Source organism: Vulpes vulpes, chromosome 12 (assembly GCF_048418805.1).
Source record: "Vulpes vulpes isolate BD-2025 chromosome 12, VulVul3, whole genome shotgun sequence".
NCBI lineage: Eukaryota > Metazoa > Chordata > Mammalia > Carnivora > Canidae > Vulpes > Vulpes vulpes.
In genome coordinates this window covers 157,510,810-157,618,251 of record NC_132791.1, presented here as the reverse complement: position 1 = coordinate 157,618,251, position 107,442 = coordinate 157,510,810, and the positions used below count along the sequence as shown (strand labels likewise).

Here is a 107,442-nt window from a genome sequence, read left to right as displayed (position 1 = left end):
TCAAAGAACAGAAAAGGGCCACCTGGGTGGTTCAGCGGTTGAGCGTCTGCCTTCGGCCCAGGGTGTGATCCTGGGGACCTGGGATTGAGTCCCATGTCGGGCTCTCTGCATGGAGCCTGCTTCTCCTTCTGTCTGTGTCTCTGCCTCTCTCTCTCTCTCTGTTTCTCATGAGTAAATAAATAAAATCTTTTAAAAAAGATTTCTGTTTATCAAAAGGCACTGTGAACAGAGTGACAAGACAAAACTGAGGGAGAAGATATTGATAACACAGAGTCAGCCCACAGTTTATGTCCAGATGCTCAAGCCCTACAGATCAATAAGGAAAAGGCACATAAAATGGCAGAAGCATCAAGACATACCTTCACAGAAAAAGACATGTGAATTAACACTGCCATGTGGCTTGCATGGAGCCTCTAGAGTGCCAAGGTGACTAAGACAGTCAGTGCGGACGTGCAGCACACAGACTGCCCGAGTGTGTCCTGAGGTCGGAGCAAGTGCACAGCCATTCAGGAAAACTGCTGGGGAGTGTCGTCTGAGGTTGAACACGCACACCCTCTGCCCCAGCCCTCTGACCTCTCCAAAACCACGCACAGGTTTTCCAAAAGAAATGTTCTGGATTGTCTGTAGCATCATTATTTTTAATAGCTGCAAAGTGGAAACAACCCAAATTTCTATCCATGGAGACATGATGCAGAGACGTGTACATTCACACGTGCTCCACTCTTGGGGGAGAAGCTGACAGCACAACTCCTGACATGCCTCACTCCAAAGCATGGTGAGGCTCAGAGGAGGCCAACTATGAGATCATAGAAAATATACATATTGGTTTCTGCTCTCCATTCCCGGTACAGAGCTATTGAAACCTTATAAATTTGTAAGTGACAAGAGTACCGGGACCATCATTGGTTCTAATGAGGCAATTCCAGGTGGGCTCTCGGATAGGAATGATCATCATAAAGACCAGCCCCCCATCTTCCAGAGAGGGGAGAGGGGCTGGAAATGGAGTTAATGAGCCATCATGCCTATGTGAAGAAGCCTCCAGGGACACCTGGGTGGCTCAAGGGTTGAGCTCCTGCCTTCGGCCCATGGCATGATCCTGGAGTTCTGGGATCGAATCCCACATCGGGCTCCCTGTAGGGAGCCTGCTTCTCCTTCTGCCTATGTCTCTGCCTCTCTCTCTCTGTGTCTCTCATGAATAAATAAATAAAATCTTAAAAAAAAAGGAGCCTCCATAAAATCCCAACAGTATGGGGTTCGGAGAGCTTCCAGGTTGGTGAACATGTGGAGAGCAGCCCCCTGGACAGGGGATGGAAGCTCCATGCCCTTCCCACATACCTCACCCTATCCATCTCTTCTATCTGGCTGTTCACCTCTACCCTTTATCGTATCCTCATACAATAAACTGATAAACCTAAGTCAATGTTTCCCTGACTTCTGAGAGCTGCTCAAGTGAATTAATCGAATCCAAGGGAGAGGGCTCATGGGGAACTCTGGTTAGTAGCCAAGTTGTTCAGAAGTTGTGGATGACCTAAGGACCTGCTGCTTGTCACTGGCATCTGAAGGAGGGGTGGGGTCTGTCTCCAGGTAGAGGGGGTCAGAACCACGTTCAACTGTAGGACACCAGGTTGGTATCAGAGAGACAGAAGGGAAGAGTTTGTGTGGGTAGTGCTGGAGACTCGGAGGAGAACAATATAAGAAGGAAACTGGGTTTTCTTTTTCCACAGACACAGAACAGTTCTTAGGGTACAATTCCACTTGTATAAAGTTCATTACAGGCCAGGCTAGCCAGAGGTGCAGGGTGGCCAGGGGGCAGATACCAACAGGTGGTGCCCCTCCTGGGTGGATATGGCAGCAGCTACCCCTGCGCTCATCATTTGCACCCTTCCTGCACGTGGGATATGCCACCTAGTTTCCTGGAATCAAAGCACTCCAGCCTCTCTCATCCTGTGTGTGAAGTTGATCCCTCCATCATCACCCTCGCAGCCTTGGCCCTTGCCGTCTCCCACCCAGTGAAGCTTGTCCCTCTGGCCCTTGAAAGCCGTCTCTGCAGAGAAGTCTCCAGCCCCTCCAGGGCAACTATTCTCTCCTCAGGGCTTCCTTCTTACATTATGTTGCTGTCAGAAATGGTCTCATTTACCTATTTGTTTAGATGTCTCCTAGCCTGGAATCCACAGGGACCTGCGTGGGGATAGCCAACATCAGCCCCAAGATCAGGATGGCTTAGAGAATGGCTGAGAGTAGGGGCTTTGCAACCCAGCTCTGCCATGTCCCAGCTGTGTGGTCGTGTGCCAAGTCTCTCGCCCTCTGTGTGCCCCCACCAAGCTCCACCAACTGTGAAAAAAGAGTCCTTCTTGTGACCCCTCTCAGGATAGACAAGTTTTAGGAAAAGTGCTCATAAGGGCCTGGAAGAGGAGGTAATATTCCAGAGGCCCATCTCTGAGTCCCTGACACACTTGGTGGCTCTATTCTTAGTGGCTGGTTCACCCTGGGCGCGGGGGGTAGGTGGGGGCAGAGTGGAGTATAGGAGGGGTTGGGAGAGTGGCGCAACATCAGACTCCCTTTCTTGGAGGATTAGACTCTGTTCTGCTACCTCCTTCTTGGGCCCATTTATAGGAGCCTAAGTCAGGAGAGAAGCTGGTGGGGAATAACCCCACTTTCCACCCCTGAATCCTCCTAACCCTCTCTAGAGGCCCAAGGCCCATACTCCTTGGGCTTTCTGCAACCAAGAGCCCTCAATGATCCCACTGATCCCTTGAGCCTCACTGGCAGTTTCAGTGATGCTGCTGGAGGAGGGGCCAAGGAGCCTCTTGAGGCCAGAGGCCAGAGGTGCAAGCCTTGCTCCACCCCTAGTCAGCAACACCTTTAGGAATGTTCTGGAATGGTGATTTTCCACTTATCACTCTGCAATCCTCACAGGTAACAGGGAAAAGCCCTAAGACCCAGAAGGGCCTGGGTTGGTGGAGAGAGAGAAGATGGAGCTGCTGGCAGAGGGCCTGAGGTTTCATAGCAGGTGGGCCTACTTTAAGAGGAAAGTTCAGCCTGGGCCAAGAGATGAAATGCAGAGTGGCCTTCAGCTTGGAAACGGGAGGCCCGTGCAGGACTGGTTGCAGGTCAGCATTCTCTGGCCGGTATCTGACCTGACTAGGAAGGCGTCCCTCACAGAGCTGGAAGCGCCTCAAATGCCATCTATTTGTGGCCTGGACCCTGACGGCTGGCAGGAGACATGTGACCTCAGGGATGGAGTATTTTTGGTCGTGGGGGTGGGGCCTGCGTGGTGAGCCCAGCACCATGCTGCTCTGGGACAGGCAGCTCAGACGCCCAGCTCCACTGCCCTGGCTGGCCACAGGGGCCCAGGTATGACATCGTTGGTTTCTCATCCCCCCGCCCCAGAAGTCCTAAAGTCAGACAGCCCCAGAGGGGCTTCCCCAAGGGCCGGCAAGGAGGGCAAATTTCAGAGGTCAGGAAGCCACAGTGCTCTGGTCTCAAGGCATCTTCACCTCAACACTGGCCTGGCCAGAGGGACCTCCCACCTCCCTGGGTGTGGTGGTAACTGACCAAAGGCCAAAGAGCACTTCCTGTAGGAGGCTGAGACATTAGGGGCTCTCCAGAAGTTAGGGTCACCTTTGTTCCCTGAGCTGAGGCAGAAGGAGGGAGCTCTGCCAACTGGGCAGGTCTAGGTCAGGGGCACAGGCTTTGAGGATGGCCCTAGTGGTCCACTGGGATTTAGGAGGCTCGTTTCTGTTCTGAGACCTCTTGGCTAGGCAGGGGGCAGAATCGGGTGCTCCCTGATGACCCTGGGTGGGCTCTGGCCAGCACTAGTGTGACCTTGATGATCTCAGTGGATGCCCAGAAGCCTGTCCCAGCCAAGGCTGGTGGAAGGTCATCACCAGAGACTGGTCACCTGATGGACACTGTGGCCCCTCCTCCATGGCCAGCTGCCACCTGAGGCATCCTGGGACAGACCAGGGCTGACCATCATTCAGGTGAGTGACCAGTGCTGAGACTCCCAGTGAGTGACCCTTGAAGTGGGCTTTGCTGTGTGAAGTTTACTTTGGTCCCTGCAACTCCCGAGGAAGTTTGAAGAAGCGGAGCTGACCCAGTGGGATAGAAAATGCTCAAAGACCACTTCTGCAGACAAAAATTCACCCACAAGGAATCCTATGTTCTTAGTTCACTAATCTAAGCCCTCTGTGATTCTGGAATGTAATGATACATCGTCACAAGGTTATCCCGGGGGGTGAGTATGGACCGTGGGAGCTGCAGGTTTCTAGTCTGGAGGAGGCTCAGCTTGGGAGCAGCTCAGCTTCCCTCAGGATTCCCTGTTTTGCTTTCCTTCAGAACGCAGATGGAGTGCTGGGCCCTAAGCCAAGGAGGTGGGGGCCCCCCACGAGTGTATGCTGGTTGGTGCCTGGGACCTGCATCCACGAAGACCCTGCCTGGCCTGGTGCTCTGCTGATCTGAGATGGAAAACTTCCAGTACAGCATTCAGCTGAGTGACCAGGATTGGGCTGAGTTTTCAGCCACAGCTGAGGAGTGTGGCCTCCTCCAGGCCAGCTTGGCATCTGGGGATGAACTCTTGTCCAGTGACATTGACCAAGGGGACAGGAGTGGCAGCAGTCCCCTTGGGCCTCCACCCCTTCTCGAAGGACAGCCGGGCTCTCAGGGGAGGGGCTGGCCCAGCTTCAAGAAGGAGGACAAGGCAGCCACCCGGCCACTGGTCAGCAGGTCTTGGCATGAACCTGGCTTGGCCCTGGGGGCCGATCAGCAGATGCCCAGCACGTCCACACTGTCAGAAGCTTTGCTGTCCCTCGGATCTGACGCCGCCCCTCCAGGCCAGAGCTCGTCCCTTCTAGGGCCAGTGTCTTCCAGAGACAAGATGCAGAAGCTTCTGCAGGGGCCAGCCTCCCAGGGCCCTGCCCCTAGTCCCTCTGGCGAGCCTCCTCAGAGCTCTGAGTCTCCCGGCTGCAGCACTGCTCCCCAGAAGCCCCCTGGTAGCCCAGGAGCCCTACCATGCAGCCCGAGCCGAAAGAAGAGGCGCTCCGCTGGAGCCAAGGGAGGCAGGTGCTTGAGCACCCCAGACTCTGCTCGCACCCAGCTGGGTTCCCTGCTGCTTGCTGATGTCAAGCCCAAGGAGGATCTTGGCCTGGCTGGGTCCAGGGGGAAGGGTCTCTCCGCTGAGACAGCAGAGCAGACAGCAGGAACCGGGCAGGATGAACTGGGTCCAGACTCTGCAGGAGCCCCTGCACAGGTGACCAGGCAAGGAACAGATCTGGATCTGTCTACACCTGTCCCTACGACCGAACAAGGTACAGACCTACTCAGAATGACCCCTACAGCTAAGCTACATACCATGTCCACACCTCCCCAGGAGACTCATGCAGATATCTCAATGGCTAAGTCAGATGTAGCTCTGTCTACACATGCCTCCAAGCTTCAACCTGACACACCTCTGTCTACACCTACCTCCAAATCTAGACTGGACATGGATCTGCCTATGCTAGGCCCAGTGGTTAAGCTGGAGGTGGATTCATCTACACTTGCTTCGCCTCACTTTGTTTCCAAGGCCCAACCTGATGTAGGTGTGTCTACACCCCCTCCCATTCCCCAGGCTGGGCCAGACGAGGTGAAGGTGGAGGTTGCCCCAGTGGCCAAGTTGTGTTTGAGCCCTGTTGTGTCTCCAGGAGGACCCCAAGAGAAGCCCAGAGAGGAAGAAGCTTCAGCAGGTACCCCTGGACATCACTCAGGGGAGCCCCCACTAGGCCCTGTCCAAGCACCCAAGAAGAAGAAAGTGCGATTTTCCATGGCTGTGCCCAGTCCTGAGGAGCCAGGTTCAGGGGACACCTCACCACCTTCACCAGCCACAGCCCAGCCCTCATCCCCCAGGACCACAGTGGGGGCCCGAGGGGGGCCTGGAGCCTGGGATGCCATGGCTGTGGGGCCCCGGTCTCCGCAACCTCGGATCCTCAAACACCTGCCTCCCCCTTCGCCCTCTGCTTCAGTGGGGCCCAGGCCCAGGAGCAGCTTTGCAGTGACCCTCCCAGAAGCCTATGAGTTCTTGTTCTGTGACACTATTGAGGAGGAGGATGAACAGGCTGAGGAGGAGGCAGAAGCTGGCCAGGCCTTGGCTGAAGTACAGTGGCCAGACACGTGTGAGTTCTTCTTCCAGGACTGTCGAGCCCAGAGGTCCGGGCCCCGGGGGAGCCACTCTGTGGCCCAGCCCCCACCAGCGGAGCCTGTGCCTGCCCCTCCCCCTGGAGACCCTGTGCCCATCTCCATCCCCGAAGCCTATGAACACTTCCTTGGAGAGGACTCTTCAGGGGGCCTGCTGGAGCTGGCTGCCTTTCTCCAGCGGCCGGCCACTGAGCACGCCAGCTTGGTCCCCTGGGGAGTGGGGCCTGGCACCCTACCAGAGCCCAGCCCAGCCACAGCAGAGCAGCTCAGTCTGGCAGTCAAGCAAGCAGGTGCGTGTCGCGTGGGCCCCATGGGCTGTCCAGGGCCTGGGAACATACTGTCCAGGGAGTTCAGCCAGGAGGGCCGTTGGGGAGAGGCAGGCTAGGACCCCAAGTCATGAGCCGGGGGAGGGGGCTTGGGGATGATCTGGGAAGGATGGACTAGCCTACGTCGGGCAGACTAGGCCAGACACTGCAGCCACTCAGGGATTTGTGCCCACATGGACCATCATTCTGTGTTCAGGCCCAGATGAAAGCAGAGCCCTGGTCTCTAGCCTCTAGCGTGGTAGACACAGGGACAGCTTCCCTCAGGCCTTGCTGCTGGCCAGGTCAGACACAGTCCCCCTGGAAGATATTTTACAAACCAGGAAAAGGTACCTCAGAGGCAACTCGCTCAAGTCAGCTTGACCCAACCCTGCCACACGCTATTCTGTGTCTTGGGGCGGAGGTGTCCTAGGGAAGATGTGACTTAGACAGCATGTCTAGGATACAGGGGTCTGAGTGGAGCGGCCAGAGCACAGAGCATGCTTTTCTCTCCTAGGGGAACCCCGAGATCTTCTCACCTCATTCACCTTCAGCCAGAATGACATGTGCTTGGTGTTTGTAGCCTTTGCTACCTGGGCTGTGAGAACATCAGATCTCCACACCCCAGATGCCTGGAAAACAGGTTTGGGGGCCCTGAGGGAGGAGCGGGCTGGTGCCCAGGGGTACCAGTGGTTCCAGCCTCACCTGCTGGGCCAGCAGGGATGAGGGGTGCATGAAGAGGCAGATCTCCCTCTGACCCTGCTCCTCTCATTGCTGACCCACTCTTCACCTGGCTGGCCTGCTCTCACCCTTTGAGGGCCAGGCCATATGCAGGTGCAGGGTGGTGACCAGGCCAGAATGGAGCTGGCACTTACAAGGCTTTGTTTCTCTTGCAGTCTTGTTGGCCAACATCGGTACCATCTCTGCTATCCACTACTTCCGCCGGCAGGTGGGGCAGGTTCGCCGCAGCCGCAGCCACAGCCGCAGCCGCAGCCGCAGCCCCAGCCCCAGCTCTTAGAACATAGTAGGCTCCGTCCAGGAAAACACAGGACAAAGAAATGGCCACAGGTGCTGAGGATGAGATGCTGCCCTCAGGTCTTGCCCTTTGACCCCTGTGTTCTATGGCATCTAGGAAGGAGCCAGTGTCCTTGGTCCTGCTCCCTTGGATTCCACCCAAAGTTCTAGCCAGAGGCTAAGGTGAAGGCTATGCTCCACACGTGGAAGGAAGGAGATTCCCAAAGGCTGGGTGGGTAGGTGCTAAGCAAGGAGCTGGTCAGTAAAGTGTCCAGATTAGCTAATAAAAACATAGGGTGCCAATGAAACTAGAATTTCAAACATGCAGTATTTGAGATGTATTTGTACTAAATTATGTGTGGTTTATCTGAAATCAAACTTAACTGGGTGCCCTAAATTTTATTGGGTCATTTAGTTAGGGGGCAGAGGCAGGATAGGGCGTTGGAACTAGAAGGTATCAGAGAAGCAGCAAGGCCAGCTGGAAATCTGGGCAGGGGACAAGAGTGAGGAGACTGAATGGCTTTCGGGCTTGGAGGGGGTGTCCCAGAGACTCTCTGCCCTGTTGACAAGTGGGCTGGGGTAGTGAAAGCCTCTAAGGCCTCCTTGGCTCCTGCCTAAGACAGTGAACAGGTAGGGTGGCTCCAGTGGCCCCTGCAGGGTGGGGGTCTCTAGGGCAGAAGCTGGAGCCCCTCCTCTGGGGAACCCCAGATGAGGTGCAGAGACAGAAATATGGTGGTATCAGATAAAGGGATTGGACATTTGGGATTGTCCCAGGGCTTTGAGGAGATGGGGCAAGAAGGTGGGTGGGAGGATGGTGGTAGCAGAGCAGTGGAGGCCACCAGGCTGGGTGCCGGGTGAGCATGTGTATAGGGCCCCCAGGATGGGGGACGCCTGACTGCTGAGAGGAAAATGCATGGACACACAGCACAAATAAAATCTCTTTCTTTCTTGTTCGGTCTCTTGTCAGTTTCTCCAACCAGACTCAGCCCACCGACATTCACCCTGAATACCCTTCTGTCTCGGTCATGTCTCAGGCTTTGCTGACCACCTGCCCTTATGCTCTCTGACCCTCACTAACCTGACTGTTCAGCCCTCTGACCTTCACACCTGCACCGTTCTCCCCCGCCAGGTAAAGCCAGCATCTAGTGGCCTCCTTCAGTCCTTCCCTGGAGGAAAGGTGGAAGTCTGGTCTGATGTGGGTACAGCCCTGTCGCCAGGCCATCTTCAGTATGAGGCTGTCCTCCTGGCCTCTCCAGAGCCCAGGGAAACTCATAGTTCTGGAGACCCCTTCACCCTGCTGGGATCAGACACTGACTCAGCATTGAATGGCAGTCAGGTATTGGATGCTGGCCAGCCTGTGGCCTACAAAGAAAGAGCCAGGCTCTGTGCTCTGCTGTAGACCCCCACTCCAGGATCCATGCTGGCAGGTGGTTCTGAGAACCAGCTGCCCAGAGGCCATCAGATCCACTGGATGAGCCCCCCTCCAGCCTCAGGTTCTCCTCGGGGCCACCGCTGGTGGGAGAGAGATGAAGCTTTGTCCAAGATGTTGTCATAGCTTGTGGGGGGATGGCCACCTGGTAGGGAGGACAGAGATGCATGTGTCTTCAAGGAAGCAGCACCCAGAGCTCCCCTCAGAAAGAGGCAAGGGCCCTCACTCACCTGAGGGAGGCAGCGGGGGGTCGGGTGAGACGTCCCTCTGAGGGGAGACCTGAGAACCCCAACCACGAGTCTGAGAGCTGAGCCCTGGAGGGGGAGACTTGAAGACCAGCCCATGAATCTGGCAGATCCCAGCCCTACATTTTCCTCCTGGTTGTACATTGTCCATTCCTGCCTCCATCCCCACCCCTGCACTGCCTCCTGTCCTTGGTCTTGGCTGGCCCTGTCTTCCTGTTTGCATCTCTCCTGCTCCCCCAGGGTCACTGAGGCCCAACATTATTTCCACCCCCACCCACCCACCCACAGAACCTCTTGCCCGGCAGGGGCGGAGGCGGCTACTCACATGCTGAGGGGAGCCCAGGTGTGGTGGCCTCCGGCCCTTGACGGAGCCTCGGTGCCTCTGGGAGGCTCTAGGCTGTGGGGCTCCCTTCTTGGAGAGCAAGTGGGGACCGGAGGGTCTGGAGCTGGAGTCGGAGACGGGCACGGACACAGAGATGGAGGGGAATGGGCTCGAGGACTCAGGTCCTAGTGAGCTCTGCACTGCGCTGAGGAACTGCCAGGAAATGGGTGCTGACCTGAGGTCCTGAACCGGAACCTCCATGGAGCTGAAGGACCCTTGCCCCCAGAATCCTGACCTGAGCAGACTTCAGGCTGTGGACACATCCAGCCCTTTCTGTCACCCACAGGGAACTGACCTCATCCAGGCCCTGGACGTCTGTGATCTTGTGCTGGGAGTTAGCAGGTGGTGTGTAGGGATCAGCATAGAGTGGGGAGTGTGGAGTCCTCATAGGGTCATCTGGGGCCTCAGGGTGGTCCTCTAGGCTCTGCTTGCTCAGCTGCAGGCAAGAGACACAAGAGACAAGTTTCCTGGAGCTGGAGGTGGCCTGAGTCCTCCCTTCTCTATGCAAGAAGGCCTCTAGGTGGCTCCAGGACCACCTGGGTCTGAGAGATGGAGGCCCGGGTGGGGGCTGGAGGGAGAACTGGGTCAGTGTGCTGGGCCCACCTTGGTCAGGTCCAAGTACAATGAAGTGGCCAGGCTGCGTCCCTCACCCTGGGCCTTGCTCCTGGGTGACCGGCTGCTGCTGCTCCGTCTCAGCTCTGCCCTCTGCCTGCTGATGCCGGTGCAGCCAGGGTTGGCCTGGTCCTGTGGGTACCAAAGACCTTCCTTCTAGAAGCTTCCCTAGGGCCCTGGCCCACTCAATGCTCTGAGGCTGCACAAAGTTCCCTCCAGGTTCTGCTTGCGATACAGTACCATGGGACCCAGTTTCCCTAACACAAACTGTCCTCATGACCCCCTACCCTTTCCTTCTGCTGATTCCTCCCCACCCCCAGGTACTCACAGGTATAAGCTGGGCAGGGCAGCCTGCTGTGGATGTCACTGAGGACTCAGGGAGAGAGTGGCTGGTGTGGGTGGAGGGGGGTGCTGGGCACCCCGAGTCCCAGCTGGTTCGTCCATCTGAGGAGAGTGAGCCCCGGCCGCCACCCATGGCCTGGACAGCAGGGGGCAGGGAGCAGGGAGGTGAGACATCAGAGAGCAGGGCCTACCCTTCTGCCCAGGATGTGAGATATGGGGGCAGCCTCTCCCTCTGTTGATGCCTCACCTGTGTAGACACCCGCAGCCCCGGGAAGCGCTCAGGGCCCAGCAGTAGGGGGACTCCATCCCTGTGGGAGACAGTCTGCAGGCAGAGCAGCCAGTGGCTGTAGTCCTCGTAGCTGGCGCACACCACTCGGATAGTGTTGATGAAGCGGCCTGGGACACAGACGCTGTGAGGGGCCTGGCAAGCAGAAAGCTCCCTGCACGGCCTCACTGAAGAGCTGGTTCATGCCCTCCCTCCCAGGCTGGGCCTCTGCCCACCTTCAATCAGGAAAGAGCGGATCTGCTTCTCCTTCTCTTCCAGGTTGATGTGGATGGCGCTGAGTGGGAGTTCCCCCTGTGCCAGGCAGTGATGAAAGATGGAGCCTTAGCCTGGGCCCATACTTCTGTCTCACCCTCCAGAGCTGGGCTGGGCCCTCGGATGGCAGGCAGAGGGCAAGGCAGGGCTAAGGCTGAAATCCCCGAGGGAGGCCAGGGCTCCCTGTCTGTCCTGAGGGATCCCTTTACCCCTGGACTCTGGGTGGGGCCTTCATCAGCCAATGGCAGGCACAAGTGGAGGCTTCATTCCAGCCCCAGAGGACTCTCGAACATATACATGCACACACACACACACACACACACACACACGCCCGTGCATGCACACACCCCTCAGGCACCAGGAAAATGTCCACTCAAAAGTATAGGCCCCTCTCAGGGATACTGGGGCCCAGCACAAGAGTACCTCCCAGGAGTGGTTCTGCCCCCATGCCACCTCCCCACATGATAGTCCTGCTGGTGGTGGTGGACCCTTTAGGATGATAATGGGTGCTAAAGCACAGACCCCTCCTTGGCCACATCACAGCTGAGACAAGACTGACCAGGACAGCAGGCTGGGGGGTGGGGGGGTGGGGCCAGCAAACTCTGTCCCAACAGGCCCCGAAATACAGGTTCCTCCTGAGCCGCTGCCCTCTCCCACCTCCACACACAGGGCGTCTCCCTGGGGTGGGTCCACAGTGGGGAGGGACCCACCTTAAAGCAAAGGCCATCTGCTTCTTCGGAAAAGATAGCCAGAGATGTTGGGTACAGGACCAAGAGCCGGTCCCATTGCTCCTGTGAAGGGGTCAAAGGGCAGAATGGGGCCTCAACCAGTGTGTGTGAGGGCCTGACCCCACTTGCCTCCGAAACTCCCCATTTTCTGTGCCCTCCCCCATGTCTTCCCACCTACCCTGTGCCCCCATCTCCTCCCACCCCTGGGTACTGCCCCACTCCCACCTGGCCACGCACCTGTGAGGGCAGATGCTGCAGCTTGACCCTCGAAGCACAGATGGCACTGCCCACCATTTGATGCCCTGATTCCATCCGCAGTTGGGTCAGACTGTGCTGCAGAGTCCAAGGCAGCTCATCCTCAGGGGCACCCTGGGGAAGGGGGATCAGGGGCAGGCAGAGGATGTTGGCACAGGGGAGATAGGAAAAGGGCATGGGGGTTCCCAGCACTGACCTGAGGGGGTGCCAGGTGGCAGCGCTGCAACCCTCCCACGAGGGCTATCTGCTTTTCCAGGTGGAACAGCCAGTGGCCTAGCTCAGTCTGGCTGGGGCAGAGCACATGAAGGGGAGCAGGCAGCGGGCCTGGGGGTAGAGGGGTGGAGTGGGCTGGGGCCAGCAGCCCACAGGAAAGGCCCCACCCAAGGGCTCTGTGCGCACCCCAGGGCCAGGACCAACAGCCACTAACAGGGCCATATTCACAGCTCTGGAGGTCTCCTGCCCGCTGCCCTGCACCCCACCCAGCTTGGTAAATGCTCATGCACCCACTGGAGGAAAAGCCTGGATCCCTCAGTGCATGCAGGGTCCCTCCAGTGTTCCGAAGCCCAGCCAGAGTCCAAGGTCACTGAGCAGCCCTCACGCCCCCCACACACCTGTGATCTGGAAGGCATGCTCTCTGGACCCCTCAAGCGGGCAGACACTCAGCTCCATCAGTGGTAACAGCCCCTGCCAGAGCACATGCGGGGAGGGGAGGGCTGGGGGACCCCTAGTGGGACTTGGATACCCACCTCCCAGGAGGCTGCTCTCTCCCTCTACCCCTAGCCTCCTCCTTTTGCCTATTTCCCCTCACCTGGAAGGTGAGTCCTTTGGAACCATGGGCCTGGAAGTAGAGGTAGGAAGGGAACAACTCCAGGTAGCAGTCGCTGACGTCCTGGGGGAGAGTAGGGCTGCCGGTCTGAGGAACTGGGGGGCAGGGGGCAGGCCCCAGGCTGGTACCCGAGCACCCCCCACTTGGCCCAGCCTGGCCCCACCTGGCTATGTTGGAATCGTAGCTGGACCTTGGCATAGTGTATAACCTTGCCCAGATTCCTCACAGGTACCCTCCGCCGCCCCTTCTTGAACACACTCAGGAATGGCTGTTCCAGGTTTTCTCGCTGGCTCTCCAGGCCCCGGATGTCCTGTGGGGAGCAGAGCTCAGGGGAGGGGGCCTGAGCTGGGCCGGCTGCCCCACCCATACATATAGCCACAGTTCTATGACCCAAAGGTTAGGAACATACACACAGCATCATTCGTAGCTACGGCACCCTCATACACACTCCCAGCCTCTAATGTGGAGATAGTGGCAGCCTATACGCGTGAGCTCACTGTCTGTTAGTCATAAAACTGCACAGTCTAGAGCAGAGATGGTGAAGCCTGAACTCAACGGACATTCAACTCTTATTTTTGATATTTCCTAACTTGTAATACCTTCTTTTTGATTACTCAGCCTCCGAAGACTTGTGGGTCAGAGGATGTCTGAGGGGTGTCTGAGGGGTGTCTGAGGGAGACAATGCTCCAAACTCTCCCATGCCTCTCAGGTTGGCTATAAGTGTTTAACACCTGGGTCTCTGGGGGTAGGGGGCAATTTCCATGCAAACACTCCCACCAGGACCCATTTAAAGCTACCAGGACATCAGCTCTTGAGCACCCGTGCTGACTGCATCAGCACACGGCAGCAGGCCCCTCATCTCACCCACGGAGAAGGCCAAAGTCCTGGCAATGGCCCAAGGGGTCCTCTCGGATCTGCCCCTTCCCTACTCATTTCTCATATCAGCCATAGGTGCCTTGGGACCTTTGTACTGGCTATTCCCTCTGACCAGACCACTCAGCCTAACTCTCTTCTCACCCATCAGGACACTGCTCACAACCCACCTTCTCCATGAGGACCTGTCTGAGTAACCTAACATTCCAGCCTTCCTGACCCCTCTGCATACCTTTCCTCCTTTATCTTTCTCAAGACTCGCCACATCTGGCTTCTCATATCTTTTACTTATCACCTGGTTCTGTCATGGAGATGGGAACACCAAGAGAACAGGGCCTTTGTCTATCTTGCCCACTGGCGTACCCCCAGAGGTAGGCTGGGTCTGGGATGCACTGGGGGTTCGATGCTTGCCTGCTGAGGGGAGGGACTATTGGTGCCTACAAACATGTAGCCAATCCTGGCACTCAAAAGATCCTCTCTAATCAGGGACTCGATCATCAGACGGGAAGTCAGATGGGGATGGCTGATGACCTGACACCCTAGCTGGAAGAGCTGAGGTCTAGGGCCTCAGGGGTGAGTTGAGGAGGGGCCGTGCTCCATTTGGGTGCTGGCAGGGGCTGCTTTGAGGGCTGTTGAGCCCTGGCCAAGCTAAGCTGCCCCTTGGGCAAGCCCAGGAATGTGAGACCTTCCTGTCTCTGGGTGGGGCCTCCTGTACCCACACCCAGTGTGGCAAACAAGTCAGGGATGAGACCCACGAAAAATAGGCCATGGAGCAGGAAGGGCCATGAGGCTGTCCCTGTGGCCCAGGCTCAGCCTTAGGGCCCAGGGAGGAGGCACCTAGGAGCCTTGGAAATGCTAGTTCATTTGTATACGCAGAACCCACCACAGGGCAGGGCCTAAGAAGTGGCTTCTCCCCCAGCCCCACCTCCCAGCTTCCAACGTGCCTGGTCTCCTCTTCTGCTACTATGTTTGTGCCAGAGAGGACCACCAGGGCCACAACATCTCATGTGATTCCACCCGGTTTACACGATGTGTCCTGGGCTTGGACAGAGAGAATTGGGGTCTGAGATGCAGTCACATGGAGGGATCCCACTGCAGCCCAGCCAGACCCTGGACAGAAGTGCCCTGTCTACTTCTCTGAGGCAGCATACTTCCTCAAGCCAGCGCTTGCCTGCAGGGAGCCCTGGGACCTCAGCGGGCAGGAAAGGAGTCAAGCCTGGGCTTCCCAGCCTGATGGAAACAAGTTGGAAAGGTGGGCTCTGCAGGCTGCTTGGCTTCAAAGAAACAGTGTGAAGATGAGAGTGCAGGGTGGGAGCCCTGGCCCAGAGTGACAAATGTTCCTCCTTCTCTGGCTTGGGGTTAGATATTGGTATATCATTTCCCTTACATTCTAGGGCTTCTGCACATAGCAGAACCTCACCCCAACCCAATGCTCTCTAGGTTAGGGAAAAGGGATGGGAGTCCCTCCCCTCTTAGCTGACCCTCAGCCTCTCAGGAGCTGGGCAGTGTGAGAGGAAGCAGCATTCAGCTCAGAGGTGGCCTAGCATGTGGGAGCTATGTCCTTGCTGTGTGGCTTTAGTAGGGGGCGGGGGGAGGAGGAGACAGTGGGCTCCTATGGAATGAGGCAGTGGTGGAGGCCCAGACACCCCGGGGGGACAAACCAAGGCCTGGAGTGAGTGAGAGTCTGGCTCACTGTTCACCTGAAGCCCCTTACTGAGTGATGGCAGCAGGTAGAGGTTCACAGCCACACTATCAACACAACAGCCATGCCCACACAGCAACACGGATATAAGTGCTTGGTCCATCTCGAATGTGCCTGAACATGCAGGCAGACACCCGGGTATGGCTATGAGTGGAAAGCCTGGCCATGGTGCCCCCTCCAGCGTAGCACAGGCCTCCTGCAGGCCCCGCCTGTGGCCCGCCCCTGCTAGGTGCTCCTCACCCCACTGACTCAGTGTGTCTCAGTTTCGCTCTCTGCTCAGACTTTCGGCCAGATGAGCTCCCCAGGGCGGGGCAGTGTCTACTTCCTCACTTCATTCTGGATCGGATTCCCCCCAGCCAGGCTGGGTGAAGATAGGACAGGTACACACAATCACACAGAGACCACCGCCACCGCACCCCTGTGAGCTGGGACACGCCCACCCGCCTGCTCACCGTCCCAGGGATGTAGTAGAAGATCTTGTCAGCAGTGGCGTCCTGGTCAGGACCGGCCTCGATGCCAAACAGGCCAGCCAGCTTCCTTGCGCCATCCTCTCTGGGGACAAGGGAAGGGGGGGCTCACAGCCTGGCCCCCAAGGCAGACTGAAGGACGTCCCGTGACCTAGTGACGGAGGCTGTGCCCCGCCCTCCCCTCACCTATTTCCCTTCAGCGAGGGCTTTCTGGAGAAGGAGGCCCGGAGCCTCCTAGGGGCCTGAGGGACGCAGTGGCTGTTTCCCATGGGTGGCGGTGGCAGCGGGCCCAAGTGGAGCAGGACGACGGGTCTGGGTCCCTCTGTACTGAGCCTCCGGTCCTGCCTCCCAGGCGGAGCTCTAGAAGTCCTGCCCTTTCCTTAAGGGCTGGACGGGGGTGGAGCCTTCCTGGGAGGGACCTGGCCCTTACCTGGGCCCAAGCCTTTCAGTTCAGACCTGGGTCCTGCACACATGCAGGCCAGGCTGGAGTCAGGGTGCAGCGTTAGGGGGAAATCTCCCCTGGTCCAGCCAAGAGCACCCATCTCAGTCTCCAATCTGTGTGGGAGGAGCCTCAAAGTCCAGGTTTGGAAGTAGTTGGCCTGCCTGTACTCAGGCTGGAGTTGCCTGGGGCTGGAGCTCCATGAGCCCAGGGATCCCTCCCCCTAATACCACCCCTCCCCACAGAGAATACACATCCTGTTTCCACCTAAATGCCACAGTCTGAGTCACCACTGACTGTAAGGAGGTGTGTGCTTGCTCTCAGCTGCTGAAATAGAAGTTTGCAACTTTGGGGAAGGGGAAGCCAGGACCCTCCCCCAACCTCTCCAGCTTCAGCCCAAACCTCACCCCAGGCCAAAGTCCAAGGAGACCACAAATGTCCCGGGTGTACTCAGAACCATCATGGTGAAGCAGGGATAGTCCTGTGCACATACCCTGCTCTCCAGAGCCCGGAATGAGATGGGACCACGAGGGCCTCTCAGGACCAGGGTAACGGCAAATCACATTCCTGGCTGGGTGCTCGTCCACAACATCACAGCCCTGACCCACCCGGACATGATGATGCTGCCTCAAAGCCCCCAGATGCCAAAGCAGAGCCTCAACCCAGCTGCACACTTGTCTCCAGGCCCTCCTGGTCACCGCAGACAAGACCCCAAAGGGTGGAGATGTACACTCAGCCTCAAGCCCACAGAGCCCAAGAAACATGTTTATTGTTCAAGTTGGCTCATATTGCTGTGTGGGATCTGTGGCACGCTTGTGCTCAGCTCAGTGCAGGATCCAGAAGAGACACCATGCCCACAAGAAGGAAGCTTGCTTCATGCCCTTCTTGGGAGCGTGCCTGGCTGGGCAAGGTAGGGGTGCTATGCTAAGCCCAGGCTAGAAGGGTCTGCACCTGCTCAGAAAACCCCCACCCCACTAACCCTGGCCTGCTGCTCTGCACCTGTCCCCTCAGTCCCTCCAGGTCTACAGAGTTGGAGTTCACCCCTGACCCATGCGAGATTCAAGTGTCCACACCCATTGCTTCTTGATGCCCCCAGGGGGACAGGAGGACACCTGGAAAGGCAGCTTGGTCCCAGAGACACAGGACACTTCAAGGGGAAACATGTAAACTAGTAGGTGCTGCACTGCTCATCGACCAATAAATAATAAATAAATAAACAAACCAGTAAGTAAATAAATGGCACACACGTAAACAAACACTGAGAAACGAACACAGACATGGACAGCCTCGACGCAGAGAGACAAGGACAGACAGGGCAAGACTTTCCTGGTGGGGGGGCCGAGCATCCTGCCCCCGACACACAAGGCGCTGGGGCCCGCCCTGTGGGGCTTAAGGCATGTGGGAGGCCGGGGGCCGGGCCTCAGTGCAGTCCGCGCCGCGGGTCAGAGGCTGGTGGACGACACGGACAGCGTGGGCGAGGAGGGCGGTGGGAAGTTGAGCAGCTCGAGCACGGCCACGCCCACGCTGCTGCGCCGCGTGAACATGCAGGACGCGGCCACCCACTTGTTGGTCCTTGGGTTGTACTTCTCGATGGAGTTGAGGCTAGAGCTGCCGTCGTTGCCTCCCACGGCATACAGCCAGCCGTCCATGGCCACCAAGTCGTGTGTACTCCTGGGGGTGGAGGAGGTGAGCCGTGGGGGCAGGGCCGCGGGAGGAGCCTCCTGGGGCAGGAGGCGGGAGTGAGCCATATGGGTGGTGCTGTGGGAGGAGCCTCCTGGGGGCGAGGCGGGGTGAGCGGTGGGGGCGGGACTCTAAGAAGAGCCTCCGGGGTGGGGGCGAGCCATGGGGGCCTTGGGCGGAGCCTCCTGGGGAGGGCGGGGCGGGGGAGTGAGCTCTGGGGGCGGAGACTACAAGAAGAGCTTCAGGGGCCGGGTGGAGACCTGCAGCGGGCGGTGCGGATGCGAAGCAAGGGCATACCACGACGCAAGGGCATACCACGAAGCAAGGGCATACCATGCAAGCCAGGCCTGAGGCCTTAGGACCTCTATTTCAGTCCCTGGTGGGTGGTAGTGACAGGGGCGCACCTTCGGATGTTCATGGGTGCCACGCTCTCCCAGGCACCGGCCTTAGGGCTGTATCTTTCCACAGAATTGAGACAGCTGGTGCCATCATTGCCGCCGGCCACGTAGAGGGCCCCTTCCAGCACCGCCACCCCTGCTGAGCTTCGTCGGCTCAACATGGAGGCCACGGGGGTCCATGCGTTTACCTGCAGTGAAGGGGACCAGCTGGGGGCAGACCCATCAGCAGCCTCCCTCCTCCTCCACGGGGGAGATCCCTACTCCAGAATAGGCTATCTGTGGGACAGAGGTGGGACGTACAGGGCTGATCTTCTGGGTAGTGTGGGTGACTAGGGTGATGACCTCAAGCAGCTCTTAGGAAGGGAAATTCACGTGATTAGGGTGTTTCATACCTGGGGCTCATACTTCTCCACAGTTGCCAGGTGTGATGAGCTATCATAACCACCCACAGCATATAGGTTCCCATCTGTGGAGAGTCAACATGCCCGTGGTATGCCTGCTACATGCAGGGTCCCCCAGGGTGGGGGCAGGTGGGAGTAGGGTAGACATTACACAAAGCAGGCCTGTCACCTACCAAGCATGGCTACACGTACATATCGCCTCCGGGTGCTCATGGCAGCGATGGATGTCCATGTTCCCGTCAGAGGGTCATAGCGCTCAGCACTGTGGATACCAGGCCTGTTGCTGACCTTGAGCAGTGGCAGAAAGGCTGCCCTGGTCCCAGGACCTGCCCTCCCCCATGGAATGATTAAAATCCCGAGCTGGGCAGTCACAGAGACTGACCCCAGAATCCCACTGGAGCAAGAAGTAGACCCTCTGGGTGGAGACACAGGCCACTAGCTGGCTGCCTGCATGATCCTGGGCAAGTGTCCACATGGTCCCCAGCCCCTGGGCTGGTGGAAAGACCTTGAGAGGAAAAGAAGGGGCAGCTGGGCTGGTGCACATGAAGAAGCCCAGGGCGCCCTGGTGACTTGAGTCAGGTGGGATCCCTCTTCACTCCCCTCAGGCATGATCTCTGCAGTCCTGATGCAGCCACACCTGCAGCCGAACCAACCCCAAGAGGCCACCCGGCCCTGACCCCGGCCACTACCTGTTGAGGCAGGAGGCCCCATCGTAGCCACCAGCTGCATACAGGAGCCCGTGCAGGGCAGCCACACCCAGGCAGCTGCGCCTCGTGCCCATGGACACCTCGGGCTGCCAGGTGTTGGTCACAGGGTCGTACGACTCTACGGTGGCCAGGTCTGAAGTCCCATCGTAACTAGGGGAGGGGTCCGCTGCCGGTCAGGACTGGTCCAGTGGGCATATGCTAAGCCCCTGACCCAAAACCAGCCTCCACACTTACCCACCCACAGCATATAGCCGGTTCCCAACTGCTGCCACACCCACTCGGGCCCGGCGCGTGGACATGGAGGCCACCACGTGCCAGCGGTCAGTGCGTGTGTCGTAGGCTTCACAGTCCCCATGGATGGCGAATAGGCTCCCACCACCTAGGAACAGGGAGGTGACGGGGCAGGACAAAGGACCCAGGGAGGCAATGGCTGTGGGTCTCTAGCACAGCTTAAGGTCAAGAGTGATTATGGGCTCCAAGGGTGGGCAGAAATGGGGACTGGTTAGTGGGTCACACCACACGGGGTCCTCCATGGGCCAACAGAGGAACAGGTGTGGAGTGGGTACAGAGTATGACCAGCAAAGTGTGATGTAGCCTCAGGTGGGGCTCAGGCCAGGGATGGGAGGGGAGAGGGAGGCCATGTTGGGGGGCCCAGACATGAGACAACATAACAGGTGAACATACCCACAGCAAAGAGCACCGGGCCAGCTCCCTCACAGCGCCGGGGCCGTGTACGGCTGGTGCCCAGAACGCCCCTCTGCTCTGGTAGCAGGTGGAACTTGAGGGCCTCAATAAGCAGGTCCTTGCAGTCAGGATGGTGCCTCACCAGGCTCTCTGCATCCACGTGGCCCAGCAGGAAGTCCCGGCTCAGCAGGGGCAGGCGCACACACTTCATCAGCTGGGGTGCAGGGGTGCCATGGTCAGGCGGCAGGCTCCAGTGAGGAGATCCCCCTCAGACACCCTGGACCCTTCTTGAAACATGTGTCTGCATCACTCCTGTGAGGGGGTCTCTGGACTGAGCCCAGGTGCACCCAGGCCCTCAGCTACTGTGTATCCCCTCCTAAGCACAGCAGGCCTCCCTAGGTACTAGCCTCACCCTCGGGACATGCTGCCTCCGAGCATCCACGTCATGTTTGACCCAGCTCAGGACGGCACGGTAGACATCTTCCTCTGAAGGCACGTTCAGGCTGTCGCTAGAGACCAGTTCCAGCACCTGGGGGTGGGGACCCTCAGATCTGAGATCTGGGGAGGCTCTTGGGGGCCCATGGAGCCCTGAAGGTGCCCAGGAGGGAGAGTCCAATGGGGAGCCCAGTGTTCCTATGAGAAGGGGCCAAGTGGGGTCAGGAGCTACAGATTCGGTTCTTGGGGATATAGAACCAGGGACTGGAGATTGTAGGCAGGGATGTGGTCAGGATAGGATCAAAGTCAAAAGCTGAAGGCTTAGGTAAGTCAGGAAAAGGGGATGAGGCAGGGGTATGGGGGTTGGGGAGGGCAGGGGATGTGTAATGAGGCTGGAAATAAGGGTTGGGGGGCAAATGGCCAGGTCTTTAGAGTTAAAATGAAAGGAGTTCAAGGGCTGGGTCTGGGGTCCAGGGTCAAGGCCATGCCCCAGCTGGCATGTTACCTGCTTTAGTGGCAACAGCATGAACTCCTCAGTCTTGGCCACATCCACGAAGTGCTGCAGCACATACCTGTGTGCTGCCTTGAGCAGGTCGCTGCATGAGTGCGTGTCAGCAAAGCCCCGGATGCCCAGACAGTTGGAGGGGTCGAGCTGACTCAGCAGGAACTTGCAGCAGGCGTCACGGACGCCATTCAGCTGCAGGAGACTGGCTGCTGGGAGCAGAGTCTGTGGGGTGAGAGGAGAGAGAGCGCCACAGGAGCAGGGACAGGGAAACGGGACGTGAAGAATCGAGGGGACACTGGGAGCTGAGGTGCTGGGCTGGGCAAAGGTGTGCGATTGTGCAATGAGGCAGCCTCACCTGCACGTTTCCTTCGCCCACCACAATCTCAGCAGTGTACGCAAACTGCACCAGCTGGTCCAAGGCCTGAGGGTCGATGTCATGCAGAGTCACATGCGTCTGGCGGCTTTCACTCATCTCATCTGTGGGGACAGCAGGTCAGGCCGGTCCCTGCCCTAGGAGATCGGCGGAGCCCCCCGTGTGCCCAGACTGGATGTGGCGGTACTTGCTTGTGAACATGGCGTGGAAGTAGGGGCTGCAAGAAGCCAGCACCACCTTGTGTGCTCGGATCTCCTTGGCTGCCACGTGCAGGACGATGTCACACAGGAGGCCACGCTGCCGCATGCGGCTCATGGCCACGAAGGCATCATGGTAGTGCCGTTTGGAATTGTGGGACACAGTGTGGCCCTCACGGCTCAGCAGCTGCATTGCACCCTCCATTGGGGCTGTGGGCCGGGCCTGCCGAGGACGTGCACGCTCTGCCTCCGGGCTGCGGACGGGCAGTGCCAGGTCAGGGTGTGCTCTGCAGGGAGCTGCTCGCCCAACCCCTAACACCTAAGGCAGGGCTGGAGCACCTTAGAAGGCCACCCCTCTCTCTGGCAGCCCATACCTGGGTTCCATCAAGGACCAACCGCCACCCCCTCCCCCTAACTCTTGTCCCTCATACAAGGGAGCCTTCCTTGGAGTCCAGCAAAACCTCTCCACCCCTGCTCCTTGCATGGGGTCCAGTCACACACCTGATGCCAAGGCTGAACATATCCAGCTTCCTCTGCCAGGACCTCTCCTGGCACCACACACCCCTCTGCCCAGGTGCCCCCATAAGAACGGGACTTCTGTGCCTGTGACTCTTCTCCATCTGTCACTGGCCACCCTTCCCGTTACCCAACAGTCAGTGTCCTCAGGACCGGCTGGGCGCGAAGGACGCGTGCCAGGTGTAGGACAGCTCTGAGACCCCTGTGCCCCCCAGCAGGCCTGACCTCACTTGACCCTCTGGAGCGGCTTGCCCCCATCCTGCAGGCGAGCTGCCTAAGTATAAGCGGCGCGGCCGGAATTCAAGGGCGGCGGGAGAGGACAGAGGCTCCGGGAAGCGGCCACCTCTGGACGCCCTGTCCCACGCCACCGTGCGCGCGATACACAGGGGTAGTCGTACCCTCCGCGGGGCGGCCGAGGCTGCCTCCTCCGGGCAGCCAGCCAGGCTCGGTGCACCCCCTCCCGGTGTCCTTCCCGGACCCACTCGGCTCCTGCTCTGGCTTCCGGGCCCCCAGCCCCTCGGCCCACTCACGCTGGCGGCTGCGGCGGCGGCGGTGGCGGCGGCGCCTCCGGCCCGGGCCCCGGGCTGCCGTGTTCCGGGCTTTGCGTCCTGCCCGCCGGGCGCTCGCTGCGCGGCTGCATGGGCTCGGCTGCCGGACCCGCCGCGACCCGCGGAGAACGCACTGGCGAACGGACGCACGGACTGCTGGAGGGCTGCTAGGCGGTGGCGGCCCGCTCGGCGTCCCTCGCTCCCGCCGCCTGCCCGCAGCCGCTGTTTCTCGGCGCCGCCCGCCCCGCCGCCCGCGCTCCGCGAGTCCTCGAGGACTGAACCTCCCCCAGTCAATAATGACCGGGCACCCCGGCCATCTCCTCCAGGAAGACCCCGGGACCGTCCATCCCCGCCAATTCATTTAAGAAGAAGCCCTGCCCTCGTAAGCACCCTGGGCCCGCAGCTTGGAAGGCCCTGCTGCCCCGGGGACCCGAGGCAGCCCTGGCCCACATCCTGCTTGCCTTTTGTGACCCCAGGTGGACCACTCGGCCCATCTGGCCTTTACTGGTTCACTCCACGAATCCCTGCAAGTACCAGGCCTTGAACTGGACACTGTCTGCGGGGGACAGAGTGGCGTGGGTGGAGGTAGCCTGGGGGACCTGCCAGGAGCTGCGCCTGCTCCCAGGACGGCTGTGGGGTCAGGGGGTCCAGACACACCAACCCTTGCCCTTAGGTGGTGGGGGCAGGGAAGGAGTGCATCAGCTGGCTTTCCTGCCTCCTTTCTCCTAGCAGCACAACCTTCCAGCCTCTGGGCCTTGGAACCCGCCCTTCCCACAGACTGGGCAAAGGAAAAGTAGCTGTTCCTGCCCAGCCCCACGCTGTGGGCTTAGGCAAATTGCCAGCAGAGGACTCCATGGACTCAAGTATCAGGAGCAGTACTTTCGGGAAGGTTTGGCCAAACGGGCTTCAATAACAGCTCTGGGGACAGCCCGGATGGCCCAGGGCCTGATTCTGGAGACCCGGGATCCAGTCCCACGTCGGGCTTCCTGCATGGAGCCTGCTTCTCCCTCTGCCTGCGTCTCTGCTTCTCCCTCACTGTGTCTCTCATGAATAAACAAATAAAATCTTAAAAAATAAATAAATAAATAAATAACAGCTCTGTGATCTGTTCACTGCCCCCCCACCCCCACCCCTTGGTGTGGACTGTCCAGTGAAGTAGAAATGACTCTCCTCATTCCATTCACATGAGACCGGCCTGGCCATCAGAGTCTCTCTCTCTCTCTCTCTTTTTTGGCACACTGCCCACCTATAGCATTGCCTATTCTACTAGACTGCTTTTCCTGCTGGGTTGTTGGCTCTTTCTTTCTTTCTTTTAAAATTTTATTTATTTATTCATGACAGACACACACACACACAGAGGCAGAGACACAGACAGAGGGAGAAGCAGGCTCCATGCAGGGAGCCAGACATGGGAACGGATCCCCGGTCTCCAGGATCACACCCCCCGCCGAAGGCGGTGCTAAACCGCTGGACCACGGGGGCTCCCCTTATTGGCTCTTTCTTGTTGATTTGTAAGAGCTCTTTGCATAGAAGTCCTGTCAAACGTTTTCACCTGGATGCACCTTGTCGGTTGTCAATGCACTGACCCCCTCACAGGCACGTGCTTTGGAGCTCTGGGGAGGCTGTGGGCAAGGAGAGGGTGCCCAGGTCCTGGGCCTCATCTTCCCGCCTCTTACCGGGAAGGACACAGATTTGTGAGCAGCAGGTCAGGATTCCATCCTATGCAGTCCTGCCCGATATTCGAGATCTACAGCTCGGCACTCAGCGATGTGTGCGGGAGCCGTGACTGCACTAGGCCTGCGCAGTTAGCCCGCATCCGGCCTGCCATTCTGGGAGCCCGGGGCACGGGGCTGTGAATGCGCCCTCCCGCCTGGATGCCGCCCGAGCCACGATTGGAGAAACTTAGAGCCACCAGTGGGGCGCGGTGGGGCGGGGCCGGGGGCGGGGCCGGCCCGGAGGAAGTGCGGCTAACGCACAGCATTCTGGGGCCGGAAGTGGGGCTCACGCTGCGGGCTGGCAGTAATGGCGGCGGCGCGGGGTAGAAAGCGGTAAGCTGGGGGTCTGAGGACCAATTCGGCCTTCCGGTGGGTGCTTATATCCAAAGAGGCTCTGATTGAGCGTCTCCGTGTTCCTGGGGCAGCAAGGCTGGGGCAAACCGGGATGGCGGGGAGTCCTGACACTGGTATTGTAACCTGCAGGCGCCTGGCAGAGCTGACGGTGGACGAGTTCTTGGCTTCGGGCTTTGATTCTGAGTCTGAGTCTGAGCCCGAAGGAGCCCCAGAAGTAGAGACGCGGGCCGCGTGTGGAGCCGACCGGAGCCTGGATGGGCTGGGCGGGAGCCCCTGGTCCAGGTGAGAGGAGCGGCTCCCGTGGCACGTCTGTAAAGCAAGCCCTTCTCCTGGCCCACCCTATCGCATGAATGTTGACCTCCGACCCCCTCCCCCAGACCCTTGGCTTATTCATTCCCTTTTCTAGCGTTTGCTGAGGTCTTGTTCGCGGACGAGCGTTTTTTGTTACTTTTTTAAAAAACAGAGAGCGCGTGTGCGGGAGCGGAGGGGGGGGGCGGCGCGGAGGGAGAGGAAGAGAGACTCTCAGGCCGACTCCCCGTTTGAGAGCGCCGAGCCCTCTATCTACCCCGAGAGCACCACCTGAGTCGAAGGCAAGAGTCGGAGACTTAACTGAGCCTCCCCGGGCGCCCGACAGACCTTATTTTAGGTGGTGGGCATGTGTTAGTGAATAGCAATGTTTGGAAGAGCTCAGGCAGTCTGGGTGAATCATAGGTATCGTAGGTTAGAAGAGATAAATGTGGCAAACAGCGAAGAATAACACGAGGGGTTCGGTGAGTAGGGAGCACGTTGGGGGCGCCTGTTGTGTTTGGTGGAGGCGGCCCTTGGAGGAGATGCTCACTGAACAGAAGCCTGAGGGGTTTGGAAGCCACACAGACAGGGGAAGAATGCTTTGGTGTTTCACGGAACGGCCAAGCTGCTTTTGCCTCGTTGCATCCGAAAGAGCAAGATGGGTCACCAGCAGCTCTTCTGGAGCCACCCGAAGAAGTTTGGCCAGGGCTCTCGTTCTTGCCGCGTCTGTTCAGACCGGCACGGTCTGATCCGGAAATACAGCCTCAACATGTGCCGCCAGTGTTTCAATCAGTACGCCAAGGATATAGGCTTCATTAAGTTGGATTAAGTGAACTTCCTTGAATGGGTCATCCAAGATACCTACCTTAACTGCAGATGTCCGAGATACCTACTTTGATGCCGACTCATTGTACATAAGATAAAAATACTCCAATTATGCAAAAAAAAAAAAAAAAAAGGAATGGCCAAGCTCCTGAGGTGGGGGCAGGTCTGCACAGAAGTGGGTGTCTGAGAAGTGGGAGAAAGAGTAGTAGAAGAGGAACCTGGAGAGATGGTGATGGAGTCAGATCTCGCAGGTCATCTGTAAGACGTGCAGGTAAAATGGGAAGTTATCTCAGGGTTTAGACCTGTGAAGTGATGTCACATGACACAACACAAAGGGGTGTTTTGAGAATAGGTTGGAGATGGTCAGTACCGAGATAGGGAGACAGAAACTATTGTAATTGGGACACTTGAGAGATGGTGCTGGTTTAAGAGGAAACATGAGGGGATTTGAAGGATTTTTTTTTTTTTTTTTTGCTGATGAGATCTCGTGGCACTTTGCATGCTGGGTATGAAAGATAGAGCTTGTCTTCCCTTGAGTCCTTGGAAAGGCAAGATTACCAGCTCCTGAGATGGAGCATGGTGCTGGCAGAGCAAGTTTGGGAGAACCACAAGTTTGGTGTTGGATGTGATGGGTTTGAAACACAGGTGTTGGGATCCCTGGGTGGTGCAGCGGTTTAGCGCCTGCCTTTGGCCCAGGGCGCGATCCTTGGAGACCCAGGATCGAATCCCACGTCGGGCTCCCGGTGCATGGAGCCTGCTTCTCCCTCTGCCTATGTCTCTGCCTCTCTCTCTCTCTCTATCATAAATACATAAATACATAAGTAAACAGATAGATAAACAGATAAATAGATAAATAGGTAGATAAAATAAAATAACAGGTGTTGAAATGTATATAGAGAGACTGTTGAGTATATAAGTCTGGAGTTTAGGGGAGTGGGGGATCTGCTGAAATCTTATCCCTGGAAATCCCCCTGCCTTGGTTGTTGATAGTTGTTGTGGAGCAAGCAGATCAAGCCCCGTAGCTTCTCTGTGGAGCCTGGCAGGCTTAAGAGGACAGGAAGCCTCACCCCACTTCCCCCATCCCTGTGAGCTATGCCTGTCTGTTGTACTTGACGACACTCACTTTCTCAGCCGGCGGAAAGGTCGAGCATCTGAGCATAAGGACCAGCTCTCGCGGCTGAAGGACAAAGACCCTGAGTTCTACAAGTTCCTGCAGGAGAACGACCAGAGCCTGCTGAACTTTAGTGATTCAGACACCACTGAGGATGAAGAAGAACAGCTCCACTCTCTGCCAGACACGCTGGAAGTGAGGGCCTAGGCAGAGTTGGGTGGGGGCAAGGGCACACTTAGGGTTTTTCCATCCTTCTCCAGCCCAGCCCTCTGTATCTGGTGCAGGAAGCAAGTGTGGAGGAGGAAGATGCAGATGAGGATGGAGTCCCTGGAGGGCTGAAGGGGAAGAAAAGGGATTCTATTCCTGTGACCCTCGCAATGGTTGAGAGGTGGAAGCAGGCAGCAAAGGTGAGAAGTGGCATGAGGTGGGCAGCTGGACCTCCCCCCCCCCCCCCCCCCCCACTTTAGGAATCTGCCCTGGGCTCATTTCAGACGCTTGGATCTGTGCAGTTGTGAGGAGGTAGGTGGGAGGAGCCCGTCTCTGAGCACGGGTGCTGGACTCCTATTGAGCACCAGGAAATCTCACAGTTCTTTCTTTATGCTGAGAGGCTCCAGGATTACATGCTCTCCTTTGTTTAGAGATCCTAGGGGCTCTTCTTGCTCTCTCTCTCTCTCTCTCTCTCGGTTTCTCTCTCAGGCTCCCTGTTACCTGAGTGCCATCGTGGGCAGAACATAGTCTCTGTGTCTTAGTCAGTGGAGCCAGAGCCCTTCTTTGAAGGGTTCTGCATTCGTTTTGCAGGAAAAGGAAAGGACAGAAGGGAGAATCCTAGGTACTACTTGTCACAGGCCACCATGAAGATCTGGAACCCTTAGCCTTTCCCCTGTGGCCCTGAGCCAGGCTCTCTGCCCTTCCAAGAAGATTTTGGACTCCTTTTTCTCTTCCTTGCTTGTGGCTTCATAATACTGCCTCCACATCTGCTCCACGTCTCAGAATGTGGGCAAGGGATGCTTTTCTCTCATAGAGCAGGTTTCTGGAACTCTGGTTGCCTCTCGCTCTGTCTGACATAGCTGGTTGCTCCCCCAACATTCTGGGTCCTCTTAACCCCTTTAGCAGCACCTCACTCCAAAGCTGTTCCACGAAGTTGTGCAGGCATTCCGAGCTGCTGTAGTCACCACCCAAGGAGACCAGGAAGGTGCTGAAGCCAGCAGATTCCAGGTCACGGACAGTGCTGGTGAGTTGGGGCAAGGAGACGTGGGATAGTGGCTTTCTGTTCTACCTTTTGTCCTGTGAATGGCATCTGTAGTTTCCTTGTTGCAGTGTTCAACGCCCTGGTCACCTTCTGCATCAGAGATCTCTTTGGCTATCTCCAGAAGTTGCTGTTTGGAAAAGCCACCAAGGACAGTAGTAGGTGAGAGGGAAGAGGGGAGGTAGAGGGGCATGGTCAGGCCCCCCACATTAGGAAAGGCAGAGGCTTTGTGATATAGTGGCCCTCTCTAGACCCAGCCAGGACGGAAGGATGTTGAAGATGGAGCCAGGCCCTTTGCAGAGTTCCTGGGAGAGGGTGGGCACTCATGGCCAATTGGGTGGTTTTGTCTTTTTTTTTCCTTTTCTTTGTGAGAAGGTAGATTCCTTACCCATAATTCTTCTGGGGCCCAGAGTGTGTGCTTGACTTTGCACCACTACTTTTTTAGATCAGGATGCTGTTTTCTTTGCTATTTTTCTCTTTAAATGAATGTTTTGTTCACTTCTGTTTGCTCTGGGGATTGTGTGTGCTTGTAAGTAGGTGAATTTGAGAAGAAGAGGCTATGGAAAGTCTTCAGAGGGGAGAGAAGAGCAGCAGATGGGTAAAATGGGAGGGATATTTGCCTGGGAGGGTCATAGAGCCACATGACGAGGAGGTCGTAAGGGCACAGAAGGTCAGACTGCGCTAGACACCAGGGAAGGGTCCTGCTGTTACCACCTGTAAGGGAGGCAGGGGGCAGTGGCACAACTGGGGACACGAGGATCTGTGTCTGGTGGAAGCTGCCAGGGTTGGACTAGTGATCAGGAGGGTATGGCTTGGTGGAGGTAGCCCTGTTTGAAAGGGGCAGGGAAGCTGACAGACCTTGGGAAGGTGGTACTGGCATTGGCCAGGCATGGGCTTTTGTGTGAAGGGGACTGCTGCACTGGGAGAACAGGGTTCACTCAGATGGGGTGGGTTTGGTCTCTCTGCAGGGTGCTGCAGCCATCCAGCAGCCTACTGTGGGGGAAGCTCCGGCTGGACATCAGGGTTTACCTGAGCTCAGTTATACAGGTGCAGTTACAGTGGGGAGAGGGCCTGCTGGGTCCCACAAGGCCTGGCCACATCTGGTGGTCCGGTCCTTCCTTGTTGCCCAGATGTGACTGGGTGTTGGGCCTCATAGACCCCTTCTGCTTCCCCAGCTGGTGGCCTGCGTAACGGAGGCGACGGTAGCGGCAGCTGTGCTCCAGCACATCAGCAGCTCCGTGCTGTACTACTTGACCTTCCCGAAGCAGTGCCGCATGCTGCTCAAGGTGCAGTTCCCTTCCCATGTTGGTGTTAGGGTGCAGGTGGCATCGGCACCCATCCCCACCTTGCCCCTTGCTTGGCCTCTGCCTCTATCAGCTCTCTATTCTTGGGGTTGCAAGACCAGTCATGTAAAGTGGCAGCTTTCTGATGTTTCTGATGAGAACTGCAGTGAGGCATGCTCTTCTTTATAACGTATGTTCCTGGATCTGTGTGTAACATGTTTTTGTGGTACTGCCGTGGGGAAAGAGTGTGCTCTGTTCTTCGTTTTTGTTACTCCCTATTTGAGCTCTGACTGGTTCTCTGCTGAGGTGCTTTGGGAAGGGCTGTCTCCTAGCCTTGACCACCGGGGCCTCTGAGCCTTGGGGAGGCTGGGGCAGGCAGTGATGTCACACCTTTTGCAGAGGATGGTGGTCCTGTGGAGTACAGGTGAAGAGACATTGCGTGTACTGGCCTTCCTGGTCCTCGTCAGGGTCTGCCGGCACAAGAAGGAAGTCTTCCTGAGTCCCATCCTCAAGGTAACGCAGGCCCGAGGCTCTTGCCTCCAGTGCCTCCGAGTCTGTGTCCATCAGGGTCTGGTGGAAAGTCTTGGCCTGAGGGCTGTGGAGCTGCCTTTGTGGTCAGCGCCCGTTGTTGGCACCACGGCCCTGGGATGACCCACACCATCATCATAGTTTCCTCCCTGAGAAGTTGGGAACAGTGACAGGGATGGGAACTCTTGGCCCCCAGGGGCTGCACATGGACTGTTCTGCGCAGCTCTCTCCTCAGTGGCTGAGGACATCAGGTGTGTAGAGGGATGGGGACCCTGCTGCCTGCCTGCAAGCCTGGGGTGGCCTGTCCCACATGGAGTCTCTCTAGAAATTCCCAGATAGGCCTGGCACATAGCTAGAGCTTTTTTACCACCCTCATCCCTAGTCCCTCTGTGGTGTCCTGGCCTTTTCCTGCAGTTATTCATGCTGCAGCTTCCTTGACACTCCACCTTCCCTATAGGACCTTTCCTCTTTGTACTGCAGACTTAGTACATGAGATTGGTGAGTGGACACCTGTGGAGGCTGAGTAGCAGCAGCAGGGGGCCCTAGGAACAGGTGCTATAGGAGGAGGGGGTCTCAGCAGACATGGCCATGGCCAGACTGTGGTTCCTGCAGTAGCTCTGAGGGAAAGGCCCAAGTATCTGGTGGTGGGTTTGAGCTGAGTGGTGGGTACATATGGCCCTGGGAGCTCTGGTGGCTCTGACTGCAACCTTTCTGGCAGCAAATGTACATCACATACGTGAGGAACTGCAAATTCACCTCCCCCAGCACGCTGCCCTTCATCAACTTCATGCAGCGGACCCTGATCGAGCTGCTTGCCCTGGACACTGGCATTGCCTATCAGCACGCCTTCCTCTATATCCGCCAGCTTGCCATCCATCTGCGTAATGCCATGACCACACGCAAGAAGGTGTGTGGTTGGGCTTGTGGGGGGAGGAAGCCTCCCATCTCTTAGGAGAGACAACCCAGCACCCTGGTGGGGTCAGGGCCCTTGCTGGTGGAGGCTTTGGCAACAGGTGGAAGGTGGGGATGTCTCTGAGGGTGGGGGGGGGGGGGAGTTTGGGTAGGTGGGCACAGTGTTGCTGCTACCTGGGACCCTGTGTACAGGGTGGGTGAGGAAGGGCTGGGCCTCTCCAGGACCCCTGAGCTGATTTGGAGATGGACTTCCCTCTGTGCCCAGGAGACCTACCAGTCCGTGTACAACTGGCAGTTCGTGCACTGCCTCTACCTCTGGTGCCGCGCTCTCAGCACTGTCTGCCCCAGTGAAGCTCTCCAGCCCTTGATCTATCCCCTCTCCCAAGTGGTAATTGGCTGCATCAAGTGAGTCGGGTGGGCAGGGCTGCACTGAGGGCCAGAGGAGGCCAGGGCCAGGGCTACACGGGCAGTTGTGGGGGTCAGAGTCAGGGCTATGCAGGGAGGCATTCTGGAGGGCCAGGCAGAGCTAAGTCCCCAGGAGTGTCTGGCCAATCCCTGGGCCCTGGGGTCTGTTATTTGACAGTACCTGAGGAAGGACAGGGGGTGGTGGTGTCTGTGGCCCAGTGCCCTGCATGGGAGAATGCCCCAAACTCATGCATTCTGGGTGATGCTGGGTAGGAAAGACTGTGCAATTTGAAAGGAACTTGGGTTTATTACCATGGGGTTCTTGGACAGAGCAGATCTGGTATGATGTGCCACATTTCAGTTGTGACTACTAAGCTGTGGTCAGTGGGGACAGAGATTGGAGGAGCTGCCTGTGGTTGGGTTGCTGCCTTTGTTGGCTGGGAGGGGTCGCCCCTGAGCTCCTGAAGGGGGGACTTTGAAAGTAGGGGCAGGGAAGAAAGCAAGCCTTGAATGAATGAACCATCTCCCTTTGCCACCCTCCTATATTAAAATGAGGTGAAAAGTCATTTGGGGTGTTTCCTCATCCCGGTGAAATAGTGAGGAGGCAGGGCCTTAAGACTAGAATTTCAGTCAGGGCCTTTTGTTCTGCTTTGTTGTGTCTAGAGGAATCAGAAAGGGCAGGTGTCTCTCTGACTCTGAGAGAAATTGACAAGAGGGCCCCTTCCTAAGATTAGAACCCCAAGGGTTGGAATGAGTCATGGGCAGCCAGGTCAGGAGGGTGAGGCTGATTTGTGGGGTCTCTGAGGCCCAGGCCTCTGCTCACCTCTGCTTTCCCACGTGCCCCCAGGCTGGTCCCCACTGCCCGCTTCTATCCCCTGCGCATGCACTGTGTACGTGCTCTGACGTTGCTCTCGGAGAGCACTGGCACCTTCATCCCAGTGCTGCCCTTCATACTGGAGGTGAGAGGGTGCCTGTCACCTGGGGTGGGGTGGGGTGGTACAATGCCTCTGTGCTGTCCTTGGAGGCACTTCTTGCTGTATGGAGACCATCTGTTCTGAGATGCATGTAACCTTCCAGAGTGCTGCCTTTTGCATTTGTAGAGCAGGTTTTGTCAGGACATTGTTGAGTGCAGTGCCTTGCTACCTGCCCAAGCTGGTGCTATGTGTTGGTAGGCCAGAGTGGCAGGGAGAACAGGCTGCTCTGCAGGGCTGGCCTGAGGGTGCTGGTTTTAACATGCTTGGGTCTTTCTGGTCTGTAACAGTGAGCAGGAGAGCTCGGCCAGAAGCCTAGAAATGATTCCAAAGCTGTATTTCTTTTCCTGCACACTCCTGTGTGCATCTGTGTGTATGCATTGATCTGCGTGTACACACATGTGAGTGTGTCCTTGTATGCCCACACGTGCATATAGCTCAGGTAGGGAAAGGTTGTGGACTAAAGCCCAGAAATCCACTAGGGGTTAGGCCCTAGCCCACTCTAGACCTAGAGAGATGTTAGTGTCCCTGTTCACCACATGGGCTGGATAGGGGTGGGCTCAGTGTAGCCAGGGCTGTTCTTTGTGTCTCTTTACCAGGTAGGGGAGAGAAAGCAGTCTCCAGAGGGTTCCTATTCTGATTTCTTCTTTTAATTTTACTCGGCTTCTGTACTGATCCCGGCCTTTGTGTGCCTCAGCCCTACCTGGCATGTCCTTTTGACCCCCAGGCATGTAGGCCTCTCCTTCCAGAGAAAACAAGTCACAGAGGCTGAAGCAAAGCTCTCTGCCTCCAGGGAATTTCTGCCTTTCCCTTCCTGGGTGGGTGGAAAGGGGGTTGAGAGCAGTCAGGCTAGAGAAATAGAGAAAGGGCAGTGCCCCCCCTAGGAAAACACTTTGTTGTTACCACAGTTACAGTGCTTTCTGTTCGGGGTTGTGCTGAGCCCAGCTGGGAAACCTCATCCCGGCTCTGGTATCTTCAGCATCAGCTACCTGTTCCCCTCAGAACAACCTGGATCACCCCTGTGAGAGGGTGGTGAGGAGGAGCCATGTATGGCTCCCACTCTGCTGCCACAGGGCAGCCTTCAGGCTTTGGACCTGGGCTCCTCCAAGGGCGGAGGTCGATGAATGCAGCTTGTGGTCTCTTGAGGGTGAGGGAGTGGAAGCTCTTTAGGGCTTCATCGGAGACCCCCTGTCCATTGGTGTGTTACTCCCAGGGATGCAGCCCTGGGGTTGGCGCCAGACCTCAAGGGATGCAGTCATGGATGAGGATGTTGTAGTGACAGTTGCTGTGTGTACAGGAGTGATCTCCTGACACTGATGCTTAAAGTTTCTTGGCTTAGTTTTAGGAGAGAGTCAGCGTGTGTGTGCTCCTGTTCCTGCCCCCATCGGTCCCACTTCATCCCAGAGAACTCCACTGTGGAATGAAGTGATTCCCTTGGAGGCCAGAGCTCTGGAAGGCAGGGAGTCTGTGGGGCCACAGGACTGGCGCTGCATATGGCTGCTTGTCCCTGGACCTGTGTATGGGTGGAGTGTGCGGTATAGTGGGGCATGAGCTACAGCAGGCCAAGCTGATGTGGCCTTGGGACAGGTTTTCCAGCAGGTCGACTTCAACAGGAGGCCGGGGCGCATGAGCTCCAAGCCCATCAACTTCATGGTGATCCTGAAGCTGTCCAAAGTCAATCTGCAGGAGAAGGCATACCGGGTGAGGCCGGCCTCCAGGCCTTCTGTGGAGGGGCTTGGAGAAATGCCTTGGGTAGAGGTCACAGGTAGATGTCATAGGGCATTAGGGTCAGTGTATGGGGTGACAGCAGTTAGAGGTGTGTGGACATGAGGGAGCTCACTGCCCTCCAGAATTTGTGTGGATCTTCATGGGTGTCTTGGGATGGAGAAAGCAGTGTTCCCTGGCCTCAGCCACACTCAGTGTGAGTGTGGCTTGTGGGGAGGCCGTGGAGTCACATCCTCTGATTTCCACCCTGGAGAGTGAGCTGACATACTGGCCTGCTTTGGAAGGTTACTGAGCTTCTGTCTCCCCTGACATTCCCCTTTCTTCCCTGCTGTCTCAGGATGGCCTGGTGGAGCAGCTGTATGACCTCATCCTGGAGTACCTGCACAGCCAGGCCCACAGCATTGCATTCCCTGAACTAGCACTGCCTGCCGTGCTGCAGGTGTGTACCACTGTCTGGTTCCCCCTTCCCTGCCCAGATCACTAGATGGCCTGCTTTGTTAGCAGACTAGGCTGTCTTAGTGGGCTCGGCTCCCCATTTACGTAAGGGGCCAGAAGCAGAGTCTAACCTGAGGCCTCCATGTTGGCACTGCCTCAACATGGGAAGTACGAACATAGGAGTATGGATCTTTAGGGGTGGGGCTGGCCCAGGTAAGTCAGCAGGGGCCCTAGGACTTGCCAGCCCCACCCCAGGTCTGCCATAGTCCAGGGACCAGACTGGCTAAGAGGTCTACCCGAGGGGTAGTTGGGCTGGAGTGGGCCGAGTCAGACTGGTTTCCTGACTGTAGGCTTTCCCAGGTGGCCCTGGGTGGAAGCCCCAGTCAGCCCCATCACAGACCCTGTCTCAACTTTCCTTCAGGTGATACAAGAGTGGAGTAGGAGTCCCTTCTCTCAGAAGTCCCTTCTGGGCCTCTCTGGGAGAGTCCATTTGCTTTTAGACCAGATGTTTCCCATCTTAAAGGGGCAGGTGCCTGTCATAGGACGGGTCAGGTGGCACAGCCTGTCCCTGTCTGACCCTGGTGGGCAGAACCAGCCCCCACAATTGTAGGTCTGCTTAGTGAGTAGGGGTGGGGCTGCTCACCTGGCTCAGAGCCCCATCCAGACATGGGTGTGGCTGAGTGCAGGGCTTTATTTCTGGACTCTAGGTCCAGGGATCATAGTCTGGAACAAGGCTCAGCAAACTGTTTTGGTAAAGTCAAATGATAAGTATGCAAGACTTTACAGTCACTTGATTTCTCGTAACTGCTCAGGTCTCCCTGTTGATATACAAAACCCCCACAGAAACACGTAAGTAAATGAGTATGGACATGTACAAATACAACTTTATTTACAGAGATAGGCCAAGGGTGGGATTTGACCTGGAGAGTAGACCATGCTGCCCCACTGCTGCCACCCATGCCTCTGCATGGCCTGTGGGATGGGCCATCACTCTCCAGCTCTCACAGGCCCAGGCAACAGAGGTCATGTGGCCCCTGCCTCTCACATTCTGGTGTGTGCACTAGGGCCGTGAGACACACGAACCCATGTTTCCTGCTTCTCCATTATCTCCTTGGGGTCCTGCGTGACCCTGGCAGATGGTGTGGTGCAGAGCATCCCTGCATCTGGATCTTGACTGAGCCCTCCCTCCCTTCTGCAGCTGAAATCCTTCCTCCGGGAGTGCAAGGTGGCCAACTACTGCCGGCAGCTGCGCCAGCTGCTGGAGAAGGTGCAGGAAAATGCGGAGTACATCTGCAGCCGCCGCCAGGGGGCCTCCTTCAGTGTGGCTGACCTGCACGCAGTGGTGAGTTGGGAGCTGGGGAAGGCGGCATTGCCTGAGGGCACTAGTCAGCACAGAGCTGGGCTTTGGAGGTTTGTGCAGGATGGGACATGATCCTGATCATCTCCCCACAGGATACCTGGGAGAAGCAGACCCGAGAGGAAGGGACCCCTCTCACCAAATACTACAGCCAGTGGCGGAAGCTGAGGGAGCGAGAGATCCAGCTGGAGATCAGTGGCAAAGAGCGGGTATCTCTGCAGGGAATGTTTGCTGGGGGGTGGGCATCACCACCGGTTTGTTTGAAGATAAAGATCTAGCTCCCTGGCTGTATCTTTAAGACCAGACTGGGGAAGGAGGCTTTTGGGAGGGGACAGTCCCAGGGATGAGGTCAGCTGATGGTTGGGGCCTGTTCCCAGCTGCAGCCTGTCCTGTGGCTGCTCTGAAGGGACAGATGTTGTGCCGAGCAGAGTAATCAGGGGGCTTCTCTTAGGACCTTCAGCAGGAGGTCACTGGAGGCTGGACTGGCTGGGGACTTGGGGGTGTGAGTGGCTGGACTGACCCTGTTACCCAGGCCAGCCCGTGGACAACAGGAGGGTGGGCAAGGAGGCGTAGGAGGGGCTATGCCTCTAAGTCTGGGCCTGGCCTGTGAGTGTGGGACAGTGTGACTTGAGGGGACAGCTTCATGCTGAGTAGCATGTCTGTGACTGTGTCCTTGTGCTGATGTCTGCTATTTCTGGGAGCCAGAAAAGGGAGGGATTGCAGCTGGTCTCCAGCCAGTGTGTGGCTGTGGCCTCCTCACCTGCCTAGCAGGACAGCTGTCCAGGAGTCCTACCTGGTGATGCCGACCAAGAGTTGGCTATAAAAAGTGGAGGACTGGTTGGGAGGCAAGGCTTAAAGGAAATGAGGGAATGGGACAGTGGGTTTGGATAGAGCTGGTCTTTGGGAATGTGAGGGAGAGGAAGACCGTAGCTGTGGTCAGGGTTCTTGCTGTACAACACATGATATGGCCTAGCTGTGTCTGTGGGCTAAGCCTTGAGATGGAGGTCAGGCCTAGGGCTAAGACAGGGCAAGTTGGGGACTGGGCTAGCGTAGGCTCTCAGAGCCACCTTGACCACCCTCGTCTCCTGCTCTGGTTCTGGGTCCTTCCAGCTGGAAGATTTGAACTTGCCAGTGATAAAGCGGCGGAAGGTGGGAGACCATAAGAATGAAGACAGAATGGAATTTAAAGACCTCTTTGATCTGCACAGTGATGAGGAAGATAGTACTGTGGACTTCTCAGAGAGAGGTAGGGTCCTGAGCTCTTTCTGGGTAAGGGGAAGGTGGACTTAGAAGGCTTCCTTGCACACCTCCTGGAACCAGGAGAGAGGGCGCCGGCTCCCACCTCACTGCTCACTTTTGCTCTGCCCCTCCTCCCACCAATTCTGCTTGTCTTGGGGTGAGGGCCTCCTGGAATTAGGACATGTGTCCCCAGACCTTGTTTCCTTGCTCCCACTCCTTGCTGGGAACTTGTGAATCCTCTCCACCTGCCCAAAGGTGGCCTGAGAAAATGGGTGGGTGTGGGGTTGTGAGCTTGCCTCACCCTCCCACATTAGCTGCACCCAGTATGCATTAGTTGGTGGGCCTACTCCCATGGGCTCTTTTTCCTTGGTCCCCAGGGAAGCCTGGGTCCCCAGGAGCTTGGCAGAGGGTAAAGGAGGAGGAGGAAGAGGAAGAAGATGAGGAAGATGAAGATGAAGAAGATGGCAGCTGTAGCAGCCAAGAAGTCAGCAATTCAAAAGGTAAGTGTTTCCTGGAGGTGAGGAGTGGTGCTGTGGCCCTTTGAATCTTTCCAGGAGCTTAGGTGAGCGGATAGGCAGGGCCATTGGGTGGGAGTATGGCTCTAAGCTGGGCCCACACCCCTCCTTGGGGATGCCAGGCCAGCTGCTCTGTTCCCACTGACTCTGGCAGCCAGTAACAGCAGCACCAATAAATTAATTAGGGCTGTGATTAATTAGCAATGAGTAATCTCCAAGGCTGGCTTCTTCCCGATAAAGCAGAATTTATGTAGCCTCGGTTTTTTCCTGCAGATGGAAGCCCAGACACAGAGGTGGGCCTGGACGACCAGGAGCTGTGGCGGCTGGCCCAGGGACCAGAGGATGAGTTGCAGGATCTCCAGCTGTCTGAGGAGGACTGAGGGGTGCCAGCCTGGGGACCTGTGGGAACTGCTGTGCAGTATTCCTACCTTATCAGGCAGTCGGGGGGGAATGTGGCTTCTTGGCTGGCCCAGAGGTCAGGCAGGACGCATGCCATGGGGTAAGGGCAGTAGATGGTGGATGGGGCTCTATTTTTACAACATGAAAGACCAGAAAGTACTGAACCCTGTGCAGATCTCTGGAGGGGTGGCTATGGGGATAGAAACCAGCACTGTAGAATCTGTCTACCACTGCACCCCACAGTTGAGAGAAGCTAGAGTGGGACCCTGCCCTAACCTCTCACCCAATGGCAGGCTGCTGAAACCCTGGAGAAGAGCAGTCCCAGTCCCAGACAGAGCTAATAGGCAAGGCCAAGGCCAGGGTGGCCTGACATGCCTCCTCTGCTTCCTTTGTCATTCTTTGGTTTTTGTCTGCAGGTACCCAGGATGCAGAGTCCCCGGGCTCTCTGTACCTGGCTCTACTGCCACCCCCAGAAAGTTCTAGAAATTTTTCCTCTTAAGTCACATTTTCCGTTTAAAAACTTGTTTTTGCATCCAAAGCCAAAACAAAATTATGCAGTAGGGTGGGTGTTTTGCATCAGAGCTGCTGGCACTGAAGGGCTTCAGGATCAAGGTGGCTCACCCACCAGTTCAGCACAGAGGCTGGGGAGGGTCTGCAGGCCCTGGGAGCAGAGCCACAGTTCCATTCTCTTGCTTAGGTGAGGCTCGGCCAGCAGGGGGGTGGCCACCTGCATAGGGGGAGGGGGCCATTGTTGGGGACAGGGGCTGCTCCCCAGAGGTGAGCTCCCGCTCTGGGGCCCGCAGTGTTGGTGGCTGCAGCGGCAAAGCCACAGGGAAGCTGGCCATGTAGAAGACTCGGCCTAGGCGCTTGGCCACCTGTGGAGAGATGGGCCTGGGTTGGGGCCTGTTGGCTTGCAGCCATAAAGAGCCTCTCTGCTGACCCACCATTGTCTGGAGACAACTGGTCCCAGATGACACTCACCTGGGCCCGGATCTTGAGAGCAGGCCCTAGCTTCAGCCCCATGGTGGTCAGGAGGTGCTCCTCTGTCAGCAGGGGCAAGGTCTCCCCATCAATCCCTTGTTCTCTGAAGACCTGAGGGACGGTGGGGGGAGAATATCAGGGCCTGAATGCTGGGACCAGTGCCTGCCCACCCTGCTGGGTCCCTCCAGCCCACCAAGGGCTAAATGCCTGGGGTTGGCCCAAGGTTTTCCAGAGAGAACAGGGCCAAGAGAAGCTAGTTTGCTAGAAAAACTTGTAAATGAAAGGAAGACCTTTGTCTTGGGCACATACCATTGTTGGAGGCAGAAGCATTGACATGGTGGAGTGCAGGGAGAACATGCAAAGCATCCTTCTCCCTCCCTACACACTGCTTTTGAGGAAGGGAGATTTTGGGTGGGAAGAGGCATTGGGGTATGGAGAACTCAGAGCCATCTCAAGAAAGGTGTTTCCACTCCTGCTCCCTCACCGGTGCATATTCTCCGCAGCCAGACAGGCCCCCCACAAAGCTGCAGACATCGTCCACTGTCCACTTGCTGAGGTCTTCAGGGGCTGTGGCCTCCTCCCCATCCATGAAGAGTCCCCCCATGGTGCCTGGTTTGGGGGGTTGGTATTACTAGGACTATGGCCAGCTCTTTCCTACGCACCCACCCCTGTTGGTTGGCCTTTTGCCCAAATTGTTCAGAGATGGACTGATAAAAGGGTGTTTTTTTTTCTCCCCATGGACACCCTCCCTAAGACCCCAGGCGGTGGTGGGACTGGGTTTCCTTCCACCCCATGGAGGGATCTAAAGCATGGAGGGGGGTATGCCCACCTGTGTGGAAGTAGGGGCTGACGGCGTAGGGTAAGCCCAGGGGCAGTGGAGGGGGCAGCATGGACCCTGAGAGAAGCCCCTTCCCTTCAGGGCTGGCCCTTCCAGTTGGGGCTTGGCCCAGGTTGGGGCCCTGGTCCCCAGCAGCCACCATCTCAGAGTCCTCTCCTTCTGAATCCTTGGGGGGCTCATCCTCAGAGCCATCTTGTGCCCAGAGCCCAGCCCCCGTGGTCTCCTTGGACTCACTGGAGTGGGCTGAGGCAGGGCTGGGGCCCCCCTTCCGAGGGGCTCGGCGGACAGGCTCCCGGGGAGGGGTCGGGGGGCCGGGGCCTGGGGGTCCCTGGGGGGGCAGGGCCAGCAGCGGCGCAGAGCTGTGTCTCAGCACCAGCATGGCCCCGCGCCGCTGCAACTCCTCGGCGCCATCGGACGGGCGCAGGGTGGCTTCGGGCGCCAGCAGCTGCGGGCGGTGCGCGCTCTCCAGCTCCTTCTGACGCAGCAGCTCTGCCGACATCTCCAGCCTGAACCAGGAAAAGCAGACAGTAGCGTGGGTCAGGTAGTTGGGCCTTGACGCCGCGGCCGCACCTCCCCCTCTCCCCCTTCTTCCACCCCCTACCTCGCCGCCACGCGCTTAGGCGCTTACCGGGCCAGGTTCTGCTTCCGCAGGAGCTCCTGCTGCCGGGCAAGCATCTCCGCCTGGGCAGGGGGCAGGAACCCGTAACCTGGTGGGAAGGGGACAGACCACGAGGCCAGGTGGCCGAGTGATCTAGGGCCACCCATGCCCACCTGGTCTGTCCTTGGCTTCAACGGGGAGCGGCGGGGTGCTCCGAACGCGGCCGGGCACCAGCAAACCCGGATGCACCCGCACGGACAGCCTCGTGGCGTGCCCACTCACCAGCTCCTTCAGACACCCAGAGCTCGCACACCCGCCCACTCCTCACCTGGGGTCTGGCACAGGGCCGAGGGCACCCCCAAAAAGGGAGGCCTGAGGTGGGGGCCCAGGGCGATGTGGGGGGCATTCTGGGGCGACAGCAAGGGAGGCGGCTGCGACAGCTCCCTGTGGACGACAGGGCGGTAAACGGGGCGAGCCGCAGGCCCCCGCCCCGCGCGCCCCCTCCATTCCTGTAACTGCCTCGCGCCGCCCGCCCCTCCGGCCGCCGCCTCTACTAATTGCCGGCCCCGCGGGCGGTCGATGCGCTGCTCGTTATGGCTCCGGGTCGCGCGCCGCCCCCGCCCCCGCCCCCGCCTGGCGGCGCCAATTAATCTCGGCGGCGGCGCGGAGGCGCTGACCCGGCGGGCGGCGGCGACTGCAGCGGTAATTACCGCGCGGGGAGCGCCGGCCCCCCCCCCCCCCGCCAGCAGTGGACCCTGTGCGGCTGGGCGGGTGGGGGGCGCAATTAGCTGCAATCCAGGAGGTGGGGGAGGCAGCTGCAAATAGCGCTCGCGGTAGGAGGGCGGGGGCGCGGCGTTGTTGGGGGGCGTACCCTGGCGCCCGGCGGGAGACCGCGGAGAGCCGCCCAGCACCTTAACGCCCCCTAGCTCGCTCACCCCTTGGCCTCTGCAGGTGGACCAGCCGGGCGCGCGGAGGTGGGGGTGCCCCCCGCTCCAGCTCTCCGACCTCAAGGCCTCCAGACTTCGCGCTGCTCCCCCCCCCTCCGCCCCCTTCTGCCCTCTGCCCTCCCTCCACACCCCTCTCTCCACGGACTTCCCCAGTCTGCCTCCAGCCCTTCACCTACCTGTTGGGGGGACAAAGCCCTCAGCTGTCTCTGGGGCACCTGGATTCAGCAAGTCCCAACAGTTGCTCAACAGAAACGGCAGTCACCCTTAACACCCTGCCCAGAGGGGTGGTCACCCCCACGCATTCTACTCCAGAGTGTTCTGGGTCTCTGACCAGCTCAGCGGGTGTCAGGACCCTTCTGCAGACCATGAACCTAGGGCCAGCACAATGCCTGGCACACTCCGTCCCAACACAGCCTCGTGTGGCTGTGATGGGGGAGGTACTCGATTGAAGGCAGGTGACAAGGTAAGGAGATGCAGGCTGTGGACGTGACCTGCAGAAACCAGGTACTAGGTTTCTGATAGGCCCACCTCAGCTTCGTATCCAAGAAATAAGCCAAGAGAAAATGGGGACCTCTCCTGTGTGAGCACCCCAGTACCTCTCTGAGAAGGATGGGGTGCCAGCTGGCACGGTGCCCTCTCGGTGCTGAGCCAGGCCCTGCTTTCGACGTTGACCTGTGGTGGATGAGGGCAGGTGGACTTCCAGGGCACTGGGACTCCTCACAGCTGCTGCTGCCACCTCCTGCCGGACCCTTAGGAGATCTGGGAGTGGGGAAAGTGGTCAGTGGTGACCTAGAGGCCAGGCTCTGCCCGGGACTCTCGCTACCTCAACCCTGGCGGTGAACGACACCAAGGAGATCAAAAGCTGGTAAGAGTACATCCTTAAAATAACCTTGCTGGTTGGTCACAGAGAAAGACAAACAGAAGGCCACAGGACAGGGGAGACCCAAATCATTGCAGTGCAACTAGCTTCATGGTGCCAGGAATGGGGGTTGGGAGGCACCCACTTGTATTGGGAGGGGAGCTGGTAAGCATTTGAAATGGATATGGGAAGGTCAGTAACCAAAATGCAGTGGGAGGGAGGGAAAGAGCCGGCAGATGGGATTCTGTAGTGCGGGCATGCTGATATTGACAGGAGTTCAGAGGTTCTGGAGATGGGTTGTGCAAAGACCCAAAAGTGAGGGCGCAGGCCTGTTCCTGGAAGATGGGAATGGGCTTCCAACCCCAGACTAACGCTGCCCAGGTGCCCCCTTCTAGATAACAATGCAGCGCACCCCCAGGGCGCCTAGCACTCTACTCCCCATCCAGGTCCCTCCATCCTGCTCAGGGCCGGGCCTCTGAGTCCCCCCCCCCCACCCGGCAACCCCCCATGTGTGCAGGCTCCGCCGACATCGCCGCCGCCGCCTGTTTATAAATTAATTACCCGAAAAGCGGAGGTGGGTCCTGCCCGGGCCGGGTGCCAGCCCGCAGAGCCCAGCCGGCGCGGCCGCCTGCATCGATCCCAGCGGGGCCCCTCGCCCCCGCGCCCGCCCGGCGGCCTCGGTTATTTACAGTCGGCTCCGCGGCGGGGGCGGCGGCGCAGGGCCATGATTGACAGCCCGACTCCCAGCGCTGCTCCCCGGTGGCCGGCGCCCCCTCCCCCGCGCAGGCCAGCGGAGCGGGCCCCAGGCAGGGCAGGGAAAGCAATTAAAAAGGAAGATTTTTAAATTATTAACATTTGGTGAATTATTCAGGCTCTCGGTGCCTGACTGCCCTGGGGGACAGTGCCTTGTGTAAGGAGAAGAAATCCTGCCCTCTTCCCAGCACCCCTCACCCACCTCCAGCCAGAGAAGCCAAGCTAGGGGCAGCGCCCTTGAGCTGGGGTCTGCTGGGCTACGGTGCAGCTGGTCAGGGTGCCAGATGGTGGGTGAGTGAGGGGTGTCCATAAGAGGCAGGAAGGACAGATGGACGAGCACAGGGTGGGGAGCCTGGTGGGGCAGGGACTGTGCTGCTGAGCGCTTCTCCTGAGCACCAGGGAAGTAGGACCTGGTGGCCATATCCTAACTGCCACCCGATCTGCCTTCTGGATGTCCTAACCTGACTGCTCCCCTCCTCCCAGTCCCTTCCATGTAGAGACCCAGGCTGACCCCAGGCAAGGTGTTCAGCACAATCTCCCACACTGCCCTGATGGCGCTATAATAAGGACTGCAGCATACAGATCAGGCAACGATAAGGTGTGTGTACTACTTACTGGAGAGGGACAGGTTCTGTCCCTGGTTCTGTCCCCACCTCCCACTCTCACTGCGGCTCATCCCAGACTCAGTTTCCTCATCTGTGAATGACAGTGCTTGCATGCCACAGGTAAGGGGTGGCCCTGCTGGAAAGTCCATGGGAGATGATGGTAGGGGTGGACTGTAGGGATATGCAGGTGGGGGATCTCCCAGAACTACCCAAACAAGTGGCTGCCTGGGCAGAGGGAGGAGAGTCACTGCAATGCCCACCTAAAAGGGGGCTGAGGGGCCTACAGATCTGCATCCAAACCCAGCCTTGGTGTCAGCAGCCAAAGATCCCAGGGCTTCTTTCCAGGGTAAGCAGAGGCCTGCAGGGACAACGGAAACCCAGCACACACAGGTAGACACTTGGTGAGGGATGGTGTCATGGGATGGGAGCACATACCGTGGCTGGGGAGGCCCAGGTGGTACAGGCGCTGGGGGTCCTCAAAGGTGCTGGCCTCACTCAGGGCAGACACAAGCCGACGGTAGTGATCCTCAGGGGCCATGTTGGGCCCAAATTCTGGCAGCAACAGAGTCTCTGTTGAGGGGAGCAAAGGTGAGGGTATCTTCCTTCAGATACTGCCCCAGGAGAAGGGCAGGACCTCCCCCTCTTAGAACCGGCTGCTGGGCTAATTCTGCCCTGTGCAGGATCAAAGTCCCCCCCCCCCCCCCCTTGTGACCTGTCCCTCCACCTCCTAGTTGAGCTCCCACCTTGGGGCGACTTGCTTCGTGCCTTCTTCTCCAATGGGCAGTCACTGCTGATGTGGGGGGAGCGGCCTAGCCTCTTGCCCAACAGGTCACCTAGGGGAGGGCAGAGTGAGCCCCATCATGTGTCTCTGGGCTTGGAGGGGACAGAGTCTGGGAGGGCCAGGGTAGGGAGGGATCCAGCCCAGGCCTCGGCCCCTACCAGCTCCAGCTCAGCCCAGAACCAAATCCAACACTGCTCAGGTGCCTTTGGGTCCTGGCCACATCAAAGACTTTTCCAGTCCAAGGTCCCAGGCCTTCAGCCAGAGGACATCTTGTCAAGGTCTGGGCAGGTCAAGGGACAGTTCTGATCCTGGATTTTAGGGTATATGTGTATGTGATGGGAAATTGGTGGTAGCAGACTCAGGTGGCAGCTCAGGACTGCACAGGTGCCCTGCTGCCGCTACCCAGCCAGACTAGTCTCCCGTGTAAATTAACGGTCCCTCCGGGTCATTCTGCTGAAGAACTGAAGGCTTTGGTTTAGATTGGAAGCCATCTCCCCTCGGTTGAGGAGTCTAGCCTATATGGCTCAGGGAAGTCACTAGGCAGCAGGCCCCAAAGGTCAGGCACACCTGCCACATCCACTCTGGGCACCTCCACCGAGGCCACACCCTTTGCTGCCCTCAGAAGGCCTGAGCCAGCACCCTAGCCTTGCCTGTCACACACGCTCACCTGCCCAGCTGGGCTCTGAGCTCTTGAGGGCACCCCTGAACAGTCACACCTGCTGTACATAGTCTGGCCATAGTTGCAGGGGGACCCAGCCCCACCCATCTCCCAAAGCCCTCTCAGGTCCTACATCCAAACCATACTCCTCTATCTTCCCAAGTTCGTCCCTCTCCATCCCAGCCCCTGGTCCTTCCTTCCTGGGCTCAGGGCCTGGGATAGCGTCTTTGATGAATGGCTAGGCAGGTGCTGGCCTGTGGGCCAGGGCCCTTGCTCTTGCCCCCTCTCCAACCTGACAAGGCTGCCTGGGTGGGTGGGGTGAGGGCTATCTGCTCTGTGAACCAGACTTGCCGTGACACCTCAGCAAGGCAGGCTTCCCAGAGCCTAATTCCCAGAGCCTAATTCCTTTCTCTTATTCCCTTAATCTGTCATTTTTATCAGGCCGGGGAAGTGCGGCAGCAGTGAGAGGCCGATCAATCTCCACTTTACAGCTGACAGAATGGTGCTAATAACTTATTGATCTCAGCCACCTCACTGCCACCGGTCTGGGCTCAGCAGCCCAACCCCAGGCCCTACCCAGAGAGGAACGAGGTCCTTCACCACTTGACTGAAGGGTCCCTACCTCAGGGATCTGTCAGGACAGGTAGGAGCACAACCAGCCTGAGGGCACCTTGAGGAGGCCAAAGCTGGCCCCCAACAGCCTTGGGGCATCAGGGCCCAGCTGGCAGGAGGGCCATAATATCCAGCTGTGCCAGGCCTGGAGGCAGGCCTGGGCTTGATCCACACCTGCTGCTCAGGCCCCATCCTACACATATACCTTTTCCTCTTGGGTTTACTGAATAACCCAGCCTTCTCACTTCCCTGAGTTCTTCTCCCATTTCCCACAGTGGAAACTTCCCCCTCCCCTTCCTGTTGGGGGAGTGGGCTCTTCTCTATCTGGGGGAGGAGCTGCTGAAGGTAGAAGAAGGACCCATGGGGAGACCCAGGCCCATGGCTGCAGTAAGGTTCTGCCATGGAGATCTGAGGGCTCATGAGGGCAACAGTCGTAAGATGGCAGCATGGACCCCGGCTGAGCCCCTCACCCATGACCCTTCCTATCCAGGGTCCAGGGAGGGACCAGGGTCGGGGCTGTGGGAATAGAGCTGACATGTGCTCCTGGGGAAGTAAGAGGCAAGGACAGGCAAATGTCCCCACCCAAGGGCCAACAGGAACAAGTGGAAGCCAATAGGAGACTAGAGCCCCAAGAAGAGGGCAAATTCTCACAAGACCTGGACACAGCACAGATGTGACACTTTACGCAGAGCACCTGAGCCCTGGAGTGCTTGCCTGCCCGCCCTGCACCTCAGCATAAAGTGAGAGCGAGGACACAAGTGTGTGGCATGGTGATACCCACACACAGACCGTGAGCTGGGGTGTCTGGGCCACACCAGGGCCCCAAGCACACAGCCCTATCAGAGAGCAGTCCACACATGCACATCGGTGCCCGTGGACTGTGAGGTCTCCGTGTGTGCAGGCAGCCGGGGGAGGGCCTGCCGGTTCAGAATATCTCAATCACCGGGGGCTCCCATGGCTCTGCCGATCGATGGGGCAATTAGATTTTATCAGCTGCCTGCTCAGCCACCTCCAACAAGGCTGCAGAAGCGGCCCCCTCACACCCACCCCGCGAAGGCCTTCCCAGGCACAGGCATGCCTGGGAGCACGAGGGGGATGACTACCTCCTACCCAGCCATTCTCAGAGCTGTTAACCACTGCTGGAAACTTCCCTGCCCAGGGCCCAGAGGGCAGCAAGGGCCCCCTGCCAGCAACTTTGACCTCCCCTCTTTCAGTGAAAGCTCAGCCACCACCCATTCTCTGCAGCAGAGCCTCATGGCCAAGTCCCCTCTGGCCTGTTCCTCTGAGGAGGGCCTAGGTCCCCCAACTGCCCCCTCCTCCTGAGCTCCTGCTGCCTCCAGGAGCTGTCCCTCTGAGATGACTTCAGGAGCTCTTGGGCCAGCACTCTCCCATCCCACCCCTGCAGAGGTTCAGGCTCCAGCCCCCCATCTCTTAGGCAATGAACCTCTTTCCTCTAGGAGCCTTTGCCCATGGGGTTGGTGGGCACTCTCATGCATGCAGAGCATGTCCCTGCCCTCAAAGGAGGCATTCAGGATGTGCATTTCTGGGCCTCTGTGAGGCCTGCACATCCCTGACTGTCCTCCCTGCTTCTGCCCTTATGAGAAGGGGGTGGCAATGGCCTTGACCACTCAGAGCCCACCCCAGGAGCAGCCATGGTGGAGCCACAGCCCCTGCCTCCTGTCTGCCCGGCTGGCCGAGATTAACACAATTACCATCACACGGAGCCCCAGGGGACAGCCAGCCTTGCCACCTCCCGCCTCCACTGGCCTCCCTGGCTGCCAGCCAAGGCTGCTAGGGGTGGCGGCATCCAGAGCCGCTAAGCAGAGACACTGGAAGGGTGGCAGGGCAGACTGTCCTCAGGCTGAGCTGCAATGGCCCTAGCAGCCCTGTTCTCTCCCCCCAGCTCCTCACCTGCAGCTCCCAGGCCTATCTCCACGCCACCTCTCTGGAATTCACAGCGGCTCTGATGCTCGGGCATAACGAGGTGGCGGCTGCGGTGGACACTGGATATAAGGGTGGGCAAGTCGCTGTCCTGGCTGCAGCGAAGCAATACAACGAAGGTGAGATCCCAAAAGGCCGTGCACCCAGCCCTGGGCACAGCAAGTACCTGATGAAGCTCGAGTGTGGGCATGCATAGTGCCAGAGGACAGTCTGTAAATGTGCAATGCCTCCTGCATACCTCTGTGTGAGTCTGTGACAGCACATATGTGGGCATCCCCAGAGCAGGTCCCAAGGGAAACCTCTGGTGGGTGTGACCTACCCAGGTCTCACCCAGGCCCACTAGGACCTACCAGGCGTCTGCCAGGCCTCTGTCAGGCCTGGGGCCCTTACACTCTGGCCCCACCACAGCTCCCAGGGAGGTGTATGCAGAGCACAGGAGCCCAGCTCAGTCTTGCCATGCTCTCCCCATAGTGACCAGAGCAAACACCAGGCAAGGGGGTGTCTGCTCATGAGGAACAGTGACCAGAGAGGACACGCACTGTCACACATGCACCTACTCCTGTGCCAGCTGCTTCATTAAGAAAGTTGCATTTACCCTTCCAACTAAAACCTGCAACTACCCCCAGACCCTCAATTTCTTCAAATAAGGAAAGGCAACTGAAGTTCAGACCAAAGTCCTGTAGGCAATGAGATGTGTGCACAATAGGGACGTACACACGGGCACGTGCAGGCTCATGCAAGGGCAAGAGCATGCACCTACATTTGCACATACACACAACCCTCCGCCCCCCCCCATGTGCCCATGACACTATTCTCCCCAAGGCCCTCTGCTAAGAATCTCAGCCACCAGGAATAAACAAGTATTTAACTCTTCTGTTCCCTTTATTCCCTCATTTCTCTTTTTGGTAAATCAACTCAATCCTACAGCACAGGGTCCCAGAGGAAACGTTAGTGTGATTGTGTGTGAACAACCCCCAACCCCATTGTTCCTTGTGTTCTTAGCATAGAGAAGGGTCACCTGCCACCTTTCAGATGCAGCCTGGAGCAACAGGAGGTCAAGACAGTACAGAAGAGGAGCAGCGAGGGCCTGGGCACCCCACCCTCCCCAATACCCTTGCTCCCTGGCCCACCTGTAATAGAGCAGCCTCCCAGCTGGGCCGCTGCAAGGAGGCCTCCACGGAATGACCTGGGAACCGACCCTAAACCTCATTAAATAGCCCCCAGCCCCCCTGGCCTGGGTGGCTGGAGCAGGCTAATCCAGGCTGGCCCCTAAGCAGATCAGTTTCAGCCCCAAAGACTCCAGGGCTGGGCTCTAGAGCCTTCTGGGAGACCCAGATGCCAGATCTCTCCCCACCCCCACCCCCCCTCCCAGGAGGAGAGAAGGCACCTCCCCCCCCCAAACACACACAAAGAGGAGGGCAGGTGGGACTAAGTACTTTATGAGATTAATTGGCAGCAACTCTCATCCCTCTATCATCCTCATCAATGCGAGGGTGTTGAGGACAGAAGTGCTGTCCTCAGCATGAAGGAGGGGATGGGGGGTGGCTAGAGTCCTCCAGGGAGTTCTCCCCTGTGGGGATCCAATGCTGCTGTCCCCAGGACCCCTACAGGAAGTAGATCAACTCCCCAGAGACTGAGTCGGCAAGGAAAAGCCGCCTTAATTTGTTCCCCATGAAGCCATGGTCCCGTGCCCACACTGGGACCTGGGGACCATACCCCTTACCTCACCACTACCACTGTGGCCATCAGCCCTTTCACTCTTGGGTCATTCAGGCACTTGGGTGGTGTTGTGGCACCATGGAGGTAAGGCCCAGGGGGGCATCTGGACACCACTGCCCACTACACCCCTGCTCTCTGCCTTGGGGGTTCACTCCACAGGCAGCCTGGCCTGATTCTGGAAAACCTGTTTTTGTCACTCACTGAACAAATTATGGAAGCTTTTGTATAAAGAACTACAAAGAAACACCAGGCTGAAAGCATATAAACTCTGCATTTGGCACCCCAAGTATGAGGTCCCCGCAGCCATGAAAACACTCTCTGCATCCTGCTGTGCATAAGGGGCTTGGGGGGCTCTCTGTTCCACTGTGGGGGTGTGACTGTGTATCAGGAGGTGAGGGCGAGAACTTGAGTGGCAGAAGGAGCTACATGGAGGAGGGCGTATGCTGGGAGGTTGAGGGAGAAGGATCTGGCCCCTTGCACCCCAACTCTGCCTGAGGGGCTCCTTGGGCTTCTCCAGGCTCCCGCAGCCAACTGTCATACTGGCAGTGTTTGCCCATCTCCTGGCGAGCTCAGGGGCCTCCAGAGGGCAGGGACCAAATCTCCTGCCAGCAGCGTGGGGTGCCATGGGTGCTGAAGCAGGAGCTCCAAGCAGGCAGGTGGGCCAGTAGATGGAACTCATGGGCAGATGGATGGATGGATGGACAGATGGATGAAGACCAATGGATAGAGGGAGAGGGATGAATGGACGGTGAGAGACGATGACAGGTGAACAGATAGGCATTACTGAATGGATGGATGCAGACAGAGACAGAAAGGATGGGAATGGCAGAAAGATAAACACACAGAGCCTAAAGAACGACAGGACATTACAGATGAAAGACAGATGGACAGGGCCAAAAGGACCCAGGAAGAGACAAGATAGACATGGGGTGGGGGGCAGCATGAGGCAGCCCTCCTGGGCCAGATGCTGAGGTGCCACATCAGCAGGTGGGGGGCAGATAGGCTGTAAGTCCTCTTGGCCATGCTACACCCCTGCCCCACAGCCCACTGCAGTCTCCCCTCTGGTAAAATTCCAGAAAATCATCCCAGCCACCCCTAGTGTCTGTGCAGGACCGAAGGAGCCCACATGCACATGGATTTGGCCCCATACCAGGGGCACCCTCCATCTGGACACCTGGGATCTTCTCTCACTGTATAAGGCGAGGAGTAGGTGAGGAGGGGATGCCACAGGAGGCAGGAGGAGTCGTTCTAGGAATGGAGGAGCCTCCCTTGGGTTCGCTATAAGCTTTTCTGACAAATTCAGCCTGTAGCTTCCCAAGTAAAAGGCTCATAAAATGTCATCAGTGTTCATAACGGTTCATAAAAATGATCAGTTGAGTGGGCAACTTCAAAATGAGGTGGAAATAAGTTTAAAGATGTTTTCATTGTAATTTGGCTCTAGGATCCAGGTATTTTCAGAAGCATAAATAATAATATACACAGCACAGAGCCAGGCTGGAAGTGGGGAGGACAAGCTCCCACCCTCCAGGGCTGCCATCTCAGGTTTGACAGAAGCAGCCGGGCCTGTGCTCGGTGCCCACTGCCTCCTGGGCTGGGCCCTTCCTGTTCCTTCCCTTGAAACCACAGCCTGGGCTCCAGCCACAGACTGACCATCCTCTGCTCCCCTGGAATCCAGAACCTGGGTCTTTCCAGTGTGCCACCTACCCCCTCATCAGGTCCCCCCTGCCCTCCATTATGCTCCTGCAGCTAAACCACCATAGACTGAGTAAACCTCAAACCTCCTGGGCAGGGCCTCCAGAAAGACCCCACTGAAACACACTCTGTCACCCCTCTGCTCAGGAATTTTTGGTGGCTCCTCACTGCCTGGAGGACCCTGCCCTACAGGCTCAGCACCCAAAGTCCTTTAGCATTCGATGAGGCCAGATCTGCTGGCCCTCCCCCATCCCTCCCCCAACCGACATCCCCTTCCCTTGTTCTTCCACATCTTTGCAGACCTCCTCTGTCCCTATGAGACCATTTTTACCTCCTTGTAGGTAGATGGGTGGATGGGTGAGTGGGTGGGAGGGAGAAGTCATGGCTCATCTTTGGGCAGTTTGACTCAAATGGCTAGTCCCATGTGGGAGGCAGAGTGCACTCTGGCTCTAGGGTTGGGCTGCTCAGAACCCACACCCATGCTGCTGTGAAGGCCTAAGCACAAACTGAAAGACTACAGAATAGGGCGGGGAGGAAGGGAGGGAGGCTGGGGAGACTGAGAAGCAGAGGGCAACAAGGCTCCAGCCTGCCCATGCACAGCGTGCAGAGATAAGCCCAGCCCAGGCCCAGACCCTACCTGCAGGACGTCTCTCGGAAGGAGATGTTCACATCCCAGTGGGTGTGGACTCTGCAGGGAGAGAAGCAGAGGGTCAAAGTGGCCTCCAGGACCTAGTACCCAAACAGCGGGGTGGGTGTATGGCATAGCCCTCATCTGCCCTGGAATGCTGGCCCCAAGGGAGCAGGGCTGGCTCACATTTGTCTCCAGTGCCATCTGGTACCAGCTCAACCAGCCAGTGGCTGCCACCAGGATAGAACCATGGGGCAGGAGTCAGCTCCTGGTCTCACCAAAGGACTTGAGATAGACAGAATCAGGCTGCCATAACCCTCCTTCCAGTTGCAAGAAACCCAAAAGAGCTGCCCCATTGTGCTAAGGGTGGGAGCTGCAGCCTCTTCTGCCCATCAGCCAAGCGACTGAACCAAACCCCTTGGTGTTAAAGCCGCTCCGGCCAGGCTGGAACCAGGTCAGGGAGCAAGCACCACGGCTGCTGCTGACACCAATGGTCCAGTGTCCACCCAGGCATGTGGAGCTCTCTAGGCCCAAGCTGATAGCAGTCTGCCTCCTGAAAATGACCACCACACGCTGTAGGTAGGAGGGATGCCAGAACGAGAGGCTCTGCGCTATATCTGTCCCCTCACCCAGAAAGACCCTCAGGCTGACGGCCGGCCAGTGGAAGCCTGTGGTGTGTCATCTCAGCAAGTGTGGGTATGAGGGCTAGGAAGTGGGGATGTTGGGGGTTTGGGAAGGTTATTTTAGCGTAGGAGAAACTGGAACATGTTGAAAAACTAGGTGAGAAGAGAAAAAGGCCTAGAAACTCGGGGTGGGGGGCGGTAAGTAACATATGCTAGATGGACAGACGGATGAAGGGATGAAGAGGAGAGTGGACAGAGGAAGGTGTCTCTGCCAGAAGAAGAGATGGAGGGAAGACAGAAAAAGCGGGCCCCAAGCCTGGGAGGGACAGTGGGGAGTCAGGACTGCTGCTGCATGCCAAGGAGAATGAGCACGAGTGTTTTAAGGGCTGCTCCGGGGGGTCTGCTCAGCTCCTGTCTCTCTTCTTGGCTGTGGTGGTGCCAGGCCCTCTCCTCCTGGGTCTCCCTGACTGCCCTCCTCCCAGAGCCCCTGGCCCAACATCCCTCCTTCACAACATGGAACCATGTCAGCCCCTTCCCTCTGAGTGGGGGCAGGGCAGGTTCTCACTACAGTCTTGTGGCATGGAGGGGTTCAGACACGACAAGCTAAACTTGGGCCTGTCTCCAGGACAGAGGGCCCTCACCCTGGCCTGGCCTGGCCTTCAGCTGCCTGGAGACACCAGCCTTGAGGTGCCGGCCGGAGCCTGTGTGCCCTCCCCATCCAGGTCCCCAGTAAAAGTACCTTCTCTTCATGATACGGACATGTGGGGTGTCCTCCTGTTTCAAGCCTGGGCGCCGCCCACAGGCTGGACCACTCCCATCGCTGTCACCATCACTGGCTGAGAAGCTGGGGGTCAGCTCCTTCTTTAGGACCCTCGCAGTGGGGAGGGCAACTGTCCTCTTGTCTGCCAGTCGCCCCCGGTTCTGGGCAGGGAGGGAAGAGAGGAAGGTTAGGCTGAGCCAGGACCCTCAGGCTCGGGCCCAGGTGAGAGAAACCCTCAGAGCAGCCTCTATGATCAAACGGGCACCATCACTGGCCCTGCTAAGGGGCTTCCAGGCCCAAGGCCCAAGGCTTACATAAGTTCCAATGGCTGGAAGTGAAGACGAGCAGAGACATGAGGCCTGGGACTGCCACCCTGGAGGGTGGTGGAGTGGAGTGAAGGGCTGTAGACCTTGTCCAGACTGCACACTCCAGCCCAGCTCCCACCCCACGCTGTCAGCAGACCCCAGCTTTCCCAGCTCCAGGGAGCCCCACGGGGCCACGTGTGCCCCCACAACACAGCACATCTGCTCCCAGCCCCTGATCCAACATGCAGTTACGGCTGTGTATATGTGTCTGCTGGACAACCCCACACAGCTCCTGGGCCAAGTCCTTTTTCTATTCTGCTAGTGCCATCCAAAGGCCAGTTCAGGGGGGTCTGAAGCCTGACCCTGGGGCCTGGTCCTGCTGATCCCGTGGCAAACTGCAGGTCTGGGGTTCCCACGTCAACGGGTGGGGAGCCCTTACCAGCCTAGACCCTTTGTCCTATGGGCCCCGAGTGAGCCCACCCTCTAGAGCAGAAACAGAGATTCAGTTTCTTCCACAATAGCTACTTCTCCCGTCCCTGCACCCATGTTGTGTGCTGTGTGCTGGAAGAGCAGAGCAGGAAGGTATGTCCTGTGCACAGACATGGAAGGCACTCCACACTGAGCTTGTCCATGTTCAGTACAGGAACACACCAGACGGTACACGCCCCTCACTCGAGTGACAGACAAGCTCACTCTACACCATGGCTCCCTCCAGTGTCCTTAGGTCCTGCTGCCCCAGTGGAAGAAGAAAAGGTGTTTAAGTATTTTCAGGTGGGCAGGACTCTTTTTCTAATTTAATAAGGGGGTGCTGTTTCAGGAAGGTGGCCAGGGACTTTTACATTATCTAATTCTCTCTTGTCTTTTCAGTCACCAGGGGCCCCTTGGACACCCTCTTTCCTCTTTCTAGGACCATGCCACCTGTGAACTTGAGAAAGAAACTGTGAAGGAGGGTCTCACCTCACCCTGGACCAGTGTAAGGACAGCTATGCAGCCACCACAGTCCTGACCTCCAGAGTAAGGGTCCTTCTCTGAGCCCACTGCAGCTCTGGATTTGGGCAGTGACCACAACAGGGCCAGGGAGCCTTAGTCTTCTCCCCTTGTTGGGTCTGGGGACCACAATTACCCCTGTCCCCAGATCCCCACAGATGCTAGGAGCCACAGTCTCCTCCATACTTGCCCTTATGAATCCATTTGGAACACCCTCCATGAGATACACTGGACAGCACTAGGACCGGGTGGGGTAGGAATCTGGGGGCAATGGAATCTGAGGGCAGGCCTGAAGGGCCTGCTCTGTTGCCCCTTCTAAGACCATGGCCTTGGCCCTGTGGTCTAAAAGCAGTATCAGAGAGTGGGTGAGGCTGCAGGTATGACAGTCCCTCTGGTCCCTATGCCAGCCAGTGGGCTCCAGGGGGAGTGTCTTCAACAATCTCTGGCCTGTCTGACATGTGCCCTGCTGGGAAACCCCACTCAGTTCTGCCCTTCTCTAGCCTGTGGCCCAAGCACCAGGGCCTCTTCTCCTGTTAAACCATTATCTTAAGAAGGAAAGGAAATGCATTTCCCTCTGCTTTTCATCTGTAGGACCAGAAGGAGGAGAGGAAAATGAAAGCAGTAAGACTGCCACTTGGGATGAGGCCAGAGCAGCTATGCTGGCCTGGGGTGGCTCCTGGAGGTGCTCCTGTGGGAGGGGAGCTGAGGAAGATGGACCAGGATGGGCAGCCCTGATCCTGACCAAGGACAGGGAGCATACTTTCCTCCTATGCACACTCAAGACCTCAACCACTCACCCTTCTCAGCAGCGCACACAGATGTGAAAGCTGGGTGCCAAGCTCCTGCCCTTCATCAAGCCCTGGCTCCTCAGAGTGCAAGGCTGGGCACATGAAAGCCAGCTTGCATGGCTGCATGATCCCTGCACCCTATGCACATCCACACTGTGCCCTGGGTTATCTGACTGTGAAGTGTGTACATACTTTTGGGCTTGGCTATGGGGGATGGAGGAAGACAATCTCTGTATGGCAAAAGTGAGGGCTAGAAAGACAAGGGGGTCTGTGGAGCTTATTCCTAAGGGAGTGTACAGGGATAGGCCTAGGAGGGACCAGGTTCAGGAGAGGCAGGCCCAAGTCTGAGGCATCCCTCATGCAGACAGGAAGGCAGTCCTAGACTGTGGCCTCATCCCTGTCTGACCTCCACCCTCCCCAATCCAAGCCATGTCCTTGGAAAATTGATACTGGGCTCAGGTCATCTGTCATCTGTAACCCACACTCCTGTGAGAGACCTCTAAAAGGTTGGGTTGAAATAGGCTGGGCCCCTCTGACCCAAACAGAAGCCCAGACTAGCCTTGAGGATGCCCAGAAGACTCTTCTCCAGTACTAGCTGCTTGAAAAGGTGGGTAAGTGGAGAAGGAACTCATCTTCTTGCCCCAGGCAGGTACCATGGGAGTGGGCGGGAGGTGGGCTGCCTGTGCACACATACTCCAGTGAGGAGCCCATGGCAGACAGGTGGGTGGAGTAGGTACACAGGTGAGGCATGGCTGCATCCCCCCTCCCCTGTCCAACTTGTGTGTCTGACCTAGTGTCTGTCTTCATAGATGTGGCTCTGGCTTCCCAGCCTGCCCAGGTTACCCGCCTCCAGGGTCCACGAGAAAATCAAAAGATCCCTTCCTACTTCCTCCTTCCAGTCCAAAGTAAAGAAGCTGAAGGTGGGTGTCTTGGGTCCTGTCTCACCCCTTCCTGTGAGAGGGTGCTGCTGGTGGTGCCAGGAATAGCATCACAATCCCAACCAACACCAGGAGCCAGGGCCCTAATTGGCTTTCTCCTAGCAGCTCAAAATTGGTTCCTCTCAAGATGCAATTTCCTCTTCAGATCAATCCTCCAACTATTACTGCCTGGAGGACATATGATGTGGAAGACAGTGCTTCAGGGGCAGGCATGGCACCCCAATCTCTGCTGCTTCCCTAGGCCAATGAGGAGGTCAACATACGTCTATACCGGGTCGGGGGCCCCACATCAGTCTTCATCTCCAGTTCTTGACACCAAAGGCCCATACTGCTCAGATTCTGGGCCTGACTGGATTGTATCCTCAAGACTCTCCTGGACTCCAGGGCCTTGCCCAGCAGCGGTCTAATTCTTGGCATCCCAGAGACACATGTTACACACATCCAAGCTGTGACCACCCCAGAATGCACATCCAGGCCATCCAGTAGTGTCACATCCCAGAACAAGTCTTACCCTAGGACCAGCCCCTCTTCCAAGCTGAGCCGGCTGACACAAACGGCCCCTCCCCCCCAGACTTGTGACAGGGCAAGGTCCCCAGGCCATGGTTGGATGACACTGTCCAGGGAGGAGACCTTCACAGCCTAGACTGTCCCCAGGACTTCAGGTGATGCAGTCCTAAGACTCCCAGATAGGTAATAATCAGGCCCTGCATCCAAAGAGGAGAGGGCTCCCCAGGATTCCCACCCAGAGCAAAGTCTCCCCTATTTGCCCTTGGGGAACTCACTCCTGCTTACTGGCAGTGTTGAGATTAGGACTCTGGACCCTAGAAAACAGGCACAAGCTCCACAGGAGAGAAGGAAAACCCCCCAAACCCCAACTTTTCTCCCACATCTCACCACCGGGGAGGATATTCGACAGCCTGGACAGTCGCAGATCGGAGGGTGCACCTGCAGAATCCCCTTGGACATAAGCGTCTTCAGACTTTTTCCTGTGAGGAGAACCGAGGCAGGACCGGTGAGAGGGCAGGGCTGGGGCACAGATGGAGCCGGCGCAGGCAGGCACGCTTTCGGGGCTCAGTAAGCTGCAAGGCCGGTTCCCCCTCCTGGCACGTGCACGAACATCCACCTCCTTTCAACTTCGGAACCCGCTACCTGGCCCTGCCGGCCACCCCACCCTGGAGGACGCCTCGGGGATCTGTAGAGCTCCGAAACTCACGATGGGGGCAAGCGCCCTCCCCTGACGAGGGGCAGCCTCCTCCCCGCCCCTTGCGTCCTTCCTCCCGCGCTCTACCCTCTCCAAGCGGGTCCCGGGGAACCGGGAACAAGGCCCAGGACGGTCCAGCCTGCGTGCAGGTGAGCGGCGCTGCCGGGACCCGGGACTGTGCCTGAGCCCGCAGCGGGAAGAAGGAGGCCACCGCAGAGCAGCGAATCCCAAAGCGCAGCGCGACTGGGTCCCTAACTTTCTGGCGACCCCCCCACCACGCCCCCGGCGCCCACTGCGCTTCCCCCGCTTGCCTGCTCCAGCGCCCGCACTTCACGCCCTCGGAGCGGACTCCTGAATGCTCCAAGCAGGCGGCTCCCGGCCCCGCCGCAGCTCCAGCCGCGCGCGCCCCCGCCCCCACGCGCGCCCCCGCGGCCCCCACCTGCCTGCGACACCCCTTGCACCTTTCCCTTCCCTCCACCAACTCGCACCCGCACCCTGGCCGCTCCTGTGCCGCTCTGTCCCGCTAGCACCCGGTGTTCCCCCGCCCAGGAGGGAAGTGTGTCCTGCCCAGCTGGCCTCCCGCAGGCTCCCGAGTTCCCGTAAACTTCCCCTGAGCCACAAAGCCCAGGAATCCCGCAAAGACCTTCCGAGTGGGAGGAGGGGCCGGCTCGTGCGCAGCCGGGAGCCCAGAGCACGCGGCTCGAGCGGGGGTGACGGTGGAGGCCGAGGGCGCTCTGCGGGGTCCACCAGGGCGACGGTGCTGGGGGCGGGGGGGGATGGGGGGTGTCCCTGCGGCAGCCCAGAGTCGCAGCGCCCTCTCTAGGCGGAGATGGAGTCTCCCAGGAGGCAGACCGAGGGGGTCCGGACCCAGGGGTCCTCGGGGAGCCGAGGGGAGGGACGGTAGCGGCCGGCGCCCCCACCGCGGCCGCACCTTTGTGGCGGATGCTTCGCTTCCAGTCCTTGGCCGTCTCTCGGCCGCTGACGAACTGGAACTCGTTGGGTGTGAGCCACTCCCCGCGGTGGCGGATGGACGGACCCTTGCTGCCTTGGCAGAGTTTGCGCACGTAGAGCAGCGCGCGGTTGGCGCCGCACTCCACCTCGATGCACGGCTCGCCGTTGTCCAGCAGCGGCTGGAAATCCGGTGCCGCGGCCGCGGTCGCCGAGAAGCGCTCGAGGGCCAGAGGGTCCCGGGGCAGGTGGAGGTGCGGGGCAGCCTCGTGCAGGCTCAGGTAGGCGCGCGGGGAGCGGAGTGGTGGAGCCAGCAGCGCCTCGTAGCCGGCGGTCGCGGCGGGTAGCGAGGCGGCCGGGGGCAGGGCGGCCGCAGCTGGCAGCGGTGTCAGGTAGCCTGGGAGCGGCGGCAGTGGTAGTGCGGCCAGGGCCGGGTGGAAGGTGGCCAGAGCCAGGGCCAGGTCCTCGCGGCCCGGGAGCTCCTTCTTGACCGCCGGCATGGCGGGCCAGTGGCCCTGTAGCCCGGCTCTCCGCCGCCGGTGCAACTTGTTCGGGCCTGGGCTGGAGTTGGGTCTCGAGGGTTGGGGGCCCAGGAGTCACCTGGCCGCGCGCCCGCCCTACCCGCTACTGCGCCCCGGCACCTGCTGCCGCGCCGCCCGCCGGGCCACCTCCGACCGCTCCCCGGCCGGCTGGCGGGGCCTCGGCTGCCCGAGACATGGTGCTGCGGGAGCTGCTATCGATCCCCTATCGACCTGCCGAGCGCCGCAGCTCCGGGGCCCCAGGGCTCCGCTGGGCGCCGGGCCACCTGCGCCCGCGCCCCCTGGGGCGGCCCCGCGCCCCGCTCGCTGGTCCGCCGGCCAGGCCCAGCCGGGCAGTGGAGTCGAGAAGTCTCCGGCCCTGCGCCGCGCCCCGCCCCGCCCGGGGGTCCCAGGCCCCCGCCCCGCCTCGCCGCCCCGCCGCCCCGGCCGCGCACCCGCGTACACTGGCGCGCGCCCGCCCGGCAGGGACTTGGGAGACTCCCGCCGCCGCCGCCTCCGCCGCCGCCGCCGCCACAACTTGGCCCATTTAAACGGCCCCGGCGCGGCGGGCGGGCGGGCGCGGGCTCCGGCAGGGGGTGCGTGACGGCCGACTGGGCTCACACGGCTGGCGGCGGGGGCGGCGGGACAGGGCTGCACCGCTACCCTACCCCGGGGTGGGCGAGGGTAGGAGAAAGGGAGACCCGGGCGTCGGGAGGGGCGTGCTAGCGACAAGCGGCGCACGCGGACGCACCATTGTTGAGCGGGACACGTGGGGAGGGGCGGGCCGGGCCGGGCCGGGCAGGGGGCTCCCTGCGGAGGAGAGGTCGGTGATTAGGGGCGGCCCTTGCCGGGCGGCTGGGCTCGGGTGGGAGCGCTTTCACAGCGGCGGCGTGCGGTGGGCTCAGCGGCGGGCGTGGGTGGTCTCCTCTGCATCTGCAGGGTGTGAGGTTGTGGGTTTGTGGTGTGTGGCCTTGGCAAATGTGTTGGGGAGGTTTCATGTTCTGTGAATAACAACAACAATTCTGTCAGTTATTGCCGCCCTACTCTGCCCTGTACCTGCTTTAGTTCACTTGATCATCTCAATATGAGTTTTCCTTATTCTCATTTTATAGATGAGGAAGGTGAGACACAGAGAGGTCAAGTAACTTCCCTGATGTCATACAGCTATTTGAAATCCTGGGCCCTCTGGCCCCGGGACAAACAATACCTGAGCCGTGCTGTGGGGCAGGAAGGTGGGCTAGACCCAATCTGAGTAAGGAATGGAGGATGTGGGGAGGAAAAGGGGCCAATGAATGTGAGATTGCACACTTCCGTTCCTTACTATGAGCCAGTCTGGGGAGGAGGAACCCTCTGAGTCCATGTCAACTTTGGTGCCCTGAGGAAACAGGTCAGCCTTGGCCCAGGCCTGGAACGAGGGTGGCTTGTTCCTTGGTGATCAACCAACCCCCATCTCCCTGCAGGCCAGCATGTCAGCCTTGCTGTAGGAGCATTAGGAAGAGAAACACAAACCTACTAATAGCTGATGAGACAGGTGTGTCTTTCTCTGATGTGTTATTCTCCACAAGTTAAAAAGTAGCCTCAGATCCCATCTCAGCACCTAAACCCCTACCCCTGCCCCTCTGAGATGCACTTGGCATTCGTGTGGGCATCTCTCTGACAGGCTCTGGGGGGCATGCTTGCATGCCCGCAAGAGAGGGACTGGCACTGAGGGAACACAGCATCATTATCCACCTCCTACCAGACACCAGCACCAGCTGGGCATGAGGCTGACCATTGGCTGCTGCTCTGCTTTCCCTTGCTGATGCACGTTGCCAAAATCATCCATAGCTGAGGAGCCAGCCAGCCCCAAAACTGACTTGGGGGAGCAAGGCCTAGGCTCAGATCAGGAACGTGTCTGGGAACCTGTGCACCCAAACCTCTGCATCCCTCTTCTGCTCTACTCCTTGTACATCTGCCTGTTGGGATTTAAAGGGCCAGGTATGAATGTGGGTGTGAATGTGAATGATCCTATTTAGTTTGCCACCCTCAGCCTGATTGCCCGAGGTGCAGCCTGGATGCTTGCACATGCCTGACCCTGGGTACACACTCACGTTTTGTGGCCCATGTCTTGCTCTCAGGTGTGATGCCTTTATGTCTAATGGATGCAGGAGGCTGTTCCTGCCCAAGAGCCAAGGCCCACAGAGGAGCCATCATACTAATAATCTGTGGTTGTGGCACAGTGTGGAGAGGTATTGGTTGGGCTCAGCTGGAGGCCAACTGTCTGGCTACAGCTCTGACACTGCTTTCAAAAGATGGTCACCACCATTCAGTTCTTCTCATACTTGCCTGCACCTGTTCACAGACCCTTACGCCTCCTAACCCCTGACCTTTAAAGGAGGTTTGGGGAGGGAAGTTTCTCTTTAGATCTGAGAAGGTACCATGTAGCCTGGGGGAGGGGGCCTCCCTTCCCTTCTGCAGGAACACCTCTCACTCACCCCTGACCTCTTTCATCCTGCACAGGTCCACAGTGGTGAAGGATGGGCATAGAAGGCCCCAGCATGGGCTTTTGGAAGTGGGATCCAGCTGGCAAGGTATGGAGGCTAAACTAAGCCAGCCTAACCTCCATGCTACTCTCAATGGCTCCTCTCTCTGCAGGACCAAGGTGCCTTCCTGAAAAGACCATGCTTGGGTTCAGAGTTCCCTGCAGGATCCCCTTCTCCTACAAGGGCCACTCCTTGACTCTCAGGCCCCCTTCCAGTGACTTTCCAGGGCTTTGGCTGATTTGTTCACCCCTACCTGATTTCCCCTCTTCATGGGGAACAGACCTCTCTGCCCACGGGATCAGAGCCACTTTCCCGCAGGGATTAGGCATCCTTACTCCTGGACATTATAGCCTTCCACAGGCATCTGCTCACTTCCTCCCTCCTGTCCACTTGTGTCCCGGTTTGGCATCTGGGGGCCCCTGCGCTCCTCTGCATTTCTGACTGAAGCGGGAGGTCAGAGGGACAGAATTTTGGCTCTAGAGTCACCCCAGGCCTGGCATTCTGGTCTGGTGGCACCCTGGGGAACACAGGCGGGATCCGCGGCAAAGCCCCTCCTCCGGCCCTCAGAGGCCCCGCCCCTGCCCTCCCTCGAGGCCCCGGCGGCGCCGTCGCTGCTCGCGGTCCCCCCGCTGGGGGCCCTCCGCCGCTGGGCCGAGGCCGGAGCCGCCGCAGCCGCCGCCGCCGCCGCCAGGGAGGGGGAGGGGGTCATAAATAACCCGCGGGGCGGCGGGCCCGGGCGGTGCAGACGCTGACCCGAGACGTCCCCGGGGAGCGCGGGGGCGGCCCGCAGACCCTGCTGCCCCCAACCCAGGCTCGGCCAGCCTTGACCGCCTCCTCTGGAGCTATCCGACCCCATCCACAGCTGGCGCTCCTGCCAGAAGCCTCCCTCCCATTCTGGAGTGCCTGCCTGCCCCCGTCTCCAGACTGTGCCCCTTAGAGCCCCTTTTCATCCATTCCTTCACCAATCAATCATTTATTGAGCACCAGATGTAGAACCCCAGGAAGAGAGATCCAGAGGTGAGATTGGAAGGACAGAAATGGAGAGGAGAGCAGAGCAGTCTGTCTCTGAGATCACAGGTGCATAGTTGGGGCTGCTCTCTCAGCCTTGGTCTTCCTGAACTCATCCAGGGTGACTCTCAGGGTGGGGGAGCAGGCCCAGACATGCCAGACCCAGATCACACAGGTGTGGGCACAGCTGACACAGCTGTGAGGAAGCACACCCATGTGTACATATCCATGTGTTCAAACAAGCACCCAAAGCCACTAACAGAGGCGTACATTCTCTAAAGCACACACTGTCCATACACTTCCGTACACACACACAGCGGCTCCTCAAGCTGCACACACAGGACAGGGGCATGCACAGATGCTGACATCTGGACCACAAACATGCACAGACCGTATTTGTATTGACTTACATCATAGCCAAGATTAAAGACACCACCAAGACCTGTGGGAAAACATCCAGAGACATGCAGGCCTGCAGAATGAGCCCTGGATGGGTAGAGCTGTCATAGCTAAGAAAGCATGGCTGGGCAAGGGTCTGGCTTAGGAAGGGTTAACTTGGGAGGTCAGAGGTGAGCAATGGATCAGCTGGGCCTCCCTCAGACCCTACTAGAGTGGCCAGAGCTTCCAGGAATGTGTGTCTGTTCTCGGCTGCAGGTCAGACACAGAGGGGCTGCCCTGCTAGGACATGTTTTACCTTTGGCTCGCCATGAGCTGGCTGCAGGCCATGCCATCTCTGTCTCAGGAGTAGAGATGCTTCTGGGCCAGTGTGTTCACTGACTGTAATTTTTGCTATTTAAAGGAGCAAAGAGATAGGACCTATGGTCAATGGATGTGCAGACTTGGGGCACCCACAGGGCACACACTGTCAGAGCATTGGCAACACCTGGTGTGTGACACATAAGCTGGCACACACACACCTTCTCACACACACAATGACCTCAGGCAAAAGCACAGTGACACAAGTGAACTCAACACACCACGGGGTGCACTGGGTACACTCTGATGCCGTCCAGAGGAAGTTGTTGGTCTGGCAACATGGATGGGAGTCTGGCCACCACTGGCTCTGCATGCCTGACCCCTCTGGAGAAGGAATGAACACACCCACTTGCTGGCATCAATGGGGAGAGACAGCAGCACTTGCTTCAGGGCAGCCCTGCTGGGTGCTGTGGACCCTCCTGGGCCTGGGTTATGCTGTGCTAGGCTGACACAGGTGGTAAGCAGGGCAGACTCTGCCGTAGCCGGGGATTTGGGTCCTCCTGGCCAACCACTGGATGACCCAGTCTTCTTTGCCCTTCTTCAGACCTTAGTTTCTCCATCTGAAAATGAGATCAGGGCTCAAAATCTGTGGGTTCCCTTTTGCCCAGGGGTGAGCAGTCAGGGTGAGATGTGGCTACAGGTGCCCTGGTTGGCACAGTGAGGCAGGCCTGGCATGCTCTAGGTGCTTTCTCCATAAGTGGAACCAGGATGCAGGAGCTAGGGGGTTCACCCCAAGGTAGGGCCAAGCAAAGGGCAGGAATAGAGTCTTCCAGGGCCCCCAGGGACAAGAAAATCTTCCCAGTGAATAGGCATGAGGACGGGTTTCACCCCTTTCTCTCCCTGCGGACATTGTTGGCCTGCTGCCTGGACATGGCTTGGGGTGGAAATGGGGTTGGGAGGACCCCTGAATGCAGCTGTTGCCCTGCTGGGAGGATGTGGGTGCCAAAGCCCCATGTGGTCCTCATCCCTCTTGGCACAAGCCTCTGCAGCACCAGTCACCCTCTCTTTCAGATATCAGGTCAGGGAGATGACCAGAGTGGAGTAGCAGAGCTAAGGTGCAGCATGCAGACTCAGCTCCAGTCCCCTTACATCCCTATGTCCCAGGAATGTGCCAACAAGGACTGAGTGTGAGGGATGAAGAGATCCTTACCTGAGATTGTAGGGGTACCTATGTGCTCATGTGTGTCCATGCTGTATGCTTAATTGTGCAGTGACCACAGTCCTGCTGTGCATGTCAGCTCACACTGAGCATAGACCCCACATAAAAGCCTCAGGGACCCATGTTCCTCATTGTAGGGGTGTAGGCCCTGGAGGGTCAATCCCAACTGGACTGGTCACATGTCTTGGCCCGGGAAGACCTGTGAGTGTTTAGAGCCTGTCATAGTCCTGATAGTGTTATCTCAGACTCATAGGCAGCAAACTCCCTGGGGGAGTGGGTGCTGGGGGAGGAATGGGCTTGGATATGGGAGGGGCCTTGAAGTTGAGCATGATGAGCATGACTGGAAGGAGTGGGCTCAGTGGGCTCTATGCCAGGACTGCTAGGTGGAAGTTGAAGGAGAAGAGGAGACATTCGGGTGGGGGCATCAGCACAGCAAGCCTAGAGGCAGAGGAAAGCTGGAGATGAGGGGTCAGTTGGTGGAAGGCTAGGAGGGCGGCTGGCTACAAGCTGCTCTCCCCAGGCCCAGCTCTGAGAGACTCCCAGGCTGCACAGGGACTCTAGACTGGCCCTGGAAGTGACAATTTATATGTTGGACTTCCCGCCAAATGTGAGCTCCCTTTGAGCTGCAGGACTGTTTTTGAGCATGTCAGCATTTGAGGGCTGCTTATAGGGATCCATCCTGGTGTGGCCCACTCAGCCCAGCTTGTTCTCCTTGGCCTGCTCACCTCTTCTCCCAGCACCTGCCCACTGGGCTTCTGCCTAGGCAGGACTCTGAATACCCTCCTACCCCCACAAGCCTCCTAAGACTCTGGACTCCATCTCATGACCCTGAGATCATGACCTGAACCGAAACCAAGAGTCAGACTGAGCCCCCACCCAGGCAATGTGAGGGTTCCTTTATTACTGAGGGTTCCTTTATTACTGCAGCCAACTGAGTCCTCCATGGGGTCGTCTCATCTGCACTGGTGTCTGTGGTCTCACTTGCACATTGTGCCATGAGAGCAGGAACTCTGTGATGTCCAACCTGTTGAAGTTATGCACAGTGCCCCAGGTGCAGTGTCGGAAGTGGGAAGGTGGAAGAGCACAGCTTGGTATGGGCTGAGACCCCGAACAGAGCCATCTGCAGAGGCCAGACCTGCGCCTACCTCAGGCGGGGGAAGGGCAACAACCTGGCAGTTTCCAGGGCTCTGTCCAAGGGCACAACCTGGCACTTTCTCTAGGACATTTAACCAAGTCCCAGGTTGGCCCTTTGGGGCTTCCTACCTGCAGACTGGCCAGGCTGTGTGGAGGCCCACAGGAAGTGGAGCAGAAGAGGCAGCTGGCAAGGCTGGGGCTGGTCTGAGGGGGTTTTACCTTTGCATGGAGCACTGTGGCCATTTCCAAATGTGGAGTCCTCATGCCCTGCTCAGGACAAAGGAGCCTGAATGTTCTGTGCACATGTAGATGTTAACAGATGTTGGCATGCTATAGACCCGTTCCACAAGAACATACGACCATTCTTCTAGACTGGGTCGCCTTGCCAAAATCTGAGTCTGCCACATGCTGGCAGTGGAGTAACTGTGTATCTGAGGTCCAGCAGGTGTGCGTGAGCTCCTGAGCTCCTGGGACCTCAGACACATGGCAGGATGATTCATGACTGAGGAGGGACAGAGCCAGGACTCGGGCTGGGTCATTCCATCTTCCAGCCAGGAACATGGCCCTCAGCAAACTTGTCAGCTTTTGCTTGATACCTTGTTTTGGCCTCAACGTATTGGAGGCCACCCCTCATACATAGGCGGAGTTGAAGGGTAGATGGATGGGGGAAGGATTGATGGGTGAATGAGTGGATGAAGGGTGAATGGGTAAGTGGGTGGGTTCTACATTATGCATTCTTCTCTTTCATAAGTACTTCTGTGGTTTCTGTTACAGACTATGACCCTGCATCTCCAGCTTCAATCCAGACACTCAAGAGTCTGTAGCCTGGTGCATCCACCCCACAGCCCCCTGAGCCCCTTTCCCACCACCATGCTGACATCCCCATCTCGCTCAGTCACTCAGAGCAGGCATTATACTCCTTCCCGTTGGCCAAGCAGCAAACGCCATCTGTGCTCCCTTCCGGATCCCTTTCCTCCAAACACCTAATTTAGCCCCTCTCACCTTGGAAATTTTTGTGATACTCCCAGACTCTGTCCCCATTCACCTAGGGCCTGATGGGCACATCTGGCCAACTGGTTCCCCAGGGTCTTCTTTGGGAACAGTCCAGAACCCTTGGCCTGCAGGCCTCACCTCTGCCCCAGGGTTCAGCGTCCTATTTCCCTGTGTTTCTTCAGTGTTTGAGCACCACTGAGCTGTCACCTCTGCTCAGGAGCACCACTCCTCATATCACAATTCCGTGGTCCCATTAACAGTTGTGTAGCAACTGTTGCATTTGGGAGTCCTTTCCTCCATTAAAAAAAATTTTTTTTAAAGATTTTATTTATTTATTCATGAGAGACACACATACACACAGAGAGGCAGAGACATAGACATAAGGAGAAGCAAGCTCCTCGTAGGGAGCCCAGTATGAGACTTGATCCCCCGCAGATGCTCAACCACTGAGCCACCCAGGCATCCCATGAAAATTTTTAAATTATATTTTATAACTCTATTGATAAAAAGACAAATATATTCCATGATAGATTCATTATTCAATATTCATTATTATTTTTTCCCTTCTGGTTTTAAGGGAAATTAAAAGTAAAATGTTTTTGTGGTCTCTAAATGTACTAGGGTCCAGGTTCTATGCTCCCTGCGCATGGTGGTCATGTTGGCCCTGGTACCACCTACTTATCTTCAAGACTCACAGCAGCACCCCCTCCTCCAAGAAGCCTCCCTGGATTATCTTCCTTTCCTGTCAGGGTCCTCTGTACCCCCAGAACACCAGCACATATCTTAGACCCATAGATTTCCTACTGTGGTGCTGAGGCCCTGGGCAGACAAGGGTGCCCAAAGGTGTCAGGCGGAGCCTGGGAATGCTGATTTGGGTGATTTCACTGAGAAGTGATGCTGGCAGGCTGGTACAGAAGCTGGAACTGTCAGGGGCAGAGGGAGGTGGTGTTGACTGAGATTCTGAAGAAGACCTGACCCCTAGGGAGGGGCAGGTGAGGCCAGCAGACATCACTCCCAATTCTGAGTGAGTGGTAAGAGCCTAGGCCCAGAGCGGCCCACAGCTGCCAAGACCTCCCCATGTCTGCCTGTGGGGACCCTGGATGGGTTGTGTTTGTACCTCAAGTAGAGCTGGACCAGGCCACCACATCTCTGGAGCTGGAGACTTGACTTCCCTCTTCTGGGTCCCCACTTCCAGCCATTTGGCCCCCAGGGTTCCAGGCAGATCCAGGTGCCCGTGATCCCTGAACCCTACTCTGTCTCTGGCCAGGCTCTCAAAGGTCCACCAGGGAGACACACACATGCCTAGGTGCCCATTGAGCCTCACAGACATACACATGCCTAGGTGCCCATTGAGCCTCTGTCGTGACCCTCGAGTGTCTAGCCTGAGGACTGAGGAGTGGGCCCTCGGTCTGGTGCTGGGGGGATGGGGGTCTAGGGCATTTACAGCCCAGGTCCAGGGGATGCCTAGGTTCCTGGTGCCTGCCCGTGATGACAGGAAGCAGTTGGATCCCTGGGCACCATCAGGCTGCTCTGAACAGCACAGGAGGATTCCAGAGCAGAGGACTCACCCCTCCTCCCCCCAATCTCAGTGCCTGCAGCATCGAGGCCAAGACTAATAAAACACCCACCTCACAGGAGACAGCTTTATCTTGTTGATCGGAAGTCTGCCAGCCCAATTTATGATGGAACATAAGCTCTCCAAATCTGAATTTATGCGCTGTAGTATAACGAGAGGTCAATGGGATTAAAAGTGGGCTTGTGAGAGGACCACAGGCGGCTCAGTCCTCAGCGCTGCCACAAGAACCTCGTGGCCCGAGTCCCTGTACCCAAGGGAAGACAGCCCAGCCCAGGAGCAGGACAGGAAAAGGGAGGGCAGGGGAGAGATCAGCCTGAGAAGAGGAAAGGGGGTGGGAGGCAGGCAGGAGAAGCAGACAGAGAGGGCCACGGGCTGGGGCTGCTGCTGGCTTGGCCCTTCAGTGTGATGGGGCAGGCACTGGGGGAGAAGGATGAAGAAAGGGAGGGAGCAGAGGTTTTCCTGCAGGGACCAGGGAGCTTTCTCTCTCCATCAAGCCCTGGGCTAGCCCCTGGCCCTGAAAACAGGTAGGAGATGGCCCTGAGGCAGATTGAAGGACAGAGTTCTGACCCTGGCCCAGGGGCCCATTGCCTAATGAGGTTGAAGTGTGCACACATGAACTCCTCCAGTTCGGGCCTACCTCCCTGTCCCCCTCCTCGACACCCTCTGTCTTCAGCACCCCTTGAAGCCCTGGATGAGGGTGAGGGAGGGGTGTGCTCGGTCCAGGTGGGGGCCTGAGCACCCGTCTAGTGTGAGACTGGCTTTCTAGGCTCAGGCTAGACCCTGACTTCAGAATTTATACAAATAAACGAAATGAAAAGTGCTGGCAGCCCTGATCTGATTACAGAGTCATTCATTCTTTGGTCGTTAATAATTTGTGCAATAAAGGATTGCGGCCGCTCAGTGTGAGGAGGAGGCTGTGGCCCAGCCTTCCCTTGGCGCCGGGGCCTCGGGAGCTGGAAACATAAATTATTAGTTTCTTATCGCTCAGCCTGCCATCGCTCATGCTGCCAGGGGCCTGGCAGGAGCCAGCGGCAGTCCCACCGCCTGCCTTGGCCTGATTCTCAGCTGCTGTTTGTTGTGGAGACTCTGGGTGAGGACCCTCATTGTCATCCCCTCCGCCGCCCCCAGAATCTCACTGGCGGGACGTGGATCCTCAGTGTAAGCTTATGGGCTGCAGCTAGCACTGAGGCCAGTTCTGGAGTGAGGGGGAGCTTGGGGGGGTTTTGCTCTTGTGCTGCTCATAGCCTCAGATCCTCCCTTTGTGTAAGTGAAGCCAAACCACTGGAGGTTGGTAAAGCTACCGCACACTCTTGGCCCATGGCACTTGCGCAGAAAGGGCAGTGGTCATTATGAGCAATACAACAGAGGCCCACAAACTGCCCCCCTCCCTGACCTAGTCCATCCCCAGTCAGGAGAAAGGAGAGGTCTGTGTCTGGGTTTGTGTCAACTCCTCGGAGTGAGTCTGTGCCTTCTTGGGTGGGATTCAGAACAAGCACCAGGACCTGAGTGTGCACACCTGCAGGCATGGCATTCACTTCCTGGCTCATTTTGTTTTCCTGTGTCCAGCACTGGGCTCTTGGTCTGGTGTGCAGGCATAGGGCAAACAGTCTAGACAAGGGTGCTGTTGGAGGCAGGTGGTGCCCAAGCTGCAGCAGGGAAGGGCTTGCTGGGGTGGCTGGGAGAGCATGCTGTGCCCCTGGGCTGTGCATCTGTACCCCCAGGTGGACCTGCTGAGGTGTGCAGAGGTGGGGGTTGAATGCAAAGGCTGCAGAAGAGTGTTCCAGCCCAAGTGGTGATTAAGGCAATTATGGTAATTACGGAAATGAACACCCTCAGGCAGGGTTCCCAGCCTGTCCACTGTGGTTCCCTGTCTCCACCCACAAACTGGGGAGGCCAAGGCAAGGTTGGGAAATTGGGGTGGTGGGCTCCAGACTCCAGATAGCCTCGATGGAGGATGTGGAAGGAGTCAGGGTTTGGGCACTGACATCTGCCTCCTGGCAGCTAGTGGGATTGGACCTGAACCCTCCTGTCTTGGGTTACTTCCTAGGGGACTGGGGTTATACCCTAAGCCTACCTCAAACTCATCAGATTGGTGCAGATCTGGTGTTTGGTGGTGTGCTGCCCAGAGTGTCTGAGGCTACATGCCCAGTTCTTGGCTGCCAAGACCTTTAACCTCTCTGAGTCTCAATTTGTATAATGGGAATGAGAATTAAACAAGACAATTAATATGTATCGAGCACCTGCTGTTTGTCAGGCATCCCAAGCCTGCATAAGGTGGGATAGAAATGGCTCATCCCAGCAGCTGTGCATGCTGGGAAACCGCCTGCAGGTCTGGGTCCAAGCCCAAGTCCCCCTGGCAGAGATCCTACTCTCCGCATCTACACAGTCTGCCTCCTTCCCAGAACTGACCTCATCTTAGCAGCCCCAGAAGGTCCCCACTTAACTTGTTCAGCCTGTCCTCTGGCTTCTTGAGCACCCAAAGACAGTTGTAGTGGGCCCTTTCGTGCCCTGTGCTCTTCCCTTGCCATCCCCATAATTTCTGGGTCAGCATCAAGTGACTGGTTTTCCTTCTCATGGGTCACCTTTTCCTGTTTCCTTGCATGCCTGGTGATTTTAAATTGGATGACTAGGATTGTGTATTTTGATGGGTGCTGAATATTTTCAAAAATATTCTTATACTTTACTCTGGACATCAGGAAGTCATTTGGACAAAGTTTGGTCCCCTCAGGTCTTGCTTTTAAGCTTTGCTGGGAGGACCAGAGCAGTGTTTGGCCTCGGGCTAATTTTGTCCATTTTATAGTAGCAAGACCTAAATGTACTCCACCTGGACCAGGGGGTCCATCTCTTAGCTGGGAGGGCTTCATCACCAGTGCCCTAGGATGTTGCCACTGGGGGAGGAAATTCAATCTTGAAAATTCCCTGGGAGTGGAAAGAAGCTTTAGAGATGCTAGGTTTGTTTTATTACCTGGAAGTGTATTCTGTAGACAGAAGGAACAGCAGCTTTGATAATAAACACACACATGTGCCACACAAGGGCATGCATTTGCTAATATGTGTACACACAAGACGCAGGCAGGAGTAGACATTGTCTGAAACAGAGGTGTGTTCAGATCTTGGCCTGTCATTGCCTAGGGACTCCAAGGACAGGGTGTTTCTGACACGGGGAGCTTGGAGGGTAGGACTCTTAAGGGCTTGGCCCTCTGGCCAAAGAAGCAGCCTTGGGATATGGTACCTGGAGGAGGTGGATATCTGACCTGCAGGCAAACCAGGATCTTGGCTCCTAGCACTGTGGATAGATGGGCAAACAGTACCAGGAATGGCATATTCCAGAGCAGGGTGGAGGGACAGAATGAAAGGGAGTGAGGGCACCATCCACCGGAGTCTTGCTCTTAAACTGGGCTCTATTTCTTCTATCTGGGGGACAGGTTGGACCCAAAGGCTCCAATGAGCCAGACATTCTTTAAGTGGCAGGTAAACCTCTTTCTCAGAGAGAGAACCTGGTTTCAGTTCAAAATGTCCCCCTTCAGCATAGCCAGCATCAAGTGAGTTCAAAATGTCCCCCTTCAGCATAGCCAGCATCAAGTGAGAACATCTGGGAATCCCACGTCAGAGGCTTACATGGCGGGAGGATGCTGTCCCCAGCTACCCCAGGGGAGCTTAGAGGTCCGTGTCACTCTTGGGAGGTGACCTCTGTGCCCATGAGGTACTATTTTCAAAGGTAGTGACTGTGATTTTCAAAGCTCAGTGCCCAAATAGCACGGACACCACAGGCCCTCTGCCCTAGCATTCTCCTCTCAAGCCCTGAGCTGATGAGCCCCCCTTCTTATCCCACACTTGCTCCCCTTTAGCATCTTAGGCCTTCCCTGAGCCGAGTCTGTCCCTGTGGGCAGACCTCCTAGGGTCCCACTCTTTCCCCACTGGCCTCTCTCATACTGTCCCGAATGTTCGACCTGTCATTTTTCGACTCATTAACTCCATGGCTCCATTGCCTGCAAGGTGAACACACATTTATTATTTCTCCCTGATTTGTTCAGTCAGCACTAAGCCTGCCTCTGTGTCAGGCACAGCGTCATGCCCACTATGGACAAAAGTGACTGGTTCACATGGCCCTCTCTTCTAGGCGTGGGGATCAGAAAAGGAAGCTCTTAACCCTCCACCTGAAACAGGCTGGACCACCTGCATTCCAGAACAGCACTTTGGCACCAGTCCCCTCTGTCCAATTTTACTCATCCTTCCATGCCAATTTCACATGCTGCTTCCCCTTTGAAGCTTCCTGGATCTCTCTGGTCCTAATGAGTCCATTGTCCCTTGAACTTTTGAGCATACTTCCCTGCTTTTCCAGAACTCTGACTCTGGCTCTGGCTTGCACAGGAATCTGATATTTCTGCTTGATCTGTGAGCCTAAAGAGGGGTCTCTTCTCTACTCTGGGGGGGGCCAGCCAGCTCTCTGAAGACCTTGGAAATAAGTGTCGCAATGACTCAGCATTTCACAAGCATAATCTCAAGTGCCCTTAGAGCAACCTGTGTGGTAGGTGCTCTTTCCACTTCCTTTTACCCATGACAGCTGGCAGGTGGCGGAGTAACTTTGAGGTCTGGTCCTCTGGATTTCTGTACTCTAGCAAAGGAGCCCACAGCTGCTCTGGGCCAAGGACTGCCCTCGAGCTCATCATTTTGATTATTAATTAACCCTTTAGTTATCAGCTAAGGAGTTCTCATGGATTCCAAGGCTGCAAGCAAAAGAAAGCAAGGGATCCAGAAAATCCAGAGGAGTCATTGGATATCATTCTGCTACCTGGTGGAAGGGACTGGAGGGATCAGAAAACTGCGGTGAGGGGCAGCCCCGGTGGCTCAGCGGTTTAGCGCTGCCTTTAGCCTGGGGCGTGATCCTGGAGACCCTGCATGGAGCCTGCTTCTCCCTCTGCCTGTGTCTCCGCCTCTCTCTCTCTCTCTGTGTCTCTCATGAATAAATAGAATTAAATCTTTTTTTTTTTTTTAAGATTTTATTATTTATTTATTTATTCATGAGAGACAGACAGAGAGAGAGAGAGGCAGAGACACAGGCAGAGGGAGAAGCAGGCCCCATGCAGGGAGCCTGACGTGGGACTCGATCCTCGGTCTCCAGGATCAGGCCCTGGGCTGAAAGCGGTGCTAAACCGCTGGGCCACCCGGGCTGCCCTAGAATTAAATCTTAAAAATAATAATAATAATAATAAAGTCTGTTTAAAAAAAAAAAGAAAACTGTGGTGAGCCATGAAATGTGCTCGGGGCAGATGAGGAGGAGGGGAAGAGGGCTGGTGCTGAGAGCCTGACCTCTAGATACCTTAGTGTCCAGAGGCTCCAGTTAATATGGGCAAGGGCTCATCTGACTTCTGAAGCTGCTAGAAGCTGCTTTGTCATGGTTACCTGCAGCTGCATGGTCACTGGCCATCCTGGCCGTATGCTCACGATCGGCCTGCTTCCTTCTTTCAGTACCACACAAAGCTCATAGACACCCAGCCCCTCCTCCTTTCTGCCCCAGCACCCCATTCTGTGCTCCACAGTTTTCTGATTTCTCCAGCCCCTTCCTCTGGGGGATAGAGCCTCTCCTCTCTGTGACCTTGCCTGGACTCTGAATCCCCGCTGCTTCAAGGCTCAGCCCCCAGCCTCTACCCCGATTATTGTCACTCTGCAAGGCCAACAGGCTGGCTCAGCATGCCCAAACACAGAAGCACACACACAGATCTTTTTACCAAGAGTACACATTAGGACACACAGACCTACTAACTTGGCCCTCACCAGTCTGTGTGCTAACACAGAGACAATTCATCAGGGTTTCCCTCACCCAGGCCCAGAAACCCTGAATGAAGCACCCCCACCCCGCTCTGTGTGGTCGCCTCTAGACCAATTTCATTTATCACTGGCTGAGGATGAGTAATTTTATCGTGAAACACAGTTCAGGGTGATAGATGAGGGAGTGGGACAGGTGATCGCCTCACTGCCTCCCTCCCCTTGGAGAGGGAGGCTGGAAGGAGATTCTTGCCCTTTTATAAAGGGAGAACAGCCTTGGAGGGGGATGAAGATGGAGGAGCCTCTGAGATAGGGTGGCTGGCAGCGCTGGGGTGGGAGGGTTGTTGAGGAGGCAGAGGACCAAGGCCCAGGCCCTGCCATGAAGGAGAGGAGCCAGGGCCCAAGTAAGGAAGTGGACAGGTCTTCCCCCCAAATCTTGCTCAGGGCTGAGGCCCACAGGGTCCTACTCGGGGGGAGGGTAGGTATGTGGCTCCAGTGTCCAGACAGAGAAAGTAGAGAAAACTTTTCTCTGAAAACCTCCATAATCGTTTCCTCTTCTTACTCTGAACCTTGTCTTCTAGTTGCAGTGAGATTCTCTGAATTGATGCCCTCCTCACCAGTGTCCATCTCAGCAGCTGAGCACACCTACACTCTTCAAAATAACAACCAAGACTATCAACACTTGTCATATGCATTTAGAGCGTATAGATTTGGATTTTCTGGAGCTTCTTCTGGCTCCAATTCGGATTCTAGTTTGAATGGCTGCCAGTGGTGGTCGGCTGAGGAGTGCTGAGCTGCCCAACCACCACCAAGGTTTCCGGCCATAGTGGGTGGCTGAGGGCTCCACAGGAGGGTGCTGGCAGGCTCAGATTTGTACGGTATGAGAAGTTCCTGGGGTCTGGGAGGGGGAATGAGAGCATCCAGATCCAGCTTTTTCCTAGGTGTGAACAGCCAGAGGATCAGCTCTTACCCCCAGCTTCATGGGACCTGGCCGATTGCCCGTGGCCAGGCATGGGGACAGACAGACTCAGCCCCGCAGGAGCCCGCGGGAGGGGCAGGAACGTGGGCTGGCCGGTGGGAGCCCTTCCTGGGGCACGCCTCGGAGGGCGCTGACAACCTCGCTGTCACCGCGGCTGACGAGCACCGAGAGAGACAGTCCCCGCCCCCCCCCCGCCCCCCGGGCGGGAGACTTGGCGGAGGGTGGGGGCTGGCGCAGGAGCAGAGCTGTCCCCAGGCAGCCGGGCAGCGCGTCCCCGGAGGCCGCCGGCGGCGCAGCGGAGGCGCCAGGCGCGTCCGGGAAGTCTGGGCGGCCGCCCGCCCGCAGCTGCCCCCGGGTCCTGCGGCCGAGCCAATCGCGGCGGCTCGCCGGCGGCGGCAGCTCCCCCTTCCCACCCGCAGCCGGCGCGCCGAGAGCTTAACCCTTCCCTTCCCGTCCCCCTCCGGGTCGGGCTGCGGGCCGGGCGCTGCCCGCCGGAACCCCGGGTGATGCAGCCTGGGCGCTGGCGCGGAGCCCCGGGCTGGGGGTGGGAGCCTGGAGCCTGGGTGGCCCCGGGGCCTGGGCGCACTGCGCAGAGATCCTGGTGGGCGCCTCGCACGCGGCAGGTACAGAGGCGCCCAGCGGCGTCGGGGCGGTCGCCACCTCCCGTTCTTCGGTCCCATACTCCGCCCTGCCCCCATCCCCCCAGTTCTCCGCAGCCCCATCTGCTCTTCTGTCTTTCCGCCCCACCTCACAGGGATAGCAGGAACGACATACCAATACGGACGACTATTCTTACTAGGATTTCTAGCGGGGTAGGCCCTGTGCTGTTCATTCAAACCAGAAAGCCGAGGATCGCTGTGTGGCCCAGGCGGCGGATGAGGCAACGGAGGTCCAGAGAGGCTAAGGCCGGCGGCCAAAGTCACCGTGGAGGAAACTGGACAGGGTCCTGTCTCCTGCTTCGGGACTAGTGTCCCCTCTATCCCTCCTCCTGCACCTTCCATCCTATTGCTGTTGCGTGGATCTACCACAATTTGTTCATGTATTCATCAGTTGATGGATATTTGGGTTGTTTCCACTTTTTGGCCATTACAGATAGCGAACATACGTGTATATGTATTTGAATACTAGTTTTCGATTCTTTGGGAGTATAGGCCTAAGAGTGAATTGCTGGATCATACGGCAATTCTGTGTTTTACTTTTTGAGGAACCACCAAATTGTTTTCCTCAATGGCTGCGTCATTTTACACTCTCACCAGGACTCTTTTTTTTTTTTTTTAATTTTATCTATTCCTGTGGATGTAGAGTGGTGCCTTGTTTATTTATGTGTTTGTTTTCTCAGCCGAATGGCAGTTTCAGGTGGCAGCGATTTACCAGTAGAGTGGGAGAGAGGGTCAGGCTGCCTGGTGATGGGGTGAGAACTGTACACATTGCCTCTGATGGTTCTAACAACCCTTCTGGGAGGCACTGTTATCTCTGTGACAAAATTGCCTCACAGAGACTGGGTCCTCTGCTCAGGGACATTCAGCTTATGGGAAGATTCTTGCTGAATTCCAAAGTCCGGTTCTCCTCTATTCCCTGCTGTCCTTGTAAGTGTTAGGTATTAGGCTGATCTCCAGGTGAGCCCAAATGGCCAAGTCTGCAAGCTCTGGCAACAAAATCCCACATGTGTTTACCCAGAAGTGGGGGATATGGTTAGATGTCAGAACCAAATTTCTATCGCAGATACTTTCTGGAATGTGAGCCCCTTTTTGTCAATTTCCGGTCCAGAATAAGACTAGAATTTTGGGAACCTGGCCATTGCTATGATGCACCCCCACCCCCACCCCCAGCTTCCTTTTTGCTCACCTTCATTTCTAAATGTTTATTTGGAACTCTTCAGCAGGGTGCAGGATGTTCAGAGAAGGTTGGAGAGGCATTTCAAGGAGGAGCAGCGCCCTCTCGTGGCCGTGCTGTGTTCCTTCGCGGAGGACCCACAGCAGTTCCACCCTGGGAAATCAAGACCACGGATGGAGAGACCCCGTGCCCTCTCAGGGACAGCAGGCAAGCGCCCATGGTGTCTAGGGACAGGACACGGGTGCGAGGAGGGTGGGAGTGGGTAATCTCTCAGTCATCCAGCTACTGGAGGAGGAAAGGCAGGCGTGAGCAGGCACATGGGCCCCGCACCCCCAAGCCCCAGGGATCCTGGTTTCTTGGGTGATGGGAAGCCGTATCAGGTGGCCCTGGAGCCTCACCAAACTCCTAGGAGCAGGGGCCTCTTTTGGACCTCACAGGTCTGAGTGTGGAGGGACCTCCACACTCATATGTTCAAGGCTCTGGCTCTGGAGAAGTAGTGACCTAGTGTCGGCCCTACACCCTTTTGCTGGTACTTCATCAGGGCTGCCAAGAAGAGCCTGCTGACACAGAAAGTGAAGCTCTGAGGGTTAGAAGGCCTTGCTTCAAATCACAAAACTGTTAGACCAGCATCTGGGGACACAGGGACTTGCACCATCCTGTGTGGCTGGCACAGTGCTCGTGCATGAGCCCTGGTGGCTTTGCATAGTCGTTATTCTCACTGCTTGGGAGAACATTGCAGTGACAGAGGGAACTCTGGCTGCAGTGGTTTAGTCCAGAGCCACCTCTGTCTTGCTGAGAGACCCCTCATTTGGGCTAAATTCCTGGCCCCTTTGCTCAGATCCAAGTTCTTTCTTGGGCCTGGTCACTGGTCATGCTATATGTGGCTTGCTGGTGTCAGTTCTTTCCTCATCAGCAGAGGAAAGGGCTTGCGATATCCTTCTCCTTCGATCTCTCTGGCCTGGACTCTCTCCCATGTCCCCCTGCACAAGCCTTGTATTCAACCTTGTTTTTGGCATTTTAGAAATGTTTTTCTAGCTAAAGTTCCCACCTTTATAAGTTATCCTCCACAATAGTGTCTTTTTACATAAATTAACATAAAATCCTGTAGGGCCTAGAGAGGAGGCTGAGCTCAGCCTGTGGACTCCTCTTTCTCTCTCTCTCTCTCTCTCTTTAAAAAGATTTTACTTATGACAAAGACAGAGAGAGAGGCAGAGACACAGGCAGAGGGGAGAAGCAGGCTCCATGCAGGGAGCCTGTTGCAGGACTACATCCCGGGACTCCAGGATCATGCCCTGGGCCAAAGGCAGGCGCCCAACCGCTGAGCCACCCAGGTGTCTCTGGACTCCTTTCCAATGACAGGCCCTGGGGTCTCTGATGAGGGTCTTGAATATGAATTGATGAGCTGTATGTGGGAGTGGGAGTGGGAGGAACAGTCTAGAGGGGGGAGATGAACATATGTTGGCAGAAGTGCATAGATGTGGGATGTTCATTTATTCTCAGCTCCTAAGTGCCCAGTGTGTATAGGAGGTGGGGCTTAGAGGCAAGACAGAGTAGAGCTTGAAGGAAGATGAGAGCCCCTGAAAGCCTCTAAACTGCCTCCAGTGATCCCCTCATGTTGCCCGTGATCTGTGTAACGGCAGGAAGTGATGGAGCATCACTTCTGAGCTTCTGAGATTAAGTTATGAAAATATCATGGCAAGCAGAAAAGAGGACACAGTGAGAACCTCAAAAAAAAAAAAAAAGAGAAACTATCAAATAGAAGTCATGGAAGTGAAGAATATAATAACTGAAAAATACACTAGAGAGGTACAATGGCAGACTAGATGAAGCACAAAAAAGGATCAGTGACACCTTTTAAAGACAGGGCACCTGGGGTACCTGGGTGGCTCAGTTGGTTAAGCTTCTGACATTTAATTTTGGCTCAGGTCATGATTTCAGGGCTGTGAGATCAAGCCCTACATCGGGCTTCATACTGGACATGGAGTCAATGGATAGATCATTCAGGAGAAAATCAATAAGGAAAAATGGTCTTAACATATAAGACCAGACAGAATTAATAGATATATAGTTGATCCTTGAACAACACAGGTTTGACATTCAGGGGTCCACTTTTATGTAGATTTTCTTAATAAATACAATACAGGACTAGAAATGTATTTCCCTTCCTTATGATTTTTATGATAATATTTTCTTTACTCTGGTTCACTTTATTGTAAGAATAAAGTATATAATATAAATAACACAAAAATACATGTTAATCAACTGTGTCAGTAAGTTTCTGGTCAACAGTAGGCTATTAGTAGTTAAATTCTGGGGGACTCAAAAGCTATACATGGATTTTTGACTTGTGGTAGGTTAGCACTCCTAATCCCTGCACTGTTCAAGGGTCAACTGTATACAAAACATTCAATTCCAAAATAACATTTTTCTCAAGTGCACATGAAACATTCTCCAGGATGAAATATAAGGCTCAAAACAAGTCTTAATAGATGTAATAAGCTTTTTGGAACACAATGGTGCAAAACTAGAAATCGATTATTCATATATGTGAAGATTACAAAACATGCTACTGAACAACCAATGGATCAAAGAAAAATATCCAAAAATACCTTGAGACAAATGAAAATGGAAACATAACATACCAAAACATATGGGATGCAGCAAAAGCAGTTCTAAGACCATAGCACTACATGAAGGTCAATGCCTACATAAATAAACAAGAAAAATCTAAAACTAAATTTACACTTCAAGGAACTAGAAAAAGAACAAACAAAGCCCAAGGTTAGAAGGAAGGAGATAAACATCAGAGTGGAACTAAATGAAACAGAGACTAAGAAGACAACAGAAAAGATCAATTAACAAAGAGCTTGTTCTTTGAAAAGATAGACAAAATTAACAAATCCTTAGTTAGACTCACCAAGAAAAAAAAGAGAGAAGGCTCAAATAAATAAAATCAGAAATGAAAGAGGAGATGTATCATGAGAGACTGCTGTGAACAATTATAAACTGACAAATTTGACAACCTAGAAAAATGGATAAATTCCTAGAAACATACAACCTACAAAGACTGAATCATGAAGAAATAGAAAATCTGAACAGACCAATTACTAGTAAGGAGATTTAATCAGTAATATAAAACCTCCCAACAAACAAAAATCCAGGACCAGATGGCTTCACTGGTGAATTCTTACAAACATTCAAAGGAGAATTAATACCAATCCTTCTCAAACTTTTCCAAAAAAATAGAAGAGGAGGGAACATTTCCAAACTCATTTTACAAGGCCAGCATTACCCTGATACTACAAGTAGACAAATATGCCACATGAAAAAGGAAATTACAGGCTAATATGTTGATGAAAATACATGCAAAAATCCCAGACAAAATATTAGCAGACTGAATTCAATAATACATTAAAAGGATCATACAACATGATCAAGCGGGATTTATCCCAGGAATGCAAAGATGGTTCAATATCCACAAATCAATCAATCTGATATACCATATTAACAAAATGAAGGATAAAAATTATATGATCATCTCAATAGATGCAGAGAAAGAATCTAACAAATTCTAACATGTATTTAAGATAAAAAAACTCTCAACAAAGTAGGTATAGAGGGAATGTACCTCATCATAATAAAGGCCATACATACACAATAAGCCCACAGCTAACATCATACTCAACAATGAAAAGCTGAAAGCTTTTCCTCTAAGATCATGAACAAGACAAGATGCCCACTCTCACCTTTATTCAACACAGTATTGGAAGTCCTTTCCAGAACAATTAGGCAATAAAAAGAAGTAAAAGGCATCTAGATTGGAAAGGAAGAAGTAAAACTGTCACTATTTTCAGATGACATATTATATACAGAAAACCCACTAAAGAACTGTTATAACTAATAATGAATTCAGTTAAGTTGAAGTATACAAAATCAATACAAAAAATCTGTTGCAGTTCTGTACACTAATAATGAAGTATCAGAAAGAGAAACTAAGAAAACAATCCTATTTATAATTGTATCAAAAAGAATAAAATACCTAGGAATAAATTTAACCAAGGAGGTGAAAGATATGTACTGTGAAAACTATAAAAACACTGATGAAAGATATTGAGGATGCCACAAAAAAATGGAAAGATATTTCATGCTCATGGAACCTGTTTTGGATTTGAAGGTGAAAACTAAGACAGTAATGAAAGAAATTGAAGAAGATGCAAATAAATGGAAAGATATTTTGTGCTCATAAACTGAAAGAATTAATATATGTTTTAAAAGATTTTATTTATTTATTTGAGAGAGAGAGAGAGAAAGAAAGAATGAGTGAGGGGGGAGGGACAGAGGGAGAGAGAGAAGCAGACTCCTCACTGAGCAGGGACTCCAACATGGGGCTCACTCCCAGGACCCTGAGATCATGACCCAAGCCAAAGGCAGACACTTAACTGACTGAACCACCCAGGTGCCCCAAGAATTAATATTGTTAAAATATCTGTATTACCCAAAGCAACCTACAGATTCATACAATTCCTATCAAAATTACAGTGATAGGGCAGCCCCGGTGGCCGAATGGTTTAGTGCCGCCTTCAGCCTGGGGTGTGATCCTGCAGACCTGGGATCGAGTCCCACGTCGGGTTCCCTGCATGGGGCCTGCTTCTCTCTCTGCCTGTATCTTTGCCTCTCTCCCTCCCTCTCTCTCTGTGTCTGTCATGAATAAATAAATAAACTCTTTTTAAAAATTAGTGATATTTTCCCATAGATATAGAGCAAACACACACACACACACACACACACACACACACAAAAGAAATAGAGCAAACAATCCTAAAGTTTGTATGGAACCACCAAAGACCCTAGATAGCTAAAGCAATCTTGAGATAGAACAAAGCTGGAGGCATTATAGTCCCTAATCTCAAACTATATTGCAAAACTATAGAAACCAAAACAGTATGATATTGGAATGAAAATAGACTAATAGATCACTGGACAAGAATAGAGAGCCCAAAAGTTAATCCATGCATATATGTTAAATCAATTTACTACAATGGAGGTAAGAATATACAATGGGGAAAGGACAGTCTCTGCAATAAATGGTGTTGGGAAAACTGGACAGCTACGTGCAAAGAATGAAACTGGACCACTTTCTTACACCATATACAAAAATTAACTAAATATGGATTAAAGACTTGAGTATAACACCCAATACCCTTAAAGAAAGAAGAAAATATAGACAGAAAGCTCCTTCACATTGGTTCTTGGTGATGATTTTTAAATTTGACAACAAAAGCAAAGGGATCAAAATAAGGTGGACAACATCAAGCTAAAGAGCTTCTGCACAGCAAAAGAGACCATCAGGCAAATGAAAAGGTAACCTATGGAATGAGAGATATATTTACAAATCACATATCAGATAAGGGGTAATAACCAAAATATATGAAGAACTCTTACAAATTAATAGCAAACACGGACAATTCAATGAAAAAATAGGCAAGGGATCTGAATGAATTTTTCCAAAGAAGACATCCAGATGGCCAACAGACACATGAAAAGGTGCTCAACATCACTCATTATCAGGGAAATACAAATTAAAGACTAAATTAAATATGATCTCACACCTGAGAAGTGTTGGTTAGAATGTAGACAAAGGGGAACCTTTGGCCACTGTTGTGACAATGTCAAATGATGCATCTACTGTGGAAAACAGTATGGAGCTTCCTCAAAAAATTAAAAATAGAAATACCAGTATGGAGCTTCCTCAAAAAATTAAAAATAGGTATCCCTGGGTGGCGCAGCGGTTTGGCGCCTGCCTTTGGCCCAGGGCGCGATCCTGGGGACCCGGGATCGAATCCCATGTCGGGCTCCCGGTTCATGGAGCCTGCTTCTCCCTCTGCCTATGTCTCTGCCTCTCTCTCTCACTGTGTGCCTATCATAAATAAAAATTTAAAAAATTAAAAATAGATATACCAAACGATCCAGCAATTAATTCTACTTTTGGGTGTTCATCCAAAGAAAACAAAAACAGTAACTTGAAAATATATATGTACCCCCATGTTCATTGCAACATTATTTACAATAGCCAAGACATGAAAACAGCCTCAGACAGAAAAATGGATAAAGAGGATGTGGAAGATTACACACACACACACACACACAATGGGATATTACTCAGCCATATAAAGGGATATGCAACAACATGGATGGACTTTGAGGGAGTTATGCTAAGTGAAATAAGTCAGAGAAAGACAAATATTGTATGATCTCACATATTTGGAATCTAAAAACAAAAAGAAAATAAGACAGGAAACCCCTGAGCTCATAGATACAGAGAACAAATTGGTGGTTGCCAGAGTTAGAGGGTGAGGGAGGTGAAATGAATGAAGCATGTTAAAAGGTACAAATTTGGGCAGCCCCAGTGGCCCAGCAGTTTAGCGCTGCCTTCAGCCTGGGGTGTGATCCTGGAGACCCAGGATCAAGTCCCACGTCAGGCTCCCTGCATGGGGCCTGCTTCTCCCTCTGCCTGTGTCTCTGCCTCTCTCTCTCTCTCTGTGTCTCTCATGAATAAATAAATAAAATCTTAAAAGAAGGTACAAATTTCCAGTTATAAAATAAGCAAATCATGGGGATGTAATGTACAGCATGACCAGAGTTAATACAGTATTGCATATTTGAGAGAGTAGATTTAAGAGAGTAGATTTTAGAAGTTCTCAGCACAAGAAAAAAATTATAACTATGATGTGTTAATTAGACTTGTTGTGGTGATAATTTCACAACACATACAAATATCAAATCATTACACTGTATGCCTGAAATTAATATTGTATTTTATGTCAATTATACCTCAATTAAAAAAAAAAAAAAAGACTATGGTTTCCATCTTCGTCCTATGCTCACTCTGAGCAAGCTCTTTACCATGTTGTGAGGTAAGCCCATGAAGAATCCCATGTGACAAGGGACCAGGCCTGACCACAACCACATGACTGAGCTTGGAAGAAAAGTTCTTCAAGTCAGGCTTCCAGAATGAGACCATAATCCTGGCCAATAACTTGAGGGAAAGAGGGCCTGGGAGGTAGGGTGATTTAGGTTGTAAGGTCAGTAAAGACTTTGTGAGGAATTGACGTTCGAGCTAAGCTTAGATGGCAAAGAGTCAGCCATTGGAAAGTGGAAGGGGTTTGATGGAAGAGACCCTGAATCAAACCAAGCTTGATATTTTTCAAGGACAGAGAAGGTGACAGGAGTGTAGAGTAAAAGGGAGAGAGATGGCACAGAGAGAACTTCACTGGACCAGTTGAGAGAGGAAGGCTCTGAGCAGGGAAGGTGCAATATGAAGAGTCTGGCACCAAGAACACCCCAAGGTTCAACGATTTGCTGGAAGCACTCAGGTTGAGAGACGCTGCTACGCTCATGGTTACAGTTTATTATGGGGAGAAGATGTGCACTAAAAGCTATTCTGTTTCTCGGTGGGACATCCAAGTAGAGGTGTTGAGTGGGCAGTTTGAATATGTATGTCTGGAGTCTGAACAGGAGTCTGCTATGTAGATGCATTTTGGGGGACAAGTATCAGCAAATTGAAGCCACAAGTGTTTGAAACCATGGGAGCATTCTCCAGTGGTGTGTATGTGTGTGTGTGTGTGTGTACACAAAGCTCTGAAGGTAGCCAGGGAATTTTTGCCTGTGGGGACAGTGGGCCCTGGGCAGAGCAGGAAAACTAGAGGGACATTTGGAAGAGTATCCCACAAGGATTGTGTGGTTAGTAAAGGTCAGGACCCTTGCCCAGAAGTCAGGGAGGAGGAGGCTGACGATTGTCCTGAATTAACTATATGGAGGCTGCTAATCACCATACCAGATCCTGACTGCAATGTTGAGAGATGGGAGAGGTGAGGGAATGGAAGCCACTCTTCCAGAATAGGGATGCATGAAGCAGGCTGTGGAAAGGCACTGGACTCTCTCAATCCTGGACACAGTAGCCACCGGAAGTCTCCTATATTGAAATGCTTGAAGGTAGAGATCAAACAGACTGGCTTTGTGGAGGAGAGTTAGCTGGCAGGGAGTCTTCACCAGCTGAGTCCCACCCATTACAAGTCCTCAGGTGTACCTGGAGGTTCCCTTGGGGCTCCTCTCCAATTTACATTCCCATCAGTATCTTGACAGTGTGACAAGGCAAAGACACCACTGCTGATGGCTGCCTTGGCTCTTCTGATCAAGGTCAGAGTCATGAGGCACTTACATTCCCTAGAACTGATGCATCCTGCTTGTGCCCAGAAGCTCTCAAAACTTCTGCGAAGCCACTTTCTCTGTTTCTTACCCTCCAAAAGTGTCACATGCTGTGTAGATGCCAAGGGTATTCTTCCATTGTTTCCATGCCCATGTCCCCTCTTTGCTCTCCCCAGACTCCCCTGCTGCCAAACTAACCTTTCCTCCTTTGGAAAAAAAGTACATTCCCTTCCTTATATAGGTGAATTGTCTCATCTTCAATCCTGCCCCCAAAGTCACTGTGGTACCCAGTCTACAGGACCATGCTCATGGCTGAGTCTTCAGCTCCTGCACAGCACTGTGGAGTCAGGAAAGCCTGAAGGTAGCCATGTCCCCAGAATACCAGCAGGACAGTCCCTTTTAGGCCTGGCTGCCCTTGGGAGGTGTCTGCAGTGTACCTGCCCCAGGTGTCCCAGCCTAAGCATCCCTCACCCCCATGGTACCCTTCTCACCTGGGCTTTTCCCTACTTGCTACTTGTTATCAGTGTGTCCTTCCAGCTCCCTGAGCTGTGCAGGTATTTGCTTGTGTCTGAGCAGTTAGCACCCTGCTGTCCTCTTGCCCAAAGCGTAGCCTGGGGGGTGGGGTTTACACTCTCCTTCCATTTTCAAGCCCTCCTCCCTTCCCCTTCTCTCAATGACTCACCTCAGGGAGGGCTGTTGGGAAGAGAATGAAAGGGGGCCTAGGAGCTCCGACCCAGGGGGTACTGGGGGCTCGGAACTCAGGGACTTTAGAAGGGGGTGGGCTCCAGCCTGGCTTCTGTTGAAAACAGATGAGGTATCCTTGCTCGTCTGCTGGGGCTGGCAGGACATCAGTCTGCTTTTCCAGAGATTGGAAGCTACAGCCTCACAAAATCATGGCCATTCTTCTCCTGGGGTTAGCGGCAGTGGCCAGAGGGTCCACACCTGTCATGGGTCTTGTCCCTTGCTCCCTTCTTTCCTCCCAAGTTATAGCTCCTTGCTTTTGAACAAGTGTCTAGCGTGCCGATAGCTAAGACGTTCTGGCAAACACTGGGCAGACACCAAGATCTGACATGCACAGGTGGACCTGTCGGCAAGTGCAGCAGGACTTCTGTGGGACAAGCTCATGGAGGGATGCTCCTCAGGACACTGTGCTGCACAGCCCACACATGGCCTCACACTGATCCCTCCCCCACTGACCTTCCCGAGGCTGCATCTCCAGCCCCACATCTGAAGGCTGGAGACACCCAGGCTTGGCCTGTCCCAAATGAAGCTGCCCCCAAACTGTGTTCAAATAGCCTCTCTTGCAGGGGTCACTTCTCTCCCCACCTCTTCTTCCCTACAGACAGGACTGCCTTCTAGACACCATCCTTGCTGGATCCTTTTTTTTTTTTTTAAGATTATTTATTTTAGTCATGAGACACACACACACACACACACACACACACACACACACACACAGAGAGAGAGAGACAGAGGGAGAAGCAGGCTCCTCGTAAGGAGCCTGATGAGGGACTCAATCCTTGGACCAGGATCAAGCCCTGAGGGCAGCCTGGGTGGCTCAGTGGTTTAGCGCCACCTTCAGCCCAGGGTGTGATCCTGGAGACCCGGGATTGAGTCCGGAGTCGGGCTCCCTGCATGGAGCCTGCTTCTCTCTCTGCCTGTGTCTCTGCCTCTCTCTCTCTCTCTTTGTGTCTCTCAAGAATAAATAAATAAAGTCTTAAAAAAAAAAAAAAAAGGATCATGCCCTGAGCCTAAGGCAGATGCTCAACCATGGAGCCACCCAGGTGTTCCTGAATCCTTCTTGAAAGGGTGGCTTGGGGTCTCACAGCAGGGATGGAGAGTCTCCAATGCTCTGAGGCCCATAGGTTAAATGTGACTTTCTTGATTTTCCCATGTTCACTGTCTTAGTGGCTTGGGCTGCCATAACAAAACACCATAGACTGGGTGATTTGAATAATAGAAATGGACTCTTAGCCTTTAGAACTGTAAGAAAATAAATTTTTGTTTTTGAAGCCACATAATCTATGATATTTGTGATGGCAGCCTGGCAAATGAATACAGTAAACACTCAGCAGCCCATATACACCTGGAGTCCACCACATGCAGCACCATTTCCTGCAAACCAGCTTTGCCTTTCAAAGGGTGAACCTGACTGACTTTCCATACTCAGGTGAGAAGGGGTTGCTGCTTTTTTTTTTCCCCAAATCTCTAACTTTTTTATTGCATTGATGAGAAAATTCCAAACTTTATAGAATAATATAAATCTTAGTCATCATCTTTGTTTTATTGATATTTCCTCATGTATAGAGAATACCTCAAATGTTTCACTTTCAAGCGGCTAAAAACTTGATTAACGTGATTTTGTTTCAAGTACATTGAGCTGTTTTTATCAGTGTACCTACATTATTTTCATCGTAAGAATCTGTCAAATAGGGGCACCTGGGTGGCTTAGTCAGTTACGGGTCTGCTTTTGGCTCAGGTCATGATCTCGGGGTCCTGGGGTCAAGCCCTTGCATCGGGGTCCCTTCTCAGTGAGGAGCCTACTTCTCCCATTGCCTCTGACCCTCCCCCTGCTTGTGCTCCCTCTCAAATAAATAAAATCTTCAATAAAAGAATCTGTCAAATATTCCTATTCTTTTGTCACTTCCTTCATATTGATCTTCTTTGTAAGATCTATGCCCAATGTGGGGCTGGAACTCACAACCCCAAGATCAAGAGTCACATGCTCCACCACTGAGCCAGCCAGACACCCGAGAAGGGGTTGTTGGCTCCCACTAACTCACTCCTCCCTCCGCTGGGAGGCCCACTCTCCTCTCCTTACGGGGAGTGCAGAGGAGCATGGTTCCCAGTGCAGTGCAGCTTGAGGAGCAGGATGAAACCCTGAAGGTGAGCAGAAGACCAGTCTGCAGGAGCCCTTTATGCTTTGCCCAGTTATAGCTTAGGACCCCAGGCCAGGAGAGCTCCATAGTGTTCCTCCCATCTGCTCCCCATGGTACCCCAGATACTAAGTCACTTTCTTGGGGCTTCTGTTAACTTGGTACCACCCCAAGACTCCTCCTTTCTTATGGAAAAGTGCAGACTGCTTCCTAACCATCACACATGGGCAGTCCCTCAACTCAGGGTAGCATGTAAAGACTCTTCCCCCAGCCACACGAGGACACCTCCACACTGCCATTTCTTAGTAAATAAAATTACCTGCATAGCCTACTGCCCTGCCCAGTGTCAGTCACGCTGACCTTGCACACACAAATACATTCTTATACATGGCTGTGTGTACATGGCATCCCTTCACACACATAGACATTCTTGCCCCACCACACTCAGTCCACATAGACCCTGCCCCACCCAGAGGTTATGCACACAGTCTATACAGCTCCCCCCCAACATGCCCATGCTCCCATCACCTCACCCTACCCATCCTGGGTTGCCTGTGAAGATTCCCCTTTCACATAGACTCTTCCTTGTCCCACACATTTAGAGGGAAGGGACAGGTTTTCCAAGGGCAGCTCTTCCCTGGGACCCTTTCCAGAGAGTCCAGGTCTGGGAGGGTGGACAGAGTGCTCTTTGTAGGCCTGGAAATGGTTGGTTGTGGTGGTCTGGGGGCATTTCTTTCATAGAAAAATGGTATTAGCCCCTTCCTGCTGTGCCTAGGAGACTTGGGGACCTTGTTTGCCCTGTGTGCCACACAGGCATTGACTTAATTAGGCAGGCAGCTCAGGAACCTGAGGCCAGGAATTGCCCCCATCCTCCTTACTAACTTCCAGATGTGACCTCTGAGGCCTCAGTCACAGAGGCTCACCTGATGTCATTTGAAAAGGCATTTGACACAGAAGAGAGGGCAGTTGAGGTCAGGCCATGGAGACTACAAATCTGGGCTGCAGGTGCATTTGGAGGAGTCGAGGCAGCAGGAACTTTTAGCCCTTCACTACCCAGCAATCCTAGTCAACAATTCTTGACATTCAAATTTCAATGTTTAAATTGCTAGTGTGATTTTAATGAGAGCAGCTATTGAAAGAATAAAGAATGAGCCCCCTCTCGTCAGGCTGTCCATCCCAATCACCCAGAGCTGTTACTGTAAGGTCATTACTGACCTCACATTGGTAAATGCAACATGCCATAGAGTTGATGCCTTCTTCAGTCGCCGGTTTACACTGTGTTTCCAGGATGCCACAGGCTTTGGGTTTTTCTATTTCCCTGGTTGTGGCTCCTCAGTATCTTTTCCCGATTCTTCTTTCTCCTCTGGATCTCTGCTCTGTTCACACTGACAGTGATGATCTTATCTGGTTATACATGTACTGGTGGCTCCACGCACACCTCTCCCACCCTCCTTCTCACAGGGACTTGTACCTGTGTGCCCAGCTCTCTGCTCATATTTCCACATGGATGTGGGAGCAGATGCTGTCAAAGCCCACCCACTTCTCCACACTCACCTACGGCTTTTTATTGCAAACTCCTGCACTCTACTCAGGGGTTACTCTGGTCACAGGAATATGCGTGTCCAAAGTGCCAGAGAATTCATGCCCTGGAAACAGCCTCCCAACAGAGATGGATGGGGGTCAGTGAACAAGCTCCTAGCCCTCCATGCTAGTGTGCAAATCTGAGGCGTGATCTACAGTCTCCCTGAGGTCCCGGAAAGGACTGAGTCCAGAGGCCCACCCCCTTCCTAGGATCCTCCGCCCACATGCACTGCTTGCAGGCAAGTACGGCCTAAAATCCATTCTCAATCCCAGGTTTCTACACATGATCTGTTTTACATCTTCATGTCCTGAAACTGAGTATTGCGCAGGGCAAACTTTTGGCCTACGGCTAACTCCTCTGTCTCACACCCTCACCGCTCTACGCGAGTCTGACCCCCTCCGCGTCTCCGCCCTCCCCGCGCCCGCGCCCGCGCCGCTTTGGCCGGATCCGCAGTCTGTCCTGGACTCGGTGGGACCACAGGCCAGCTCGGGGCGCCCTCTACTACTCTCTCCCCTCAGCCCCGCCCCCGCCCCCGCCGTCAGGTGCCTCACCTCTGCCCTCGGGGCGTCCTCGCGGGGCCACCCACCCCGAAGGACCGCCCTCTGCCCGCCTTCCTTTCTCTTTCGCGTTTGTCCCTCTGCCTCGGTGCAGCGCGAGCTTCGGAAGGGCAGGGCTGGCTGTCCTCTGTTCTTTATGACCGACCACGCCAGGAACGCCGTATTTATTGAACGCTTCACCCGCCACCTGCGGCCCCTCCACCATCCCGGTGACCGGCTCTGAGACCCTCTGCAAGCTGAGGGGACGCCCGAGGAGGACAATCCCGCTTCCTTTGTTCCAGGAGTCGCTCACACCCGCAGGTTCCCCGGACTACAAATCCCAGAATACGTCATGCCTCACGCGTCGTTCGTGTCCTTGCTGAGGTGGCGCTGAGCATTTTGGGAGGTGTAGTCCATGACGCTCAGTATTTTGTTTTGTTTTGTTTTTTTACGGAGCCTTGGGGAACCAAGGCTTTTTGGCTTTTGCCAACGATGTACCCACTCGCGAAAGAGACTTCTGCCTACTTCGCCTAGTTGGGGGGAAAGTGTTTGGACCCACTGTCTCCCAGAGTAGGACAGACGCCCTTCTTAGGTCTGTGCATCTGCAAGTGAGGGAGCATTTACTGTGCCTCTCACCTAAATTAGGGGCTGGCGTGTCACCCGCCTCTACGTGGACACCACCCCACGGAGGGCCTGCGTGCACCATTTCACTCATGGTTCAACGGCGTTTGCTCACCAGCTGCCTACTAGGCTGCATAGACAGCCCAGGAGTCAAATAACAAACACTTTAACTGGATATGTCCCAAATGCGATATAGTTTTAACTGGAAGACTCTGGCTGTTGTATTTAAAATGGCCTATGTGGGGAAGGGCTGAAGAGGAGAACCCATTAAGAAACTGTTAAAAAGAAAACCACAGGCCCCAAATGGTGTCACTTAGACCAAACTGGGGCTGGATATCTAATATAATTGCAGTTTCAACCTCCCCCAGAAATGTCGTTTTAACCTGTCAGGGATTTTTTCATCTGGTATGGGGGGGGGGGGGGTGGTACCTGGGCCCTCTCCATTCTCCTAAGAAAGATGAGGTAATCTGCGCAATCCATTTGCTTTCCCCCTCAGGGAAAGGAGCCTTGAACAATCTATTTTTTTTGCTGCTAAATATCTTGGGCCGCCTTCCTTCTATAAAAACCTTCCATTGTATACCCCTTTTATTTGCTAAATGGGATGAAACCCCATTCATGAATCATTTAATAAAGCCAATTAGATCTTTAAAATCTACTGTGTTGAATTTTTGTTGACAAGACTTCTCTTTGTGTGACCTTGGGTAAGTCAGTTAACACCTCTATGACTCAGTCTCCCCATCTAAAACTGAGTATAGTGATAGTATCCATCCAGGCCCCAAGTCAGTAAACCGAGGCTTAATACCTAACCATACTGCAGTTTCAAGTCCCCAGGAATGTCACCTTTAACCAGTTCAACATGGTTGATCAGAATTAGGAAATTGTCTGATAGATGCCGTCTGTTCCCTTTAGGAGTGTGACTTGCCTAAAATAAAAGATTCTTTGCTAATAATTTCCTTGTTCCTTCTCCCTCTATGCCTTTAAAAACCTTTCCTATATTTAACTCAGGGGAACTCTCCTCTACTTGCTAGATGGGAAGTTGCCTGATTCACAAATCATTTAGTAAAGCCAATTAGGTGTTCAAATTTTCTCAGCTGAATTTTATTTTTTACAGAGTTAATGAAGGGGAATTTTTTAAAAAGATTATTTATTTATTTATTCATGAGAGACACAGAGAGAGAAAGAGAGAGAGGCAGAAACACAGGCAGAGGTTAGAAGCAGGCTCCCTGTAGGGAGCCCAATGTGGGACTTGATCCCAGGACCCCAGGATCATGACTTGAGCCAAAGGGAGACGCTCAACCACTGAGCCACCCAGGGGCCCAGTGAGGGGGAATTATTAAGAACAGTGCCCAGTACACTGAGGGGGGCACTTGGCGGGATGAGCACTGGGTGTTATGCTATATGTTGGCAAATTGAACTCCAATTAAAACAAACAAACAAAAAAACAGTGCCCAGTAGAGAGAAAGATCCATGCGTAATTTAATAATTCTCATTATTAAAATCAATGCCACCAGCCAGGTGAGGGGTAAAAGTGGTTTCAGCCAGGTGGTAGTGATAGAGTAGGCAGTTGTTAGACACAAGCTGGAGGCAAAAGTGGCGAGAAGTAGGTAACACCTTAGAAGGTTGAGGGTACAACATCCTGACTTCGTGGCTTCCAACACCCAGGGGGCTGACAGACCAAGAGCCTGGGGTGCAGAGCATGCACTCTCCTCTTCCACCTCTGCCCCAGGGTAACCTATAGCTTCATTATAATATATTTACATTGTGGTTTCAGCCTCCATGGGGGGGATGATGGTCCTGACAGACCAGAAAGAACCTTGCAGGGCCAAAACTCCTCCTCCCAATTGGTAGGAGTCCCTTAGATGATTGTAAACAACCTCAGTCAGAGACTGCCCTGGCTATATAACCACTGCAAACATAAAAAGAAAAGACACCCCTAACCTGGGTGCAGTTGCCACTTCTGTGCCTCTCTATCCCCCTTTCTTGAGCATGTACCTTCCTTAATAAACTGCTTTGTGCTTGCTGGGGAGATCCAAGAACCGAAACCTCCATTCACACAACCCAGACTCTCCCACTGGTAACAGTAGCAATGGGGCTCATGAAAATTAGTCACATGCTGGAGCCAGTTTTCAGATGGAGCCCACAGACTGTGCTGAGGAGTTGGATGAAAGAGTTTGGCCTGAACAACCAGGAAGACGACAGAGTCATTTCCTGAGTGCAGGAAGCCTGGGAAAGGTTGGCTGTTGGGAGACATCAGGAATGAGTTTTGGATATGTGAAGTTCAGGAAGCCTAGTGGACACTCAATACAAATATTGAGTAGTTATTTGGATATGAGACTGGAATTTAGGGAAGTCCAGGCTGTGGGGACAAACCTGGGAGTCATTGGGATATAAATAGCCTTTGAAGCTACTAGGCTGAATGAGGTCACTGGAGGAGTGAGTGAGATGGAGAAGCAGCCTGAGACTGAGCCTAAGGGTGAGTCAGCAAGTAGAAGGCTCTGGCTAGGAAAGCATCAAGGACGGAAGCCCCACCTAGGTAAGAGTCCAACTCTGCCATGTGGAGCTCTGAGGCTTTGGGCAAGTCAGCTAAGCTCTTTGAGCCTCAACTTGTTCACCTGGGGAGGAAATAGGAATGGCCATATTTAGTTTGCAGGAGTGTGTGACAATTAAGATAAGTAATGCAGCTACAGGACCCTGTACAAGGCCTGACTGCAGTAAGTGCTTGGAGCAACTGTGAACCTGGAGTGACAGGTGCCTCACCCCTATCTTACCCTTTCCCCATGGATTTCTACTCAGGGGCAGACACACAAGAACTCAAGACATTCAGAGGGAGCAACCTGCAAATGCCAGGCCCCAAACGTTCCTCCTATGGTCAGCTCACTGCCCACGTCTTAGGCTGGAGCTCAGAGCTGGCTTCCTGGTTTCACTGCCTCTGGTCAACAGCAGATGGGCCTTGGAGCAAACTGCAAGTCTACAGGGATGGCTTAGAGCCAATATGCAAGCAGGGAAGAAAGAGGCACATTCGCATATTTAATTATACAATTTTTGTCAATCATAACTCAATGAAGCTAAAAATAGATGTAAAAAAATATAATAGAACTCAGAAAAAGAAAGAAAAAAAGGAGTCATATTCTATGGCTCTCCTCCTCTTTTAGTCTGTCCTGGTTGCTCTAACAAAGTACCAGAAACTGTCAGCTTATGAACAACAGAAATTTAGTGCGCATGTTTCTGGAGGCTGAAAGTCTGAGATCAGGGTGCTGGCCTAGTTGGATGAGGGCCCTCTTTCTGGTTCACAGCCTGTGCCTTCTCACTGTTGTCCTCACGTGGTAAAAGGGTGAGAAGCCCGTGGGTGTCTTTCCTAAGAGCACTACTCCCATTCATGAGGGAGGGGATCTACCCTCATGACCTAGTCACCTCCAACATCTTCTACATTATCACATTGGGCATTAGGATTCCAACATGTAAATTTGGGGGGGACACAAGCATTTTGACCATGGCACCCCCTGACGCATAAAACAGGACCAAAGTGTTTTGTGGTGAGAACCACATTCGATGTTCTACTCTGTGAGTGACCCCTGAGGGCCAAGCTTTTCCATAAGAGGTGACCCCGGGCTGTGCATTGTCCAGGACATGCTGACAGGTGACAGGCATCAACTCTTTGCTCTGACTTTTCTCTTAGATAAAACTGTTGTTGATTTTGCCCTTTTGTTTACATATTGTTTTCCCAGGAAGACAGATTTCTATAGCTTTGATTCAATTGTTGTTTTTTTTTTTTAAATAGGCTTTGCTTTGTCATGAGTGTATTTCTGACCATCTGGATTTGATATTTTGTACCTAGCCTCTCATTTAGATTTGAGAGGCACTATAGTTTTTGTTTGTTTGTTTGCTTGTTTGTTTATTAATTAAATTAGCTAGCCACTTCAGATTTCTTGGTAAAGACGCAGGGAATGCTGTAGTCTATAACTCATTCAGACCTCTCAGGATGGGTTATTGTACGAAGGCTGCACTTGGCAGTGTTGAGTCTTGTGCTCATGAGAGGATCTCTCATAATTATATATGGCTGTCATCAGGAAAAGGTTAAATTATGTCTGCTATTTTTCTTTTCTGAAGTGGAGAAGTCTTATGTCAATGAGCCTTATTTCTGGGTGGTCAGAATAAGGGAGACCCAAGCAGAGATAGGGAACAGAAAGAAAGCCAAGATGATTTTAGGGTTCACTATTTTATTCTCTTCTCTCAGGGATTCCTAGCCTGCCTTGCCTCCAAGCAGTTGTTCCTATTTTGTCCAATATTGTCATTGTTTATATGGTTCAAAGAAAAGATGAATTCATCGGTGGCTTGCTTCCACCCATGTCCCCACACTATTCCAACCCTTCCACACACAGTGCAGTTATTTGGCTCCTTACTTTGGAAACAAACATCTGCTTGTACATTCTAATTCACCCCCCTGTTCTCACAGAAGGTAGCATGCTATGTGGACTGCTTTGTGCTTTGCTTGTACCTCGGGGATCCCTTCACCTTTCCACATAGGGACATGCCTCTTTTTGCTTTGGTGCATAGTACTGTAGTGTGTGGATGTAAGAGACTTCATTCATCCAGTTCCCTATTGATAGGCATTTGGGTTGTTGTTAACATTTTGCCTTTACAAATAAATATTGCTTCAAGTGAAAAGCTCGTACATGTGTTATTTTTACTTAGGGAGGCAGATCTTCAGGGTAGAGTCTTAGAAGTGGGATTGTCAAAGGGCAGATGTATCTGTGACTTTGTTAGATGAGGTAACCTTCTCTTTGGTAACCTACTATCTTGCACTGTCAACATACACGGAGTGCCTGTTCTTCCACAGCATCACTCATGGAGCATTTTGCCAACATTTTGCATTTTTGTCAGTTTGGTAAGTGAGACATAAGTCGTGAGAAGTCAGTGTGATACAATTTGCATTTATCTTTTTGAGAGAGAAATTGAGCATCTCATTATATGTTCAAGGGTTATTTGCACTGTCTTTTCTATGAACAGTCTATTCATGTCTTTTGTTTCTTTTTATGTTTTTTAAAGCATTTTTCTCTTTGATTTTTAAAAAAGATTTATTTATTTGAGAGAGACAGTGTGGGTATGCATTCATTGGGGAGGAGCAGAAGGAGACGGAGAGAGAGAAACCTAAGCAGACTCTGTTTTGAGTGCGGAGCCCTGATGTGGGGATTGATCCACAACCCCAAGATCATAAATCCAGTCAAAACCAAGAGTTGAATGCTCAACCAACTGTGCTACCCAGGTACCCCTTCTTGGTTTTAAAAAGTTCTTTATATATTGGAAAGATCAGCCTTTTATTTTTGATATAGGTTTTATGTTTTTTCTACCAGCTGCTTGGATTTTGGCTTTGATCGTGAGACTGCCAGCTCTTTCTGAAACATCTTCTGCCCTTAGCTTTCATTTTGCTCACTGGCTACTGCTCCTCCGAGGCCCATCTCTCTCTGCCTGACAGTGAGTGTTTGTATCCTGCACTAGGTGGCCTTCTGTCTTCTTGCACCCCCTCTCTGGGTGGCCTTGGTCATAACTGAGGCCTCAGTGGGCATCTCTGTGTTACCCTGTGCACCTCCAGCTGGGGCTGTCCTTGGAGATCCTGGCCACCTGCCCCATCATTAGTAGATCCTGCCTTCGGGTATCATCTCAGGCTGTGTGGGTCCCAGACTGGACTCAGAAACACACTTTCTCTTGTGACCTCTCTCCTGGCAGTGGCAGAAATCTCTCTCAATCCCATCTCTGAGCTTCCCTACCTTAAACCTAATGGTTGCTTCTCAGGTTGTCAGTGGGAAGATGGCTCCTTTTTGTACAAAATGACTGATGTGCTGAGAAGTTCATGATGTCCTGGTCTAGGAAGATCTTGCATGGAGGGTTGAGGGCTCCACTGAGCAGCACTACCCTTCACTGTCGGCTCCTTTGACTTGCTTGGGGTCCACATCCCTTGTCTAAATAGTATCCCCTTCTGCACTGAAAAGAGCCATGTTGGTTCACACAGTCACAGCATCCTCCTGTGGCATCTGTCCTCCTTATGCCACTTGTCATTGCACACTTCAGGCCCCCAGATGTGCTGCAGCAAGCAAAGGCCCCTTTGACACTTGGAAGGTTGTGATGTCCCCCAGGAGGTTCCATTCCTAGAAATGCAGGACAATATGGGCCACTTGGGGGATGGTTTTTCCACATAAGTATGGATGTGTTGAGGCTTGGCTTAAGCGGTCAGTGACTGTATCAGAGCTCAGTGGGGTTTGAAAGTCCCAAACAGTTCTCACCACAGAAAGTTAAATACTTCTCTTGGCTTCAGAAAAAACAAAACCCAAACAAACAAACAAACAAACAAACAAACAAAAAACACTCTCCAAAAGGCTCTTTCTACAACAGAATTCTCAGTGCTGTGAGAGTCCTTAATGGGCATCTAAAACTTACCATGTCCAAGATGATATTCAGGGTCTTCACCCTGGGCGATACTGTGTCAGTATGCCCCTGCCAGCAGGATCAGTACTTTCTAAGCGATGAAGAGTGATATGCAGATATTATTCCCCACTTTCCCCTTACCTCACTCTCCATACTTGTGTCATCTGTGAACCACTCTATAGTGGTTTTAGATGTATTGCCAAGGATGGTCCAGCTCCTACCTGGTCTTGCCCCATAACCAGTGACTAGCAGGTACTCCTCTGCAGCCAGAATACACCTGTTGATCCTACCACCTGACCACATTGTTTTGTCCTTGGCATCAAAATTCATGTCCTCAGATGGGAGCTACACTCGTGGCGAGCAAGGTATAACATATAGAGTTGTCAATTCTCTACATGGTGTATCTGAAACCAGGGTGACATTGTGTGTCACGCATGTTTCCGTAGAACAAATAAACAACATAAACAACACCCCCACCCCCGGCTGCAAACTCATATCCTTAAGCAGCAGCAACCTCAGGCAGAGCCAGACTCGTGGTGTGGAATGAATGAGGCTGCAGGTGGCACAGCTAGACTGAAGAGCAGATGTGACCTCATGGAGCTGTGTGTGGATTGTATGGATTGCTGCAAAGCCCCCAGACCCATTGTTGTTGGCTCTTCTGATTCTTTCAAGAGATGCTTGAACTGTGGATATAAAAACTGTAAAATCTCTTCCCCTTTCTTTCACAATTCTTTGAACAGGCCATCCTCCTGCCTGGTTTTCCTTTTATTTTCCCCTCCATTTCCTACCCTTTCTAATGTCTCCCCAAGCTTCTTGGACACCTGAACTATTGTGTTGGGTCTGTCTTTGGTTATGCATGTACCCTTGTATGTCATGCGGTGAGGTTTGTGTATATGTGCATTTCATTTATGTACATATCATCGGGCCACAGATCTGGTGCTTGCACCCCTTGCTCAGGACTGTTTTAGTATTGATCCCTATTCATTATATCATCACCCCCATCATGGGCCAGAAGGTGCTTCTAACTCCCACACACAAAGCTGCAATGAGCTCCCTCCAAGCTGTCCTCCTATAGCCCCCAAACTGACCTGGGGTGGGAGTGCCATGCCATGGGACAAGCGTGCTTAATCACAGCAAGGGCTGACAGATTGCAGTCATTGGTCTCCACACCCCAGCAATGCCTTCCACCTGGCCGTACCCATACTAACCCTTGTGTATGCACAAAGGGTACAGTGATATGTGATTTCTGTTTTAATGACTTTTTTTAATCATGTAGTTTTAACAGTATTCGAAATAGCCTTATAAAAAAGGCCTTTCATGAGAAAAATGTTGCACAAGGGAAAATTTTTTTTAAAGATTTTATTTATTTATGCATGAGCAACATAGAGAGAGAGGCAGAGACACAGGCAGAAGGAGAAACAGGCTCCATGCAGGGAGCCCGATGTGGTACTCGATGCCGGGTCTCCAGGATCCCCCCCTGGGCTGAAGGTGGCGCTAAACCACTGAGCCACCAGGGCTGCCTGGAAACTTTTTTTGTATGTGATTACTTGTCTCTGTGACTATCATATAAATATTTGATATTTAGAGCTTTCATAACCTTTGTGATAGTGGACAGAGCTGTTACATTTCTCTCACTGGGGTCATGGTTAGGGGGTTAGGGGTAGGGTCATGGATTCTGGTTAAAGCCAGGCTTGGGATCAGGGTCAGTGGTCTGGGCCAGGATCTGGTTCTGAGTCAAGATCAGGGTCAGGGTCAGATTCAGGGTTAGATATGAGCATAATTGGCTTTCTTCCCCTTTCTCTAACTGTCTGGTCCTCTGGGATGGACAAGACTTGCCTAGGGTTACACATGCATTAAGGACTTGAGCTGGAACATTGTTTTTTTGTCCTAAGTCCTGGTCTCTAACAGAAAAAGAATAAAATGTCTGCCTAGACACTGACTATTTCAAATACAACTCATTCCCAGTCAAAGGTTGTGGAGGGCCTCAGAGCTTGTGCAAAGTCCTTCCACCCTGCTGCCTGGGAAGGATGCTGCTGGCCCCACTCTGCCTGAGCTGCCCCAGGTTCCAGCACAGCCCTGACCCTCGAGGGCACTCAGTAGACACTTGTGGAGTTATATAGGACTGGCTGCAGTGGCAACTGTTTTAAGGCTTAACTGTTTTAAGGCTTCCTAGCACTGGCTGGATCCTTCATCCCATCCGAGTGATCCACAATAGTCAGTAGATAGGACAGCCCTTGGCTTCCGTCCATCCTGGCAGGCATCTGTGGTCCTCTGGCTCAGGCCAGCCTGGGTCTTGTCAACCCCAATGGCCAATTACTGAGCTTACTGTGCTCCTTACAATGTAACAGGTCCATAGGCAGTGTAAACAGCTCCTTGGGATGTTTCTATTCCCAACATCGGTGCAGTTGAGCCAAGTGCCTCCCTCCCCAACTTACAGCCTCTTAGCCTGCCAAGAGAGGTAATAACCTTCCAAACATAGAATGTAACCCTGTCCACAATAGCCATAGAGCATACTGGCCCTGCCATCCTTTGGCCTCTTGATTATAATATAAACCTGACACACATACTTGTTAAGAATCAAGGATATATGAGCAACTGTGTCTCCCAGTGGGCGGTCTTGGGTGCTGCATGCATGACCATCTGTGGCCTCCAGAAAGCCTGCCACATGTGGCTTCTCCGTTGTAGAATAATCTTCGAGGCTCCCACTGCTTTACTGAGCAATAATTTCCTTACTGTCCTCACAATTGGTCTCTGCTCTTTGTAAAGGAGAGGGGAGAATGGAAAATGAACCAGTTTGTTCTTTTGGGATGGATGATTAACGTGGGATTAATGTGTGACTCCTGGGCTCCCTCCTCCCAGGGACACGAGTGAGGTCTGTGAGCCTTCCAGTCTTTGAAATTCAAGGACCCAATGCCCAAAGGCAGGAGCCTTGAGCGTCCCACCAACAGCAAAGTTGCTTTTCTAGTGGTTGGAAGAGCTTCTTGCCATCATGGGAAAATAGCAAGAGCACTGGATAGACCACTGCAGCCCCTGACCCAAGTGAACATCTTCCTTCCTTGGGCTTCAGGTTCTATAGCCATGCAATCAGCCACCAGTGATGTAGAATCTGCTGCTTTCCCAGCCCAGCATCTGTTCTCACGTCCAAGTCCAGCACCTCAGCTTGCCTTTGGGAACTGCACCTCACCTGTTTCCCATCCAAACAGTTCCAGAGGGTAGACCCCACTTTCCACCCACCGCAGAGATGGGGCATATAATCCAAGTCTAGCCAAGCCCTTGCTCCAACCTCTGGGTGCTCTGAAGGCCTCAAGGGTGAGAGTGTGACCCAAGCCAGGTCTTTTAAAGCCATGACTTTTCATGGAACCCAAGAGAAAGAGAAACCTTTCCAGTAGAGTGGTAATGAGTGGGTGTCAGTCTGGAGTTGCTGGAGGTTCCAGATACAATGAGAGAGATTGTGGCTGTGAATGGGGCCATCCCAGAGCACTTAGCGGGATGGAGATTTGGAGATGGTCCAGGTCACACTATGAAAGTATGAGCCCCTGGGCCTGCCAGGTCCAAAACTTCTCTTAAACTTGCCTCTTGCAAGTATTAATTTATTTCTACCATTTAAAACATTATTATTATTTTTTTTTTACTTCAGTAAGTGTGTCTAGTCTCTTGCAAGCCAAAAAGTCCTAGCTATTACATCAGGACCAGCAATCCCTGACACTCTGTGCACCTGTGTCCTCACTGAGTGGGGCAGGTCTGGGCAAGACAAAGTCAGTGGGTGGGGTCAGGTCTCAGGAGAGCTCCAGAACAGCTCTGTCCCTGTTTCTTCTCTGTCCTGGAAGAGGAAAACTCTTGAACAGTGAGAGGAGAGCCAGCAGGAGGAAGAGGCCCCTGGATGGCTAATTGGTCTGCTTGTTTTTTCCCCTTGTTTTAGGGTCCATTTTGTTAATGTGTATTTTTATTAAGAAATAACCCATTTTCTCTAGGTTTCTAGCCTGATGCAATAAGTTTCTCTTATTTGACCTTTAATTTCTCCTCTTTTTCTAGTTCTCTCCAAAATTGTCACTATTAATGAACAGATACTGATATGTTATTTTTAGCTAAAGTCCATATATTATTCAGGTTCTCTCTGCTCTGCCTTTTCTGGCTCTAGGATCCCATGCAGAGCACCACATGACATGTGTTCATCATGTCTCTTTAGGTTCTTCTTCTTTTTTTTTTTTTAAAGATTTTATTTATTCATGACAGACACACACACACACACACACAGAGAGAGAGAGAGAGAGAGAGAGGCAGAGACACAGGCAGAGGGAGAAGCAGGCTCCATGCAGGGAGCCTGACATGGGAGTGGATCCTGGGACTCCAGGATCACACCCTGGGCTGAAGGCAGGCGCCAAACCGCTGAGCCACCAGGGCTGCCTTCTTTAGTTTCTTCTTGACTGCATCTGTTTCTTTCTCTTTCTTTCTTTCTTTCTTTCTTTCTTTCTTTCTTTCTTTCTTTCTTTCTTTCTTTCTTCTTTCTTTCCTTCTTTCTTCTTTCTTTTCTTTTTTATTTATTTATTCATGAGAGACACAGAGAGACAGGCAGAGGGAGAAGCAGGCTCCATGCAGGGAGCCTGACGTGAGACTCGATCCCAGGACCCCAGGATCACACCCTGAGCCAAAGGCAGATGCTCAATGACTGACCCACCCAGCGTCCCAACTGTGACAGTTTCTCAGTAGTGCTTTGTTTCAATGACCTTGCCAGTGTTGAGGAGGACTGGTCAGGCATTTTGTAGAAAGTCCCACATTGGGATTTACTTGTTTTCCTCATAATGAGACTGGGGTTATGGGTTTTGAGGAAGCAGGGAGGTAAAGTGCTCTGTCATCATTTTATAGCAAGGGAACACTTGTCACTGTGCTAACTTTGGTCACCTGGCTGAGACAGTGTTGGTCAGGCTTCCCCACATGAAGTTACTCTTTCCCGTGTGTGTATGGTGTGTCTTCATGAGCAGGAAGACATGGCACGGAGCTCACACTTTAGGAGAGGGGAGTTAACTCCACTTCCTTGATGGCTGAGTGTCTGCATCTATTATTTGGAATTCTTATAGGAGAGGTCTATTCAATCCCATTTATAAAAAACTGTGTAATTTGTCAATAAAAATGCAACCAAGTAATTTAAAAGATCCCCATCCCATTGGCTTCATTGAACAATTCATGAAATGGGTAGCATCCTGTTTAGCAAATAGAAAGGAGCTCTTTCGAGCTGCAGGGAAGGGAAGGATTTTAAAGGTAGAGAGGGGATTGAAAAAGAAATTACTAGAAAAAGATGCCCTATTTTAGGCAATGTCTCCCTCCTAAGGGGAACAGAAGGGGCCATTTAGTATGTTTTCCAGGTTGACTGGTTAAATTTCTTGCAGAGGTGAAGGTGTGTGAAACTGCAGTTAGGTTAGGTAGTAAGTCTTGGTTTGTTGGTCTGGGTCTCTTGAATAAGTGACTCCATTTTGGGCCTGTGGTTTGTTTTTAAAAGATCATTTATTTTTACCAGTGTGGACACTAGGGCAGGTTACACTCCAGCACTACAGTGTCTGGTCGTTGGTTCATTCCTATTTTGGTGATTGAGAGCGCTTCCTATTGGCTCCTCTTTTCCTTTGACATCATTTCAACTCTATCCTTTTTCTTGGTACTTCCTTACGTTCTGATACCTCAAGATCTCCCAGCTCCTATGTTTACTGTCTCAGTCCTAGTGTCAGCAATTTCTTCAAGGAGCCCTGGTTTCTTTTAGTAGAGAATGGAATTAAAAACTTACATGTGGGAGTTAAATGTGCTCAGCGGACAATGCAAGGAATTGTATGCATATATCCCAACCTAATTATGTGGAATTGTATCCATATATTATTTTTAGATTTTATTTATTTATTCATGAGAGACACAGAAAGAGAGAGGCAGAGACACAGGCAGAGGGAGAAGCAGGCTCCCTGCAAGGAGCCGGATGTGGGACTGGATCCTGGATCCCAGAATCACGCCCTGAGCCTAAGGCAGATGCTCAACTGCTGAGCAACCCAGGCGTCCCTGTCCGTATCCATAATAAGCTAAAGAGGAGGTTATGCTGATTGCTCCAACTCAGTCACCACCACATGGATATTGTGATCTTTTCCCTTTGCTGATTTATAACTTTCTACTCCAACAGTGAGAAACCCGACTCTCACAACCTACCATTTATTTAAGTCATTACTCTGTTCCAGATTATAGATATGCTACTTTCAGAACTGTTAGCCTCCACCCTGATGAGAAAGAACTTTATAAAACACTGTTGATGTTCAGTACATTTTTCCTTTAGGCTCCAGATGTCATTCATTTCCAAAGTTACTTAGGTCAGCATCTTTTGCTATACAACCCACAGTGAGTTTTTTCCATACATTTCTAATACAGTTAGATTATTTGCCACATCCTGTATTCCATTGAAGGGGAGGAAGACATTTTCTCTGTTCAAGTTTCTTCCAGTCGGACTAGGAATTAAATTGACCTGAAACAGATTAATGGGAAGAAAGCAACAACAATAATAAAATGTAATCATGTGCAGATTGAGATCCAACAATAAAATTGACACCAAAGAAATGACCAAGAAGGGTGGTTTTTATATTTTTGGATAAAGAGAAAATAAACCTGTGAGGGATTCACAGGACAAAGAAAATCTTTGGAGCTTCAACTAGTTAGGATTCTAAACAGAATTTGGACCGGGGTGGCAAATTAGTAAAAAGGAACAAGGGTTGTTTATGCAGCCTTCTCAGCTCTAAATTTCCCATCTCTGGTGACAAGAAAGCCCTTTTCCCTCATGGTAGCGGGTTAGGTTATCTTTTGTTTGTTTGTTTGTGGTTTGGCTTCTGGTATTGTGCATTAAAACTCATCACCAGGCCAACAGACACGTGAGAAAATGCTCAACATCACTCAGCATTAGGGATATACAAATCAAAATCACTTGCAATGTCACCTGACACCAATCAGAATGGCTAAAATTAACCACTCAGGAAATGACAGATGTTGGCGAGGATTCAGATAAAGGAAACCCTCTTATACTGTTGGTGGGAATGCAAGCAGGTGCAGCTACTCTGGAAAACAGTATGAAGGTTCCTTAAAAAGTTGAAAATAGAACTACCCTACAACCCAGCAATTGTACTATACTAGAGATTTACCCTAAAGATACAAATGTAGTGATGTGAAGGGGCATCTGCACCCCAGTGTTTAAAGCAGCAATGTCCACAATAGCCAAACTAGGGAAAGAGCCCAGATGTCCATCAACAGATGAACCGATAAAGAAGATGTGATATATCTATTGGGATACTATTCAGCCATCAAAAACAAGGAAATGTTGCTGTTTGTCATGATGTGGATGGAACCAGAGGGTATTATGCCAAGCAAAAGAAGTCAATGAAAGAAAGACAATTATCATAGGACTTTACTCATATGTGGAATGTAAGAAACAAATAGGATCATAGGGGAGGAGAGGAAAAAAAGAAAAAAAAAAAACAAGACCAAATCAGAGAAGGAGACAAACCATAAGAGACTCTTAATCATAGGAAACAAACTGAGAGTCTCTGGAGGGGAGGGGGGCGGGGACCCGCTAACTGGGTGATGTAATGAGCACTGGGTGTTATATAAGTCTGATGAATCACTGACCTCTATCATTGAAACTAATAATACATTATATGTTAATTAATTGAATTAAAAAATATTTAAGAGCTAATCACCAAACCCAAGGTCATGTAGATTCTCTTTTATTTCTTTTGATATTTTTAAAGTTTTGTATTAAAAATTTATCTATAATTTGAGTGAATTTTGATGTAGTTGTTAAGTTAATGTCTGCATTTCGTTTTATTCCATATTGTTTCCAATAATTGTTCTTTAAGTGTTTCTGGATAGATCAGGGGATATTTGGCTCCATTACAGTTAAAAATTTCCAAAATTTTATAAATTCAGCTGGAGCGGGGGATCAACAGTCCAGCCTCTACAGAACTGAATGCGAGGCATCCTGCAGTGTCTCCACCTCCCGCAGGGGCGCCGGAGTCCTGCTCCTCCAACCGTGGGTGCCTAAGTCCTCAGCCAGCCTGGTCCTCTGCCTGTGGTGACGGGACCCCGGTCTCTGCAGAACCCTCTACAGGGACAGGAGCCCGACTTCTTCAGCATCCCCTGTGGTAGACTCGGACAGGAACCTCTTAGGACCCGCTGTGGAGGATTTAGGGTTAGGATTAGGGTTAGGGTTTGGGTTAGTTTTAGGGTTAGGGTGAGGGTTATGGGTTAGGACTAGGGCTTGGGGTTAGGGGTTAGTGTTAGGGTTAGGGTTTGGGGTTAGAGGTTAGGGTGAGGGTTAGAGGTTAGGGGTTAGGGTTGGGAGTTAGGGTTAAGGTTAGGGTTAGGGGTTAGGAGTTAGGGTTAGGGTTAGAGGTTAGGAATTAGGGTTAAGGTTAGGGTTAGGGTTAGATTTAGGGTTAGGTTTAGGGTAATGTTAGGGTTAGGGTTAGTGTTAAGGTTAGGTTTAGGGTTAAAGTTAGGTTTAGGTTTAGTGGTTAGGGTTAGGGCATAGCTATAGTTTACAGTTTGGAGTGTGGTTAGGTTTAGGGCATAGGGTTAGGGTTAGGGTTATTTAGTGTTAGGGGCTTAGGTTTGTGATAGGATTAGGCCTCAGTTTAGGGTTCGGGGTTATGGCTGTATAGTGGTTAGGGTTAATGTTAGAATTCAGATTAGCTTTAGGGTTAAGGTCAGTTTTAGGGTTATGGTTATGGGTTAGGATTGTGTTTAGGGTTAGTTTTAAGTTTAGGGTTAAGTTGAATGTTAGATGTTAGGGTTAGGATTAGGGTTAAGTTTAGTGTTCTGGATTAGGTTTAAGGTTAGGTGTAGGTTTAGTATTAGGGTTAGGATTACATATTAGGCCTGGTTAGGGGTTATGTTGTGGTTTAGGGAGAGGGTTTAGGGTTAGTGTTAGGTTTAATTTTAGTGTTACACTTATGAATTAGGTTTAGTGTTAGGTTTAGTGTTAGGTGTTAGGGTTAAGTTTAGGGTTAAGATTAGGGTTAGGTTTATGGTTAATGTTAGCTTACTGTTAGGATTATGGCTTAGGTTAGGGTTAGGGTTAGGGTTAGGGTTAGGGTTAGGGTTAGGGTTAGTGTTAGTGTTATGGTGATGGGTTACTGTTAATATTGGGGTTAGGGTTATTGTTATGGGTTAGGGTTAGTGTTAAGTTTAGGTTTAGTGGTTAGTATTTGGGTAGGGTAGGTATAGGGTTAGGGTATGGGTTAGGGTTAGGTTTATGGGTTAGGGTTATGATTAGGGTTAGGAGTTAGGTGTAAGGTTAGGGTTAAGTTTAAGATTAGGTATAGAGTTAGGGTTAGGGTTAGCAGATAGTGCTTGATTAGGGTTATGGGTTTGGATTAGGGTTAGGTTATGGTTAGAGTTATGGTTAGTGTTAGGTGTTAGTTTTAGGGTTAGGTGTTAGGGTTGGTTTATGGTTAGGGTTAAAGTTAGGGTTATGACTTGGGGTTCAGGATTTTGGTTGGGATTAGGGTTAGGTATTGATGTGAGGTTTAGGGTTAGGATTAAGTTTAGATTTGGGGTTATGGTTTATGGTTAGGTTTAGTGTTAGGGAGAGAGATTGGGGGTTAGGGTAAGGTTTAGGGTTAGTGTTTATGGTTACGTTAATGGGTAAGGTTAGGTTTATGAATAGGTTTATTGTTATGGTATAGTGTTAGGGTTAGAATTAGGATTAGGGTTATGGTTATGTTCAGCTAGTGTAATGTTATGCTTAAGTTTAGAGTTAGGTTTTAGGTTTAGGGTTAGCTTGAATTTTTGCATTAGTTTTTGGTTTCGGGGATAGTGTTAGGGATTAGATTTAGGGTTAGGGTTGTGGTTATGGCTTCAGGTTAGGATTAGGTTTATGGTTGTGGTTAGGGTTTGGTCATGGTTAGGGTTAGTGGTTAGGGTTAGGGTAAGGGCTAGGTTTAGGGTTAGCAGTTAGAATTTGGTTAGGGTTAGGGGTTAAGGTTTGGGTTAGAGTTAGAATTAGGGTTGTTTTGGGTTAGGGTTACAGTTAGGATTTGGGGTTAGGGTTAGTAATTATGGTTAGGATTAGGGTTAGGGGTAGGTTTATGATTAGGTTTAGGATTAAGGTAAAGGTTAGTGTTAGGGTTAGGTTTAAGGTTAGGTGCTTGGGTTAGGGGTTTTTTTGGGTCAGGTGTTAGGTTTAGGGTTAGGTTAGTGTTAGCATTATGATTAGGGTTAGGTGTTAGTTTTATGGTTAGGTGTTAAGGTTGTGTTAGGGTTAGGGTTAAGTTTAGGGTTTAGATTTAGGGATTTGGGTTAGGGTTAGTGTTAGAGTTAGGGACAAGGGTTAAGATTAGAGCTAGGGTTAGGATTATTTGTTAGGGATAGTGTTAGCATTACATTTTTGTTTGGGGTTAGGTTTATAGTTAGGGTTATGGTTATGGGTTAGGGTTATGTTTACAGTTATGGTTACTTATAAGGTTAGGAGTTACAGTTAGGGTTTGGTTTAGGGTTAAGGTTAGGTTAGTGTTAGTTACAGGTTTAGTGTTAGGGTTAGGGTGATAGTTATGGTTAGGTTTAGTGTTAGTGGTATATCTAGGTTTAGGATCAGGGTTATGGTCATGGTTAGGGATTAGTGTTAGGGTTAGGGTTAGGTTTAGGATTAGGGTTAGGTTTTTGAGTTAGGGTTATGGTTAAGGGTTATGGTTAAGTTACGATTTG

At 53.8% G+C, this 107,442-nt stretch overlaps 6 protein-coding genes and 2 long non-coding RNA genes across 28 annotated transcripts; 4 read left to right on the top strand and 4 right to left on the bottom strand.

Moving 5' to 3' along the window:
* The first annotated feature begins 3,116 nt into the window (after positions 1-3,116).
* On the top strand, positions 3,117-8,437 carry PERM1 (PPARGC1 and ESRR induced regulator, muscle 1). Of its 5 annotated transcripts, none has more exons than XM_072730907.1 (5): positions 3,117-3,354; positions 3,840-3,983; positions 4,339-6,461; positions 6,991-7,116; positions 7,370-8,437. In XM_072730907.1, exons 3-5 carry the CDS (start codon positions 4,463-4,465, stop codon positions 7,489-7,491), a joined length of 2,247 nt encoding a protein of 748 aa, XP_072587008.1. In that variant the 5' UTR covers positions 3,117-3,354; positions 3,840-3,983; positions 4,339-4,462; the 3' UTR covers positions 7,492-8,437. The 5 variants fall into 5 exon arrangements, with proteins under 5 accessions (XP_072587008.1, XP_072587007.1, XP_072587009.1 ...); XM_072730908.1 differs by having other exon boundaries at positions 3,255-3,354; positions 3,814-3,983; XM_072730909.1 differs by having other exon boundaries at positions 3,277-3,354; positions 3,840-4,237.
* Positions 8,419-17,075, bottom strand: PLEKHN1 (pleckstrin homology domain containing N1). Of its 5 annotated transcripts, none has more exons than XR_003236264.2 (16): positions 16,073-16,296; positions 15,872-15,971; positions 13,008-13,154; positions 12,827-12,907; positions 12,630-12,702; positions 12,215-12,342; positions 12,001-12,132; positions 11,746-11,826; positions 10,999-11,074; positions 10,745-10,893; positions 10,484-10,633; positions 10,147-10,287; positions 9,839-9,979; positions 9,487-9,607; positions 9,147-9,195; positions 8,419-9,061 (listed from the first exon to the last, which is right to left on the bottom strand). XR_003236264.2 is itself a non-coding variant. In XM_026007070.2 (16 exons), the coding sequence occupies exons 1-16, from the start codon at positions 16,153-16,155 to the stop codon at positions 8,946-8,948; spliced, it is 1,857 nt and encodes a 618-aa protein (XP_025862855.1). In that variant the 5' UTR covers positions 16,156-17,075; the 3' UTR covers positions 8,419-8,945. The 5 variants fall into 5 exon arrangements, 3 of the variants coding, with proteins under 3 accessions (XP_025862855.1, XP_072587015.1, XP_072587016.1); XM_026007070.2 differs by having other exon boundaries at positions 9,487-9,696; positions 16,073-17,075; XM_072730914.1 differs by having other exon boundaries at positions 9,147-9,243; positions 9,487-9,696.
* On the bottom strand, positions 17,075-22,883 carry KLHL17 (kelch like family member 17). Of its 4 annotated transcripts, none has more exons than XM_026007068.2 (12): positions 22,752-22,883; positions 21,700-21,959; positions 21,491-21,612; positions 21,136-21,357; positions 20,608-20,724; positions 20,196-20,409; positions 19,746-19,890; positions 19,494-19,661; positions 18,978-19,066; positions 18,796-18,869; positions 18,410-18,591; positions 17,075-17,996 (listed from the first exon to the last, which is right to left on the bottom strand). In XM_026007068.2, exons 1-12 carry the CDS (start codon positions 22,859-22,861, stop codon positions 17,768-17,770), a joined length of 1,932 nt encoding a protein of 643 aa, XP_025862853.1. In that variant the 5' UTR covers positions 22,862-22,883; the 3' UTR covers positions 17,075-17,767. The 4 variants fall into 4 exon arrangements, with proteins under 4 accessions (XP_025862853.1, XP_072587014.1, XP_025862852.1 ...); XM_026007067.2 differs by having other exon boundaries at positions 17,560-18,046; XM_072730913.1 differs by lacking the exon at positions 19,494-19,661.
* On the top strand, positions 22,811-38,241 carry NOC2L (NOC2 like nucleolar associated transcriptional repressor). Of its 4 annotated transcripts, none has more exons than XM_026007065.2 (19): positions 22,811-23,151; positions 24,968-25,120; positions 27,083-27,257; positions 27,347-27,469; positions 28,173-28,293; positions 28,380-28,470; positions 29,277-29,355; positions 29,484-29,594; positions 29,991-30,104; positions 30,838-31,026; positions 31,297-31,436; positions 32,284-32,395; positions 33,995-34,108; positions 34,470-34,571; positions 35,766-35,909; positions 36,020-36,133; positions 37,035-37,170; positions 37,541-37,663; positions 37,952-38,241. In XM_026007065.2, the coding sequence occupies exons 4-19, from the start codon at positions 27,440-27,442 to the stop codon at positions 38,056-38,058; spliced, it is 1,827 nt and encodes a 608-aa protein (XP_025862850.1). In that variant the 5' UTR covers positions 22,811-23,151; positions 24,968-25,120; positions 27,083-27,257; positions 27,347-27,439; the 3' UTR covers positions 38,059-38,241. The 4 variants fall into 4 exon arrangements, with proteins under 4 accessions (XP_025862850.1, XP_072587006.1, XP_025862848.1 ...); XM_072730905.1 differs by having other exon boundaries at positions 22,902-23,151; positions 28,176-28,293; XM_026007063.2 differs by lacking the exon at positions 22,811-23,151 and adding an exon at positions 24,693-24,817.
* On the top strand, positions 25,744-26,067 carry LOC112926133 (small ribosomal subunit protein uS14-like). Its single transcript, XM_072730916.1, has one exon. The coding sequence runs from the start codon at positions 25,785-25,787 to the stop codon at positions 25,953-25,955; it is 171 nt and encodes a 56-aa protein (XP_072587017.1). The 5' UTR covers positions 25,744-25,784; the 3' UTR covers positions 25,956-26,067.
* On the bottom strand, positions 35,432-59,295 carry SAMD11 (sterile alpha motif domain containing 11). Of its 7 annotated transcripts, none has more exons than XM_072730904.1 (14): positions 59,213-59,295; positions 56,985-57,076; positions 53,052-53,233; positions 51,699-51,749; positions 47,621-47,745; positions 44,402-44,491; positions 44,094-44,228; positions 42,038-42,200; positions 40,823-40,938; positions 40,525-40,603; positions 39,888-40,402; positions 39,543-39,667; positions 39,059-39,169; positions 35,432-38,952 (listed from the first exon to the last, which is right to left on the bottom strand). In XM_072730904.1, exons 2-14 carry the CDS (start codon positions 57,054-57,056, stop codon positions 38,707-38,709), a joined length of 2,010 nt encoding a protein of 669 aa, XP_072587005.1. In that variant the 5' UTR covers positions 57,057-57,076; positions 59,213-59,295; the 3' UTR covers positions 35,432-38,706. The 7 variants fall into 7 exon arrangements, with proteins under 7 accessions (XP_072587005.1, XP_072587002.1, XP_025862846.2 ...); XM_072730901.1 differs by having other exon boundaries at positions 59,221-59,285; XM_026007061.2 differs by lacking the exon at positions 59,213-59,295 and adding an exon at positions 58,223-58,873.
* LOC112926134 (uncharacterized) lies at positions 58,403-66,649 on the top strand. The gene is made up of 3 exons (XR_003236265.2): positions 58,403-58,520; positions 61,257-61,327; positions 66,111-66,649. It is a non-coding gene; the product is annotated as an uncharacterized lncRNA (long non-coding RNA).
* Positions 66,650-87,323: 20,674 nt separating this feature from the next.
* LOC140594762 (uncharacterized) lies at positions 87,324-90,001 on the bottom strand. Its single transcript, XR_011996004.1, has 2 exons — positions 89,698-90,001; positions 87,324-88,949 (listed from the first exon to the last, which is right to left on the bottom strand). It is a non-coding gene; the product is annotated as an uncharacterized lncRNA (long non-coding RNA).
* Between the last annotated feature and the right edge of the window lie 17,441 nt (positions 90,002-107,442).

Coding starts and splice junctions, on each gene's coding strand:
- NOC2L (XM_026007063.2), top strand. CDS start 24,792: ATGGCGGCGGCGCGGGGTAGAAAGCG. Junction 28,294..28,379: donor CCAGGTCACGGACAGTGCTG/GTGAGTTGGGGC, acceptor TCCTTGTTGCAG/TGTTCAACGCCCTGGTCACC. Junction 29,356..29,483: donor ACCTGAGCTCAGTTATACAG/GTGCAGTTACAG, acceptor CTGCTTCCCCAG/CTGGTGGCCTGCGTAACGGA.
- SAMD11 (XM_026007061.2), bottom strand. CDS start 58,739: ATGCCGGCGGTCAAGAAGGAGCTCCCGGGCCGCGAGGACCTGGCCCTG. Junction 53,234..56,984: donor GTCGAATATCCTCCCCGGTG/GTGAGATGTGGG, acceptor CTCCCTGCCCAG/AACCGGGGGCGACTGGCAGA. Junction 39,170..39,542: donor GCTGCGGAGAATATGCACCG/GTGAGGGAGCAG, acceptor ACCGTCCCTCAG/GTCTTCAGAGAACAAGGGAT.
- PERM1 (XM_072730907.1), top strand. CDS start 4,463: ATGGAAAACTTCCAGTACAGCATTCAGCTGAGTGACCAGGATTGGGCT. Junction 6,462..6,990: donor TCTGGCAGTCAAGCAAGCAG/GTGCGTGTCGCG, acceptor TTTCTCTCCTAG/GGGAACCCCGAGATCTTCTC. Junction 7,117..7,369: donor CCCAGATGCCTGGAAAACAG/GTTTGGGGGCCC, acceptor TTTCTCTTGCAG/TCTTGTTGGCCAACATCGGT.
- KLHL17 (XM_026007067.2), bottom strand. CDS start 22,861: ATGCAGCCGCGCAGCGAGCGCCCGGCGGGCAGGACGCAAAGCCCGGAA. Junction 21,960..22,751: donor CCGCCGCCGCAGCCGCCAGC/GTGAGTGGGCCG, acceptor GCCCGTCCGCAG/CCCGGAGGCAGAGCGTGCAC. Junction 18,592..18,795: donor TGGAGAAGTATGAGCCCCAG/GTATGAAACACC, acceptor CCTTCACTGCAG/GTAAACGCATGGACCCCCGT.
- PLEKHN1 (XM_072730914.1), bottom strand. CDS start 16,155: ATGGGAAACAGCCACTGCGTCCCTCAGGCCCCTAGGAGGCTCCGGGCC. Junction 12,133..12,214: donor GCCACCTGGCACCCCCTCAG/GTCAGTGCTGGG, acceptor CCCCTTCCCCAG/GGTGCCCCTGAGGATGAGCT. Junction 10,634..10,744: donor GGCTGCGGGTGTCTACACAG/GTGAGGCATCAA, acceptor CCTGCTGTCCAG/GCCATGGGTGGCGGCCGGGG.
- LOC112926133 (XM_072730916.1), top strand. CDS start 25,785: ATGGGTCACCAGCAGCTCTTCTGGAGCCACCCGAAGAAGTTTGGCCAG.